Raw genomic sequence first — 125,996 nt, forward strand, 5'->3', positions numbered from 1 at the left:
GCCATTTTTGAAGTTTCTACGACGACGTGTTCAGAAAAAACCCTAAATGCCCCAAGGGCATAACTTACAACCCATCCCCTGAGGGCTGTGGGGGAGTGTCCTCCTCAAAACATTTTTTCTATCTAGAAATCCACAACACTTGACAAAATAGTCATCTAAAATTTTTATTGGATGGGTTTGTGGAACAAGTAGACGAGAGAGGGGGCTAGTTCCTCTCAATTCCCTTTTGACAAACATAAAGAACACTAAACTTTCTAATTGAAAATCGAATGAGCCCTTTTTTATGTTTTTAGAACAAGACTGTAAGTAGAAACATATATGACTCCTGGACAAAACTTAAAACACTTGTCCTAAAAATTTTGAAGGGAGTTTCCTTCTCAAATGTATAATTTTCTGACCTTAAACTATGCAGGCTAAAATGGCTATTTCAAAATTTTGATTGGATGTGTTTGGAAAAATGGTAGGCGTGGAAGGAATATTAGTTGCCTTCCAATTACTTTCGACTATTAAAAACGGCACAAGCAATTTCAATTTCTAATCGAATGAGCCCTTTTTGAAGTTTCTACGACAACACTTTCTATAAAAACTGTATATGCCCCCAGGGCATAACTTACAATCCTTGTCCTGAGGGTTGTGAGGGGGTTGTCCTCCTCAAAGACATAATTTCCAGATATTTATACTACGTTGAACAAAATGGCTATCTCAAAATTTTGATTGGATGTCTTTGGGGAAAAGGTGGGCGTTAGAGGGGGGTTAGTTACTGCCCAATCACTTTCAATTATTAAAAAGGGCCCTAGACCTTTGAATTTCGAGTCAAATGAGCCTTTTTTGAAGTTTCTACAACATCTCCTTCTATAAAAATCTCATATGCCGCCAGGGCATAGCTTACAACCCTTGCCCTGAGGGTTGTGGGGGAGTTTCCTCCCCAAAAACATATTTTTTATTTGGAAATCACCTATGGTGAAGAAAATGGCTATCTCAAAATTTTGATTGGATATGTTTGGGGGAATGATGGTCGTGGAGGGGGGGCTATGTACCCTCAAATCACTTCTGACTATTAAAAAGGGCACTAGCCCTTTGAATTTCCAATCAAATAAGCCTTTCTTGAAGTTTCTACGACAACGCCTTCTATAAAAACCTTATATGCCCCGAGGGCATAACTTAAAACCATTGCCCCGAGGGTTGTAGGGGAGTGTTCTCCTCAGAAACATATTTTCTATCAAGGAAATCAACTATGCTTAACAAAATGGCTATCTCAAAATTTTGATTGGACGTGTTTGGGGGAATGATGGGTCTGGGGGGGCTAGTTGCCCTCCAATCAGTTTTGACTATTAGAAAGGGCACTAGCCCTTTCTAATAGTTTCCAATCGAATGAGCCTTTTTTGAAGTTTATACGACAACACCTTCTATGAAAAACATTATATGCCTCCAGGGCATAACTTAAAACCCTTGCCCCGAGGGTTGTGGGGGAGTGTCCTCCTCAAAAATATATTTTCTATATGAAAATCAACTATGCTGAACAAAATGGCTATCTCAAAATTTTGATTGAATGTGTGTGGGGGAATAAGGGGCGTGAGGGGGGGGGGCTAGTTGCCCTCCAATCAGTTTTGACTATTAAAAGGGGCACTAGCCAGTCCAATTTGCAATCGAATGAGCCCTTTTCGAACTTTCTACGACAACTCCTTCGATACGAAGTGTCCGGGTATGGAAAAAAAAACACATTGTGCCAAAATCGTTCTTTACTTAGGAAGCGCTAGCGTGCTGCCTCTGATCTTACTATATTGATACATAAATAGGCGAACACCGACGTCTAGCAATTAGTCAAATTCTTCACTACCTAACCTGATATGTGTCCGTGTGCCCTTGCAAAGGACGTACCCAGAGGGGGGTTAGGGGGTTTGAACCCCCTCCCGAAAAAATTTTTGACTTGTAAAAACGTAACAAAAACGTATATAAACAAATTTTTTATGCGTTTTTTTAGTTTTTTTTTCGTTTAACCCCCCCCCCCGGAAAAATCTTTGAGTAAAACCCCCGGTAAATATGTACCAAATCATATTATTGAGTTAGGAAAAAAGTGAATACAACATTCGATGCCTTTTTTATGCTGATTACGAATATAAAAATCTTTTCTATCGGAAATGAATTTCAGCCCCCCCCCCGTCTAACCTATCCCCACATCTATACATGAAAATATATATATGAGTAGAAGGGCCTTATTGACTCCCATCACGCACCCCTGCTGCCACCTATAACTTTTTTTTAAATAGTTTATGGATGGTTATGTGTATTGATTATTTGATGTTTTATGGATTTTGTCAGTGAGAATGAAAAAACAGGAACTTTGTCACATTTATGTCTGTTTTCATGGATGGTTATGTGTGTTGATTATTTGATGTTTTATGGACTTTGTCAGTGAGAATGGAAAAACAGGAACTTTGTCACTTTCATGGACTATAGAGAACACGTGGTTAATGGGGTCAATGTTGTTGTTGTTGTTTTGGGCACGCGATAGAGTCATTAGCGAGAACACGTGGTTAATTAAAGCGATTGGGAATTTGGAACACCTGTGCTGTCAGTCACTAATCAAATTGTTTCCAGGGAATGTCTGACAGATGACGTCAAGTTAATTAATGTCTTTGATGCATTTTCAAAGAGAATTGTCTCCGGGACAAAGTTTAGATCACACCTGACAGATGATGTCATGATTGATTGATTGACACGAAAGGGGGATTAATTTGTTGTTCTAAAGAGAATTGATTCACGAAAGGAGAATTAATTTGGAGTTCTAACAAGAGAATCGTTTCCGAGGCAAAGTTTAGATCTTAGCGATGAATTGTTTTAGCGCGGGAATCAGGTTTCCAAATAATTGAAATGTGCCAGCGCAGGGATGCCAAACAAAAGGAACACGCTGAATTACGTTTAGGGATTATTTGGGCGAAACCCTTTTAGCCATTTATGGAATTATTTCGACGAAACAGTTAGAGACATTATAAAATATGATTTTTGAAGAGATTTTAGAAGAGAATTTGAGGGTGAAACTCTGTGGTCGTTATAATACATAACTTCCATTGAACAGTGTCGTGAGGTCCTCTACCCCAACCCTAAAGGGTTCCGATCCCCACCACCCCAACCCCGAAGGAAGCGCCCGGTCCTCAAAGGTCCCCCGGGCTCCCAAAGGACCACCCGGCCCTCAAGGGTCCCCCAGACCCCCAAAGGACCCCCGGGCCCCAAAGGGCCCCGCCCCCTTGGCCCCCAAAGGGCCCCTTTTCCTCCCCCTCCCCTCCTCCTCCTCCTCCCCTCCCCTCCTCCCCCTCCCTCCCTCCCCCCTCCCCCTCCCCCCTCCCCCATCTTTTAATATTTTTTTGTGCATTGAGACACAGAAGGGTCCCCCCCGAGCCCCCCCCCCCAAAGGGTCCCCGGCGCCCCAAAGGCTCCTGAGCCCCATTTTTAATACTTTTTAAGGCATTATTATATCTTTTCAGAACAAATTATTATTTTAGGGAATTATTTCGGCGAAACGGTTAGAGACATTTTAAAAGATGATTTTTGAAGATGTTTTAGAAGAGGATTTGAGGGTGAAACTCTGTGGTCGTTATAATACACAAGTTCCATTTGATCAGTGTCGTAAGGTCTCATACCCCAGCCACAAAGGTCCCCGGTCCCCCTAATGCCCCTCGAACCCCCAAAGACCACCGGGACCCCCCCCCCCATTTTTTTAAAAAATAATTTTTGAAATTTTTTTAACATGGTATTTTTTTTAACTTTTTTACGTATCTTAAAATGATATGAAATATGCTTACGGCACTACCAATCGTACTCTGTGCTTGTTCACAGACACGACGTGGCTTTCCCACTGGTACTCTATGGCAGGTTATCGACACTACCTAGTTTATTGTGTGCATTAAATCAGTATTTTTTTCACAGTAGAAGGATAAACACACAATTCATATCTATAAAAAAGAGAAGATGAATTATTCGACGAAAGTATGTACACATGAAAAAATCATCGTCGCTTTGAATGCTGACAAGGAGAAATACCTGAACTATGAAACGAGTGCAAGTGGTAACACTATTGGAAATGTGTGCATGCGTTGTCATGACAGCGAGAAGTTAGATTTCTTTGGAGTACCCAAGAATTTCATTCGTGTAAACGGTGGATATGCGAGAGTAACATTACTAGAGAAATTAGTGCTCAAAGAGAATGCAAACTTAAAAATAATTGTCGATGATCGGGGACAACTCCTTGCTACTGTTGCTGGTAACACATTACCTGTTGGTACATCCTATCAGCATCTTTCCGGTATTAGCATTTTAAAGAGAACAAGAAGAAGACAAGCATACTCCTGCAATAATGTCATTAATCATATCTTGTCAATATGTCAAAACTGCTATCTATGTAAAAATAATGTGACAATAGAAAGTGAAATCGCAGGCAGAATAAAAAGGACATTAGCAGACAATATCATCAATGAATATAAAGATGAATTGACGGAAAGTGAAGCGAAAGTGTACTAATAATGTATAATAATGTATTTAACATATTTTTATATTAATATTCTACATGTCGTTATTTCATTAAAAATATCTTATGCATTATTTTGTTAAGTGTTCATTATTTTTAGGGTATGCTAGAACGTCAAACGTTCAGAATATCTATTAAAAGGTCAGAGATGTAAGAAAAAGAATTTTTAGAGATAAAGATACTACTAGCAGGCTCAATTTTTCATAGAAGATAGAAAAGTTCAAGATCTAATCTGAATTTTACCAAAGAACATAATTCAATTCTAATTTCTCCAGACAAAATAAAAAGTTTCCATATCACTTTTAAGTTCACCAAGACATAAAAAATTTAAAGTTCTGTTCCAAATATTTCCCCGGAAGAAGAAAAGTTCAACTTCGATTCTGAGTTTTCTTAATGAAAATGAAATAAGTTATTGATCAATTCTATTTTCCAAAAATAATATAAAAATTTTCCACTTCAATTCAGATTTTTCTCAAAGAGATGAAAAATTTAAAATACTTCCAAATTTTTTTATAGAAGATAGAAAAGTTCAAGTTCTCTTCTGAATTTTACCAACGAGCACAATTCAATTCTAATTTCTCCAGAGAAAATAAAAAAGCTTCCACTTCAGTTTTAAGTTCACACAAGACATAAAAAATTTAAAGTTCTGTTCTAAATTTTTCCGTAGAAGATAGGAAAAGTTATACTATGATTGTAATTATTTTCCATGAAGATAAAAAGTTTCACTTTAATTCTAAATTTTCTTAAATTCAGTTCCGACCTTTTTCAAAGAGATGAAAAATTTAAAGTTCTGTTCCAAATATTTTCCAGGAAGAAGAAAAGTTCAACTTCGATTCTGAGTTTTCTTAATGAAAATGAAATAAGTTATTGATCAATTCTATTTTCCCAAAATAATATAAAAATTTTCCACTTCAGTTCAGATTTTTCCCAAAGAGATGAAAAAATTTAAAATACTGTTCCAAATATTTCTTAGAAGATAGAAAAGTTCAAGTTCTCTTCTGAATTTTACCATAGAATACATTTCAATTCTAATTTCACCAGAGAAAATAAAAAGCTTCCACTTCAGTTTTAAGTTCACCAAGACATAAAAAAATTTAAAGTTCAATTCTAAATTTTTCCATAGAAGATAGGAAAAGTTATACTATGATTGTGATTATTTTCCATGAAGATAAAAAGTTTCATTTTAATTCAAATTTTCTTAAATTCAGTTCCGACTTTTCACATAGAGATGAAAAAAATTTAAAGTTCTGTTCCAATTTTTCATAGAAGATTGGAAAAGTTATACTTTGATCGTGAATATTCAAGCTCTCTTCTGAATTTTACCAAAGAACACAGTTCAATTCTAATTTCTCCACAGAAAATAAAAATCTTCCAATTCATTTTTAAGTTCTCCATGACATAAAATAATTATAGTTCAGTTCTAAAATTTTTCATAGAAGAAAGGAAAAGTTATACGGTAATTGTGATTATTTTCCATGAAGATAAAAAGTTTTACTTTAATTCTAAATTTTTTTAAATTCAGTTCCGACTTTTCACATAGAGATGAAAAAATTTAAAGTTTTATTCCAATTTTTTCATAGAAGATTGGAAAAGTTATACTTTGATCGTGAATATTCAAGTTCTCTTCTGAATTTTACCAAAGAACACAATTCAATTCTAATTTTTCCTTAGAAAATAAAAGCTTCCACATCAGTTTAAGTTCACCAAGACATAAAAAATTTAAAGTTCAGTTCTAAATTTTTCCATAGAAGATAGGAAAAGTTATACTATGATTGTGATTATATTCCATGAAGATAAAAAGTTTCATTATAATTCTAAATTTGCTTAAATTCAATTCCGACCTTTCTAAAAGAGATGAAAAAATTAAATCTTCTGAATTTTACGAACGAACACAATTCAATTCTAATTTCCCCAGAGAAAATAAAAAGCTTCCACTTCAGTTTTAATTTCACCAAGGCATAAAAAATTTAAAGTTCTGTTCTAAATTTTTCCGTAGAAGATAGGAAAAGTTATACTATGATTGTGATTATTTTCCATGAAGATCAAAAGTTTCACTTTAATTCTAAATTTTCTTAAATTCAGTTCCGACTTTTCAAAAAGTTATACTATGATTGTGATTATTTCCTATGAAGATTAAAATTTTCACTTCAATTTTAAATTTTCTCAAAGAAGTGGAGAAAAGTTCAACTTCGATTCTGAATTTTCTCAATGAGAATGAAATAAGTTATTGATCATTTCTATTTTCTCAAAATATTATGAAATTTCACACTTCAATTCAGATTTTTCTCAAAGAGATGAAAAAATTTAAAATACTGTTCCAAATTTTCCATAGAAGATAGAAAATTTCAAGTTCTCTTATTAATTTTACCAAAGAACACAATTCAATTCTAATTTCTCCAGAGAAAATAAAAAGCTTCCACATCAGTTTAAGTTCACCATGCCATAAAAAATTTAAAGTTCAGTTCTAAATTTTTCCATAGAAGATAGGAAAAGTTATACTATGATTTTGATTATTTTCCACGAAGATAAAAAGTTTCATTTTCATTCTAAATTTTCTTAAATTCAATTCCGACCTTTCTCAAAGAGATGAAAAAATTTAAAGTTCTGTTCCAAATATTTTCCCGGAAAAGAAAAGTTCAACTTCGATTCTGAATTTTCTCAATGAAAATGAAATAAGTTATTGATCAATTCTATTTTCCTAAAATAATATAAAATTTTCCACTTCAATTCAGATTTTTCTCAAAGAGATGACAAAATTTAAAATATTGTTCCAAATTTTTCATAGAAGATAGAAAAGTTATATTTTGATCGTGAATATTCTTCATGAAGATATGGAGCTCCACTTTATTTCTAAGTTTTCTCGAAGAAGTGCAAAATGTACAAGTTCTCTTCTGAATTTTCTTAGAGAGGAGAAAAAAGTTAGCTCAATTCTGAAATTTACCAATGAAAATGAAAAAGCTTCCATTTCAGTTCATAATTTCTCAAAGACATAAAAATTTAAAGTTCAATTCTAAATTTTTTCCATAGAAGAAAGGAATGGCTACACTATGATTGTGATTATTTACCATGAAGATAAAAAGTTTCACTCTATTTCTAATTTTTCTTAAATTCAGTTCATTCATCTAACCACCAAAAACAATAGGTTAGGTTAGGTAATAAATAAATATTAATAAATAATTAGAAACATTTCTACATGTTTAAGTTAGGCTAGGTTAGGTTAAATTATCATGAGCGCTCATGATAAGCTAACCTAACCTAACTTAAACATTGTAAAAAGAATAAATCAGGTTAGGTTAGACTAGATTAAGTTAGGTCACGTTAAGGTAGGTTAGGATAGGTTAGCCTACGTACATGTGCTTAGGTTAGGTGAGAGACAGGCAAAAAGTTAGGTGTATGATTAGGTTAGGTTAGGTTAGATTAAGTTAGGTTAGGTTAAGTTAGGTTAGGCTAGGTTAGCCTACGTACATAAATTTTTTTATGTCTTGGTGAACTTAAAACTGAAGTGGAAGCTTTTTATTTTCTCTGGAGAAATTAGAATTGAAATGTATTCTATGGTAAAATTCAGAAGAGAACTTGAACTTTTCTATCTTCTAAGAAATATTTGGAACAGTATTTTAAATTTTTTCATCTCTTTGGGAAAAATCTGAACTGAAGTGGAAAATTTTTATATTATTTTGGGAAAATAGAATTGATCAATAACTTATTTCATTTTCATTAAGAAAATTCAGAATCGAATTTGAACTTTTCTTCTTCCTGGAAAATATTTGGAACAGAACTTTAAATTTTTCATCTCTTTGAAAAAGGTCGGAACTGAATTTAAGAAAATTTAGAATTAAAGTGAACTTTTTATCTTCATGGAAAATAATTACAATCATAGTATAACTTTTCCTATCTTCTACGGAAAAATTTAGAACAGAACTTTAAATTTTTATGTCTTGGTGAACTTAAAACTGAAGTGGAAGCTTTTTATTTTCTCTGGAGAAATTAGAATTGAATTGTGCTCGTTGGTAAAATTCAGAAGAGAACTTGAACTTTTCTATCTTCTATAAAAAAATTTGGAAGTATTTTAAATTTTTCATCTCTGAGAAAAATCTGAATTGAAGTGGAAAATTTTTATATTATTTTTGGAAAATAGAATTGATCAATAACTTATTTCATTTTCATTAGGAAAACTCAGAATCAAAGTTGAACTTTTCTTCTTCCTGGGAAATATTTGGAACAGAACTTTAAATTTTTTCCTCTCTTTGAGAAAAGCCGGAACTGAATTTAAGAAAATTAAGAATTAAAGTGAAACTTTTGATGTTCATAGAAAATAATCACAATCATGGTATTACTTTTCCTATCTTCTACGGAAAAATTTAGAACTGAACTTTAATTTTTTTGTCTTGGTGAAGTTAAAGCTGAAGTGGAAGTTTTTTATTATCTTTGGTGAAATTAGAATTGAATTATGTTCTTTGGTAAAATTCAAAAGAGAACTTGAACTTTTCTATCTTCTAAAAAAAATTTGGATCAGAACTTTAAATTTTTTCATCTCTATGTGAAAAGTCGGAACTGAATTTAAGAAAATTTAGAATTAAAGTGAAACTTTTTATCTTCATGGTAAATAATCACTATCATAGTATAACTTTTCCTATCTTCTACGGAAAAATTTAGAACAGAACTTTAAATTTTTATGTCTTGGTGAACTTAAAACTGAAGTGGAAGCTTTTTGTTTTCTCTGGAGAAATTAGAATTGAATTATGTTCTTTGGTAAAATTCAGAGGAGAACTTGAACTTTTCTATCTTCTATGAAATATTTGGAACAGAACTTTAAATTTTTTCATCTCTTTGAGAAAAGTCGGAACTGAATTTAAGAAAATTTAGAATTAAAGTGAAACTTTTTATGTTCATAGAAAATAATCACAATCATGGTATTACTTTTCCTATCTTCTACAGAAAAATTTAGAACTGAACTTTAAATTTTTTGTCTTGGTGAAGTTAAAGCTGAAGTGGAAGTTTTTTATTATCTCTGGTGAAATTAGAATTGAATTATGTTCTTTGGTAAAATTCAGAAGAGAACTTGAACTTTTCTATCTTCTAAGAAAAATTTGGATCAGAACTTTAAATTTTTTCATCTCTATGTGAAAAGTCGGAACAAAATTTAAGAAAATTTAGAATTAAAGTGAAACTTTTTATCTTCATGGTAAATAGTCACAATCATAGTATAACTTTTCCTATCTTCTACGGAAAAATTTTGAACAGAACTTTAAATTTTTATGTCTTGGTGAACTTAAAACTGAAGTGGAAGCTTTTTATTTTCTCTGGAGAAATTAGAATTGAAGTGTGTTTTTTGGTAAAATTCAGAAGAGAACTTGAACTTTTCTATCTTCTAAGAAAAATTTGGATCAGAACTTTAAATTTTTTCATCTCTATGTGAAAAGTCGGAACAAAATTTAAGAAAATTTAGAATTAAAGTGAAACTTTTTATCTTCATAGAAAATAATCACAATCATGATATAAATTTCCTATCTTCTATAAAAAATTTGGAAGTATTTTAAATTTTGTCATCTCTTTGAGAAAAATCTGAATTGAAGTGGAAAATTTTATATTATTTTAGGAAAACAGAATTGATCAATAACTTATTTCATTTTCATTGTGAAAATTCAGAAGAGAACTTGAACTTTTCTTTTTCCGGGGCAATATTTGGAACAGAACTTCAAATTTTTTCATCTCTTTGAGAAAGGTCGGAATTGAATTTAAGAAAATTTAGAATTAAAGAGAAACTTTTTCTCTTCATGGAAAATAATCACAATCATAGTATAACTTTTCCTATCTTCTACGGAAAAATTTAGAACAGAACTTTAAATTTTTTATGTCTTGGTGAACTTAAAAGTGATATGGAAACTTTTTATTTTCTCTGGAGAAATTAGAATTGAAATGTGTTCTTTGGTAAAATTCAGATTAGAACTTGAACTTTTCTATCTTCTATGAAAAATTGAGCCTGCTAGTAGTATCTTTATCTCTAAAAATTCTTTTTCTTACATCTCTGACCTTTTAATAGATATTCTGAACGTTTGACGTTCTAGCATACCCTAAAAATAATGAACACTTAACAAAATAATGCATAAGATATTTTTAATGAAATAACGACATGTAGAATATTAATATAAAAATATGTTAAATACATTATTATACATTATTATTACACTTTCGCTTCACTTTCCGTCAATTCATCTTTATATTCATTGATGATATGGTCTGCTAATGTCCTTTTTATTCTGCCTGCGATTTCACTGTCTATTGTCACATTATTTTTACATAGATAGCAGTTTTGACATATTGACAAGATATGATTAATGACATTATTGCAGGAGTATGCTTGTCTTCTTCTTCTTCTCTTTAAAATGCTAATACCGGAAAGATGCTGATAGGATGTATCAACAGGTAATGTGTTACCAGCAACAGTAGCAAGGAGTTGTCCCCGATCATCGACAATTATTTTTAAGTTTGCATTCTCTTTGAGCACTATTTTCTCTGGTAATGTTACTCTCGCATATCCACCGTTTACACGAATGAAATTCTTGGGTACTCCAAAGAAATCTAACTTCTCGCTGTCATGACAGCACATGCACACATTTCCAATAGTGTTACCACTTGCACTCGTTTCATAGTTCAGGTATTTCTCCTTGTCAGTATTCAAGGCGACGATGATTTTTTCATGTGTACATACTTTCGTCGAATAATTCATCATCTCTTTTTTATAGATATGAATTGTGTGTTTATCCTTCCACTGCGAAAAAAATACGGATTTAATGCACACAATAAACTAGGTAGTGTCGATAACCTGCCATAGAGTACCAGTGGGAAAGCCGCGTCGTGTCTGTGAACAAGCACAGAGTACGATTGGTAGTGCCGTATGCATATTTCATATCATTTTAAGATACGTAAAAAAGTTAAAAAAAAACCCATGTTAAAAAAATTTCAAAAATTATTTTTTTAAAAAATGGGGGGGGGGGGTCCCGGTGGTCTTTGGGGGTTCGAGGGGCATTAGGGAGACCGGGGGCCTTTGTGGCTGGGGCATGAGACCTTACGACACTGATCAAATGGAACTTGTGTATTATAACGACCCCAGAGTTTCACCCTCAAATCCGCTTCTAAAACATCTTCAAAAATCATCTTTTAAAATGTCTCTAACCGTTTCGCAGAAATAATTCCCTAAAATAATAATTTGTTCTGAAAAGATATAATAATGCCTTAAAAAGTATTAAAAATGGGGCTCAGGAGCCTTTGGGGCGCCGGGGGCCCTTTGGAGGGGGGCTCGGGGGGGGGGGGGGGGAACCTTCTGTGTCTCAATGCACAAAAAAATATTAAAAGATGGGGGAGGGGGGAGGAGGGGGGAGGGGGGAGGGGGAGAGAAGAGGGGGGAGGGGCCCTTTGGGGGCCAAGGGGGGCGGGGCCCTTTGGGGCCCGGGGGGTCCTTTGGGAGTCTGGGGGACCCTTGAGGGCCGGGTGGTCCTTTGGGAGCCCGGGGGACCTTTGAGGACCGGGCGCTTCCTTCGGGGTTGGGGTGGTGGGGATCGGAACCCTTTGGGGTTGTGGCTAGAGGACCTCACGACACTGTTCAAAGGAAGTTGTGTATTATAACGACCACAGAGTTTCACCCTCAAATTCTCTTCTAAAATCTCTTCAAAAATCATATTTTATAATGTTTCTAACTGTTTCGTCGAAATAATTCCATAAATGGCTAAATGGGTTTCGCCCAAATAATCCCTAAACGTAATTCAGCGTGTTCCTTTTGTTTGGCATCCCTGCGCTGGCACATTTCAATTATTTGGAAACCTGATTCCCGCGCTAAAACAATTCATCGCTAAGATCTAAACTTTGGCTCGGAAACGATTCTCTTGTTAGAACTCCAAATTAATTCCCCTTTCGTGAATCAATTCTCTTTAGAACAACAAATTAATTCCCCTTTCGTGTCAATCAATCAATCATGACTTCATCTGTCAGGTGTGATCTAAACTTTGTCCCGGAGACAATTCTCTTTGAAAATGCATCAAAGACATTAATTAACTTGACGTCATCTGTCAGACATTCCCTGGAAACAATTTGATTAGTGACTGTCAGCACAGGTGTCCCACTTTGATTAACCACGTGTTCTCGCTAATGACTCTATCGCGTGCCCAAAACAACAACAACAACATTGACCCCATTAACCACGTGTTCTCCCTAATGACTCTATAGTCCATGAAAGTGACAAAGTTCCTGTTTTTCCATTCTCACTGACAAAGTCCATAAAACATCAAATAATCAACACACATAACCATCCATAAAAACAGACATAAATGTGACAAACTTCCTGTTTTTTCATTCTCACTGACAAAATCCATAAAACCATCAAATAAATCGACCAATACACATAACCATCCATAAACTATGTAAAAAAAAGTTATAGGTGGCAGCAGGGGTGAGTGATGGGAGTCAATAAGGCCCTTCTACTTATATGGGGGCGGTGCTAAAATTCATTTTCTATAGAAATGATTGTTACATAATCAGCATAAAAAGGCATCGAATGGTATATTCACTTGATTTGAAACCAAATAATATGACATGATAAATATTAACCAAACCTCCCCCGCAAAAAAAATCCTTGGTACGCCCGTGGCCTTTACTTGCGAGGTGAGAAACCAATTTAGAAATCCCTGCTCACTGTCATAGAGCGTCTTTAAATAAGCTATAACAAATAGCCATTTAGAAAAAGGTTCCATGGTGTTATGGTGAGCATTCGGGACCCCGCATCCTGCGATCTGAATTGAAATCACCAGGGAATTTTCTATCTAAGAATTATTTTAGTTATCATAACTTTCTATTACAAATTGTTGTTATTATTTTCTTTTCATTTTAAGATATGTTCAAAAAAAAGTAACAGACAAATAAATGCATAGTATTTCAAATTTTGAAATAATGTATGAGTGTTGGTGGAGGGGTTGGAATGCTTGTTTTTTTTACGCTAGCACGAAAAAGCAACACTATAAAAGAGAGAGAGAGAGAGAGAGAGAGAGAGAGAGAGAGAGAGAGAGAGAGAGAGAGAAAGAGAGAATACGACCTGTGATTTCATAAGAAACTATCTAATCTAATAAATTGTGGCTCATGACACAGCAAATCTAAAACGCTTCAATCCAGAGCTGCTTCGGATTCGAATCAACTAAACCACAATATTGCTCCCAAAGTCAAAAAAATGAACCTAGAAGTTGAATATTTTTTGAGCTTACCCATGTTACCTTATCAAACAGTTCGTGGTAACCAACTGTAAGTAAGGAGCGACGCGGGTCAATAGTAATTAAAACTCTAAATACCGAATTTTTATACCAATAGATGCATCAAAAAATCAGATTTTTATGCAAGTTTTAAATATATAACTATTATCAAGTATAGTCTTGGCTATCAAAAGTTACGAGAAAATTTGTCTTATTTTCGAAAAAATACCTTATTTTTTTTAAAAAAAGGAGAAATATCCCTTAAAATTGAGAGAATCTTAATGAAAATCACTACATTACATTCAGCGTATCAGAGAACCCTACTATTGAGCTTTCAAGCTCCTATCTACAAAAACGCAGAATTTTGTATTTTTGGCCAGAAGAAAGATCACGGATGCGTGTTAATTTGTTATATTTTTTTTCTTCTCAAGAATGATAGCATCGACAATTAAGCAAGATGGCAATTAAGCAAGCCTCCAGATACTTTTGTGTCAGCTTTAGCAGAACATATTTGGTTTCAACCCGATCACTTTGTAAAATTTGATGGGGCCTTTGCTATTTCAAATGATAAGGGGCATACACAGTAGTCGAGAGAAGCCATTGAAATTAAAAAACATATGTTTACTAACCTTTCAATAAATAGGGACACAGGTAGTTTAAATATTGACCCGATTTATGATAATCTTCTAAAGAGTGAATCAAAAGTTAATAAGGGAATTAAGATTATAAATAATCACCAGGGGACTGTTTACCTGCTAGACCAAAATGAATTGCTTCAATAATAGCCAAAAAAAGGATTATTTCGAAACAGAATAGTTAAAGTAATTTCCATTTTTTTTCCGCAGTTGCTCTGGTGTTCTCACTGAAGTAACTCCATATTAGCATCGTTTCCCTACGTGGATCAGTTTGCGCCAATTGTTTATTTTTTGTTTTGGTGGTTGTTTTATTGTTTTTTTAGTTTTAAGTTGATTTTTTTTTATCTTGGTCTTCTTCTGTCTTTCGTACTGAAGACGCCTTGTTTGTAATACAGGCGAAATATCCGCGTTGTTTTGCATTTGTCTTTTCTTTTCTCTCCACTGGCCACAGTCTCGTGTGTTTTTTTTTTATTTAGATTTTTCTCTTTGTTGGTTTTTTCCCTCTTTTTTGAGTATTAAAAAGGGCAATTTTCAATCAAATGAGCCCCTTTTGAAATTTAGGGCTCATTTGAAAAATGAGCCCTATAGAAACAACTCTCTATATAAACCTTATATGCCCCCAGGGCATAACTTACAGCCTTTGCACTGAAAGCTCTGATGGGGTTATTATCATAAAAGACCTAATTTCCAGAACATTCGAATATCAAAATTTTGATTGGATGTGTTTGGGGAAATGGTGGGCGTGAGAGGGGGTTAGTTGCCCTTCAATAACTTTCGACTATTAAAAGGGCAATAGCCCTTTCAATTTTCAATTGAATGAACCCTTTTGGATGTTTTTACCACATTGCCTTTAAGAAAAACCTTACATGCTCCCAGGGCATAACTTAAAACTCTTGCCCTGAGGAGGGTGCGGAGGGGGGGATAGGTTGTCATCTTTAAAGACCTAACTTCCAAATCTTTCAACTGCGTTGAATAAAATGGATATCTAAAAACTTTGATTGGATGTGTTTGGGGAAAAGGTGGGCGTGAGAGGGGGGGTCAGTTGCCCTCAAATAACTTTTGACTATTAAAAAGGACACTAGCCCTTTGAATTTCCAATCGAATAAGCCCATTTACGACAAACATTTCAATAAAAACCTTATATACCCCCAGGGCATAACTTAAAACCCTTGCCCTGAAAACTGTGGGGGGAGTGTCCTTCTCTAAGGTGTAATATCCTGAACATTAACTGCGTGGAACAAAATAGCTATTTCAAAATTTTGATTTGTTATGTTTGGAGAAATGGTGGAGGAAGAAAGGGTGTTAGGTGCTTTCCAATCACTTTGGACTATTAAAAAGGGCACTAGCCATTTCAATTTCCAATCGAAGGAGCCCTTTTTAAGTTTCTACGACGACGTGTTCAGAAAAAACCCTTATGTGCCCCAAGGGCATAACTTACAACCCATCCCCTGAGGGCTGTGGGGGAGTGTCCTCCTCAAAACATAATTTCTATCTAGAAATCCACAACACGTGACAAAATGGCCATCTAAAAATTCTTATTGGATGGGTTTGAGGAAGAGGTAGGCGAGAGAGGGGGCTAGTTGCCCTCAAATCACTTTTGACTATTCTAAAGGTTACTAGACCTTTGAATTTAAAATAGAATGAGCACTTTTTCAAGTTTCTACGATAAAGATTTCAATAAAAACTTATATGCCTCCAGGGCATAACTTATAACCCTTGCTCTGAAGATTGTGAGGGGAGTGTCCTTCTCAAAGGTATAATTTCCTGCACTTTAACTGTGTGGAACAAAATGGCTATTTCAAAATTTTGATTGGATGTGTTTGGAGAAATGGTTGGCGTGGAAGTGGTATTAGTTGCCTTCAAATTTCTTTTTACTATTAAAAAGGGCACAAGCAATTTCAAGTTCTAATCGAATGAGCCCTTTTTGAAGTTTCTACGACAACGCTTTCTATAAAAACTGTATATGCTCCCAAGACATAACTTACAATCCTTGTCCTGAGGGTTGAGAGGTGGTTGTTATCCTCAAAGACCTAATTTCCCGAACTTTAAGCTACGTTGAACAAAATGGCTATCTCAAAATTTTGATTGTATGTGTTTTTTGGAAAAGGTGGGCTTGAGAGGGGAGTAAGTTACCGTCCAATCACTTTCAACTATTAAAAAAGGCACTAGCCCTTTCAATTTTCAATTGAATGAAACCTTTTGGATGTTTTTACAACATTGCCTTCAATAAAAACCTTACATGCTCCAAAAGCATAACTTAAAACTCTTGCCCTAAGGGTTGTGAGGGGGGGGATAGGTTGTCATCCTTAAAGACCTAATTTCCAAATCTATCAACAGTGTTGAATAAAATGGATATCTAAAAATTTTGATTGGATGTGTTTGGGGAAAAGGTGGGCGTGAGAGGGGGGTTAGTTGCCCTCAAATATCTTTTGACTAATAAAAATGCTACTAGCCCTTTTAATAACCAATTGAACGAGCCTTTTTTCAAGTTTCGACGACAAACATTTCAATGAAAACCTTATATACCCCCAGGGCATAACTTATAACCCTTGCCCTGAAAACTTTAGGGAAAGTGTCCTGCTCTAAGGTATAATTTCCTGAACCTTAACTGCTTGGAACACAATGGCTACGTCAAAATTTTGATTTTTTATGTTTGGGGAAATGGTGGGCAAAGAAAGGGTGTTAGGTGTTTTCCAATCACTTTCGAATATTAAAAAGGGCACTAGCCATTTCAATTTCCAATCGAAGGAGCTTTTTTTGAAGTTTTTACGACGACGTGTTCAGAAAAAAACCTATGTGCCCCAAAGGAATAACTTACAACCCTTGCCCTGAGGGCTGTGGGGGAGTGTCCTCCTCAAAACATAATTTCTATCTAGAAATCCACAACACTGGACAAAATGGCCATCTAAAAATTTTGATTGGATGTTTTTGAGGAAGAGGTAGGCAAGAGAGGGGGGCTAGTAGCTCTCAAATCACTTTCGACTATTAAAAAGGTTACTAGACCTTTGAATTTCAAATCGAATGAGCACTTTTTCATGTTTCTACGATAAAAATTTCAATAAAAACTTATATGCCTCCAGGGCATAACTTATAACACTTGCTCTAAAGACTGTGAGGGGGGTGTCCTGCTCAAAGGTATAATTTCCTGCCCTTTAACTATGTAGGATAAAATGGCTATTTCAAAATTTTGATTGGATGTGAGTGGAAAAATGGTAGGTATGGATTTGGTTTTAGTTACATTGAAATATCTTTTGACTATTTAAAACGGCGAAAGCAATTACAATTTCTAATCAAATTGACCCTGTTTGAAGTTTTACGACAATACTTTCAATAAAAACTGTATATGTCTCCAAGGCATAACTTACAATCCTTGTCCTGAGGGTTTTGAGGTGGTTGTCATCCTCAAAGACCTAATTTCCAGAACTTTAAGCTACGTTGAATAAAATGGCTATCTCAAAATTTTGATTGAATGTGTTTGGGGAAAAGGTGGGCGTTAGAGGGGAGTTAGTTACTGTCCAATTACTTTTTTCTGTTACAAATGACCCTAGACCTTTGAGTTTCCAGTCAAATGAACCTTTCTTGAAGTTTCTACAACAATATGTTCTATAAAAACCTCATATGCCCCCAGGGCATAGCTTACAACCCTTGCCTCGAGGGTTGGGGGGGAGTGTTCTCCTCAAAAACATATTCTCTATCTGGAAATCATTTACGCTAAACAAAATGGCTATCTCAAAATTTTGATTGGATGTGTTTGGGGGAATGATGGCCGTGGGAGGGGGGGGGGGGGGGGTAGTTGCCCTCCAATCACTTTTGACTATTCAAAAGGGCACTAGCCCTTTGAATTTCCAATTGAATAAGCTTTTCTACGACAACGCCTTCTATAAAACCTCATATGCCCCCAGGGCATAACTTAAAACCCTTTCCCCCAGGGTTGTAGGGGAGTGTCCCCCTCAAAAAAATATTTTATAACAAGGAAATCAACTACCCTGAACAAAATAGCCATCTTAAAATTATGATTGTAGGTGTTGGGGGGACGGATGGGCCGGGGGGGGGGGCTAGTTGCCCTCCAATCACTTTTGACTATTAGAAATGCCAGTACCCCTTTAAGTTTCCAACCGAACGAGCCTTTTTTGAAGTGTCTACGACAACACCTTCTATAAAAAATTTATATACCCCCAGGGCATAACTTAAAACCCTTGTCCCGAGGGTTTTGTTGGGGAGTTACTTCCTCAAAAAGATATTTTCTATCGGGAAATCAACTACGCTGAACAAAATGGCTATCTCAAAATTTTTATTGGATGTGTTTGGGGGAATAATGGGTGGGGGGGGCGGCTAGTTACCCTCCAATCACTTTCGACTATTAAAAGGGGCACTAGCCACTCCACTTTCTACGGCAACTCCTTCGATACGAAGTGCCCGGGTATGGAGAAAAAAAACAAAACAAAAGACACATTTGTGCCCAAATCGTTATTTACTTAGGCAGCGCTAGTATGCAGCCTCAGATCTTCCTATATTGATACATAAATAGGTAAACACCGACATCTCGCAATTAGTCAAATTTTTCACTACCTAACCTGATATATTTCCATGGGCCCGTGCCAAGGACGTACCCAGAGGGGGTTAGGGGGTTTGAACCCCCTCCCGAAAAATATTTTTACTTGTAAAAACGTAACAAAACGGATATAAACAAATTTTGTATGTTTTTTTTTATTTTTTGTTCGTTTACCCCCCCCCCCTCCCAAAAAAATCTTTGAGTAAAACACCCGGTAAATATTTACCAAATCATATTATTGAGTTAGGAATAAAGTGAATACAACATTCGATGCCTTTTTTATGCTGATTACGAATATAATAATCATTTCTATTGGAAATGAATTTCAACGCCCCCCCCTGCCTAACCTACCCCCACCCCCATATGTGCAAATATATATCCAGAATTGACATATATAGGGGGGGGGGCAGAACTTCATTTCCGATAGAAATGATTGTTATATAATCAGCATAAAAAGGCATCGAATTGTATATTCACTTTATTTGAAACTCAATAATATGCTTTGGTAAATATTAACCAAACCCCTTGCGAAAAAAAATCCTTGGTACGGCCTTGGCCTTCGCTTACGAACCGATTTGGAAATCTCTGCTCACTGTGATAGAGCGTCTATAAATATTTAATAACAAATTTGCCATTTAGAACAAGGTTCTATGGTGTAATTGTTAGAACTCAGGACGTCGAATCCTGTTATCCGAGTTGAAATCTCGGTGGAACCTTCATTTTAAGGATTATTTTAATTAGTATAACTTTCTTTTATAATAGTTGTTTATTATTTTTTTTTTCAAGTTAAGATCTGTTCAAAAAAATTAACCGAAAAATGAATGATGGTATTTCAAGTTTGGAAGAATGTAAGAGTGATGGTGGAGGGATGGGGACACCCGTCTTCTTTAGACGCAAACAGCAAAAGTATAAAAGTAAAAAATCAAAAGTATAAAAGAGAGAGAGAGAGAGAGAGAGGGAGAGAGAGAGAGAGAGAGGGAGAGAGAGAGCGCGAGAGGGACTGAGAGAGAGAGAGAGACATAAAGAAAGAAAGAATACGGGCTGTTATTGCATAAAAAAGCCATCAAATCTAAAAAATTGTGCCTAAGCGCACAGCGAATCTGAAACGCTTCAATCCAGAGCTGCTTTGGAGTCGAATTAACTAAACCTCTAAATTGATCTCCAAGTCACAAAATAAACAGATTATTCTCACATTTTTTCAGATTACCCTTGATACATTAAAAAACGTTTGGTTTTAACGACCTGTCCTTACGAAGTAACCCGTTTCAATAGCAATCGGAAGTCTAAAAAACCAAAATTTTATACTAATAGATGTATCAAAAGAATCGAATACTTATGCGGATTCTTTATATACAAGTATCATCGGGTTTAGTTTTGTCCTTCAAAAGTTAAAATGTAATTTTCCTTTTTTTTGAAAAAATGCCGTATTTTTTGAAAAAAGGAGAAATATCCCTTAAAATTCATAGAATCTTAATGAAAATCACACCATTAGATTCAGCGTATCAGAGAACCCTACTATACAGCTTTCAAGCTCCTATTTGGAAAATGCGGAATTTTGTATTTTTGGCCAGAAGAAAGATCACGGATGTGTGTTAATTTTTTTTTTTTTTGTATTTTTCTTCTCAAGAATGATAGTATCCACCCAATTACCCTAGATTGTCGCAAAAGGGCTCATTAGAACTTAAATTATAATTTTTAGTGCAATTTTTAAGTGACCAGGAATAAAGAGTAAGATATTATGGCTTCTATAGATAAAGTTGATAATCCTCAAAAATTTAGAGCCGAGATGGTTAGAAAACTAAACACCTTTAATATGAGCTTGATTGGTACTACAAAAAACACTATTACATACAAAAAACTTGATTTTAATCCTACAGATGAATATGTAAAATCAACAAGAAAGGAATATGAGTCATTGAAAAATAATTTTCATATTACCCCACAGTTTTATAACAAATATTATCCTAGGGGTTGTTCGGCACCCAAGATCTATAGTTTACCTAAGATTCATAAGATTGGAGCTTCTCCACTCCATTGTGTCAACTTTTCCGTAAACTTTTTCGAAATTAGGAAAATGGTTGTCGGTAGCATTGCGTCCATTTTTGGGAACACAAAGATCATATTTAAAAAATTCGACTGATCTTACTGAAAAATTGAGAAATTTCACGTTGGAGGATTTCACCTTTAATGTGAGTTTGATTTGTAAAGACATCTCACGAAAAAATTACATTAGAATCCTTTCAGATTTCAAAAAGGATAAATTACTTACTATCAACAGAGCCAATAAAGGAAGCACGTTTGTAATTATGAACTTTGATAACTATACTAATGAAATGAAATTCATTATTTCTGACACTATTACATACAAAAGACTTGATTTTGATCCTACAGATAAATATGTAAAATCAACAAGAAAGGAATTGGAGTCATTGAAAAATAATTTTCACATTACCCTACAGTTTTATAACAAATATTATATTAGGGGTTGTTCGGCACCCAAGATCTATGGTTTACCTAAGATTCATAAGATTGGAGCTCCTCCGCCCCGTTGTGTCAACTTTTCTGTCACCTGTTTCGAAATTAGGAAAATGGTTGTCGGTAGCATTGCGTCCATTTTTGGGAACACAAAGATCATATTTAAAAAATTCAACTGATCTTACTAAAAAAATTGAGAAATTTCACGTTGGAGGATAGTTCAACTCTTTGTAGTTACTATGTTGTTTCCATGTATTCAAATTGTGATTTAAAAAGGTGCGAGGAATTTTTAAAAAGTAAATTAGAAAAAAAACTTTGATTTAATACAAGATGTGACTTTAGCCAGTTTGGATATCGAAGTTATTTTGAAACTAATTATCCTAGTAAATGGATTTTCTTTTTATTTTGGTTTTAGATTGGAGTTTTATAGACAAATTTTTCGGTTACCTATGGGGGCTTCTCTATCTCCTTTATTGGCAAATCTTTTCATAGATGTTGTTGAAATCTACATTATACACACTTTTAGAATTTCCCCTTGTTTCTGGGGTAGGTTCATGGATGATGTGGTGTGCGTTTGGAAATATGGATTGGAATCCTTAGACCTATTTTTTAAGCATTTAAATAGTTTTGATAATAATATTAAATTTACAGTTGAGTTTGAGGAAAATAATAAATTACCTTATCTAGATATTTTATTAATTAAAAGGTATTTCCATTTACTTTTCTCGATTTACAGAAAACCAACGCACAATGATAGGTATTTGAATTTTCATTCTTGCCACCCTATGTCAGTGAAACAGGGGGTTGTAATTTAACTAGTGCATAGATCCCTTAGAATTTGTTCCCAGGAATTTATGAATTTGGAATTATTATACTCGAGGGATATTTTGTTTTATAATAATTACCCAATTAAGTTCATTGAAAAAATATTTGAAAATAGACGTATTAAACATGAAAATAGGATTATTGGTGTTTCTCAGTCTTTGGATTTAGATATATCAATAAATTTCATTTCATTGCCGTATGTGCCGGCTTTGGGTGAGAAACTTTTACGGGTTTTTCATGAATTTGGAATTGAAACATGTTTCCAATAGTTGAGGCAAATGGGTAGTTTCTTTAGTTCTGGTAAGGATTTAGCCCTGGGAAATTTAGTAAGTTGGGTGTATAGAATTCCTTGTTCTTGTGGGAAGTTCTATATTGGTAGGACTCACCAACAATTTGTTGAAAGGTTTATTGAACACCGAGATTCAATAGGAAAACACAAAAACAAGTAAGTAAGTAAGTTTATTTATACCCCGAAATACAAAACAGATACAGAGCAAAATGCGAAAAAAAAATAATATCACCCACAAGGACATAATAAGGAAGTACACAACATAAATAACTAAACAATATCCATAGAATCACTAATCTGGAAAAAAATAAGTGAGGGGATCACTGGCACAGATCTTCCTTGGAGTATTGGTCCTCAGATCCTTGGCGATGTTATCAAGCAGCACTAGAGGGTTGATAAGTCCAAAATGAGAAATAATCTTGCGATTTCTGTACCACCTTGGCAAATATAGCAGGAATTTACAATATTTAAAATAGCCTCTCCTTAGCCGAAGACGGTATTTTTTGCGCATTAGAGGCTGCAAACCGGAAAGAAAAAGAAATGCAGGAGAACAAAAACTATGGTAAAGTTTACATAAGCCGCGGCGGCAGTACCTCCCTCTATTAGGCGAGATTTTACCATATGAGAATCGAATGCACTGCAGAGCACTAGCAACCAGAGACGAGCAATTAGTTTAAAGTGTATCAGAAAAAGTAATCCCAAGCCATTTCAACTTTGAGACACACGGGATTATCACGTGTGTTACAATGTCCAGCAGCGCACCGAAAATACTTTTGATTAGTCGATGTGAGTGGGCAATTTCCGACAATATGGTTCGGCGATTGACAACGGTAGCATCTAGGAGGTAACTTCTGAACACGTCTAATTTTAAAAAGCTCGTATCCCAAACACAAACCTTCATTTATAGCTTTATTTAAGGCAGCATCATCTAGAAATTCAAGGCGGAAGGATCCAGAACTTCCAATTTTAGTTGCATCAACGAGACCGGCGATCATGCTAAAAAGCTGTGACTTTTGCAAAACAACAGGGATGCTACTCACAATACCAAGCACTTTTTGATTAAGCACATGAGTGGATACATTTGGCTGAGTATTTCCAGCGGCAGCGATAGAGACGGCTGAGGCTTTATCTCGGTTATGGACTACCCACCTTTTCTTGACATGACCAGATCTCAAACTTAAGATTCCCTCATGACCATACAGGGTATCAGGGGTCTCTTTGCACTCAATAGGATCTTTGAAGTAAATAGGTGGGTTTTTTAGAATAACTGCATAAGACGGTTTTGAAGAGACAGTACATTCTTGCATTAACGACGGAGGACATCTAATTGTTCCAGGCGGGAGAGTTCTCACACATTCAGACAAAGAGCGTAGCTCAAACAAACAGGAGTTTACACGACAACTCAACGCACAAAAAGCATCGGCAGGAATAAGTGGTACTTCACTAAGGTGGCGGATAACAAAGACTGGCAGACCAACATCAACAGCATCATACTTTGCAATAGTATCGTTAATATCTGAGACACTATTAATAAACGCATTTGTACCCACTCTCTTAGCCTGAATTTCCCCAGGATGGCGAAACTGGAAGATTTGCCTCCTTGCTTCAGAAACCTGGGCGAGCGTGAAAAATTGAGACATGTATTTCTTCATAATATGTGCAGAAAAGACTTTTTCAATACTGTTTTGGACAAAATTCAGAAGAGGACAATAAATGAGCACTCCAGCAGTCCACGCCATCAGCACCAAATGCTGAATACATACAGAATAAAGGAACCTAGGAACAAAGGAAACGTAGGGACCCCCTCAACTGTCCCCCGCAATTTACGGGTAACTTAATACCGGTGGGTACAATACGTCGCTTGCGGGAGGTTCCTTCCCCTCTTCTGCTAGTTCCCAGTACGCTTCTTAACATTAAGGAATCAAAAATGGCACTATAGAAAATTGAAATTAGAGATGGCGTGCCAATCTACCCAAGAAAAAAGATGGCGCTGGTGAAAATACCCAGGGAAAAGGGCTTATTCTGACAATTGGCGAAGGTCATACAAACCTTACTTGACAAAAATCTATCTTTAGAGGGTAAACAACAACGAGAAAAGACCTCAAAATAATTCAGAAACTTTTTCAAGTTACCAGCAAAGATACAAGCTCAGACACAATATCATTGAATATACTATAGATGGGAATTAAGCAAGCCTCCAGAAACTTTTGTGTCAGCTTTAGCAGAACATATTTGTTTCAACCAGATCACTTTGTCTAATCTGATGAGGCCTTAGCTAATTGAAATGATAAGGGGTAAGCACAGTGGGCGAGAGAAGCCATTGAAATTAAAAAAAAATTTGTTTGCTAACCTTTCAATAAATAGGGACACAGGTAGTTTAAATATTGAATATACTTATGATAATCTTCTAAAGAGTGAATCAACAGTCAATAAGGGAATTAAGATTATAAATAATCACCAGGGGACTGTTTTACCTGCTAGACCAAAACGAATTGCTGCAATAATAACCAATAAAAGGACTATTTAGAAACAGAATAGTTAAAGTGATTTCCATTTTTCAGATTTTTCCGGAGTTGCTCTGGTGTTCTCACTGAAGTAACTCCATATTAGAATCTTTTCCCTGCGTGGATCAGTTTGCGCCAATTGTACATTTTTCTTTTGGTGGTTTTTTTATTGTTTTTTTTAGTTTTAACTTGTTTTTTTTATCTTGTTCTTCTTCTGTCTTTCGTGCTGAAGACGCCTTGTTTGTGATACAGGCGAAATACCTACGTTGTTTTGCATTTGTCTTTTCTCTTTGTTGATTTTTGCCCCTCACTTTCGACTATTAAAAAGAGCGATTTCAAATCAAATAAGCCCCTTTAACTACGTTGAACAAAATGGCTATTTCAAAATTTTAATTTGTTATGTTTGGGGAAATGGTGGGCGAGGAAAGTGTATTAAGTGTCTTCCCATCCTTTTTGATTATTAAAAATGGCACTAGCCATGTCAATTTCCAATGGAATGAGCCCTTTTTGAAGTTTCTACGACAATGTATTCAGAGGAAAACTATACGTCCAAAAAGCGTGACAAACCACCCTTGCCCTGAAGGCTGTGGAGAAGTTTTCTCCTCAAAACATAATTTCTATCTAGAAATCTACTACACTTGACAAAATGGTCATCTAAAAATTCTGATTGGATGTGTTTGAGGAAGAAGTAGACGAGAGAGGGGGCTAGTTGCCCTCAAATCACTTTCGACAATTAAAAAGGGCACTAGACTTTTGAATTTCAAATCGAATGAGCACTTTTTCAAGTTTCTACGATAAGAATTTCAATAAAAACTTATATGCCTCCTTGGCATAACTTATAACCCTTGCTCTGAAAAATGAGAGGGGAGTGTCCTGCTCAAGTGTATAATTTCCTGAACTTTAACTCTGCGGAACAAAATGGCTATTTCAAAATTTTTATTGGATGTGTTTGGGGAAATGGCAGGCGTGGAAGGGGTATTAGTTGCCTTCCAATTACTTTCGACTATTTAAAAGGGCACAAGCAATTTCAATTTCTAATCAAATGAGCCCTTTTTGAAGTTTCTACGACAACGCTTTCTATAAAAACTGTATATGTCCCCAGGGCATAACTTACAATAATTGTCCTGAGGGTTGTGAGGGGGTTGTCATCCTTAAAGACCTTATTTCCGGAACTATCATCTGCGTTGAACAAAATGGCTATGTCAAAATTTTGATTGGATGTGTTTGGGGAAAAGTCGAACGGGAGAGGGGGACTAGTTGTCCTACATTAACTTTCAACTATTAAAAGGCGCACTAGCCCTTTGAATATCCAATCGAATGAACCTTTTTTGAAGTTTCTATGAAAATGCTTTCTATAAGAATCTCATATTCCCACACGGCATAGCTTACAACACTTGCTCCATGGGTTTTGCGGGGTGTCCACCTCAAAAACATATTTTCTTTCGGAAAATCAACTACGCGACACAAAATGACTTTATCAAAATTTTGATCGGGTTTGTTTGGGGGAATGAAGGCCGTGGGGGGGGGAGGGGGCTAGTTGCCCTCCAATAACTTTTGATTATTCAAAAGGGCACTAGCCCTTTGAATTTCCAATCGAATAAGCCTTTCTTGAATTTTCTACGACAGCACCTTCTATAAAAACATTTATTTGTCCCCAGGGCATAGCTTAAAACCCTTGCCCCGAGGGTTTTGGGGGAGTGTCCTCCTCAAAAACATATTTTCTATTTGGAAATCAACTACGTTGAACAAAATGTTTATCTCAAAATTTTGATTGGATGTCTTTGGGGGAATAATGAGCATGGGGGGGGGCTAGTTACCCTACAATCACTTTCGACTATTCAAAAGGGCACTAGCCCTTTGAATTTTCAATCGAATAAGCCTTTCTTGAAGTTTATACGACAACGCCTTTTATAAAAACCTTATATGCCCCCAGGGCATAACTTAAAACCCTTGCCCCGAGGGTTGTAGGGGAGTGTCCTCCTCAAAAACATATTTTCTATCAAGGAAAACAATTACGCTGAACACAATGGCTATCTTAAAATTGTGAGTGGATGTGTTTGGGGGACGGACGGGACTGGGGGGGGCGATGTGCCCTCCAATCAGTTTGGACGATTGGAAAGGGCAGTAGCCCTTTAAGTTTCCAATTGAACGAGCCTTTTTTGAAGTTTCTACGACAACAACTTCTATAAAAAACTTTATATGCCCCCAGGGCATAACTTAAAACCCATGCCCCGAGGGTTTTGGGGGAGTGTCCTCCTCAAAAAGATATTTTCTATCTGAAAATCAACTACGCTGAACAAAATGGCTATCTCAAGCCACCTATTTACCTCAAAGATCCTATTGAGTGCAAAGAGACCCTTGGTACCCTGGATGGTCATGATGGAATCGTAAGTTTGAGATCTGATCCTGTCAAGAAAAGGTGGGTAGTCCATAACCGAGATAAAGCCTCAGCCGTCTCTATTGCTGCCGCTGGAAATAGTCAGCCAAATGTATCCACTCATGTGCTTAATCAAAAAGTGCTTGGTATTGTGAGTAGCATCCCTGTTGTTTTGCAAAAGTCACAGCTTATTAGCATGATCCCCGGTCTCGTTGATGCAACTAAAATTGGAAGTTCCGGATCCTTCCGCCTCGAATTTCTAGATGATGCTGCCTTAATAAAGCTATAAATGAAGGTTTGTGTTTGTGATACGAGCTTTTTAAAATTAGACGTTTTCAGAAGTTACATCCTAGATAATACTGTTGTCAATCGCCCAACCATATTGTCGGGAATTGCCCACTCCCATCGACTAATCAAAAGTGTTTTCGGTGCGCTGCTGGACATTGTAACACACGTGATAATCCTTGCACTGAAAGCCCAAATTATGCCAACTGCGGGGGAAATCATTTTTCATATAGTCTCAGATGCCCAATGTTAAAAAAAGCTCTGAAAAAGCATAAAAAATGATTGTTAGTAGCAATAGATTTCGCTTTGTTTCACTTATTATTAACGGAACCAAAGACAAAGATCTTCTTATTGATAAGCTTCTTGATTATGATATAGTTTTTCTACAGGAATATTTTCTAATTACAGCCAATATTGATACTCTTAAACGGTCACCCACCCACCATACGTTTGTACGTGAAGCTTAAAAAAAGCAGGGTCGACCCTCTGGTGGCCTTGCAACTTTAGTTCGCCTCGCTTAGAAACCATGGCTTATTTCTTCTGATCATAATTTATTGGCAATAAAATGCGGTAATGTGGTCCTCATCAATGTCTATATATCATGCAATCGCAAGAACATTTCTTCCCTATCTGTCTTCGCGGGTTCTTGTAAGTGACTCAAGACACTTCTGCTAAAGAGTGACCAATCAGGGATTAAATTGGATTGTGAATGGTGATATTAATGCCAATATTTTTTATGCTTTGCCTAGTGGCTATCAGTTAGTCAATAAAGATAATCAGTTTACCAACATTTATAACCGTGATGGTTCTAGATCAAACCTTGATCATATTATAGTTTCAAGAGGATCTCTCGTGGATCCTCCTGTCATTGTTTTGGATGATAAAATTGAAGATGATCACTTGCTTTTATTTTGTGAAATTGAGTCACCTGCTCTACTGGCTTATAACCGTTTTTCTTACCATAATCAATGGTTCAATAAGCCAAATTGGAAACGAGTAAATCCTGAAGTTTATCTGTATGTTCTTTGCTCCTTATTATCAAGCCTGAAAGTGCCTTTTCACCTTTTACAAACCTCTGTAAGGTCACTGACAGCTAAGATTGATTTAAATTGTTACTATTCCCAGATCATGCATTGTTTAAAGTCAGCTGTTTCAGTTTCAGTTCCTGTTTAACGTGTTAGATTGGCCACCAGAAAACCGTTATGGAATGTGTGCCTTGAGGTGAAAAAAGCTAAACAACGCGCAAAGTTTTGGCTTCACCTTTGGATTGCTTTTAATCGGCCCAAGTCTGGTGAAGTATTTAAAACTAAGCAAAATTTGAAACGTAAGTTTAGATCTTCTCTGCGTCAAGTCTACCCGAATGGTTTGGATGGTCCCTCGGATCGGAAGTCTTGGTCCAATGTAATTAATAGCAGCAAGTGTGTGCCTGATACCGTTTCGATTATCAAAATCAGTGATTTTGTTGCTCATTTTACTCGTGTTTCTTCTAAATTTAATAATTATATCCAGTCCATGTTTTCTTCCTTATTGCATAATACTGTTCCTCGTGTTCTTCGGCAAGTCAATATATTGTCAATACCTAGTGGTGATATCTATCGGGCTTATAAGAATGTTGAGAAATCAAGTGCTCCTGATATGGATGGTCTGTGTTACAATTACTTCACCATTAAGTGTCCATTATTGTTAACACACATTCAGCTCCTATTCCAGATGTGTTTAGTCCAGTCGTTAGTTCCAGAGAGTTTTCTTTTGGGAATTGTAACATCAGTTTTGAAAAAGGGCAAGGACGCAGATCAGTGTTCCAGTTATCGACCAATTACAGTATCCTGTTTCATGAGCAAGCTGTTCGAGTATGTCGTATTGCCTGAAGTTTTGACTAAATGTGATTTTTCTGAATATCAGGTTGGGTTCAGAGCCAGTTTTGGTTGTTCTCAAGCCCATCATACACTTGGTCAGTTGCTAGTCCTCGGTAAAAATGCAAAAAAGGCAACTTTAGTTTTGCTCGGTTGATATCACGGGTGCTTTTGACAACGTTGTACATTCGCAAGCGCTTCACTGCTTAGTTAAAGCAGGATTTCATTCTTCCGTAGTAGAAGTTCTTCAGTAGTGGTATTCCATTTCGTTGGTTCGGTTAAAATGGATTTCTGATATATCGGAGCCTATCTCACTAAAGAAAGGAGTCAGGCAAGGGGGTGTGTTGTCTCCATATATTTTTAAAATTGTGCTTGCGGACTTTTTGCGAATGCTGTCTCCAACTGTGTTTTTAGAAAATGCTGCTGTTAGTCATATTGCCTATGCTGATGATGTACCGCTGGTTAGTCATACATGGTCGGCCCTCATAAAAAATTTAAATTTTCTGATTAATGCTTTGAGTATGATTGGGTTTTCTGTAAATGCTTCAAAATGCGAGTTTCTGTATTTTAATACTACTAACCCTGCCCCTTCTTTACTTGTGGGTACAATGCTACTCAAGTGTGTCTCAAAGTTGAAATGGCTTGGGATTACTTTTTCTGATACACTTTCGACTACATGCTCGTCTCTGGTTGCTAGTGCTCTGCAGTGCATTCGATTCGCATATGGTAAAATCTCGCCTAATAGAGGGAGGTACTGCCGCCGCGGCTTATGTAAACTTTACCATAGTTTTTGTTCTCCTGCATTTCTTTTTCTTTCCGGTTTGCAGCCTCTAATGCGCAAAAAATACTGTCTTCAGCTAATGAGAGGCTATTTTAAATATTGTAAATTCCTGCGATATTTGCCAAGGTGGTACAGAAATCGCAAGATTATTTCTCACTTTGGACTTATCGACCCTCTAGTGCTGCTTGACAACATCGCTAAGGATCTGAGGACCAATACTCCAAGGACGATCTGTGCCAGTGACCCCCTCACTTATTTTTTTTTTCCATATTAGTGATTCTATGGATATTGTTAAGTTATCTATGCTTGTGTTTCCTTATTATGTCCTTGTGGGTAGACTTTTTGCGAATGCTGTCTCCTACTGTGTTTTTAGAAAATACTGCTGTTAGTCACATTGCCTATGCTGATGATGTACTGCTAGCTAGTCATACTAGGTCAGGCCTCACAAAGAACCCAAATGTTCTGATTAGTGCTTTGAGTATGATTGGGCTTTCTGTAAATGCTTCAAAATGCGAGGCATAGGGCATAGCTTACAACCCTTGCCCCGAGGGTTGTGGGGGAGTGTCCTCCTAAAAAAACATATTTTCTATCGGGAAATCAACTACGCTAAACAAAATGGCTATCTCAAAATTTTGATTGGATGCGTTTGTGGGAATAATGGCCGTAGGGGGGCTAGTTGCCCTCCAATCACTTTTGACTATTCAAAAGGACACTAGCCATTTGAATTTCCAATCGAATAAGCCTTGCTTGAAGTTTCTACGACAACGCCTTCTATAAAAACCTTATATGCCCCCAGGGCATAACTTAAAACCCTTGCCCCGAGGGTTTTAGGGGAGTGTCCTCCTCAAAAACATATTTACTATCAAGGAAAACAACTACGCTGAACAAAATGGCCATCTTAAAATTTTGATTGGATGTGTTTGGAGGAATGATGGGCCTGGGGAGGGGCTATTTGCCCTCCAATCACTTTTGACTATTAGAAAGGGAAGTAGCCCTTTAAGTTTCCAATCGAACGAGCCTTTTTTGAAGTTTCTACGACAACACCTTCTATAAAAAAACATTATATGCACTCAGGGCATAACTTAAAACCCGTGCGCCGAGGGGTGTAGGGAGTGTCCCCCTAAAAAATATATTTTCTATCTGGAAATCAGCTACGCTGAACAAAATAGCTATCTCAAAATTTTGATTGGATGTGTGTGGGGGAATACGGGGCGTAGGGGGGGGGCTATTTACCCTCCAATCACTTTCGACTATTACAAGGGGCACTAGCCATTCCAATTTGCAATTGAATGAGCCCTTTTCGAACTTTCTACGACAACTCCTTCGATACGAAGTGCCCGGGTATGGAGAAAAAAACAAAACAAAAAACACATTTGTGCCCACATCGTTATTTACTTAGGCAGCGCTAGCACGCTGCCTCTGATCTTCCTATATTGATACATAAATAGGTGAACACCGACGTCTAGCCATTACTCAAATTCTTCACTACCTAACCAGATATATTTCCCTCTGGGTCCCTCTGGACGTACCCAGAGGGGGGTTAGGGGTTTTGAACCCCCTCCCGAAAAAATTTTTTACTCGTAAAAACGTAACAAAAACAGATATAAAAAAAAATTTGTATGCGTTTTTTGAGTTTTTTTTCGTTTACCCCCCCCCCTCCGAAAAAATCTTTGAGTAAAACCCCCGGTAAATATTTACCAAATCATATTATTGAGTTAGGAATAAAGTGAATACACCATTCGATGCCTTTTTTATGCTGATTACGAATATAATAATCATTTCTATCGGAAATGAATTTCAGTTCCCCCCCCTTTTTCCTAACCTACCCCCACCCCCATATGTAAAAATATATATCCTGAATTGACATATATTGGGGGGGGGGGCTAAAATTAATTTTTGATAGAAATGATTGTTATATAATCAGCATAAAAAGGCATCGAAGTATATATTCACTTTATTTGAAACTCAATAATATGATTTGGTAAATATTTACCAAACCTCCTCCGAAAAAAATCCTTGGTACGGCCTTGGCTTTCGCTTACAAAGTGACCTAAATGAATTATTTAAATCGATAGGATCAACTGGTGATGAATCTTCTGATCTTTTTATCCAGTCTTTTCCTCGTAGTAAATATATAAATAATGACAAAATCCCTCCATTTAATCAGTTAAAATCCTCCCGTATCGCGTTTTGGAATTGTAGAGGAGTGCTTAGTAGTTTAGATTTTCTATCCACATTCCTTTATAGTAATTGTATTGGTATTCTGGGACTATGTGAGACTTTTCTTAGCGATGGTAATAGTTCTTTGGTTGGTGTATCTGGGTACAGGATAGTTACTAGAAACGGGGCTACCCGTTCGAAAGGTGGACTTGCCTTGTTTATTGACCAGAATCTCCCTACCCGTAAAATTACGGATTTTAATGATTCGTATCAAGAGATGGAGTTTGAATTTTTAATGGTTGAGATCAAGTCTGGTAAGGAGAAGCTATTCATATGCTTATTTTATCGACCACCGGGATAAAGTGCATAAAATTTTATTCGTAATTTGAATGATCTAACGTAACGAATGAATTTTAAGAACAATAAAGTGGTTTTTATGGGTGATTTTAATATAGATTTGGGACTGGTGAGTTCGGAGTCTCAAGAATTAAGATCTCTACCTGTAGATTCACTAACTACTTGCTTTTCTGCTGGATTGGTTCCAACAACAAGAATACCAACACGTATTAGTGAGCAGTCGGCATCGGTTATTGACAATATTTTTACGAATTTTAATCTACATTCAAGTTATGTCGTATTAACTGATGAATGGGATCACTCTATGTTACTTGGTGAATTCTTGATAAATAGACTGGAATCTAACCCTAGTATAAAAGTAAGAAGGAATATTGATGATAAATAATTACAAAATTTGAGAGCTAAATTGACTTGTAGCGACTGGACTTCAGTTTATGAAAAAACCAACCCAGATGCAATGGTTGCCCTATTTATTAAGAAGTTCTCTTCTGCCCTTGACTCTGCCTGCCCCTTTCCGAAAAAGCGCTCCAGGTATGCGACCCCAAAAAACCATTGGATCACCCAAGGCTTACTAACCAGTATTGAACACAAAAATATGCTATTCAGGCAATATATTGATAATCCTGATGTACATGGTACGCAATTCAAGAATTATAAAAACACTCTGACAACCCTGCTAAAGAAAGCTAAACAGGTTTACTACCATAAGCAGTTTCAAGAACTAGAAGGATCGCCAAAGAAGACATGGACACTGATAAATGAATGCCTGAATAAACAAAAAACTAATACGTTTCCTGAGACCATAACCAAGCCTGATGGAACATCTTCAACATCCCAACAAGAAGTAGCCAACACGTTAAATAAATGTTTCCATGCATTGTAGAAGCAACCTTAGAGGAAGCTTATAGCCTTTCAACTGTCGTCACGGATAATTACAAGAAATACCTACTTCGCCGTCTTCCTCCTCTATGTTTCTGTCACCAGTCACTGAAGACTTACTACTGAAGATTGTTCAAGCCATTAAAAACAGTCACTCTGAAGGTCCAGATGGGTCGTCAAATTACCACATAAAGAAGACCATCGATTGCTATGTCGGCGTTATCGCACACATAGTCAATTCTTCATTTAAAGATGGCATCTTTCCTACTGTCTTCAAGTCGGCGAAGGTTATACCCCTCCACAAAGGTAGTGACCCCAAGCTGCCTTCTAACTACCGCCCTATCTCTATTCTCTCTGCTTTTTTGAAAATTATGGAGCGTTGCATCTACAACAGACTGATAAATTATCTGACTAGGTCTAACTTCTTCAACAAGTATCAGTTTGGATTTAAGCCTGGGCACTCAACCGAACATTCTATAATGGTTTTGCTACAGTTTTTGAATGATGCGATGGACTGTGATGTGAAACCAGCTACAATATTTGTGGATGTAAAAAAAGCGTTTGACACGATTTGTCATCTGATTCTTCTGGATAAGCTTGACAACTGCGGAATAAGAGGTAATACTCTCTTACTCATCCAGTATTACCTCAGTGGTCGGAATCAATTTGTGGATGGTGTTGCAGTAAGATCGGTAAAAACGCCATGCTCTGAAAAGGTAGGAGTACCACAAGGTTCAATTCTTGGACCACTAATATTTTTAATATACACCAATGACCTTCTGGACACTATCACCGATGATGGACTTGCTGTACTATTCGAAGACGACACGGCTAATTCTGTCACAGGTTCAGATGAATCATCTATCAGAGAAAACCTCTGTTTTGGTCTTAAGAAGCTATTGCAGTGGTTTGCTGAGAACCTCATGGTATTAAACTCTTCGAAGACCCATTTTATCATCTTCTCTCAAATTTTACATGCTGTACCATCGATTTCCCAAATATCTGTCCGTTTTAATGGAGAACTATTTACCATTGCCAGAAAGGAGTTTTGTAAGTATCTAAGGCTAACAGTTGATAAAAATTTATCTTGGAAACTTCATCTTGATAGGCTAAGGATGCAGCTTGGAAGGACTGTGGGGTTACTGCGGTATCTAAAATTCCATCTCCCTTTCCCTGCTCTTAAGTTAGTTTATTATTCTCTAACCCATTGTTATTTTAATTATTGTCCGATTTCTTATTTAAATACTTTCAAATTTCAAATTAAGCCCCTTCAACGTTTTCAAAATAATGCCCTTCATAATTTAAAAGCACTCCTTCCGTCCCTATCTTTCCTCCCTGATAAATCCCCTACTAAGAGTCTTTAGACATTTTTAAGAATATTGCCAGTTGATTTAGTCCTGACTGCACATTTTGTCCTTTTGAGACTAAAAAAAATAAAAGAATTATTACCATTTGCTTTAAATTCTAGTAACTTCTCTTTAGTTTCTTTGGTCCAGAATAATTATTGTTTAAGAAGAAGTTCCGCCAAATTACCTTGCCCTAGAATCCGAACTGAAAGATCCAGATTTTATCCTAAAAATTAAATAATAAAGTTCTGGAATATTTATGAAGGTAATATAGATTCTTGTTTTTCTATTCCAGTTTCTAAAGCTAAATTCAAACTATATATAATAAGTAATTATAGATAACTATTCATTTATTTGAAGTCATTTTGGCCGGTGCTATTGTTGCTAATTATTTAATTATGGGGTAATTTATTGATTTGAGGAGTGGGCTGTGGGTTCAGTGTGGTGTCTCATTTTTTTCCTAGTATATCTAGTGTATTATTATTTCTTTTCATCATTTGTTATTATTATTATTATTTCTTTTATTTTTTTTAGGGTGCCTGTTTTCGAGTATAACTCACTGTGTAGGCACCCTCTGTAAATATTTTGTTTTCCATTGATTCTTATTGTAAAAGTTTTATTTTGTCTTGTAGTGATTTAATGAGAAATTAAATGAACTTGAACTTGAACTCTGCTAACTGTGATAGAGCGTCTGCCATTTATAACAAGGTTCTGTGGTGTAATGGTTAGCACTCAGGACTTTGAATCCTGCGATCCGAGTTCAAATCTCGGTGGAACCTTTTTTTAAGAATTATTTTAATTAGCATAACTTTCTTTTATAATCTTTGGTTATTTTTTTTTTTAAGTTAAGATATTTTAAAAATATGTAATCTAAAAATGAATGAATAGTATTTAATGTTCGTAAGGATGTATGTGCGTTGGTGGTGGGGTGGGGATACCTGTTTTCTTTAAACGCTAACACTAAAAAAGCAAAAGTATAAAAGAGAGATAGAGAGAGAGCGAAGGAGAGAAAGAGGGAGAGAGAGAGAGAGAGAGAGAGACATAAAAAATATGAGCTGGTAGTTCATAAAAAAGCCATCAAATCTAATAAATTGTGCGTAATCACACATTGAATCTAAAACGCTTCAATCCAGAGCTGCTTCGGAGTCGAATCAACTAAACCACAAAATTGCTCCCAAAGTCACAAAATATACCTAGTAGTTGAATATATTTTGAGCTTACCTATGTTACCTTATCAAACAGTTCGTTTTATCGAATCGTAAGTAAGGAGTAACCCGGGTCAATAGTAATATAAACTCTAAAAAACCGAATTTTGATACCAATAGATACATCAAAAGAATTGGATTTTTATGAGAGTCTAGTTCAGATACCCGTTCTGTAAACATCTGGTGAAAAGGATGTAAACTGTGTTCGGGTCTCGTGTTACGGATATTCATAGCCATGAAAGGATTTTACTAGTGTTTTTAATGATGGAAAGTTTATCAGATAGTCCAACTATTGATGAGACCCTTGTGCAGTTAGGTGTAGAAAATGAAACAAGTATTGCTACACTAATTAGTGCCCTAAAAGGAATTCTCAGCAAGGTTAAAAAAATTCCTGGAGGTAGGGACTATGCATTTGAAATTTGTGAGCGAGTTCAGTTCATATATCATCAGCTATTAGAAGAAAACGCAAATCTCCTGCGCAACGAGAATGTTAATCTCCAAAATATAATTAAATTACAGCAAAAATTGGAAAATAAAGACACAGTGGCTCCACCTTCCTCTGTAAATTGTAGACCATACTCTAGCGTTGTGAAAGGTCCTGAAACCTGTAGTATCATTCTTGAGCCAAGTAGTAATGAGGGTATTGATCATATAAAGAAAAGGAGGGACCCCCAGCAAAAATTGTGCAAGATATTAGCGAAATAATCAGAAGAGATATCAGCAAATTCTCAGCTAAAAAAAATCATACAAGGCCGAGAATGTAAAATTATTGTTTAACTTACTTCAAAACAAGATTTGAGCAATGCTCTGTTTTCAATGAAAATTCTGCAGCACCAAAATATACTCCGAGGGAAGTGAAAAAACGCCGGCCAAGAATGCTTGTGAGTGGTACTCTTTCATTTAAAAGTAAATCAGAGTGAAAAGAGTTTATAGGTCAAAGTAATTCAGATCTTATAAATCTCGTTACTACTGGAGAAACCTTAGAAGTGGTTACCATTGTGGAAAAAGGAAAAACCTGCAGCGTAATATTAGAAATGAGCCCAAAGATCAGAGCAGAAATTTTAAAAACAGGAGGGCTCAATTTTAGAGTTTTACGCCTATATTGCGAGGACTATATCAACCTTATACAATGCACCAATTGTTGCCTTTTCGGACATAAGAAGTCGGAGTGCAAAGGTGATTTAACGTGCTCTTGGTGCTAGGGCGACCACAATTACAATGACTGCACTAAATTTTTAACAAGCCATCCGTGCTGTCGTTCATGCTATAAAGGACAGGTCAAATGTGAACCACATCCATCGTACGACTATAAAAACTGTCCAATCGCTCGAGAAATAACTGATCAATTAAAAAAAAATATCGACTACACAATTTAAATGCATAGCGCATCACAAGTAAATAATTTATCATTTCTTCAGATTAATTTACAACACTCGTATGTAGCTTTATTAGAATTGTATAAAAATATTGAGATAATTGAACCAGATGTTATTTTAGTTCAAGAGCCATACGTGAATAAAAATTTAAAAGTCTCCTCGGTACCACCAAATTACTGGTGTTTTTCTAAATTTGATCCTCCGAATAATTTTTATAGCGCAGCAATATTTGTTAAACTTACGCTGAAAGCAGATTTACATTATGATGTTTCAACAAATGAATGTGTTGTAGTTTCCATTTATATTAATAAGAAGACCTTTACAGTTGTATCAGCTTATTGTCCTCCTTCATGTAAAAACCCCTCCTTATGTCTATCTCCGATTGAGACATTAGGAAATAGGTCTACATTAATTTTAGGTGGGGATTTTAATGCCAGAAGCCCTATTTGGCTTTCTAGTAATATTACTGACGGGAGAGGGGCTGAGATGGAATTGTTTTTTGCATGTTTGCCATTAGTTGTTGTAAATGACCAATCAGTAGCAACATATTCAAGATTTAATACCACGAGCTCTGATCTAACCACTGTCAGAAATCGTTTATACTGTAATATTTATAATTGAAAAGTATTAGCTTACCCCATTCCTTCGGATAACGGCTATCTTTCTTTTAATCTATGGTTAAGTACCACTCAAGACTCCTCTGTTATAAATTTGACTGATCCACGTTTCAATTACAAGAAAGCGAATTGGAATGTATTTAGCAAACATATTTTAGATAATATCGACGACATTTTTGCCATGCCTTTGGAAAATAAACAAGAGATTGACAATTGTGTTGAAAGCCTTACAAATATAATACAAATCGGAACTAATATTGCAATACCTGAGAAAAAAAAATATCATTCTCAATAAGTATACAAGATGGTGGACCCCAAAATTAACTGAATTAAGGCGCAATTATAGAAGAGCATTCAAAAAATTTAAAATTCACTCAGCTGATGAAAATTATCATTCTATGAAAATGAAAAAACGACTGTATTCAGATTAAATTAAAAATTACAAACTTAAAGACTGGAAAAAATTTGGTTTAAACAAAGGCCGCTAATATCTCTGGAGACCCCTCCCGCCCATATGTATTGCAAAAGATAAACATGTTGCAAAAGATAATGGTGTGTTCGCCGAATCATACCAGGAAGCTGGTGAGGTATTCTTTGACAAATGGTTTACCCCCGATGATTGTTCAACGGAAACTTCTTATCACCACCAGATTCGAGGTCAACTTGAATATGTATTTGATAATAACCAAGATAAACTGTCACCAATATCAACTGATTCATTACAAGATGCTATTAATTCTCTTAAACCATTGAAAGTTCCTGGCCTAGATGGTATAGTCAATATAGTTATTTAAAAAAATTCTAATGTCTTGGCCCCCACTTTACTTAAAATATATAATGCATGTTTGAATATAATGTATTTTCCAAGACATTGGAAAAAAGCTAAAATCATAGTTATTCCTAAACGAGGAAGAATCAATGACGGTTTACCGTCTTCTTATCGACCCATCATCTTGACACCAGTTTTTGGCAAAATATTCAAAAGAATCCCATCATGTATTTTGAATGATTTAATTATTAATAAGGACTGGATTTCTAACAACCAGTTTGGATGTGTTAATGGTAAATCAGCAGTAGATGCTCTGGATATACTCGTTACAACAGTGGAAGAAAATAATAAGTTGAAGAAATTTACACTTTGTCTTCTCTTTGATATTAAAGGTGCCTTCGACAATGCATGGCACCCCGGGATTTTAAAAAAGTTATTATATTTAGGTTGTCCTACTCCTCTAGTTATGTTGATTAAAAGTTATCCATCAGATAAATCAGTTTCTTATTGTTACAAAGCTGATAATATAACTCGTATCCTTCAAAAATCCTGCCCACAAGGAGGCATACTCTCTCCGTTCTTATGGTCTATTAATGTGGACGATTTGCTTCGTTCAGATTTACCGACAGGTAGTACAATACAAGCGTATGCTGATGATATTTGTATAACAATATCTTCTAAAGATGCCAATTTCCTAAATCATACTGCAAAAAAGATATTTACACTATTAGAAAATTGGGCAGACGAAAATAAATTAAAATTTGACGTTAATAAATAAGATGCTATCATCTATATAAAGAAAAGAGAAATTACACAGATTAATCTTCAGTTTTTAAGCCATAGAATACTAATAAGCGATAGAGTTAGGTACTTTTGCTAATTCTTGATAGAAAATTACTATTGACTGATCATGTTGAAAGTAAAATAAAAGTCGCCAAACGATATTCAACAAAATTTTCATGTGCCGCCATAACCACTTGGGGTCTTAAGCCATTTGCACTAAGAAACTTAAATAAAGCCTCTCTTGAACCCCCAATATTGTATTCAATACCCATCTGGCAGTCAGTTCTGAATAAAAAAAAACTTGTAAAAAAGATAGTATTTGTCCAATGACTTTTCACGGTTTTGACTTCCAAAGCTTTTTTATCCGCTAAAACTGAGACAATAACGGCTTTAGCTGGTTGCCTTCCTTAATATTGGAGAGCTAAAGAGATGTATTTCACCAGATATCTAAGGATAGATATGACCGATTACTGGCCACCTCTCAGCAAATTAAAAAATTATAATATAAATGATATTTCACATTATACAGACTCGCAACTAAATTTTCTATTGGGTAATTCCCTTTCTACATCTAATAATTTAAATGAAATCCGGAAAACCTAACGTAAAAACCTATATATGAAATGGTATGATCTATTTTGCCAAGCTGTTAAGCCCTGGACCCTTCAGTTTTTTACTGATCATACTGACCTTGTTCAAGTCACAAAAATTACTCCTAATTATAAGCTGACACAAATTGTAACTGGTCACTGTAAATTAAATTCATTTTTATGTATAATTAATAAAAGCGATTGTTCCAATTGTGATTGTGGTGACGAGGAGACTTTATATCATTATCTGTTTGAGTGTAAATTTTTTGAAAATGAAAGAATTGAAATGCAATATAAATTACAAGGTTTTTCTTCCTCTAATAATTTTAATATTAATGTTATCTGGTTCATCAATGAGGCTCGGTATGCCGTTTTGGAATACTTGAACCGAACAAAGAGACTAGATATTGTATAGATTTTTTTTTTTTTTTTTTTTTTTTTTCCTTAATTTAATTACTATTAAGTGCTAATAATTGTTGTCAATATATTGTTTTTCTTTTCCTTATTTCTGTGTGGTGTTTAGTATTTTGCTTGTGTTTCTCAGTTTTTGATATTTTATGCTATATTTTGTAGATTAGATAGTGAAATACTCTGTACGGGTCTAGTAACTGAATAAAATCATTCATTCAATTGGATTTTTATACTGATTTTAAATATATAAGTGTCATCGGGTTTAGTCTTTCCCATAAAAAGTTAAGAGGTAATTTTCCTTATTTTTGAAAAAATACCGTATTTTTTGAAAAAAGGAGAAATATCCCTTAAAATTCATAGAATCTTAATGAAAATCACAACATTAGATTCAGCGTATCAGAGAACCCTACTATTGAGCTTTCAAGCTCCTATATGGAAATTATTTGAAAAAAACTACGTTTTCTAAAGAGTTAAAGAGGCTGAGTTACAAGGTCGAACCTTAAAACGTACAGGGATTAGGAGGCACAGTTGGGGGCTGCCGCCCCCAAACCCCCGCTTTCGCAGCCTTTAAATAAAAAAAAAGTTTTTTTAAACTGAAAGTAAGGAGCGACATTAAATCTTAAAACGAACAGAAATTATTCCGTATATGAAAGAGGCTGTGCCCTCCTCAACGCCTCGCTCTTTACGCTAAAGTTTTTATTGTTTAAAAAAAGAGTTGTGAGAAAGTCAAACTTTAGCGTAAAGAGCGAGGCGTTGAGGAGGGCACAGCCTCTTTCATATACGGAATAATTTCTGTTCGTTTTAAGATTTAATGTCGCTCCTTACTTTCAGTTTAAAAAAACTTTTTTTTATTTAAAGGCTGCGAAAGCGGGGATTTGGGGGCGGCAGCCCTCAACTGTGCCTCCTAATCCCTGTACGTTTTAAGGTTCGACCTTGTAACTCAGCCTCTTTAACTCTTTAGAAAACGTAGTTTTTTTCAAATAATTTCTGCACGTTTTTGTGCAGTTTATTACTTATTATTGCTCCTTGTAACTCAGCCTCTTTAACTCTTTAGAAAACGTAATTTTTTTCAAATAATTTAAAAAAGAAACTGAGTTTCTTTTTAGTTTGAATTCAGTATTAAAAAAATTGCTATGATGGTGAATCGAACCCGGGTTTTCCGCCTGAATGTCCGGAGTATAACCGCTAGACTATACAGATACAACAGTAATTGTTTTTTAGTAAATGGGATCTATTTACGACGCAAGCAAACTCCCAAAAAACTCGATATTTGGTTTATGGAAAACAGGGAAGGGGTGATCAAATTGAGCTGAAATTTTGAGGATAAGCTCCCAGGTCCTAGGAAAGCTCATTCTCTAAATTTCTGCCAGATCAGACACCGTTAAAGGGGGGTTGTGGTGGGAAAAACTAACATGGGCTAATATAGGAAAACGAGGTTTTTCGTAAATGTAAATTCGGGGGATAATTTTTTTGGTCTGAAAATATCAAAAGACCCTAACAGGTTGAATTCTGTTTCCAATGAGTCCTCATTCACCCGGATCAGTTGCCACCTGTGGCCTGTAGGCGTGGCTAAGAAAAAAAAAGAAATGACGAATTTTAAGTGGCTATATTTGGTTTTTTGAAAACAGGGAAGGAGTGATCGGATTGAGCTGAAATTTCTAGGATAAGCTCCCGGGCCCTAGGAAAGCTTAACCTCTAAATTTCAGCCCAATCGGACAACGTTAAAGGGGGCTGTGGTTGGAGGGTCCGAACTTCCGGCCCAGTTTACCCCATGAAGATAAAGTCGGAGGAGGAGGAATTTTTGCAAGTTTCTTAGTTTGAGCTCGGGCTACAAAATGCGATTACTGCCGTCTCTCTGCGACCTCTAGGACCTGAAATCGCTTAACATTGTGGTGGGTCGCCTCTTTATAGAGGCACAAGTGTGCCTCCTTGAAATGCGGAATTTTGTATTTTTGGCCAGAAGAAAGATCACGGATGCGTGTTAATTTTTTTTTTTTTTATTTTTGTATTTTTTTTTCTAGGGAATGATAACATCGACCCAGTTGCCCTAGAATGTCGCGAGAGGGCTCATTCGTACTTAAATTATAATTTCTAATGCCATTTTTAAGTGACCAGGAATAAGGAGTCAGAAATTATGGCTTCTATAGATAAAGTTGATAATCTTCAAGAATTTAGAGCCGAGATCGTAAGAAAACTAAGCACCTTTAATGTGAGCTTGATTTGTAAAGACATCTCACAAAAAAATGACATTAAAATACTTTCAGATTTGAAAAAGGATAAATTCCTTACTATCACCAGAGCCGATAAGGGAAGCACGATTGTAATTATGAACACTGAAGACTATAATAATCAAATGAAATTCACTCTTTCTGACACTATTACATACAAAAAACTTGATTTTGATCCTACTGATAAGTATGTAAAATCAACAAGAAAGGAATTGGAGTCATTGAAAAATTATTTTCACATTACCCTAGTTTTATAACAAATATTATCCTAGGGGTTGTTCGGCACCCAAGATCTATGGTTTACCTAAGATTCATAAGACTGGAGCTCCTCCGCCCCGTTGTGTCAACTTTTCTATAACCTGTTTCGAAATTAGGAAAATGGTTGTCGGTAGCATTGCGTCCATTTTTGGGAACACAAAGATCATATTTAAAAAATTCGACTGATCTTACTAAAAAATTGAAAAATTCCACGTTGGAGGATAGTTCAATTCTTTGTAGTTACGATGTTGTTTCCATGTATTCAAATTGTGATTTAAAAAGGTGCGAGGACATTTTAAAGAGTAAATTAGAAAAAAAGTTTGATTTAATGCAAGATGTGACTTTAGCCAGTTTGGATATCGAAGTCATTTTGAAACTAATTATCCTAGTAAATGAATTTTCTTTTTATTTTGGTTTTAGAGGGTAGTTTTATAGACAAATTTTTGGGTTACCTATGGGGGCTTCTCTCTCTCTCCTTTATTGGCAAATCTTTTCATAGATGCTATTGAAACCTCTGCTATACACAGTTTTGGAATCTCCCCTTGTTTCTGGGGTAGGTTCATGGATGATGTGGTGTGCGTTTGGAAATATGGATTGGAATCCTTAGACCTATTTTTTAAGCATTTAAATAGTTTTGATAATAATATTAAATTTACAGTTGAGTTTGAGGAAAATAATAAATTACCTTCTCTAGATATTTTATTAATTAAAAGGGACTTCCATTTACTTTTCTCGATTTACAGAAAACCAACGCGCAATGATAGGTATTTGAATTTTCATTCTTGCCACCCTATGTCAGTGAAACAGGGGGTTGTTATTTTACTAGTGCATGGATCCTTTAGAATTTGTTCTAAAGAATTTACGGATTTGGAATTATTATACTCGAGGGATATTTTGTTTTATAATATTTACCCAATTAAGTTCATTGACAAAATAATTGAAAATAGACGTATTAAACATGATAGTAGGGTTATTGGTGTTTCTCAGTCTTTGGATTTAGATGTATCAAATAGTTTCATTTCATTGCCATATGTACCGGGTTTGGGTGAGAAACTTTCACGGGTTTTGCGTAAATTTGGTATTGATAGATGTTTCCAATAGTTGAGGCCATTGGGTAGTTTATTTAGTTCTGGTAAGGATTTAGCCCAGGGAAATTTAGTAAGTTGGGTGGATAGAATTCCTTGTTCTTGTGGGAAATTCTATATTGGTAGGTATCACCAGCAATTTGTTGAAACGTTTAATGAACACCGAGATTTAATAGGAAAACACAAACATAAGTAAGTAAGCAAGTAAGTTTATTTATAACCCGCAATACAAAACAGATATAGAGTAAAAAACGAAACACTAATAATATAACCCAAAAGGACAAAATAAGGAAACACACAACATAAATAACTAAACAATATGCATAGAATCACTAATCTGGAAAAAAATAAGTGAGGGGGTCACTGGCACAGATCTTCCTTGCAGTATTGGTCCTCAGATCCTTAGCGATGTTATCAAGCAGCACTAGAGGGTCGATAAGTCGATCTTTTTTTAACACTGGGCATCTGAGACTATATGAAACATGATTTCCCCCGCAGTTGGCGCAATTCGGGCTTTCAGTGCAAGGATTATCACGTGTGTTACAATGTCCAGCAGCGCACCGAAAATACTTTTGATTAGTCGATGGGAATGGGCAATTTCCGACAATATGGTTCGGCGATTGACAACAGTAGCATCTAGGATGTAGCTTCTGAAAATGTCTAATTTTAAAAGGCTCGTATCACAAACACAAACCTTCATTTATAGCTTTATTAAGGCAGCATCATCTAGAAATTCAAGGCGGAAGGATCCGAAACTTCCAATTTTAGTTGCATCAACGAGACCGGAGATCATCCTAAAAAGCTGTGACTTTTGCAAAACAACAGGGATGTTACTCACAATACCATGCACTTTTTGATTAAGAACATGAGTGGATACATTTAGCTGAGTATTTGCAGCGGCGGCGAGAGAGACGGCTGAGGCTTTATCTCGGGTATGGACTACCCACCTTTTCTTGACATGACCAGATCTCACACTTAAGATTCCCTCATGACCATACAGGGTATCAGGGGTCTCTTTGCGCTCAATAGGATCTTTGAAGTCAATAGGTGGGTTTTTTAGAATAACTGCATAGGACGGTTTTGAAGAGACAGTACATTCTTGCATTAACAACGGAGGACATCCAATTGTTCCAGGCAAGACAGTTCTCACACATTCAGACGAACAGCGTAGCCCAGACAAACAGGAGTTTACACGACAACTCAACGCACAAAAAGCATCGGCAGTAATAAGTGGTACTTCACTAAGGTGGCGGATGACAAAGATTGGCAGACCAACATCAGCAGCATCATACTTTGCAATAGTATCGCCTGAATTCCCCCAGGATGGCAAAACTAGAAGATTTGCCTCCTTGCTTCAAAAACTTGGGCGAGCGTGAAAAATTCAGACATATATTTCTTCATAATAATCTGCAGAAAAGCCTTTTTCGATACTGTTTTGGACAAAATTCAGAACAGGACAATAAATGAGCACTCCAGCGGTCCACGCCATCAGCACCAAATGCTGGATACATATAGAATGAAGGAACCTAGGAACAAAGGAAGCGTAAGGACCCCCTCAACTGTCCCCCGCAATTTACGGGTAACTTAATACCGGTGGGTACAATACGTCGATTGCGGGAGACTCCTTCCCCTCTTCTGCTAGTTCCCAGTACGCTTCTTAACAATAAGGAATCAAAAATGGCACTATGGAAAATTGAAACTATAGATGGCGAGCCAATCTACCCGAGAAAAAAGATGGCGCTGGTGAAAATACCCAGGGAAAAGGGTTTATTCTAACAATTGGAGAAGGTCATACAAACATTACTTGACAAAAAATCTATCTTTCGAGGGTAAACAACAACGAGAAAAGACCTCAAAATAATTCAGAAACTTTTTCAAGTTACCAGCAAAGATACAAGCTCAGACACAATATCATTGAATATACTATAGATGGGTATTAAGCAAGCCTCCAGAAACTTTTGTGTCAGCTTTAGCAGAACATATTTGGTTTCAACCAGATCACTGTATAGAATTTGATGAGGCCTAAGCTATTTCGAATGATAGGGGGTATACTCAATGAGCTAGAGAAGCCAATAGAAATTAAAACAATATATGTTTACTAACCGTTCGATAAATAGAGACACGGTTAGATTAAATATTAACACAATTTATGATAATCTTCTAAAGAGTTAGTCATCAGTCAATAATGGAAATAACGTAATAAATTAGCCCAAGGGGACTGTTTAACCTGCCAGACCAAAACGAATTGCTTCAATAATAGCCAATAAAAGGACTATTTCGAAACAGAATAGTTAAAGTGATTTCCATTTTTTTAATTTTTCCGTAGTTGCTCTGGTGTTCTCACTGAAGTAACTCCATATTAGAATCTTTTCCCTTCGTGGATCAGTTTGCGCCAATTGTACATTTTTTGTTTTGGTGGGTGTTTTATTGTTTTTTTAGTTTTAACTTGTTTTTTTTTTTATCTTGGTCTTCTTCTGTCTTTCGTGCTGAAGACGCCTTGTTTGTGATACAGGCGAAATATCTGCGTTGTTTTGCATTTGTCTTTTCTCTTTGTTGGTTTTTGCCCCTCACTTTCGACTATTAAAAAGAGCGATTTCAATTTCCAATCAAATAAGCCCCTTTAAAAATTCTACAGCAACTTTCTATATAGACCTTATATGCCCCCAGGGCATAACTTACAACCTTTGCACTGAAAGCTCTGATGGGGTTATTATCCTAAAAGACTTAATTTCCAGAACTTTCGAATATCAAAACTTTGAATTGGATATGTTTGGGGAAATGGTGGGCGTGAGAGGGGGTTACTTGCCCTTCAATCACTTTCAACTATTAAAAGCTGCACTAGCCTTTTCAACTTTCAATTGAATTAACACTTTTTGGTGTTTTTACCACATTGCCTTTAAGAAAAACCTTACAGGATGCAAGAGCATGACTCAAAACTTTTGCCCTATGGGTTGTGAGGGGGGGGAGAGATTGTCATTTTTAAAGATCTAACCTCCAAAACTATCTACTGCGTTTAATAAAATGGATAGTTAAAAAATTTGATTGGATGTGTTTGGGGAAAAGGTGGGCGTGAGAGGGGGATTAGTTGCTTTCAAATCACTTTCGACTATTAAAAAGGGAACTAGCCCTTTGAATAACCAATCGAATGAGCCCTTTTTTAAGATTCTACGACAAACATTTCAATAAAACCTTATATACCCCCGGGGCATAACCTATAACCCTTGCCCTGAACACTGTGGGGGGAGTGTCGTGCTCTAAGGTATAATTTCCTGAACTTTAACTGCTTGGAATAAAATAGCTATTTCAAAATTTTGATTTGTTATGTTTGGGGAAATGGTGGACGAAGAAAGGGTGTTATGTGTTCCAATCATTTTCGACCATTAAAAAGGGTACTAGTCATTTCAATTTCCAATCGAAGGAGCCCTTTTTGAAGTTTCTATGACGACGCGTTCAGAAAAAAACTTATATGCCCAAAGGGCATAATTTACAACCCTTGCCCTGAGGGCTGTGGAAGAGTTTCCTCCTCAAAACATAATTTCTATCTAGAAATCCACAACACTTGACAAAATGGTCATCTAAAAATTCTGATTGGGTGTGTTTGAGGAAGAGGTAGGCGAGAGAGGGGGCTAGTTGCCCTCAAATTACTTTCGACTATTAAAAAGGGCAATAGACGTTTGAATTTCAAATCTAATGAGTACTTTCATTTTTCTACGTTAAAAATTTCAATAAAAACTTACATGCCTCCATGACAAAACTTATAACCCTTGTTCTGAAGACTGTGAGGGGAGTTTCCTGCTCAAAGTTTTAATTTCCTGCACTTTAACTAAACAGAACAAAATGGCTATTTCAAAATTTTGATTGGATGTGTTTAGGGAAATGGCAGGTGTGGAAGGGGTATTAGTTGCCTTCCAATTACTTTCGACTATTAAAAAGGCCACAAGTAATTTCAATTTCTAATCGAATGGGCCCTTTTTGAAGTTTCTACGACAATACTTTCTATAAAAACTGTATATGTCCCCAGGGCATAACTTACAATAATTGTCCTGAGGGTTTTGAGGGGGTTGTCATCCTCAAAGACTTTATTTCCTGATTTTTAAACTACGTTGAACAAAATGGCTATCTCAAAATTTTTATTGGATGTGTTTGGGGAAATGGTGGGGGGGAGAGGGGGGTTTGTTATCGTCTAATCACTTTCAACTATGAAAAAGGGCACTGGTCCTTTGAATTCCCAATCGAATGAACCTTTTTCGAAGTTTGTACGACAACGCCTTCTATAAAAATCTCATATGACCCCAGGGCATAGCTTACAACCCTTGCTCGGAGGGTTGTTGGGGAGTGTCCTCCTCAAAAATATATTTTCCATCTCAAAATCAACAACACTGAACAAAATGGTTATCTCAAAATTTTGATTGGATGTGTTTGGGGGAATGCTGGTCGTGGGGGGGGGGCTAGTTGCCCTCCAATCACTTTTGACTATTAAAAAGGGCACTAGCCCTTTTAATTTCCAATCGAATAAGCCTTTCTTGAAATTTCTAAGACAACGCCTTCTATAAAAAACTCATATGCCCCCAGGGCATAGCTTAAAACCCTTGCCCCGAGGGTTGTCGGGGGGTGTCCTCCTCGAAAACATATTTTATATGAGGAAATCAACTATGCTAAACAAAATGGCTATCTCAAAATTTTGATTGGATGTGTTTGGGAGAATGATGGCCTTGGGGGGGGGCTAGTTGCCCTCCAATCACTTGACTATTAGAAAGGCCAGTAGCCCTTTAAGTTTCCGATCGAACGATCCTTTTTTGAAGTGTCTAAGACAACACCTTCTATAAAAAACCTTATATGCCCCCAGGGCATAACTTAAAACCCTTGCCCCGAGGGTTGTGGGGGAGTATCCTCCTCAAAAAGATATTTTCTATCTGGAAATAAACTACGCTGAACAAAATGGTTATCTCAAAAGTTTCAGTAGATGTGTTTGGGGTAATAATGGGCGGGGGGGGGGCTAGTTGCCTTCCAATCAAGTTAGAATATTAAAAAGGGCACTAGCCACTCCAATTTGCAATTGAATGAGCCCTTTTTTAATTTTCTACGACAACTCCTTTGATACGAAGTGCCTGGGTATGGAGAAATAAACAAAACAAAAAACACATTGTGCCCACATCGTTCTTTACTTTGGAAGCGCTAGCGCGCCGTCTCTGATCTTCCTATTTTGATTCATAAATATGCGAATACCGACGTCTATTAATTATTCAAACTCTTCACTACCTAACTAGATATGTTTCCATGTGTCCTTGCCAAGGACGTACCCAGAGGGGGGCTAGGGGGTTTGAACCCCCTCCCGAAAAAATTTTTGACTCGTAAAAACGTAACAAAAACGGATATAAACAAATTTTGTATGCGTTTTTTGAGGGTTTTTTTCGTTTAACCCCCCCCTCCGAAAAAATCTTTGAGTAAAACCCCCGGTAAATATTTACCAAATCATATTATTGAGTTAGGAATAAAGTGAATACAATATTCGATGCCTTTTTTATGCTGATTACGAATATAATAATCATTTCTATCGGAAATGAATTTCAGCCCCCCTACCGCCTAATCTACCCCCACCCCCATATGTGTAAATATATATCCTGAATAGACTTATATAGGGGGGGGGGGCTGAACTTTATTTCCGATATAAATTATTGTTATGTAGTAATCATGAAAAGGCATCGAAGTATATATTAACTTTATTTTAAAATAAAAAATATGCCATGGTAAATATGAACTAACACTCCTCCGAAAAAAAATCATTGGTACGGCCGTGGCTTTTACTCGCATACTGACAAACCAATTTGGATTCTCTGCTCACTGTGATAAAGAGTCTATAAACATTTAACTACAAATTGCCAAATAGAACAAGGTTCTATGGTGTAATGGTGAGCACTCAGGACTTTGAATCATGCGATCCGAATTCCAACCTCAATGGTTTGTCAATGGTTTGTCTGCTTTCACCACCAAAATAAAAAATAAGTATTTGTTCTTTTCTGTAATCCGAAAATAGTTTTTAACAGTTGGAGGAAAAAAAACAGACAAAATTACTGCTCGCGAGAACTCCGAAATGGATTAGGATTATAGTATAACATGGAAAAAAATAGAAAGAAGAATGATCAAAACAGAAGGTTAAATAGATCCCAAGCTTTAAAACCCTATTTCTAAAGAGAATGAGAAATGGTCACAAATTGAGTAATAGGGTGCAATGCTGTGTAAAGTATTTAGTCAGATAGAATTTGGCACGTAAGGGCGATTTGTTTATGCTTTTCCCAGTCGATACTTCGATGGTAGAGGCATAGGCCTACTGTTGTAGTACCAGTTAAGTCAGAATCATAAACTCGGTGGAATGCTAGAGTTGAATCTGTTAAGACCATTCCCGATATTATAGAAAAACCTGTTCAATTATCAGAAAACGTTCAGTGTGATTAGGATGAAAATTCTGAAACCAATTTGGATGTAATTAAGTTGTTATGTCGGATATTGACAACTCAATTTTTAGTATTTCTTCCTTTTTGGAGACCGTTAGTGCTAAAGTTGATCGGATCTGGCGAGGCAAAAAGGTGGTAAGGGGGGAGGAAACTGGCATTGTTCCCAGTCCTGAAAATCCTTGCTACGCCTCTGGCTGTCAAGGATCTGCGTGGGAATTTATTGCTGGTATTTTACTCGAAAAACAACTGTATTATGCGAAAAATACTGGAAATGATAGACCAAATCGCGAGTGTTAAGATTTGAATTGGAAAGGGGTGCCAGTTTACTTCCTGGATACCTGCCTTTCGCCAGTCTTAAATCAAAGCACGATCTCTGTATACAGAATACCAATGAATTAAGTTTTCAGAAATTCATCAAAACAGATGGTTTAAATGACATAAAGAGCATAAGATTTTTTTTTTTATACTCTAAAGATCATGACGTTATGTTATTATGCGTAGTAATCACAGCCTTTATTGGGTAGCTACTGTTATTTCTCGTTTTGTTTTCTATGTCCACCTCTGATTGCAATTCGTTCAATAATTTGTATTGATGAAAATTGGCGGTCTTGCGATTGTAAATTCTTGTTAACCCTGTTTCCAAAGAAATTATAAGCAAAATTTAATGTACAACTTGGAAAAGTTTGAATAGACACAACTTTCAAAATGATTTGTATACTTTACTCAGATTTGAATGATTTTTTTTTAGCCATCGATTTACTTGAAAAGATGTTGGAACTCGATACTGAGAAGAGATTGACAGCAGAACAAGCATTGGCTCATCCTTACCTTGCTCAGTACGCTGACCCAACTGATGAACCAACTTCCCCTCCATACGATCAAAGTTTCGAAGACATGGAACTCTCTGTTGAAGATTGGAAAGGTATTTGCCGGTTTCTTGCTCCATTTGCTTCTTTTTTTTCTTTAACTGTGTTGCTGTTAAAAATCTCCTCGAATTGCTTTACATCACATCTATGCTTCAAGAAGTTCACAGGTCATCAAAGAGATGATACCTACTGTTGCCCTATAGTTCGTTCGATCAATCCAAGATTACTTATCTGAGAAGTACTATTGCTTATCCCTAAGGATCCGTGGGACGGAAATGACGTCACAAGTTAGGGGGGTTACTACTTGAAAAGGTCTTTATTTTTTGTCGGATAAGTAACACCGGAAGCCCCGGAAAATTCAGGATAAGTGAAGAATAAATGATGCCATAAAATAAACATAATATCGCAGCGCGGTTTAACCAGCTTATGACATCGCACATGCAGCTTATGATAGCAATGAACGCCCTAACAACAAGCTTGGCGGGTCAACCTGCGGCAAATTAGCAGCAGCCTACAACAGCACAAGCCACAATTAGGCCCAAGCTAATGAAGCGGACCGATAGTGACGGCATAGACTCGTTTTAAAGCCTGTTTGAGAGCACGGTGAAGGCTAGTAACTGGCCTAGGGAACATTGGGCTACACAGTTGTATCCAGTTCTTTCCAGTCCCGCACTGGAGACGATGTCAGGTTTATCGGCGGATACATTTGCTGATTATGATGCTGTTAAAGACAGCAATACTTGAGAAGTATTCTGTCACAAATGAAACGTATCGCTTACGCTTCTGAAGTGGAAGAAAAGAATAAAAGGAATCCAAAGGAGAATTCGGAAGGAAGCTGACAACCAGCTTCAATAGACGGCTCAGTCCAACATCGCTGAGAGCGCAGGCAGAGAACCTGGCGGCAACAAGCACCCGGCCAGCCAGAGTGGTTGTGCCATTGAAGGATGTAGAAGAAATTTTTGAGCTTTTACAGGTGGAATAGTTTACGGAGGCAGTACCGTACCACCTGCAGATAGCCCTTCGGCAGAGACAGTTCAAAACTCTTAAGAAAGTTGTTTCTTTTGCGGAAGCTAGCGCCCTAGCTCGTAAAACAACGAAAGATTGTTTGAAGACGGTTGGCGATAACAGAGGCCAGCATCCGGGCAAGGAGGGAAGGAAACAGGAGTTTTGACGGCACCCGTAAAGGAGGGATCAGCAATCATCAAGCGAAAGCTGAGTCCAAGGAAGGAAGCTCGCGCAAGAGTCACCGAGCAGGAAGCAGGAGAGCTTGCTTTGTGTATGATGACACGTTACACTTTGCGAAGAACTGTCCGAGGAAAAAGCAACAGCCAGAAAATACGCAGCAGGGTTTCCTGGCTGAGAGCCCGGAAAGACCCGATCACCAAGAGTCGGCAGGGGCAGCGGTAGTGCTTTATGGCAAAGTAGACAGAAGGAATGTTGAAATGCCGGTGGACAGTGGAGCGGACATAATATTTCTGCTCTCGCAGTTGGTACCAGAAAAGTTCTAGGTTGGGAGGAGCCTAGAAGCTTGAGATGTGTATATGGCGACACACACGAATACACTACGGAAGTAGTGGACGTACGAGTGAAACCAGAAGATGGTTTGCTTGTTGAACTTCTAGTGAAGGTTGCAGTCTCGGATCAGATTCCAAAGAAGTTCCTGGTAGGAAGAAATTTTCCAGAATTCTCGAGGCTGGAAGATTCCGAAGTTGAAGTGTTTGTGTCCGAAGTCGAAGTTGAAGTGCATTTGAATTGAAAAAAGGTAATTGCCTGTTTTGGCGGAGAGCCAAGATATGAGCTAGTTTCGTTTTTAATGAATTTTTATTGATATGAAATGGTCAGGCCTTTCCTGAACTTTGTAGAATAAAGACCTCTGTTTGAAAATCTTTTCACTTTGTGAATTTAAACAGCGATAAGGGCTCTTGATCGAGACCAATTCTAGGACTTGGGTTCTAATTATTGGTTGCTGTGGTAAAAATTGCCACAGATGGTGGAATGGTCCGACTTAAAAGCAGCTGGCTCCAGTCGCCGAATCCGAGGAATAATATTCTGACATTTGTCCAGCAGGAACATTGAGAAAAGTTTTCCAGGGACTGACAGTAGAGTTATTCCACGGTGATTCGCGCGGTCGCTTCTAGAGCCTTTCCTCATCCATAAGGGGATAATGGTGGAGGAACAGGACCATTTTAGGGTCGGCATATCTCAGTAATTCAGAGCTTAAGCCACAGATACAAGCAGCTTTATTATTCTTGAGCCTTTTAACTGCATTTTCGATTTCTGAGGGACTGAAGGGCTCATCTGGAGGAATATCTGCTTTTGGTCTTTGACTGCTAGACTTTCTGAGACTAAAATTTGGAGGAACAGGCAGACTGGTGTTGTTTAGGAGCGAGCAGAAGTGTTTCTTCCACTGCTCAAGACAAGAGCCTTCATCAGAAAGAAGTGTCCCATCCCTGGATAGGACAAATCCCAACGTAGGAGTTTTATTTTCTGTGAGATCTCAGAGGTGGTTGAAGTGGCTACCCATGTCTTTTTTTGCTGCTAGTTCAATTTCACCGGCTTTCCTTGCAACGAAGTGAGTTTGGTCCCGGTGAATGAGTCATTGCTCTATGACCTGCAGCGTTTCATTATTTAGCCACGATTTTTTTTTTGGAAAACTTTTCTTGCCAAGCACCAGTGGTGCTGCTTCCCTCGTCTAAGGTTTAAAATATTTTCAGGTGGCTTCACTGCTGCTAAGTGTGCTAAGGAGCTCGAAGTGATTCGTTACCTCAATACTATACTTTAGGCGAGTATCTGGCTCCTCGAGTTTCTCAATATCTGCAGTGCCTGGCCTTCTTTCCGGTCGTTGTGCTTGGAGGTGAAGCTGGACTTCAGCGCACACAAGCCTGAGATCTGCATTTCTGTGAAATGCCTGAAGTTCCGCAGTGTTGATCTCCATCGTTTTGAATTAATGACGTGGCTGATTATATACTTTATGTAACCTTCATTACTATACCACGTGTATCGGTGGATAGTTGTACGTTGAAAGTAGGTATTTGCTATAACAAGGTCATGAGATTGGCAGAGTTCAAGCAAGCGAAAGTCATTATCATTAAGTAGGTCTTGCAAGGATCCTGGACTGCAAAGGTCGGTGGGGCATGACGGTCCCAAGTCTATAAAATGAGAAGGGTTGGGCGGTGGGCTTGCGACCTATCCCCGTAAAATCCCAAATTGCAAAAAAAAAACATCGAGGATAGCCTCGGATACCCCACAACACCATTCGACGACGACCTCAGCACGCCCACGGACACGATTTATGACAGCAAAAACTAATACGAAATTTGGATTTGGTATGTAAGGACACTAAACCAGCTGACAAAACCTAAAAAATTACTCAGAGAGATGAAGAAGTACAAGCTATATCTCCTTGCTCCAAGCGAAGTCATTTCACTCTAAGATCATTTCACTCTGCGACAAAAAGTGCCAACTCACGAACAAGCAAGATAAAGAAAGTAGGGACCGGTACAAGCAACTCAAACGAGCTGTAGAGAAATCCATCAGACGTGCTCATCGTGCTTTTATTAAAGAAACATGTGATCAATGTGAATCGGCCTTTAAGAAAGAAGACCCCCACTACAAGCTTAGAAGTTTGCGGGACTTGGCCAAACAGAAGGAAATCAAAGCGTCCTGCCTTCTCGACAAACATGGAAACCAAATACAATCCGCAGATGGACTCCGCTCACGATGGGAAAACTATTTTGAAAATAAATTGAATCTGTGCATCCACCCAGACCCTACAATTCTCAACACTTTCCCTATAACCTCTACAGATCCAAGTCCTCCCCCTCTTCACTCTGAAATAGAAGCAGCTATCAGAGACTTGAGAACAAACAAAGCTGCCGGCCCCAATGGAATTCAGCCCGATATACTGAAAGTAAACTGCAAACCACTCCTTGACCTTTACCACAAAATTGCCACAGCTTCTTGGGAAAAATGTCACTTCCCCTCACCCTGGTGCAAAGCCATGATCATTCCCCTGCATAAGAAAGGCTCTAAAGCTGTCTGCGACAACTACCGCCCAGTAAGTCTTACCAGCCACGCAGCAAAAATCCTCACCAGAGTCATGCTCGGGCGTATACGAGCCATTTCCTCACTGGTCATTCCGGAATACCAAGCCGGCTTCCGACCTAATAGATCAACAATTGATCAGATATTCACTGTTTGGCAGATCATGGAAAAGTATAGCGAACTTGGGCGCAGCATCTACCACCTTTTCATAGACTTTAAACAAGCTTTTGATCGGATATGGACAGAAGGTCTATTGCACATCCTTCTTTACTTTGGTATCTTATCCAACCTGATCTCGCTTAGCAAAAACATGCATTTGAAGTTCAGTAGCCACGTTATGAATGGAGAGCGACTTGCCAATAGCTTCAAAACCTCTACTGGAGTTCTTTAAGGTTGTCTAATATCACCCGGTGCTGTTTAATCGCTTCTTAACTGCAGCCCTTTCACTCACGAATACCCCGCCCGGCGCCCGTGTCGGAGGAGTGGTGATAGACAAACTGGCATATGCTGATGACATAGTCCTAATAGCCGAGTCCCTTCAAGATCTACAATCTCAGGCTAACAGCGTTCACTCGCCCACCAACCTCTTCGGGATGGCAATCAACACCTCAAAAACGAAAGCCATGCGCTGTTCACGCAAATTCGATTCACATGTAAATCTCAGCCTTCAGCTTGGTGAAGGTACCATTGAGTGGGTGGAAGGCTTCGCCTACCTTGGGAGCTTACTTACTTATGATAACAACCAACTCAAAGACATCAAGAGACGCCTGACACTTGCAAACTCCTGTTTTAAAGCTCTGATGCCTATTTGGAGGAATAAGAACTTAACAACAAGTTTAAAATCTAGACTGTTCTCCTCCCTCATTAGTCTGATTATCGTTTATGCCTTTAAATCTTGTACGCTTAAAAAAGGCAATGAAAGCTACTTAGTCGGCTAAAAAACTAAATCTCTATGACACATTGCTTGTATCACCTTCCATGACAGAATCTCCAAGCTTCTCCATAATCTGAAAGTACAATTTACAATACTGGACAAAATAAAACTAAAACAACTCAAATGGCTTGGACATACACAACGCATGGCTAGCACTCATCTCCCGAAGATAACCTTCGATGGACAAGTACACGGTTCTCGACCCAGAGGTCACCCTCCAAAGAGATGGAAAGAAAACTTTTCACCTTACAACCTGCCACAACTCTGCCGCCTGGCCGACAACAGAAGTACCTACAAGAGGCACATCAATGAACTGGTTAAAGAAGAGGCCCCAAAACGACCTCCAAGGACGAATGGGACATAAGTCAAGTCAAGTCTAAGCGAAGTCAGGTGAATTGGATCTGGACATGAACAACTAGGAGAGGGTTACTCGCTAATTTACAACGGAAATGAATCCCGACACCAGGCTGGAATTGGGATAATGCTGTCTGACCAGGCCATTAAATCACTAGTTGAATGGAAGCCAGTCAGTGAGAGATGCTAACTTGCAAGATTTGTAATCAACCATCTGAAAATTTCAGTCATTGCATGTTATGATCCTACAAATGATGCAAACGATACTGATAAGGAGTCATTCTACCAAGCTCTTCAGTCATTGACACCCGAAGTCCCATCACATGACCTTCTTTGTGTGGTTGGGGACTTCAATGCTAAGGTCGGAGCAGAAAGAGACTACTGTCCACAAGTCCTAGGGAGACATGGTCTTGGTGAAATGAATGAAAACGGAGCCCTCCTGGTAGATTTTGCCCTGAGTAATGATCTTATGGTCGGCACAACTCAGTTTGAACATAAAACTATCCACAAACAGTCATGGATCTCGCCATACGGCAGGACGAAGAATCAAATAGATCATTTCATAATTTCAAGGAGATGGCGGACAAGTCTTCTGGACGTACGTGGCTTCAGCGGGGCAGATGCCCAGTCGGACCACATCCTGACGGTAGCAAAATTGAAAGTCAAGCTGAAAGTGCCTAAAACCGCAAAGTCGAATTCTACGAAGCTTTATGATGTGGATAAGCTACATGTCCGAGAAACCTGAAGAAAAATTTGTATGGAGTTGAAGAATTCATTCGCTCCGCTTGAAATAGAAAACGGCACAGACAGTCCGGAAACAGCATGGCAAAACATGAAGGCAACATACAATCAATTTGCTAGGGATGTGCTTGGGTATAAGAAGAAACCGAAGGAAAGATGGATATCACAAGAAACTTGGAAACTAATTGACCAGCGCAATGACTTGAGACAGCAAATTTTCTTTGCTGGCGGCGACAGAACTTCGGTCTTTGCATATGTTCTATATAGAAATAAGGACAAAGAAATCAAGAAGTCGGCAAAAGCTGACAAGCGGAGATGTTTAGAAGAAAAGGCTAGACTAGCAGAGGAAGCAGCTAGAAAAGGAGACTCCAAAGCAGTTTACAGGCTCACAAATGAAATGCTAGGAGAGCTGCCCAGTAGATCCAGTCAAGTCAAAGATGAGAGCGGAAATGTTCTCACCGAAACTGAGAAAATTGACGAGTGATGGGTGTCCCACTTCGAAAAGGTTTTAAACAGACCGAGAAAGCATCCCTTCTATGCCCTTTCTTAACCTTAAGATTGACGAAAATCCCCCAATCTCTGCGGAAATACTTGCTGCAGTGAAGAAAATCAAGAATAGAAGATCACCTGGTCAAGACTTCATAACTTCAGAAATAATCAAGAGGACATGCCTCTCAGTGTGGATAACACTGATTGCAACAGTCTGGCAGTTTGAAAAGGTCCCTGGCGACTGGACCAAAGGGATAATTGTTAAGGTATTTAAGAAAGGTGATGATGCTCTTAACTGAGATAACTGGCGAGGTATAAACCTAATATCAGTACCAAGTAAGGTTGTAGCGTTTATAATACCCGAACGACTAAAAAAACCACTCGGTCCGTATCTGAGAGAAGAGCAACATGGCTTTCGGACAGGTAGATCTTGTTCAGATCTCATATTCACGCTCAGAACTCTGATAGAAGAAGCAAATGAGTGGTCCAACTAAATATACATGCTCTTCATTGATTTTGAAAAGGCTTTCAATTCCGTGGACCGTGACACACTCTGGGAAATTCTACAGTATTATTGTGTCCCCAAGAAAATAATAAGTTTGATCATGGCCTTTTATGAAAATGCGGAATTTTGCATAAGGACAGAGAACGAAAAAACTAGCTACTTCTAAATTATGTCAGGAGTGTGACAAGGATGCCTTTGATCTCCCTTTTTATTTGTAATTTTAATGGATTATGTTCTGAGAGAAGCGGCTGGCTTCGGAATAACAGTCGGAAATAAAATCCTCTCGGAAGTTGACTTTGCAGTTGATGTGGCACTTCTGTAAATGACAAAGCAGCGATTCCAGAAACTTCTTAATAAAATTAGCGTTAAAGCGGAGAAAGTTGGCCTAAACATCACCATAGACAAGACTAAATTAATGGCAACATCAGGCTCGCCAGTCGAGCTCCTGCACAAAAATCCTAGAATCGAACAAGTCTATGAATTTAAGTACCTTGGGAGCTGGGTTAATTACACAGGAAAGGTGCAAAATGAGGTCAAGAGAAGAATCGGCATGACCAACGCTTCTTTCAACAAACTTAAGCCAGTAAGGAAATCAAAGAAGTACTCGCTTGCACTAAAGCTGCGACTTCTTAATAGCAACGTTTTGTCCGTGCTATTGTATGCCAGTGAGTGCTGGAAACCAGATGTTGGGACAAAGAAAAGACACAGCTTTCGAAAATATGTGCTTGAGACGCGTGCTGAATATCTGTTGGCGTCAAACAGTCAGCAACATCGAGGTACACAGCAGAACTGGCCAGTCGCTTATTACTGGAGTGATAAAGAATAAGAGATGCAGCTATTTTTGCCGCATCCTTCGGATGGAGGACTCAAGAATTCCGAACCAGGTTCAACAATGGCAGCCGCGTGGGCGTCGACAGAGGGAAAGACCGAGAAACACGCTCAGACGCGTGTATGATCGTGATCTACGTAGTGCTCACACATCACTACAACCCCAGTAGAAGGATGTACTTGCCGCAGCGCCAATACGTGACGTTTCCCGAGGCTTTGTCGACGCCCTATGTGCCCCAGATGGCTCAGGAGGACCTAAGTAACTAAGTAAGTAAGGTCTGGGATACAGGACCAATTGTGCCACGACAAACACCCATTCATAAACAGTTGACAAGTGAATATCTTGCTATATTCCGCTGTACGCTGGCGTCATGCCAGTATTCTGGGATGGATTGCTGAACTATATTTCGCGATGCATTGACAGTGAGATTGAAATTAATAAGAAAGATGTGTGCGTTGTGGCTTGCGATTTTTACAAAAAAGAATCGAGTTTTTACAAACTCAAGAAAATGTTTAGCGAAAGCTGGTGGTCAGATAAATGCCCATAAGGACGGTACAAAGGAAAAACTAATTAGTGAGCTATACGACTGTTATGTCATTTTTCGAGAAAATGATATTAGAGATGAGATGGGGTTCTGCATTTATGATCTTTCGGAGGTCCCCGAAGTCAGTTTTAAGGCACGTGCAGATTTGTCGCACCGGCTGCTAAAAATCGAACGCAAGTTGGAAGAAGCGCTGAACATAAAATTCGACGCGCATAAAATGCCAACGAACTCACCCGTAAAAGGTGCTGCAGGTGCGAACAAGGAGATAGCGAACGTTTCTGGGAAAAGACTTCTCAGAAACGTCGTTGTTCTCCGTTGTTGTGGCTAATCCACCTGAAGTATCGAATCTCACGGAAAAAAAGACAGTTGATTGAGAAGTGTGGCATTAGCAATACTAATGTTTGTATCAAGTCATCAAAAAGTTGTTGGCTGATCAAAGTTTCCAACTGTGTTTCGGCTTAAAAAATCGAAAAAAACCTGAAAAGCGACACTGCAAAAACGAAAGTGACCGAGCTCGTCTTCATCGGTGTTGTGGAAGGGAAGCCTAGTTGTGTAGTAGAAAAAGACTTAAAAACTGCCTCATCAGAATGCACAGGAGCTATCCGTATCGGAAGCTCGTCAACTTTCAAAATGTATGTTCCGACAGAAAGTGCCCTTTCCTCTGCAATCCGACACGGTATTCAGATCGAATATTATTGCTTTCGGATAGAGCAATTTCTGTTTATTCTGAAACGCTGCTACAATCGCCAACATTATGGACGCGTAGCTTCCGAATGTAAAAATGCGGCAAAGTGTGCTAGATGTTCTTGAGGACATACCTCCAGTCGTGAGCAACCGTGTTTTGCCCCTATGAAATGTGCAAATTGTGATCCCTCTTATTCCATCAAGTGTAAAAAACTAAACGAAGTTTCGAAGTTTCCTGGCTGAATCACCAACTCATTCGTTGTTACCCTTGCTGAAAGTTTTCTTATGCATAGTGTACAAAGATCAGTCTTCCTGATATAGAATTTATCTGATCATTTATGGATCATTGTCATCGTGATCTGATCATTTATGGTGAAAATAAGTTTTTAGTGCTCATGTTCATTTTTACTTTTTATATAGTATTCCGTCATTCTCCTTTTTTTAGACGGGTAAGAAATACATTATTATTATTATTATTATATCATCACGCACTGTGGCGTTGAAGTCACCGAGGAGAATAGTTACATCGTTGGGGGACACTATCGTGAGACATCTGGCCAGAGCAGAACTCTTCCTTGGTTGTGTTGTAGGAATCGTTGGTCGGGGCATAGCATACGATCATGATTGTCTTACCATGTTTGTGTCCAAAGTGGGTTTTCATTAGTCTGTCTGGTACATCTTCGTGCAAGAGTAATGTTCTTGCGAGACTATTTAGCGCGAGGCCAACGCAATTTCTTCTCATGCTTCCTCCAGACCAGAGCAACGAGTGGTTCTTGCCTATTTGTTCTTCTCTACTTCTGGTACGATGGGTTTTTTCTGAGACCGGTAATCGCCACTTTTTGGACTTTATGGACTTGCACATCTCATGGGTCAGTTTACCCCCATTTTATATGTTGACATATTAATGTAGACTATTCTTTCTGTTAAAAATTTTACTTTGTATTTTCTCTTTTTCTAGTTCTTCAGTAGATACGAAGAGTGGGACTAAAATGGCAATAAAGAAGCTTGCTAGACCATTTCAAACAGCAATCCACGCAAAAAGAACTTACCGAAAATTAAGGCTCTTGAAGCACATGAACCATGAAAATGTAAGTTTTACTGCCTTATTAGCATTGAATATTTAAAAAGACACAAAACAGACAAATATTATGGAAAATACAAGAACATACGGAACACATCGTAAAAATCTCGAGATCTCTGGAGAGCTTCTCTGGTGCTAAAAAATTCGTTATGCTAACGTGTGTTTTTTCCCTTAAAATGAAAATTTGCTCAACGCATCCTCTCTCATTTCTGAAAACACGCTGTTCTTCTCTTAAAACTTCACATACAGCATCTTTAAGTACCCTAGACCCTGCTATATGGTGATCTTTGCTTTGAAAATCAATTACAGCACTATGCACCCTGGTGTCTTGTAACAATCCTACCAGTTTTCCTCTTACAATAACTTAATCAATATGGTTGGCCGTCTTACCATTATGTGACCATTATGTTAAGTTGTGGGCCATTTTGCGAACAAACACTGTGACGTTTATAACTATATTGTTCTGATCTGAGAGCAACGAGTGGTTCTTGCCTATTTGTTCTTCTCCGCTTCTGGTACGATGGGTTTTCTCTGAGACCGGTAATCGCCACTTTATTCATATAAAGCTCTTCAGAAAGGGGGTTCTTTGATACAGGTACATTTGTGGGGGGCTCAAGGGCTCATCTGGAGGAACATCGGATTCAGGTCTTGGACTGCTAGACTGGCTGAGACTATCATTTGGAGATACAGACGGGCTGGTGTTGTTTAGGAGCGAGCAGAAGTGTTCCTTCCAGTGCTCAAGACAGGAGCCTTCACAAGAAAGAAGTGTCCCATCCTGGATAGGACAACTTCCGGAGTAGGAGTTTTATTTTCTGTGAGATCTCATCGGTGAATGAGTCTGTTCCCCACTCCATTAGGCTTTTAATAAGTGGCCACTTCTCCAATGAGTCTTGCCCTCCGTCTTTGCTCTATGACCTGCAGCGTGTCATAAGTTAGCCACAATTTCTTTGGAAAACTTCTCTTGTGAAGCACCAGTTGTGCAGCTTCGCTCATTTAAAATGAATTCATTTAAAATGAATTCTTCGCGATTTAAAATACTTCCAGGCGGCTTCGCTGCTGCTAAGTGTGCCAAGGAGCTCGAAGTGATTCGATACCTACATACTATACTGTAGGCGAGTATCTGGCTCCTCAAGTTCCCCAATATCTGCAGTGACTGGCCTTCTTTCCGATCGCTGCGCTTGGAGGAGAAGCTGGACTTCAGCACACACAAGCCTGTGATCTGCATTTCTGAGCTCTGCTGATCTGTAAGTCCTGCAGTTCCGCAGTGATGATCTCCATCGTTTAGAAATAATGACGTGGCTGATTACCCTCTTTGTGCAACCTTCATTACTATACAACGTGTATTGGTGGATAGTTTTACGTTGAAAGTAGATATTTTCTATAGAAAGGTCATGGGATTGTCAGAGTTCAAGCAGGCGAAGGCCATTATCATTAAGTGGGTCGGGGATACAGGACCAATTGTGCCACGACAAACACCCATATGGTCACGCACTATGGTGTCACCGAGAAGAACAGTAATATCGTGGGGGAACACAGTCGTGAGACATCTGGTCGGAGCAGAACTCTTCCTTGGTTTTATCGTCAGAATTGTTGGTCGGGGAGTAGCATACGATGATAGTCATCTTACCATGCTTGTGTCCAAAGTGGGCCTTTATTAGTCTGTCTGATACGGCTTCGTGCAAGAGTAATGCCCTTCTGGCGAGACTATTTAGTCTGAGGCCACCGCCATTTTTCTCTTGCTCCCTTCAGACCAGAGCAATGAGTGGTTGTTGCACACTTGCTCTTCTCCGCTTCCGGTAAGATGGGTCTCTTTGAGACGGATAATCAGCACTTTATTCTTATAAAACTCTTCAGAAAGTAGGCTCTTTGATGCAGCTGTACTCAGTCAAAACATTCCAGGTGGTTATTTGAAGCCCCTTTTGGTCCAAAAGATTTAGTCTTTCTGATGTCGTCAGCAGAATATTTATTGACGCGCGATGGTTGAGATCTTAGAAGAAATTTCGGATCAGAGGTTATTTTGTCACTTTGCGTAGCACTTATTTTCAGGTGGAGGGTTGCTAGACCAACCGACCCTAGACCTGGAATCTGGATAGAGCCAAATTAACCTAGATACTGTGATTCCTGGGCTGGTCTGCACCTGCCGCAAAAGGTTGCAGTCACCCTGATTAGAGTGCTTAGTTAGGGGTTGAGGCATATCCAGAGGCACGTGGTCAGCAATTGCACTTACTAACAGATTGTTTTGACGAAATAGTTCATAACTTTATTAGTAAATAAGAAAACTCCAAAAGAGTCTGCACAATGGGAAAATAAAAGATTACTATTTTTTTGCCAAAACTAGTGTTAATTATTCAGGTAGCGACAAAGCCAAGCAACTGGCTAGGGGGCTCAGCCAATCCTTCCCAAAGTGAAAAAATCACATATAGACATTGCTGTGCAAAAGGAGCAGGGGAGAAATATTTTTGCAAAGATTGACTCAAAGGATCGCTTGGAGAAAATTGAACAATAATTGTTTGAACTACAATTTCGGTGTTTGACATTCCCCTACCCCTGCAATTTTGCTAACATGAGTTATCTGTTTGAGCCTATACTCAACAAATATTATACAATGTGTATAATCCAAATCGTGATTGAGTACCACAAGACATTTTACATCTCTGCAAAAGCTTATGGGTGAGCATGTCGATTTTTTTTTTTTTATAATTAATGAGCAATGCAACATATATTTATGGACAAATTTTTGTTGTTATTTTTTTATACAGAGCAAGCTTAAATCAGGTGTGTTGACATGTTTGTGCGAAAATGAACATACACCACTAATGTAAATATAAGTGGATACTGGAAATCTCTGACTGGAATTCTCTGATACGCAATCAAATATCGGGACTTGCACATCTCATGGGTCAGTTTACCCCCATTTTATATGTTGACATTAATGTAGACTATTCTTTCTGTTAAAAATTTTACTTTGTATTTTCTCTTTTTCTAGTTCTGCAGTAGATACGAAAATTGGGACTAAAGTAGCAATAAAGACACAAAACAATTTAAAAAGACACAAAACAGACAAATATTATGGAAAATACAAGAACATACGAAACACATCATAAAAATCTCGAGATCTCTGGAGAGCTTCTCTGGTGCTAAAAAAATCGTTATGCTAACGTGTGTTTTTTCCCTTAAAATGAAAATTTGCTCAACGCATCCTCTCTCATTTCTGAAAACACGCTGTTCTTCTCTTAAAACTTCACATACAGCATCTTTAAGTACCCTAGACCCTACTATATGGTGATCTTTGCTTTGAAAATCAATTACAGCACTATACACCCTGGTGTCTTGTAACAATCCTACCAGTTTTCCTCTTACAATAACTTAATCAATATGGTTGGCCGTCTTACCATTATGTGACCATTATGTTAAGTTGTGGGCCATTTTGCGAACAAACACTGTGACGTTTATAACTAGATTTTTATATTTAAAAAATCGCAGCAGTCTATAACCGTTACTATTCTCTTTTCTTACACCAAGTTTATCTTTGCTAGGATGCCATCTATCCCTATTCCTACCCGCCTGGGCATTAAAATTTTCTAATGAAAATACCATGTTTCTACCTGTGATCCTGTCTATTTATTCCTGTAGCTTCAAGTAAAAATCATAAGAGTGGGCGTTTATTCAAATAGTTTAGTAGGGCCATTAGAGTATATCGGCCATTTATGAAACAAATTAAAATAAATACGAAAAATAAGTTTTCAAAGAAAAGTAAAGGCCACTTTAAACTTAAGCTCAGCAGATACAAATATCTTTCAAAATTCAAACTCAAAACGACCAGAAATTACTGTTAAAGAATAAATGAAACCCAAAACGAAGAGAAATTAAATAAACAATCATAGCAAATACATAAAAATAATAATATAAATGAATAAATAGATCTTAAAGCGAGTAATGCTTATATTGAATATGAATATCAAGCTTAAACCAAAAAAAAAAATTTCCTATTGAAGTATAAATGAAACTTAAAACGAACAGAAATTAAATAAACAATCAATGCAAACAAACATACAATAGATATTAATGTAAATTAATAAATAAATCATAAAACGAGTGAAACTTAAATTGAATATGCAAATAAAGCTTGAAATGAATAAAAATCACCACAAACAAGAGTTTGAGTGTGACCTCCTCTCACTGTAAAAGTCCAAAACCAATTTTATAACAAATATTTTCTTTTGTACTTTATATTACCAATAACAATTAAAGTTAAAATAACATTTTGAACTGATGAGCATTCAACAATTGATACGAGTGAAACTCGTATAATTATGCATCAAATATTCAGTTTAATTTATTAGCTGTTTTTAAAATTGTTAATGATAAAAATAGTTTCACTACAAACGAGTGTTTGGATACTGCTACCTTTCCTAACTGTAAATAAAAACCAAAAGCCTACTGTGTCATTGGCGCTCAACTGAAAACGGATTATATTACAAATATTTTCTTTTCCAGTTCTTACAGTATTGAAAATAAAAATACAATTACAGTGAAATAATTTCTTGAACTGATGGATCTTTCAACAATTGATATCATTATACATCAAATATTCAATTTGATGTTCTTAATACTTTCCAAGACTGTTCAAGACGCATACAGTTTTCAGTGAAGCGCCAATGTCATGACGCAGTAGGTTTTAGACTTTTACAGTGAGAGAATGAGGTCATACCCGAACTCTTGTTTGTACTGATTTTGGTTCGTTTCAAGCTTGATTTGCATATTCAATTTAAGTTCCACTCGTTTTAAGATTTATTTATTGATTTAAATTAATATCTCTTGTATATTTGTTTGCATTGATTGTATATTTAATTTCTGTTCGTTTTAAGTTTCATTTATACTTCAATAGGAAAATATTTTTTTTAGTTTTAAGCTTGATATTCATATTCAATCTAAGCATTACTCGCTTTAAGATCTATTTATTCATTTATATTATTACTTGTTGTATGTTTTTGCTAAGATTGTTTATTTAATTTCGGTTCGTTTTGAGATTCACTTATTCTTTAATAAGAATTTATGGTCGTTTTTAACTTTGATTTTAAAATGTATTTTTATATTCTCAGCTTAATTTTAAAATGGCCTTTACTTTTTGTTGAAAAAGTTATTTTTCAGAAAGTTTTTTTTAAAATTAATTTTTGTCCGTTTTTGATTGCAAAAAATTTCAAGTTTTTAAAACTTCCTTATTTCAAAATCAAACTTAAAAAAAAAAATCAAATATTCATAATAATATCAAAATGGGCGTCAAAGTAAAAATATCACATTTAAAAATTGATTTTTGTCAACCTCAGATTGTTAATGATCTGATCTTTGAACTCTTATTTACAAATTTGATATCTCAAAATTTTCATTAGATGGGTTGGGGAAAAAAGGCGTGGGGGGACTAGTTTTAGCTTTGGTCTATTTTGACTGTCAAAAAGTGAACTAGAACTTTTTATTTTCAATAAAATGAACCCTCTCTGAAGTTTATACGAGTATCCCTTCTATAAGAAGCATATATATCCCCAGAGTATAACTTACAACGCCTATCCCTGGGCCCGGGGGGGTTGTTTCGACCCTGGAGTTTTAATATCTGATGGTTGAACTATTTTTAACAAAATGGTCACCTGAAATTCTTATCAGATGGGTTTATCCATCCGATACACCCAAAGGCGTTGAGGGCAGGAGGGGCTAGTTGCCCTATGATCTTTTTTCACTCTGATAAAATGAACTTCAACTTTTAGTTTCCATTCAAATGAACCCTCTCTGAGGTTTATCTGAGCCTACCTTCCATAAGAACCATATATGCCCCTCGAGTAAAACTTACAACGCCTGCCCCGGCCCTGGGGGGGGGGGGGTTGTGTGTGTGTCGACACAGGAGTTTTTCTTATCTGATCTTAGAACTTTTTTCACGAAATGACCATACGTAAAGGAGTTTTTGTTTTTGATCTTTTAACTATTTCTAACAAAATGGCTACCTCAAATTTTTATCAGATGTATTTGTGGAAAAAGGGCTTTGGGGGCCAGTTGCCCTCTGATCACTTTTGAATCTCAAAAACGGCACTAGAACTCTCGGTTTCCAATCCAATGAGCCTCCTTTGAAGCTTATACGACGACCCCTTCTATAAGAAGTGCCTCTGGGAAAAAAAATGGAGTGTGGGGGGAGGCTAGCTGCCCTCCAATCAGTTTTGACTCTTAAAAAGTGAATTACAACTTTCAATTTCCAATCAAATGAGCCCTCTAGGAATTTTATACGAGCATCCCTTCCATAACAACCATATATGCCCCCAGGGCATAACTTATAACGCCTACCTGCGGGCCCTGGGGGCAGTTTCGACACCGGAGTTTTTTGTTATCAGAACTTTGCACTTTTTTTTTAACAAAATGTCTATCTCAAAATTTTTATCTGATGCATTTAGGGCATGGAGGATGGGGGGGGGGGGGCTAGTTGCCCTCCGATCTCTTTTGACTCTTAAAAAGTGAACAAGAACTTTCAATTTCAAATCAAATGAGCCCTCTCCGAAGTTTATACGAGCATCCCTTCCATAAGAACTATATATGCCCCTGGAGCATTACTCATAACGCCTGCCTCCGGGTCTTGGCGGGTTCCGTCGACACAGGAATTTTTCTTATCTTACCTTCGAACTATTTTTAATGAAATTGCTATTATAAAAATTTTATCGGATGGGCTTGGGGAAAAAAGGGTGAGTGGGGAGGGGGGGAGGGGTCTAGTTGCCCTTGGATATCTTTTGAATCTTAAAAATTGAACTAGAACTTTCAATTTCGAATCAAATGAGCCCCCTCTGAAGTTTATACGAGCATCCCTTTCGTAAGAACCATAAACGTCCCCAGGACAACACTTACAACGCCTATCCCCCGGGCTCGGGGGGGGGTGTTTTTGTTATCTAATTTTTGAAAAATTTCTAAAACACTGGCCATCTCAAAATTTGTAGCGGACGGGTTTGGGGAAAAAAGAGCATGGGGTGGGGGCTAGTTTAACTCTCTTGACTATTAAAAAGTGAACTAGAACTTTCAATTTCCAATCAAATGAGCCCTCTATGAAGTTTATACGAGCATCCCTTTTATAAGAACCATACATGCCCTTAGGGCATAACTTAGAACGCCTTCCCCTGTGCCCTGGGCGGTTCTATTGACACCGGATTTTTTCTTATCCTACTTTTGAACTATTTTAACAAGATTTCTATCTCAAAATTTTCATCAGATGGGTTTTGAAAAAGAAGGCGTGGGGGGGAGGGGCTAGCTGCCCTTGGATCTCTTTTAACTATTAAAGAGTGAGCTCGAACTTTCAATTTCCAATATAATGAGCCGCCTCTGAATATTACACGAGCATCCCTTTCAAATGAACAAGTTAGGCCACTAGGCATAATCTAAAACGCCTGCCCGGCCCCTTGGGGGTTGTGAAGACCCCTGAGTTTTTGATATCCGACTTTTGAGAAATTTTTAACTTAATGGCTATCTCAAAATTTAATTGGATGCATTTGGCGAAAAGGGACGTGGGGGGGGGGCTAGTTGCCCTACAATCTCTTTTGACTCTAAATGCTTAACTAGAACTTTCATTTTCCAATCAAATGAGCCATCTCTGAATTTTTTACGAGCATCCCTTCAATAAGAACTATGTATTCCCCCAGGGCATGACTTACAACACCTGCCCTCAGGCCCTGGGGGGCTGTGTTGACCCCTGAGTTTTGTTCTATGGTAATTCAACTATTTAAAAAAAGCTATCTCAAAATTCTTATCGGATGGGTTTGAGGAAACAAGGACGTGGAGGAGGGGGCTAGGTGCCCTCCAATCTCTTTTGACTCTTAAAAAGTGAACTAGAACTTTCAATTTCCAATCAAATGATCCCTCTTTGAAGCTAATACGACCATCCCTTCCATAAGACTCATATATGCCCCCAGGGCTTAACTTACAACCCCTGCCCCCGAGCCCTGGTGGCTTGTGTCGACACTGGAATTTTTTTTGTTTGATCTTTGAACTAGTTTTAACAAAATAGCTATCATAAAATTTTTATTTGATGCATTTGGAAAAAAAAAATTTTTTTTTTTGGGGGGGGGGAGCTGGTTACCCTCCAATATCTTTTGACGCTTAAAAAGTGAACTAGAACTTTCAATTTCCAATCAAATGAGCCCTTTCTGAAGTTTATACGAGCATTCCTTCCACAAGAACCATATATGCCCCCAGGGCATAACCTATAACCCTTAACCCTAAAGACTGTGGGGAGAGTGTCCTGCTCAAATATATAATTTCAAGAACTTTCAACTATGTTGATCAAAATTGCTATATCAAAATTTTGACTGGATGTGTTTGGGTAAATGGTGGGCGTGGAAGGGGTGTCAGTTACCTTAGAATCACTTTAGACTATTAAAAAGGGAACTAGCAGTTTAAATTTCCACTCGAATTAGCCCTTTTTGAAGTTTCTACGACAACGTTGTCTACACAAAACCTTATATGCCCCCAGGGCATAAATTACAACCCTTGCCCGTGAGGGCTGTGGAGGAGTTGTCATCCTCAAAGACCTAATTTTCGGAACTTCGTTTAACTACGTTTAATAAAATGGTTGTCACAAAATCTTGATTGGATGTGTTTTGGGAAAATGTGGCCGTGAGAGGGGGGTTAGTTGCCCTCAAATCACTTTCGACTATTGAAAAGGGCACTAGCCCTTTGTATTTTCAATCGAATGGGCCTTTTTTGAAGTTTCTACGACAACGCCTGCTATGAAAACCTTATATGACCCCAGGGTACAACTTAAAAACCCTTGCCTTGAGGGTTGTGGGGGAGTGTCCTCCTCAAAAACATATTTTCTATCTGGGAATCAACTATGCTGAACAAAATAGATATCTCAAATTTTGATTTGATGTGTTTGGGGAAATTATGAGCTTGGGGGGGGGATAGTTGCCCTCCAATCACTTTTGACTATTTAAAGGGGCACTATCCCTTTGAATTTCCAATCGAATGAGTTTATTTTTAAGCTTTTACGACAACGCCTTCTATAAAAACCTTATATGCCCCCACGGCATAGCTTAAAACCCTTTCCCTGAGGGTTGTGGGGGAGTGCCCTCCTCAGAAACATATTTTTTATCTGGAAATCAACTACGCTGAACAAAATGGCTATCTCAAAATTTGGATTGGATGTGTTTGGGGGAAGGATGGGCGTGGGGGGGGGGCGAGTTGCCCTCCAATCACTTTTGACCCTTAAAAAGGGCACTAAAACACCGATTTCCATTCAAATAAGCCCTTTTTGAAGTTTATATGACGACCCCTTCCATATGAAGTGCCTCTGCAAAAAAATAGTAATAATAAAACATTGGAGCCGTATGGTCTTTACTATAAGCAACGCTATAGCGTTGTCTCTGATAACTATAAAAGTGCAAACAAAATGACAAATAATAAGCACAGATTAAAAAATGAAACGAATAATACTAGCGATAAATGACAAATTATAACATATGATTTTTCTTTATTATTCCCCTCCCCCCAAAAAAAATAATAAAAAAAATCGTGTGCTGGTGGTTGCCATCAGCAGTTTGAAAAGTGTCAAGAAAAGGTGCCCACCACTGCTATTTATACCCTTTGGCTATTGAATGAAATAACCCATATTTCTTACTTTTAAGCGGAAAGAGTGAAATTGATTAAATTCCCGTCTTGCCTCCATAGGGATAGCAAAAAGTCGTCTCCAACCTCGTCTTCGAAAGGTAGTTATATGTCCCTCTAGAAATTGTATACTTAATAGTGGTATATTTCAAAATCTAGCCCCTCCCCTAATTGGCGCCTCTGTAAGAGAGATGAATTTGTAATTTGAAAGTGTTGCTGAACCTTTAGTTCAAAAGCTATCAACCAACGTGGCACAGAAGTCACATTTGGCTCTAGTTCAATTCCTAATAGTTTACATTGTTAAAATGCATTAGCCAATGTCATCTTTTAAAGTCGTGTACAAGAAATCGTTATGCTGGGACACGCATATAGGCTGATAGTAAACTGAGCTAGTTACAACGACGCTCATGATGAGTACTTAATTTTAATATAATCTTTTTCGTTTTCTTTTAGGTTATTGGCCTTCTTGATGTATTGACTCCTGGCCAGTCATTGAATGATTTTAATGATATGTAAGTACTTTTCTTGCTACGATTGTTTTATTGCCATCTTAGTATGTGATCTAATTTTATTTTTTTAAACGGGTTCTGCAAAGAAAAATAATGAAACTTGTACTTCAGCCATACGAATAGTAAATGAATGAAAAGGTTCTGCATAGAAGGCCAATACTTACTTAATCTGATTAGCCCACTTTTGAGCTTCGTGTCGTCTTTTCCGACACCTGATGATCGTTGGTAATCGACGGGAGTAATATCTTTGAAACTAGATTGTTTTGGGTTGTCTAAATTTCAGTGTCCGAAAAGACGAAACCGAGTCTCATCAAACTCTGTTCTTTCCCTAGTTCTATGGTTCTATGAGACAGAGAAAAAAACGGGGAATGGATCTTACCGGTAGATTTGTTTTTGTTTTTTGCAGGATCAGTTTGAGCATGTAAGATTTGGGTGCCCTTCCAAATACGAGAATAAAAATATTTAGACATCAAATAACGCTATTGGGAGCAATTTTAGTTCTTTTATTTTCGTCGGATTTTTTTAAGTTCTATTTTTAATTTTTGTTGTTATCCCGTGAAATTTATGGAAGAATAACATAATCCCTTCTCTTTGAACAGTTTTTAGCTCATTCATTATTTTATTTTTTTAGTCTATGGACACTTTAAACATCTGGAGTATTCTACACACTAGGAATCTAAATTGCCCTTGCTTCCTCAATATAATGCTTACCAGCATTTAGAGTCTGTTAATACACGATTCTTTGCCTGTACATGTTCCCACGAGAGGGATTCAATTTTGTTTTCGGTTTGTTTATGTGGGTATCCAATCACAGGGCATGGGCAGAGCGAAAAAGAATTTTTCTTTTGATGTCGCCATTAGCTTTCCAAAGATCTCAGAAAATCTACTTTTCAGGGCTGGTATGTCTAAAAAATGGAGATGGTGCCCTTGCCATCTTTTTCATTAACGACTAGTTTCAAAGCGGTGCTCCCGGGAACATTGATATATGCCTCTATGGAACAGAGATGCTCAAATATTTTTTCTGGTTAAAAACACTTATTTATTGCAATATCATTGAGAAATATACTCTTTGTATTTACCGCGGTAAGTGATAATATGACAATAATATATAAATCGACTCTAAAACCACTCCGAGAAGTTATCAGGGGTCTGGAGGACCCCCTGACGAAAAGAAAATAACACTCAAATTTGATGGGTTTCAGGGGGAGGATTTTTCCTGTTTCTTCTGTTAGATGTTTAGACCGTTTGTAAAAAAAAAAAAAAAATAGTGTTAGAATTTTGGAATACGCACAATTTGGCTATATTTTTGTGTAAATCAGGTTATAATACCGGAAACGAGGTTTTCTAAATATATCATTGTGTATATATAATTGAGGATACGGAGCTTGGCACTACTGAATTCTGTTACAAGCTTTAAAATGAAAGGGAATGACCTAGAAACCTAACTATTTCAAAGTATTTATAAGGTATTCTTTAGATTAAAAGCATACAGTCGATATTCTTCGATGAAAAGAATAAATTGAATGCTTGTACTAAAATTTATAATACTTCTGATAACCAAGCCGCCTGAGACCAACACAGCTACGCACGTTCCTCCTTCACCACAATCTATTCAAAGGTTATCTCTTTAACCCGTCCCAAGAACCTCCAGTTTCCTTTGGTTCCTCTTTTACGACCCCTTCCCACCTTATTCGGAGACAACCTGCTTCTCGTTTGAGCCTAGATGGATTGCTTAAAAAGGACGATCTTTGGCAATCTGTCATCCTTTATCTGCAAAACGAGTCCAAGCCATCTCAAGTTTTTCACAACATTTTTTAGTAGAGTTCGTTGTCTTCAACATGGTCCGTCAAACGAGTGGCCAAAACTATCCGTAGACAGTTCCTCTGGAAAACATCTCACGAATCCTCCTCCGTCTTCCGAAGCGCCCGCGTTTCGGAACCATACTTGACCACTGTCATCACTGTAGCTTTCAATATTCATCTTGGTTCGGAGACTTACTTGATTACAACTGCTCATATGCAGGGGCGTAACACATTGGGGAAGGGACCCCTCCTCCCAATGTTATCAGTCAGTTGGTAAAAAAAAACTGAACCAATTAAACAGTGGTGCGAAGTGCCGCTATTTTACTGCCTGAATTTTTTTTGGTTTTTACTAGATAAATGGGATTATGAAAATAAATGACGTAAAATCAGTGGCAGAGGATCAGTCTCAATCAGTAAACAAAGGAACTGATTCTAGTGGCAATATCACCCAAATTAGTCGGTAAAATTTACCAGCCAGTCAGTAAAACCCATCCCCCCCCCCCCTGCCAAACTTTCTTTCTAGTGACGCCTCTACTTCTATGGTCATAAATTGACTTACAACTGCAGAAAAACTTGTGAATTTTAAAATTGCGGCAAAATGTGATGTTTAAAAAAAAAATTAACTTTGTTATATATTATGTAGCATTAAATGCAAGTTCTTGGTTTTTAAAGGCAGCAAGACGATTCTGGAACGTTTAGCGGTTCTTGCATCGAAAATTAGTAGAAAAAAAAATAAATTGAACTGTCAAAATGGGCAATTGCGGATTATTTCAAGTTAATTGGGAGCTGGAACTTTATTGTATATTCACCTGAACAATTCTGGTTATGCTCAAAAATGATATTTTTCCCGGAAATGCAGTTTCTTTCACGGAGAGATTTTTCGCCAATGTTCAAAAATAGCGTCAACTTCAGGGCTTGGCGTACTCTATTTCTCTATCAGAAACTCTAATCTTTACACGAAATGTCCCCTTTCGACACCCTTAAAAATCTGAAATTTAATTATGCGTCATCCTTAATTTTTCCATATAAAACAGGTGGCATTAGATCTACCAAAAGGTTATTGATGGTCGATACACCCCCTAAAAATCTTTTATCTAGTTGTGGCTGTTTAATATGTCTATGGAGCATTCCTGTCATTTTGCCAACTGATCGAAAGTAAATAGTATAGAAAACTAATAACAGTGCAAATTCAATTTTGTCTCTATGGAAAAAAATAAATAATAAAACAGCCAACCCCATCTAGCACCACCTTTTGTATCTTTTTTTCTTACGGCAGGCTGAAAATAAAATATCAGCTTTTTCCAAATGGCGCAACAGGTCTTTTTTTTGTGTGTGCATTTTTAAAATTAGCCTTTACCAACCAAGTCTGTGTGGTTTTTTAATCCTAAACAGAGTTTAAAAATAGAAGAATATTCTTCCAGGAACTTCCGAGAACAATTTCCAAGAACTTCAGGTTGGGTCCAAAGAGAGATCCAAAGACTTCCAATAAAATTCTAAATTTTGATAAATTAAAATCAAGGATAGTTTAAGCTTGTCAGGCTTTTTAAATTTATACTGGATAACGACGGTTGCTTAGAGCTAGCAGCATTCAATCAAACAAATTGTGGTAACGAACTATAAGTAAGGAACGAGTCTGCCCAATAGAAACCGAAACTATATTTTTAGTTTCGAAACAAATTTTGATAACAATTATTAAACCAAAGGAATTGGCTTTTTATGCTGATTCCAAATCCATAAAATTCATTAAGTTTAATGTTACCCATCAAAATCTATGAGCCTGAGGAAATTTGCTGAGTTTACAGAAAAGGGGTGGGGAGAATACCCCCAAAAAGTCAAGTGATCTTAATGTAAATTACAACATCAGATTCAGTATATCAGAGAACCCTACTATAGAGTTTTCAAGCTTCTGTCTAAAAAAAGATGGGATTTTTTATTTTTGGCCAGAAGAAAGATCATGGATGACCCTCCCTCATTTGTGCGTTTCTCCATAATGCAGGCGAATCGTATCTTGTCTCCAGGGCCGTTGCCAAGAAGGGGGGGGGTACCCAGTTTGAACCCCAAATGAAATGTTTGATCAACTCGTAAAAGAAAAAAAATGCAAAGGCTGTAAAAAAAAATTTTGACAAGTTTTGTAAAAAAAAAAATTGGTGGGTCTAGTATTAGTACTCTAGGTCTAGAAATTTCAATTATGTAATCATTATTTCTGAGATGAGTGGGGCTAGAAAATTGTCTTTTGTGGAGGGGGAGAGGTGGGTAGCATGAACTCTGACCAACTGAGTGTTTAGGCTTAAACATAAAAACTTATTCCCAATAAATTGTAGAATCCCTCTGTTTAAGAAGGGGGAAGGGTAGGTAACCAGCCAGAGTATAGGTGTTTACGATTTGGCAGTAATTAAGTGTACTATGTGTGTACTTTTTTGAGCTCTGTCGCTCATGGTATACTTTTACCGTCTTCTCTCTTTGTTTTCCTTTTTTCTTTACTCATTATGTAAGTAGATGAAATTTGTACTTTTTCTTTTCAGATATTTGGTTACTCATTTAATGGGAGCTGACTTGAATAACATTATGAAGACTCAAAAATTGTCGGATGATCATGTCCAGTTTCTTGTTTATCAAATCCTTAGAGGACTAAAATACATCCACTCAGCGGGTATTATTCATAGAGTATGTCTGACCTTTTTAAGCTATTTTCCTTCTCCCTCTTTTAAGGTTTTTCTTTGATGATGCTGAAATTAATGATTTGAAATTGAAATCATAAAGTGCAGAAATGTAAATGTCAAATTATTTCTAGTAAAATTATTTGTCCCGTTCTATTTTCGAGTTAGTCGGGGTTGCCATTTTAAACTCCAGTTGCATCACTCAAAAAGTCCTTAACGTTAAATCCTTGTGGCGAAAAATAAATAAGGGTATTGTAGATGTCATCATTTAGGTAAGACGCAGTAATCAATAAGTGAGCAAACATGAGCAGATTGAAGAAAATCTGAACGTCAAATCAAAAGGAAACAAATTTGTTTTTTTTCTCATCTATTTGCAAGAAAAGTATAAAGAACAGGAATATTCTGTCACACTAAGGAACCTAAGGTACCTAGGTTATGTTAGCTTACATATTTAATATTTGCTCTGCTTTACCCCCCCCCCCCCCGATGTGCAAATATGTAGCCGAAATTTGTTTCTAAACTAATATACTTATTACTATTATTTAAATTTATAAAAAATTTTCATAACAAAAATCCATCAGAACCATTAACCGTCAGAACGTCGACAGTCATAACATCGACACGTCATAACACCTAAAAAAATTATCAAAACGAAAAGCCATCAGAACCACTAACTGTCAGAACGTCGACAGTCATAACATCGACACGTCATAACACCTAAAAAAATTATTAAAACGAAATGCCATCAGAACCACTAACCGTCAGAACGTCGACAGTCATAACATCGACACGTCATAACACCTAAAATTTTGTGTCATATTTCGTATCTTTTGTACTTCTGTACTCCTAAGTTAATATCCTTCATGCCTCTACTCCTGTCTTTTGAAATTTTTTATGACAAAGAGCTGATGAACGAGTTAAAATACACCCAATCTGTAAGTACTATTGTAATAATAGAGATGGTGTTTGTTGTATTTATACTTAAAATACCACTTTTACCGTGTAAAATAGTTTTTTTTCCAAAAGAGTGGAAAATAAGTCCTACTAAGTTAAGTTAAAAGAAAATATTATGCTTCTTAAACTGGCTTGGATATTGGGCTGTTTTTCAGAGAATAAGGTCTAAGTTTGTCAAAAAAGCCTAAAAAAGAGGGGGTTGTGTGACAATTATAGATAATTGTGGGGAAATTAATGATCATTGCTGAACTCCCGAGAAATTTCTAAAGAGCACTGCCTATTTTATCGATAATGAGCTTATATTTAGAATTTAAAGATTGAGTGTAAAACAAGGGTGATTCTGTCGACATCTTACTCGCTAAATTTTGTGGCCGACTGAAATTTTTTGAGGAAAGCTCCGAAAATACTTTCGAGAAAGTGTCCTTACGTGACGTCAAATCAATCCAAATTATGCATCCTATTTATTTCTGCTTTGTGCCTTTTTTCGCTCGTTTTTATATATTTTACTTTTAGTGTGGCTTTTTCGCGCCTTTTGTCGCTCCTTTTTTTTACAATTTTTTTTTTATTGTTGCAACTTTTTACTGAATAAGCATAAAATAAAATAAAAAATCATAAAATTTAATTTTTTGTAGGATCTCAAACTCTCAAATATAGCTGTCAATGAAGATTGTGAGCTGAAAATATTAGACTTCGGTTTAGCGCGACCTGCAGAAACTTACTGAAATGACTGGTTACGTTGCTACTCGTTGGTACAGAGCTCCAGAAATTATGCTCAACTGGATGAGATATTCACAAACAGGTAAGAAGTCTCAACAAATTTCCTCTATTCAAGTTTTCATATTCTTCGACCCTTCAATCCAGAAGATTTGTCATCAAGATTGTTTTCCAACGACTGTCCCGATCGTTAAAAAAGAGTTAAATAACCCTGCCACTACAAATAAGTTTCCGGCCCTCAATCTTAAAATTAGAACCTTTCCGACAGTAGGACCAGAAAAATTAGAATTTAATCTTGGTTGTCACATCATCAACTCTTTTATTAAAAGCAATTCTCTCAGCTTTTTATTTTCTTTGATTTATTATTTTAGATCGTCAAGTGCGTGATTTTGACGATTTTGCTTTATTCCAATATTTGTACATAGTTTACCTTTTTTGCTTCACGTCCCCTTCCATGTAAAAATTTCAAACTCCATCCAGAATAGATTTCTGCATTATTCCAATGCTAATTTTCATCACACCCTAAGATTGACCATCCAGATTGTTGTCGCTGGAAAATACCTCAGAGCTATTACCAATATTTGTCAAAAAATTATCATAAGAAAGACTTAAAATTAGTATTAATTCCGCCTTTTTATCACCCGCTATTTAATTGGAAGCTCCATTTTATATTTTATATTTTGTTGAGGAAAAGTATTGGTTAAAGTATTTAGTTGACTTTTTTTCGATATTTTTCTTGCTCTTTTTCTTTTGAAGACAGGCATTTGTTAAGTAACCGAAGTAATTGTATGTATTATCTTATTTATCCTCAGGAAAAAACTCCTTATTTCGCGAAATCTTTTTTTTGGTGAAACCGGTGTCCAAAACCCAGTGGAACAAAATGTCGTTCTTGATTATTGGCCTCATACGGATTTCCTTTTTTCAATAAAATTTATTTGAAAAAAACTGGGATTAAAGGTATTGGATATAGGTTACTATTAAGCCCTTAGAAGACTGTATGGCTAATTTGAATAATAAATTCCAGCATAAAATGAATAAAAAAAACCTAACGAAAATAAAGTGCCTAAATACTTGTAAGATTGTTTCGTGTAATAATTTCGCTTTAACATGATAATTCCAATCCAATAGCAGAAAGCACACGTATATAAAATATAACTGTATATAAAATATAATATGTTATATAAAATATAACACGTATATAAAATATATGGAAAATTAATTTTTGGAACTATAGGTTTGCAAGAATAAGAAGATAAGTCTGCAAACCAAAATCAGAATATTGGAAACTACAGTGATGACAGTGGTCAAGTTTAGTTCTGAAACATGGGTGCTCCCAAAGACTGAGAAGGATTTATTAGATGTTTTCTGTAGGAATAGTCTACAGATTGTTTTGGGTACTCGTCTGACTGACCGTATTTCAAACAGCGGGCTGTACAGAAGATGTTGTTCTATCCCGGTTTGTTGGATATATTCTGCGGATGATGGATGACAGATTACCAAATAACGTTCTTTTTTACCTGCTATATAGGGCCAAACGAAAGGCAGGTTATCCCCGAAAATGGTTGAAGGATTTCGTAAGAAAGGATTTACTGGGGGAAAACAGAAAATGTATTGAAAACAAACAGATAGATATTTTATAGAGACGGATTTACAAAAATAAAGCTATATTATTCAGCCATGCACTGTAATTTCATAGTCGTTTTTTTTTTCTTTGATTAAATACTCGAACGAAAAAGGTCCCCCTAGAAGAACTCCTAAAAACCAATTTGCGCTATCCTAAAAATTAGGAAAGTTGTAAATACTTTGTTTGGATTGCAGTGAATTTAAGGACAAAACGTTCTATAATTTCTATCTTACTGTATATTTACTATTACTATCTACTTTACTATTACTATCTACTTTACTACTTTACTAGTATAATTACTATTACTATCTACTTTACTATTACTATCTACTTTACTATTATAGTAACTATTACTATCTACTTTATTATTACTATCTACTTTACTATTACTATCTACTTTACTACTTTACTGGTATAATTACTATTACTATCTACTTTACTATTACTGTCTACTTTACTAGTATAATTACTATTACTATCTATTTTACTATTACTATCTACTTTACTATTACTATCTACTTTAATACTTTACATGTATAATTACTATTACTATCTACTTAACTATCTACTTTACTACTTTACTAGTATAATTATTATTACTATCTACTTTACTACTTTACTGGTATAATTACTATTACTATCTACTTTACTCGTATTGTTTCTATTACTACCTACTTTGCTATTACTATCAACTTTAATATTTTAATTATTATTAATACCTAATTGACTATTACTATATACTTTACTGTCTACATTACTGGTAAAATCACAATTATTTCCGGCGTTACTATTACTATCTGCCCTTCTGTCTACATTACTGGTAAAATTATTATTACTATCTAAGTTACAATTGCTATCTACTTTACTACTTTACTAGTATTATTTCTATTGCAACTTACTTTACTATTACTATCTACTTTACTAGTTTAATTGATATTGATACCTACTTCACTATCTACATTACAGGTATAATTACTATTACTATCTACTTTACTATTACTGTCTATTTTACTACTTTACTAGTATAATTACTATTACAATCTATTTTACTATTGCTATCTACTTTACTACTTTACTAGTATAATTACTATTACTATCTATTTTGCTACTACTATCAACTTTACTGGTTTAATTATTATTACTATCTACTTGACGATAAATATCTACTTTACTGTCTACAATACTGGTATAAACTAAATTACTAACGACGTTACTATTACTACCTGACTTACTGTCCATTTTAATACTTTAGTTGAATAGTTACTATTACAATCTACTTTACTATTACTATCTACTTCACTACTGTACTAGTATAATTACTATTACTATATACTTTACTAGCGTAATTACTATTACTACCTAATTTACTATTACTGTCTATTTTACTATTCTATTTACAGTGGATATCTGGTCGGTTGGTTGCATCATGGCGGAGTTAATTACATCACGGACGCTTTTTCCAGGAACTGATCGTATCCTTTTTATATAATAAACACTTGCAGAAATTTGAGTAATGTACTTGTATTTTTCACTACTAACAATTATTTTTTTACAATCTTCACCACAAATTATTAGGTAGTAAAACTTGTTCTATAGATCTTCTTACTCAGGCAATATCAAGGTATTTTGGGGCTAATTCTGGATTTTAATAAATACCAAAAAAAGTAGGTTTTTCTTGGTGTTTCTTCAAGAAAAAAAAAAGAAGAACATGGCATATATATCTTTATTTCATTTCTTGTCAGCGTATTTTGCGGGTCAAAGGTTTCACAAAAAGTTTTTTTTGTCAAAAGAGTTTGGATTGAGGACGTATCAAACACTAAAAATTTTATCATAGTGTTGGCCTGAACACCTTTAAGGGTGGTTTTAAGGACGCACTCCGAGAATGGCGAGTGGCTGTTAGAGCTCGTTTGATCTAATAATTAGCATGGCAAACACACCCTCAATTGGTGAGATAGCCGATCGATTGCGCAAAGGATTTCCATGTGGTTTCTGACTAGCAAGACCCTGTAACTGGCCGAAATTCAGCGAATGTAAAGGCACAGTTTGGATAGCAAAAACTGAAAAGGCTGTATGTGCTGCGCTTTCATAATGCATTCATGAGAAATCACTGAATTGTGTTAACACGAGTGAAAATATGAAAGCCAAGACTTGGATCCCAGCTGGCATATTGCTTGCCACTATTTTTGGGACCGACAAGAAGTTTCGTATATTGTTTTATGTGTGATTGTCAGATGATCAGTGCAGCGTACTACTGTGTGCTGAGACAATTATAATAGAAAGACGATCTACCGCGTACCAAGTGCAGTACTTGCGAGGGTTTGCTGCTAAACACAGTAAGCATTGTTCAATATCTAGAAGGAGGGGCACATTTGTTATTTTTTTATTTTTTTCCATTAAAAATACCAAAAGAATGGCTTTTCCAATGAAAATGTCCCCAAACAAGCATAAGGACATGCGAGGATATGCTGTTAAATGCACTAAACAAAAAACAAAAAATGGTGAATAATTTAGAAAAGCTGAGAATTGGAAGAATGAGTGAGTGAAACATATATTGGGACAAAATCGTGCTCAGCAAGCATTCGTGAATAAAATAACGCAATATGGTCAGGAAAAAAAACATGAAAAAAAAATATGTATATATATATATATATATATATATATATATATATATATATATATATATATATATATATATATATATATATATATATATATATATATATATATATATATATATATATATATATATATATATATATATATATATATATATATATATATATATATATATATATATATATATATATATATATATATATATATATATATATATATATATATATATATATATATATATATATATATATATATATATATATATATATAGATATATATATATATATATATATCTGAAGTTGTGCTGTTAAGTGTCTTTTTTGGTATTTGGGGGTTATAGTCGTAGATTCCTTTATTCTCCCTTTACAGGGGGGACAAACTATGGCCCTAAGGTAATGTAACTTTGGTAGCGTGCCTTAGGCTATGACCGGACTAATGAAGCGTACCAACTGAGTCTGTTCGAGCGGCTAAAAGTAGATCGTAGAGAGGTTGTCTAAAATACAATACTTTTATTCAATTTACATATAATAATTACAGATATAGATATTCTACTGGGACTGGCTGTCCCAAGTAGACCACAAGTCTCAGAAACTACAATAATATAAAATAAGATAAAGACACTTACAATGATTCGACAAGGTCCCAAGGTATTTCTAACGAGAAAATAAACGGGCAGAGGTTCGCCCTGCAAGCCAAAAAGTCTGTCTTCAATCTCAAAAATCGGGGTATATATATGAAAAACGAACCACGTCCTTCCGGTACATTGACGCATTTAGCCAGGAAATTGGTTACTGAGCAAGTTCCCTCCAAGCCCACACATTCCACGATTTATATCTTTATCTTAACAGGTGGTATTTTGAAACTTTATTTTTGCGTCTTAATATATTTTTACTCAATTAATAATTAACTAAATTAGAGAGCTTTACCACAGTTGAAATAAGAATTGAAATATAAACATGAACTATATTTCATATATAAATTTGAAATTGAAATATAAAAATTTATAAGTTTAAATTTACGAAAAATATATATTAAATTATAAACATTTTAAATTGAAATATAAGTCTGGATTGAAATTGAAAGTTTGAAATAAAGTCGTTTGAAATTTAAACGTTGAAATTTATAAGAAATGTTGTAAAAACTTGAACATTTGGGTCCCCTAGGTCACAAAGAGGCGGTTGTATTTTGTTAAGATTCAATTAAATGGCTAACATTTATGTCTTAAAAATTTAAGAAACCGCGTTAATCGATTTGGCTTCTGAGTAGCTCATATTGATCAAGAATACTGCGAGACTTTATGCTTAAAATACGTATTTTGAATCTTCTCAAGGATAAGAGGCTCAATTTGATAGTAATAAATTGTAGTTTCTGCTGATTAACACTATCTGTAAAGGATATACCAAAGATTAAAGATGATTTATATTCTCTAAGAATATTCTTAAAGTCAACCTTTTTTTTGCGTTTTCCGATGAAAATATGACAAAATTTTCGGAAAATTCATATTTTCTTTATAAATTTATTTTCGCTAAGCAAGTAAATGAAGCACGGTGTTATTAAGTTATATTCTTTAATAATTTCAGGGTTCACCGACTTATTAAATGGACTTATTTATATAACCGTATCGCTTTGCTTTTACCGAGGTAATGAACTGAAAAATAATTAATAATAAAAATATGATGCTGATATTGCAAATGACAAATTTGCCAGGATTTGCAAACTCTGAATCTGTAGCGCTAATTCCAACATTGCAAATTTATTATATTTCAGTCCTTTGTTGTCTCTGATCCGGTATAACTTTTTATGCGAACTATTTTGCATGAGATTTCTGTTTTGTGACTCAGCATGCTGCATAAATTTAATCAAATTATATTGGAACATTTCACTATGATGTTGATTTTCAAATAGGTTATCATTTGAATTAAAAAACAAAGAACTGAAAATCTAGTTGCAAATTGTTTAAGTAATGAAGCAGTGTTACCAGGTGGCACAAATGGTGCCATTTCAGCCCTTTAAGAGGTGTTGTGTTTATTTAATTCTTCAAATAAGGGCATTTTTTATATGAGTTTTTTGTTTGTACATTCGATGTACTTTTCTCGAAAATTGGTGCTTGGGGCGTATTTCTGCTCTCATGGCTGAACAATCTAATTTATCATGTGGTAAAACTATCATGAAGTAGTAATTTAAAAGGGTAGTAAACAGAGGGTAGTTCATCTTCGTAGGAGCTTGATATTGACGGCCAAGAAGCCTAATGGTTGTTTCATAAAGTATGGCTTTCACTGGGACATTCAACCCTGCAGCAGTATAACTGTCAATCAATCCAGGACAAAATGGGGGAAATTTTCTATCACCTGACTGAAATTACTAAGAATTTGGAGGTTGCCCATAACACACTATAACTAATAGTGTTTTTAATCTTTTGAAAATGCTAGTATTGAGTTGAGTGTAACACTGTTTCAATAACTTCCATTGCAAAACTTTGGGAGCTCCTCTAAAATATATCAAGTCTATAAACTTTGAAAATTTATTTTGGTGTTCTAACTAATAAAATTTTAAGAATCCATTTTTTAGTTTAATTAATTGAGTTTATTACCGAAACCAAGGATATTAAAGATTCTTATTTTCTTGCAGATATTGCAAATAAAGTACTATATGTTTATGTAAAAAATTAGAAAGGAATCACTGAAAATCCTAGTAAAAAATTAAACAATGATCCGTAGTGATTCTTAGGGATTTTATACATTGACGATTTAACCGTGAAAAATTTTGCTTTTGCGATTTGTTGAGAGTAACATTTTGCTGGAATAATCCTGACCAAATAGACTAACTTGATTTAATCTGTCTTTAGCTTTGGTTTAATTCTAAATAATGTGTTTCGGATAATTTTTATTTTAAATAAATAGTTTTTAAATGAAATTGGTTAATCCTTCCAAAAAAATCAAAGATTTTTCATGTATCCGTGAGCTAATAAAAACAAAGAAAAAGAAATGACAGATATTTGGACTGATATTCTTTCGTTTTCAGCTAAAAAAAAGTAAGTAGAAGTCTAAAAATTCACAAATTCAGGAACAGAAGAATTAAATAAAATTAAGTAAAACCGCAACGGCTTAAAAAACGAAGTCCGAGTGAATCTGAAACCAAGAGGGAATATTAGTACTAATATTAATAATAAAAGCATATATTGATATTTGCACTAACATTTATGGATATATGCCATATTTAAAAGCGGATTGAGAATATCAATTCGTATATCTGCCGTTTTGTTGACGTTTTTATTGCTCTTAACCCATTTCAGAAAAATAGAATTTTTTTTTATAACTAATGTGTAGTGCTAATGTCCCTTAACAGCACAGGCCCCTTACTTAGCAACTGTGCATACGTCAGAAACTGTGCATTCTGTAGCTATTTTATACGTAGTTCTTTCCCCCTAATTTTTATAGATTTTTAGTATTCTTAAATTTTAAATGGAACAGAAAAAGAAACTTATTCATGGACAATAAAAGCAAATAAAAGTTTTTCTTCTTTCTCAGTCTATCTTTCTACCGGCTTAGTGTGTAGTGAAAAAAAATATATAGATTTGCTATCTGCGTTTTTAGAAGCTATATATATATAGCTTCTAAATATTTTAGAAACTATATATATATATATATATATATATATATATATATATATATATATATATATATATATATATATATATATATATATATATATATATATATATATATATATATATATATATTTTTTATATATATATATATATATATGCACAAGTATTATTTCCCTCTGCCTTTTAAATTGCAAAGATTCGCCAGGAAGAGCACTTAGTTGTGCTTTAATAACCTCTCTCTCTCTCTCTCTCTCTCTCTCTCTCTCTCTTTCTTTCTTTCTCTCTCTCTCTCTCTCTCTCTCTCTCTCCCTCTCTCTCTCCCTCTCTTTCAGTCTCAGCTTCACCTTTCCCTTTTCATTTACTTTTATTTCCTTTTTCTATTTTCTACGTTTTTTAATTCTATTTTTGAAGCAAACAAAATATTATTTTAGTTCATGGCACCCTTTTCTTTTCCTTTTTATTGTGAACAGGTCTTTTGATATTGCAAAATGTTTAGCAACACATAAGCTTCAGCTGATAATTATTGCATGGTTATTCAGTTGTATTCCTTCACCCTGCTTTACCCTAGATATAGATCAGTTGAATAGAATGTTGGATTTGTTGGGTCGTCCTAGCATTGATATATTAGAGAAGATAACCAGTGGAAGTGTGAGTTGATAATACCTTACTTATATACATGTATGTTGCCTGCTCTGCCATCAATGTTGTTTTTTCAAAGGTGTTGTTTTCTGGGTTTAGCACAAAAGCTTGTTCTTTTTCTTCTTCTGATAAATGAGCTTAATGGAATTTAAAATGATTTTAAGTCGCATTGAGGCTGGCAAATACTGCTTCTTCGTCTCATCCTTTTCAAAGCATCCATTGATCATTACAACTTAATGAAACTTATTAATCAGTATTTTGGGTGAATTTGTGATTATATAGATACTTGAATAAAGGGTCTAGCTTTTAATTAAGACAGTAAATAAATAAAATAAGCTATGTCTTAAAACTTCTGCTTCAAGCCCAGAGGCCTTTATAAATTGAAAAATAAATCAGACTGAATGGCTAAAACGTAACATAAATATAGAGAACTTAAAATAAAACTGCTAAAAAATATATAAAAATAAAATCAATATATAAAAAACGATGAAAAAGCAAAAAAAAAAAACGCGGAAAAAAGTGCATCTGAAAAACCAAATTCAGTTTATTGAAAAAATTCTAAGCAGCTCCGATATGGTGTCTAAAGGCTACAGTAATCCATCACTATATCGGATTCATTTTAAACTTTGGTGCTGGATTGAGTTGTTAGTAGTAGTAGGGGTAGTAAATTTATCTAACATACAGTGGAATAAACCAAAAAGAGCATTCTTTTTAGCACGTCAATTATTTGTTGGGATAATGTCAAGAATTTTTGGTATGTACATTGAGTATTGAGAATGTTCTTGAATGCGTTTTAGAATAAACTCGAGTGAAATTAACCTAAAAAAACAATATTTTTTTATTTTTCAAAAAAAATTAAATTAGAATAATGGCCTCTGTAATTCCAATCCCCCACCCTTCTTTATTTTTCTTGGAAGTAAAAAAAAATGAGGTTTCATTTAATATAAGTAGGCCTTTTTAATGATTCAAGATTGTCAGAAACGAATGCTTGTGTTTCTTAATTCGTTTTCCAATCTACAGTTGAGTTAGTCTGAATGGCAGCTTCTGTTAATCTTTGGTATGGAAAATGTTTCAGTTTCATTTGATTGCTTTAAGTATTGTAGTTGTACCTACTCGTTCCTTTTTATTTTCATGTCAGCTGTTTCTAATTTTTGGCTTACTCAGTTTTCTATGTTGACCGAAATTATAGTTGGTACTGGTGGCGTTTCCCTTAAATGAATTGCAGGGATTGAGTTAGTTATGGCTGGTAATCTCTTGAAAATCTGGCTTGTTTTCTTTTGAAATGATTAACGGCTATTGAGATTCTATTAACGCCATCTAACTAGACAAACAGTTTTTGGCTGAATATTTTTCTGTTTCATTTAAATTTGAAGGAAGTTGCTAAGAAATTTCGTCAAAATCTTGGACAAAATAAACCCTTGAATTGATTTCAGAAGAAATGGAAAAACTGCATTGTTGTAGATTATCTCGAATAATATGTAAGAATAAACTGGTTTTGTGCCAGTATATTGTTTAGGGGTGGGGGTAAAAATTTTTTTTTACATCTTAAGTTTTTATCTCAGAAATATATGTTCAATTTCAACTAAATACTGCTCAGCTCAACATTGCTGCCGAGCTCGTGTAATCTGTTTCTTTTGAATATTGTTCAGCATAATTTCTGAGAAAAATATACATATGGAAAACGGACAAAATTAATTTCATTTTACCTTAGTCATTCCATTTCAAACCACCTCTGAAATAGGATGTACGCCTGGAGAACATACTCGTGAGTATGTTCATGAGTATGAACATACTCGTGGGTACCCGTAAGACGGTCATACAAGCGTTCATTGAATCAGGGCTGCACTTAAAAATTGGGTGAAAAGGCAACGTGTCGAAATAGCAAAAAAAGAGGTGAATCATATGAAAGTTATTGGGAAAGGTCAATATTTGTGTAAAAACATGAGTTTGGGAACGGGGATTAGCTTTCGTGCATGCTTGCTTGCCCTTTGAGACCATGTCCCTCTTCCAAGAAACTTTTGCAAAAAAAAGTCAAAATATTCGAAGTCCATATGTTCCAAGCATGTGTTTTTCTTTTAAGTATGCATGGGAAAAACTTCATCCCTCCCCCTGATAAAAAAGGCTTTTTACGTCTCTATATTCGTAGTGTTTGGCCTCTTATGGATTAGAAAATATCCGTATCGGGTTATTTTAAGATTTTCAATTGAAAAAGAAGCATTAACTAGAACTCTGGTGCCAAGATCCCGTATGGATTACGGTTACTCTGACACCTGGGACACAATTGCAATGCAATGTATGTGACTATGAACAATGAAGAAAAACTTGTCGGTGCCGTTTCATATTTGGCGTTTGCTATATGCCCGAAGCAACAAAAAAATGGGTGCACGTGACACTGGTGTCTTGCATTTCTGTATCGAAAAACTGTCTCTTTTTAATGTATTGATGATAGTCCTGGACAATTTGATGTCGCTATGGACCCGCCATAAGTTACTGTTTTACAGATACAAAGAAAAGCCTAAACGAAAAAGTGGAACCAAGTATAGTGGCTCATGTGGCACATGATTCCTGCTGCAAATACCCCATAGTCTATTGGATCCGCCTTGAACCCTCTGATAGTTCAGCTCAAACCCTAGCCTCTAACCCCTTTTAAATTTAATTATTCAATAGGCCCTTCTAACGGACGTGGGTAACAAGAAGGTAAATCTTCCTTCACAGAGATCCGTTCGACCGTGGGCACACGAAATCTTAACTGTTAGAAACCATAATATTGAAGCTCCTTTCCCATTCCCCAATAGAGATTTGAGTGCTCGCCCTAAAAAAGCCTGACTATCAGTCAACCTTTTTTGGGCTGGATAGTTTCGTTGGGATTTGACGTCCCTTTGTGGAAGTTTGTGAACGTAGGGAGCCCTTATCGCACCCCGCGGAGGATGGATTGATACCGGAGTCTATAACTAGGACATTAATTGTTATTTCTGACGAAGCTTGGCTCTTCGTTACAATCTAGGTCGCCCCCCCCTCCTCTCGTAAAAAAATGTCAGATTGATTGCGGATTCCGGAAGTTGCATCTAAGACACTAGCTGTTATATCTTTCAACATCTTCTAGCAGATCGACTGGGGCGATTCAAAAGGCGCTATGTGACGTATTTTTCAAACTGAGTTTCGTGGCCTAATTTCTTAAACTCAACCTGTTTAATTGGCAGAACCTGTTTCTTCCATAACTTGTTTGATTCTCAGAATTCTCGGATGTGAAAACGGTTTTGGAGTCTCCAAAGGCATAATTAGGGTACTAGCTCCTTCTCCCAGCTGATTATGGCTGAAATGCAACAAGTATTGCTGTAAAATGTCGTAATGACAATGATTTAGGGTCCCATTCCTAACCCTCCCAGAGCTATTGGGTCGAGCATGGGCTCGCCAAAAGGCTGAACTAAAACCCATACTCCTACGTCCCATCAATATTGATTGCTATCTGTCAACCCCTACTGGTAGATTTTGTGGTTACAAGAATTCAGGGATTCCATCCCCCAAAGAGGTTAGATCGGGTGTACACCGCTAAAAATGTTCACGTGAAACTTATGCCCACATTCCTCTGTGTTTTGCGAAATATCTGATATTTTGTTCAGATAGATTTTGTGTATTACAAAACTTAAGCCCTTCCTCCATTTCTGATGGAGGTAGGCTGTGGTTCGGGCGCGATTGGGCACAAATAGAGCGATAGCGTTTACACTCTGCAACATTTGATTGAAATTTCCTTTTTCCTGTCGGTCAAAATGAGATCTGACAGTCTTAATTGATCTTTTGATAACAAGAATATTAGGACCATTCTCGTTCTCCCACAAGGGTTTGGATCATATACCCTCCCCCATTCTTCTCGATGAAAGGTGCAACTTGGGTTCTTAATTTTCACTAAATTTGGCTGTGATCCAACAAACTTCTGTTATATATCCAAATAGCAATAATTGTTGATCTTTCAAAAAATTTCAAAAAGGCTAGTTGAGATCTGACAAACCGTTCTGGTACACGCCAGGATGAAACGAATTAAATACCAAACCCACTCAGGTTAATTAGACTAAGAAATTAAAAAAAGGTACAACTAGGTCAAACTTTATTTGAGATTCGACAAACTCTTTTGGAATACATTCTTTTACCGAAAGTTTGGCTGTTCGTCTACAAAATAGTCGTATTCAAACATTTTATAAACTAATTAAAGATTAAACAGCAATACTCCACAGTAATTAAACAGTAATACTCATTATTGTTGTTCGGATCAACACATTTGCTTATGTATTTCATTTACAACTCTGCATGCATGTTTATCTGTTGGAGGGAGATTTTGATTATTCTGTTAGCCTATATATTTCATGACTCTTAACACAGACAATTCGTCGAATTGTTGATTTGTCCAAAATGTCTAAAGATAGCAAATTCAAATGCCATGTCGGCTGCGGTAATACGTAAGTCGTTATTGGACACTGTTAAACTGAGATTATCACCGTATATTCAGAATCTCAGCGCGCTCTTTCGGTTTGATAAATTCACTTTACGTATCTTATTTGTTCTTCAGATGATAGGAATTCTTAAAAAATGTTTTAAATCCCTTTTTTATCTTACAAATGGTCCAAGCCCCTGTTTTTTATATTGAAACTATTTTTGCTGTATCTTACATGCTAAAAGGAAAACTTCTTCATACCAACAACTGCCAGCTGATAACAGTAAGAAAAAACTAAAACACTATTTTTTTTTCCCCGTTTCGTTTAAAATTTATGTGTTTAAATGTCTTTGGATTACTGCAGCCCATATTTTGAATGAATTATAACTTTCCAGTTCATAATCGAACTTTAAAATAAATTGATTGTAAATATGTTTGGATTTTCATTCAATTTTCCTAGAAATCTCGCACGTGGAGATTGATTTATAATCAACGGAAAGGATTTATTTCCTAATGATACTTGGTATTAATGAATTTGCTTACTTTTTTCATTTCCAATATTGCATGTTCTGGTGGGTTTATGTTTGTGTCTTTACATGTCTTTCTGTTTGTTTTTTTGTTTGTATATTTCCCTGACTGATGATCGTTTAGACACCGATCAACTCTTGCGAATTATGGCTCTGACTGGGACGCCGAGTGAATTTCTGCTTGAAAAATTGGGAAGCGAAGAGGTAATTTTATTTAACGCTTTCTGGTAGTTTTTGGCATTTGTGGTTGCGTCCATATTAATTTGTGAATCAATGTTGTTTCTAACACTTAATCACCTTCCTTTGCGTATTGTATATTCAAAACCGCGCCCGGAACCTCGGGGGACTGTGGTTCCAAATGAAGTTCTTCTTTCAGGAGTAATCATTATTCAGGTTAAAATAGTCCAAAAACTGAGATTACTTTGAGCTCGCCTCAGGGAACCTCGTGCTGAGATGCGTTGTTGAAAGTAGTATTATTAATTTTTGCCTGGGGAATTTTGATTGATCCTGTATGAGATCAATGCCACTTGTGATTTGATTCCAGTTAGTTCCTTCCCCCTGTTTCTTCACATTCCTCAGTCTTGTGTAATTTTCCAAGAAACAGATTTGAAAAGTATTTTATCGAACTTTTTTGTCTTTATTATTAATGGTAGAAATCCTATAGAATTGATGAAAAAGCTGACTAACAGGAAAAAATTTGCATGGCGGTGCTGAACTAAAGTGGGGTCGATTTTTCTTTTTCTATTAAACTGTATTGGTTTTAACCGAATTGTTTTTTTAACGACTAAATCTGTGTCGACTTCAAAGCTCAACAAAGCTTTGCTGAAGTGAGAATACCCTGCTAAGCTTTCTCCCGAGCACCAAAATCAGTATCGCTAGCAATGTTGCTTTGAGCTCTCTGGCCTTGCTATATAAAGAAGCGTGAAAATCCAAATGTGTTCAGGTTGCTCGAGCATCAGTTAGGCATCACAATTGGGGCTGTCGTGAGGGAAGTTGTCAGGGGGGATTCACGGGATCCGATTCTCAGGGAGGCCCATTCCCAGACGCTTCCTTCTTTGCTTCAGGATTTACCTTATAGTTTTTTTCCTTAGAAAAAGAGGGGACAAGAAGAAAGTTTCCTTTGGGGCTCTGTCTTAGCTCAACGGCTCTGATCTTAGTACACTGTAAAGTAAAGAAAAATAAATATCCTTTGGAAAGAAGAGGACCCTATTTAAGTTTACTTTACGTATTACAAATCTCTGGGATGTGTTTCCCTCCTTTTATTTAAGTTCTTTTTCCTTGCTCCTTTTTGGAAGTGAATAAATTTACTATGTCAAAATCATTTAGGTTTGACAATTTAATTAGCTGTAACAGATCTCACTAGTGGATCATTCAAACTAACAAGTTTATCGACTTTCTTTTGACTTGTTCAAATTTGTATGAGGCGCAATATATTGGTCATGCGCAGAACTACCTAGGTATTTATTAAAATTCATTTGGCCTAATGTCATTTTTTCTACTAAATTAATTCCCGAATCACTATTACCAATAATTATATTACCATTTGAATGCGGGGACCAGACGCGCTATATAGAAGCTGATTTTTTAGCAAAAAAAAACAACGAAGACGCCTAAGTTTCAAAAGTTCAGTATTAAAGTTGGCGTGGAGAAGGGGAGAAAGGCCACAATTTATCACTATGATAGGGAAGGGGCAAGAATAAAGAACATAGTTTCTTACGTCATTTTTGAATTTTCTTTTTTTAGTTATAGCAAATTTCGGTTTTTTTTTAAATAAGATGGTTCCAATTGATACTCTTGCTAAGTCGTCAATCTTTTTAGTCTAAATAATTTACAGTGAATCCTGTGTGCTCGTTGTTAATATGATTAAAATTTATTAGAAACACTCTAACATAAAGTTTTTCGTTACTGTGTTGTTTGTGATACTGTGAACTGTCTCTTTTGTGCTTGTCTTGTCCAAATAGTGTTTTTATCAACTTAACCGCGTGAGTCCTTAGATATTGACCAGCTTAGGAGGATTTTTTGGCTTATAGGCACACCTGACGATGATTTTCTTCAAAAAATTACTAGTGAGGAGGTATGAATTTGGATTATCAAATATTTTCTTTGCTACCTATCTGTCGCTTCTTTTTTTTTAGTCAGCGCTATCTTTTATTTTATTTTTTCTTTGAATAAACTGTATTACAAGAGGGAAATATCACCAATGTCATTTTGAGATTATTTGCAACCAATCTCGCACATAAGGGAGATTGCCCGTGGTACGTGGAATTATCCTTCGATAAAATTGAAAAATAGTGGCCAAAAATGTGTTTTTTCTATCTGCATTGTGTCAGAAAAGCGCTCTAATACCCTCTCCTCACTATTTTGACCAGTGTGCACCCATGTATGTAACTTGGATGGGAGGGGGGAAGTTAAACTTCAGCAGAAAGAGTGGGAGGATAGGGGGTAGTCTCCTTCGCACACGGGATCATTTCTATCCAGTTTAGCACTAGTTAAGCTTTACCGCAAAGGGTGGGGGTTTGAGCGGTGGCAGCGAAGAAGTTTACGGAATAATTTATATTCGTTTAAGTTCCACTGTCACTCTCTTTTTTCGCTTTTATCAAACTTATTTTACATGTTCGTTTTCTTACACACTTCGGCTATATTTTTAACACGATTGCAGTTTTTGGGATTTTTACTTCTTTTTTTCTATTTGTGCGCTACCGAAGAATGCACTAAGGATTGGTGTCACAGTATTGAGCTGTCTCTGGGTGTCACTCGTTTTTAGATTATTTGGATGTTTTCCTCTCTTGTCTTTTTGTTTGTTATGACCAAACTCCTTTATACGTCTTTAACGGATGCGGATTAAAAAAGTAATTTATCTATTATTTCAACATACCTTGCAAGGTACTAGAGACACAACTCCACGAAAGTTTTAAGAGGGCAAGGGAAAAATTTGATTTATGGGAACTCTCAGAGTATTTATAACAGTTTAAAATGTTTCTATTCAACTGATGTTTTTTCAGGCGCGGACGTACATTCGTTCATTGCCTCCGATGAAGAAAAAGGACTTCAAGCAAGTTTTTAAAGGCGCGAATCCCCTAGGTAAGTTTCGCTTCTTTTATTTTCCTCTTTTTTGGACAGTTTAATGTCAGGCTTAACTGGTCCCCCTGAAATGTTTAATATGGATTATATTCTATTTCTGTTCCTTCTTTTTTTTCTTTAATTCCGCAGTAATTTCCGTTTAATATATAACCGGTCTTTATTTTTCTTCTACTCTTTTTTTTGGTTCTTCGTTTTTCTTCTTTATTTTTCCTTCTTCATTATTTTTCTTACTTCTCTTTTTTTAAATTGAAGTAGCATTTTGTTCGTTCTAGATCTCTTCTTGGTAGTGTTTACGCTTCTAATCTCTTCCGAAAAATTTGAGTTTTCAGTTCTGACTACAGGTGCAAAATTACTTGCAAAGTTCTACCTTATCAGTTTTCATTATTCAGTACTTCAAATTTTGGCCCTACCAGAATCTTTCTTTAAAATTTCCTGAGAAGAAAAGTTGAAGCAACACTTCATGGACCATACCAGCCCAAATGGCAAAAATCATTGGCCCAATTGGGCTTGCTCTGCAAGTGTTTTATTAAATAAGTTCAGTGTTTACTACATCAATTGATAGGAACTTACCCAACCTGCCAATACTGCCTAGGCACCTAGGCACGGATGCAAGACCAAATATTTTTACTTAGGAGGATGAGGGGTGGCTGGCAGAGTCGGGGGGCTATTTAACCCTGCGAGTAGCAGTTTGCAGCAGACCATTGATAGAGGGAACCACATCAGTCTTAATGAAGATAATCACAATAATGTAGCTCGTATAGTGGAGCATGCTTGATACTCCTCCCACCTGGCCTATATCGTATACGCTAAGGGAGTGAATTACAATTCCCCAAGACAGAAATAGTACAGTCTTGAACAGCGCTTGAGTAAATAATATAATTTGATTATTATTACCCACATTTTACATCACAAAAGGGCACATAGTGGAGTAAGACATTAAAAACTTAAAAAAATACTAATAAAACAAACGGATGAAACCATGATAAGGTGAGAAGCACCAATACGCCGTTTCTGAGAGCCATTGTAACGCGTGAACCACAGTACCACAGGGTCATGTGGTAAAGGCCAGAAGGGTGATGAAGAGAATTATCATAAAAATAGAAAAAAGCTTACCGAAAAGCAATACGATTATGTATAGCCCTATCGTCGCCTTCAATTTTAGAGCAATCAATCTAAATTTTCACCTTAGCCTCACGGACAGCACGCTCCCGAAGTATCGTGAGGTTTTTGTAAGTGTAATTTCCAACCACATAATTGAATCAACTTTAAGGATAGGGAAATTTGGAGAACTTGGGTATAGCAAAGGGAGAGACATTGAAAGAAAGACAGTCACATTTAGCACTATTAAGCGAAAGTCCAATTTTTGATTGACTCATTAGGAGAATGTCATCATCATAGACAAGGTAGGGTATATCACTCAACCCATTAAAACACATAGAAAATTGTGAGAAAATCTTTCTCGAGATTTTAGCAGAAGAGCGTCAGACTTATGCGCAGAGAAAGTAGTATCGCTCTCAGCTGGCTCAATGTAGACAGAGCCATCACCGGCTTTAGGTCATTGTCTGACCGCTGACAGACCTGAAACAAGAGGTTACAGTAGAGGAGGGGGTACCAGCGCCACGCACCCCTGCTGCCACCTATAACTTTTTTTTTACATAATTTATTCAAGGATTATCGATCGAGTATAGGGGGGGTAATGGTCATTCGATCAGTTGTTGTGTGACCTCGTGCTCCTTAATTGCGGGATAAGTTCCCGACCCGCTTGGTTAATTATTGAGTAAAGGATTAGCGAGATAGTCGACTCGAGGGGGTGTGTCAATTTCAATCGATCTGTTGTTGTTGTTTGGCCACGTGCGAATGACATGCAGGGTGATTTACATAATCGGCGGTGGAATTATTGATTCACGAGCATAGCACCTGTGAACTTGATTTACATAATCGCTAGGGGAAATTATTGATTCACGAAGGGGAGAATTAGGAAACATTAAGGCTTCTTTAATCTTAGGTCTGAGGAAGGGGGGAATTAAGAAACAAACATGGCTTCATTGTTGTTTGGTTAGCTTAACCTGAGAAATAGCACCTGTAAACTTGATTTACATAATCGCTAGGGTAAACTATTGATTCACGAAGGGGAGAATTAGAAAACATAAAAGCTTATTTAATCTTAGGTCTGAGGGATAAACATTCTTTAGGTCAGAGATAAAAATTTATATTCTATTTTCAAATAGGGCTTAATTGATCTTAAGTGTCAGGAATTATAATTGACATCACTTGTTATCTTGGAATTATGCGTGAGTCTAAAGAGATAGAAATTCTATTTTTAAATACGGCTTCACTGAGCTTTAAGTCGGAGAGGTAAATTGATATTCTAACGAAACCCTAATAGTTTAACTAGGAAAATTTATGAGATGAAGATATTAACTTAGGAAAGGGTTTCCTAGAAATTTGAAATGCGTTAGCGCAGATATGCCATACAAAAGGAACACGCTGAAATTACGTTTAGGGATTATTTGGGCGAATCGGTTTTATCCATTTTATGGGATTATTTCGGCGAGACCGTTAGAGAAATTTTGAAAGAAGATTTTAGAAAGGGTTTTAGAAGAGGTTTTGAGTGTGGTCGTTATAATACACAAGTTCCATTTGAACAGTGTTGTGAGGTCCTCTAACCCAACCCCAAAGGGTTCCAATCCTCATACCCCAACCCCCAACGAAGCCCCCGGTCCTCAAAGGTCCACCGGGCTCCCAAAGGCCCTCCACTGGTCCCCCCATGTCTCCCCGGCCCCCCACGGCCCCCCCGGACACTCAAAGGTCCCCCAAGCTCCCAAAGGGCCACCGGCGCCCCCAAAGGCCCACCCCAGACCCTCAACGGCCATCCCCGGGCCCCCAAAGGCCCATCGAGTTCCCAAAAGACCAACGGGGTCCCAAAGGCCCTCCACCAGTCCCCAATTGTCCCCCAGGCTCCCAACTGGCCCCCCGGACCCCCAAAGGCCCTCACCCGGCCCCCAAAGGTCCCCCGGGCTCCCAAAGGACCCAACGGCCCTCACCGGCCCTCCCCAACTCCACAGGGCACCCCCCCCCACCCAATGGCCTCCCCGGACCCCCAAAGCCCCACCCCCGGGCCCCAAACGTCCCCCGAGCTCCCAAAGGACCACCGACCCTCAAGGGACCCACAGACCCTCAAAGGCTCTCCCCGAGCACCCGTCTTTCGTTGATGTGTGTTGTCTGAAACCTATGATTTGGGATGTGTAGTTTGCTACTTCAGGCTTTTCTGAGCTAAGGTTTCATAGTATTTCATAGGTGAATGTTGTCTGAAACCAATAGTTTGGGATGAGGAGTTTGCTATTTCAGGCTTGTATGAGTTAGGTTTCTGAGCCTTTCGTTGGTGTGTGTTGAGTGAAACTTATGATTTGGGGTGTGTAGTTTGTTGTTTCTGACTTTTCTGAGTTGGATTTCTCAGCCTATTTTAGGTGTTTGGTGTCTGAAACCAATGATTTGGGAGGTGTAGTTTACTATTTTCAACTTTTCTGAGCTGGATTTCTTAGCCTTTCATAGGTATACGTTGTCAGAAAATAATGATTTGGGATGTATAGTTTGCTATTTCAGGCTTTTCTGAGCTAAGCTTTTCTAGTATTTCATAGGTGAATGTTGACTGAAACCAATAGTTTGGGATGAATAGTTTGCTATTTTTGACTGTTCTGAGCTAGGTTTCTTAGTCTTTCGTTGGTGTGTGTTGACTGAAACCGATGATTTGGGATATGTAGTATGCTATTTTTGACATTTCTGAGCTGAATTTCTTAGTCTTTCATAGGTGTGTGTTGTATGAAACCTATGATTTGGGGTGGGTGGATTGCTACTTTTGACTTTTCTGAGCTGGATTTCTTAGCCTTTCATAGGCGTGTGTTCTATGAAACCTATGATTTGGGATGTCTAGTTTGCTATTTTTGACTTTTCTGAGCTGGATTTCTTAGCCTTTCATAGGTGTTTGTTGTCCGAGACCTATGTTGTCGGATTTGTAATTTGATATTTCTGACTGTTGAGAAACTGATGTCTTAGTAGGTCATAGTTGAGTAGTGTCTGAAACATATGATTTGGGATGCGTGGCTTGCTATTTTTGACTTTTTTGAGTTTGAGGTATTTGTCTTTCATAAGTGTGTGTTTACTGAAAAATCGGATTTGGGAGGTTTAATTTTCTATTTTTTTCTTTTCTGAGCTAGATTTCTTAGCCTATCATATATGTGTCCTTTCAGAAAATTATGATTTGGGAGGTGTAGTTTGCTTTTTGGACCTTTCAGAGCTAGGATTCTTAGTCACTCATAGGTGTTTGTTGTCTGAAACTTCGAGTTTGGGATGAGTAGTTGGCTATTTCAGACTTTTCTGAGCTAAGTTTTCTTAGTATTTCATAGGTGAATGTTGTCTGAAACTTATGATTTGGAATATGTAAATTACTATTTCGGGCTTTTCTGAGTTGGATTTCTTAGTCTTTCATAGGTGTGTAGTGTCTGAAACCTATGATTTGGGATGTGTAGTTTGCTATTTTCGACTTTTCTGAGCTAGGTTTCTTAGCCATTCATAGGTTTGTGTTGTCAGAACATTATAATTTGGGATGTGTAGTTTGCTATTTCAGGATGTTCTGAGCTAAGGTTTTCTAGTATTTCGTAGGTGAATGTTGTCTGAAACCAATAGTTTGGGATGTGTAATTTGCTATTTCCGTCTTTTCTTATTCGGATTTCTTAGTCTTTCTTAGGTGTGTTGTGTCTGAAACCTATGATTTGGGATGTGTGGGTTGCTATTTCGGGCTTTTCTGAGTTGGATTTCTTAGTCTTTCATAGGTGTGTAGTGTCTGAAAACTATGATTTGGGGTGGATTGATTGCTACTTTCGACCTTTCTTAGTTAGGTTTCTTATCCGTTCATAGGAATGTGTTGTCTGAAACTTATAGTTTGGGATGACTAGTTTGCTATTTTTGACTTTTTTGACCTAGGTTTCTTAGCCGTTCATAGGTGAGTGTTGTCTGAAACCTATGATTTGGGATATGTAATTTGCTATTTCTGACTTTTCATAACCGGATTTCTTAGTCTTTCGTAGGTGTGTGCTGTCTGAAACCTATGATTTGAGGGTGTGCGGGCTGATATTTTTGACTTTTCTGAGCAGGATTTCTTAGCCATTCGTAGGTATGTGTTGACTGAAACCGATGATTTGGGATGATTAATTTGCTAATTTTGACCTTTCTGAACTAGATTTCCTAGCCTTTCATAGGCGTGTCCTTTCAGAAAATTATGATTTGTGAATCAAACAAAAACTTACACATGCACAATAAAACTTACATTTACAAAAAAAATTAAATTCACACAAAAACTTACACACACACACACACAAACAAACACAACATAATCACACACAAACAAGACAAATAACATACAAACGCAAAAAAATAAACACAAAAAAACTATTACACACACACACAAACACAAACACACATAAATTAACACATGAACACAAAAAAACTCACACACACACACGCACAAAAACTTACACACACACACACACACAAAAATAACACACAAACACACGAAAACTAAAACAAAAACGCCAAAACTTACAAACAAAAAAACTTAAAAATTCACACTAAAAATTAAACACACACACAAAAGAAATATCACACAAACACGCAAAAACTTACACACACACACACACAAACTTACACACACACACACACAAAAACTTACACATGCACACGAAAACTTACAAGCACACAAAAAATTACAATCACACAAAAAATAACACAAACACACACACACACTAAAAATCACACACACACACACCAAAACAAACACACACACACAAACTTACACACACACACACACACACAAAACTCACACACACAAAAACTTACACACACACACACACACACACACACACACACAAAATAACACAAACACACAAAAAACTTATATCCACACTAAAAATATTATACACACAAAAACTTACACACACACACACAAAAACTTACACACAAGCACAAAAACTTACACACACACACAAACAAAAACACACACACAAACGAAAAAAAACACACACACGCCAAAACTTAAACACACAAACAAAAACTTACACACACACACACACACACACAAACTTACACAATCACACTAACACTGACAGGCACACAAAAACGTATACACACACACACGAAAACTTACACACACACGTCAAAATTTCACACACAAAAGCTTAGACACACAAAAAACTTACACACACACACACACAAAAACTTACACACACGCAAACAAACTTACACACACACCCAAAAACTTACACACAAACACACCAAAAATTACACACACACACCAAAACATACACACACACACACAAACACACAAACACACACACACACACAAACGAACACAACCACACGAACACTTACATTCACAAAAAAACTTACACACACACACACACGAAAAATTACACACACACGTCAAAACTTACACACACAAAAGCTTAGACAAACAAAAACTGACACACACACACACACAAAAACTTACACCAACACGCAAAAACTTACACACACACACACAAAAACTCACACACACAAAAAATAACACACACACACACACACACACACACACAACTCACACACAAAAACTTACACACACACACAAAAACTTAGACACACACAAAAACTTACACACACACACAAACTTACACACACACAAACTTACACAAACACACAAAATCACACACACAAAATAACACCCACAAACAAAAACAAAAACAAAAACTTACACAAAAACACACACACACACAAAAACTTACGCAAACACACAAAAACTAACACACACACACACGCACACAAATACACACACACAAAAACTTACACACCAAAAACACAAAAACAACAACCCAAAAACAAAAAAAAACCCCAACACACCCACAACACACACACAAAAAAAAAAAACCTACCTCTGATAACTAAATAGTACTTTATCATAAAAACCTTAATTCACACAATCAAATTAACACACACAATAACTTAAACGCAAACAAGCTCATATACGAGCCAGAGCAAACAATTACACACGCACAGAAACGAACAAATACACACACAAAAACTTACACATACACAAAAACACACCCACAAACTCACCAAACACAAAGACAACAAAAAAAACCAAAAAACACAAAAACCACAAAAAACCTCACCCTAAAAAACTCTCCCACACACGCCCAACAACAAATACTCCCACACACACATACACACACACACACATGAATTTCTATCGTGAAATGCAAGAGTTGGAATATTTCAGTAGTGACTTGCTGTGCTTTACCTTCTCACAGTTACATTCTCTTGATTTTTCGAAGTTCATTTTGAATTTCTGTCATGAAATGCAAGAGTTGGAAAATTGGGGTCTTAGTCCACCAGCCCGAATGGTGGAAATCCACTAGCTCAATATTGGGGTCTCAGTCCACCAACCTGAATGGTGGAAATTCACTAGCTCAGAATTAGGGTCTTAGTCCACCAGCCTGAATGGTGGAAATTCACTAGCTCAGAATAGGGGTCTTAGTCCACCAGCCTGAATGGTTGAAATTCACATTAGACGAGGTTACGTGCGCACACTCACGCACACAGAGAGACAACTAACACAAAGGGACAACAAACACAAAGAGACGACACACACAGAAAGAAACTGAATTAAAATATGTATATGATCAGGAATTGATTACAAGTCAGGTTCGCCGAGTGGTTAAGGCGCTAGACTCAAGATCTGGTCCCCATACGGGGTCGTGGGTCTGAACCCCACACCTGGCAATTTTTTCTTATGTACTTTTTTTCTTTCAACATGTATTGTGATTTCACTAAATAAATTCTGTAAAAGGATTTATGCAGAACCTAAATTGTTAGGGTCTTTAATAGATTAAATAAAAAAAAAACTAGAAAACTGCAAATGTTCAAATTCTCTTTGAATTTTCTTAAAGAAGAGAAAAAGTTAGCTCAATTCTGAACTTTACCAATGAAACTGAATTACAATATGAATATGATCAGGAATTGTTTACAAGTCAGGTTGACCGAGTGGTTAAGTGCTAGACTTAGGATCTGGTCCCCATATGGAGTCGTGGGTTGAGTCCCACACTTGACAATTTTTTCTTATTCTAAATCTTTGGAAACAGCCTATATTTCTGACCGTTTAAGTTTTGATGTTAGTGTTGTCAGTCAAAGCTATGACCTTGAGAAAAGAGCTTGAGAAAATTGCCTGATTATCGAAAAATGGGGAAACATCCTCCAAAAGTCGACAGGAATGCACCCCTCCAGCGCTTTGTTGAATATGTTGAATAAAATATGCAAAGTCGACATAGCTTTATTTGATTTTTAAGGTTAATTTAGACGAGGTTCTGAATTTTCTTAAAGAAGAGAAAAAAGTTAGCTCAATTCTGAACTTTACCAATGAAACTGAATTACAATATGAATATGATCAAGAATTGTTTACAAGTCAGTTGGCCGAGTGGTTAAGGCGCTAGACTTAAGATCTGGTCCTCATATGGTCGTGGGTCTGAGTCCCACACTTGACAATTTTTTTCTTATTCTAAATCTATAGAAACAGCCTCTATTTCTGACCGTTTAAGTTTTGATGTTAGTGTTGTCAGTCAAAAGCAATGACCTTGAGAAAAGCGGCACAGTCGGGGTATCCACCCCCAGGATAGGTTAGGTTAGGTTAAGTGGTCTTAACCTAACCCAGGTTAGGTTAGGTTACCTAACTTGGGTTAGCAGGTTAGGTTAGGTTCGGTTAAGTGGCCGGCCACGTACGCTTCACTTAGGTTAGCTTAGGTTAGGTGAAAGTTAGGTTAGATTAAGTTAGGTTAGGTTAAGTTAGGTTAGGCTAGGTTAGCCTACGTACGCGCGCGTACGTAGGCTAACCTAGCCTAACCTAACTTAACCTAACCTAACTTAATCTAACCTAACTTTCACCTAACCTAAGCTAACCTAAGTGAAGCGTACGTGGCCGGCCACTTAACCGAACCTAACCTAACCTGCTAACCCTAGTTAGGTAACCTAACCTAACCTGGGTTAGGTTAAGACCACTTAACCTAACCTAACCTATCCTGGGGATTGATACCTCGACGGCGTCTCTTTTCTCAAGGTCATTGCTTTTGACTGACAACACTGCCATCAAAACTTACTCAGTCAGAAATAGAAGATTTTTCTATAGATTTAGAATAATAAAAAAATTGTCAAGTGTGGGAAACGAGCCCATGACCCCCTATGGGGACCAGATCTTAAGTCTAGCACCTTAACCAATCGGCCAACCTGACTTGTGAACAATTCTTGATCATATTCATATTGTAATTCAGTTTCATTGGTAAAGTTCAGAATTGAGCTAACTTTTTTCTCTTCTTTAAGAAAATTCAGAACCTCGTCTAAATTAACCTTAAAAATCAAATAAAGCTATGTCAACTTTGCATATTTTAGTCAACATATCCGACGAGACTCAAGATGGGTTCATTCTTGTCAAATATGCGAGGATGCTTCCCCATTTTTCGATACTCAGGCAATTTTCTCAAGCTCTTTTCTCAATGTCATAGCTTTTGACTGGCAACATTAAAATCGAAACTTAAACGGTCAGAAATATATAGGCTGTTTCCTAAGATTAAGAATAAGAAAAAAATTGTAAAGCGTGGGAATGGAACCCACAACCCCGTAGGGGGACCAGATCCTAAGTCTAGCGCCTTAACCACTCTGCCAACCTGACTTGTAAACATTTCCTGATCATATTCATATTGTAATTGAGTTTCATTGGTAAAGTTCAGAATTGAACTAACTTTTTTCTCGTCTTTAAGAAAATTCAGAAGAGAATTTGAACATTTGCATTTTTCTAGTTTTTTTTTTATTTAATATATTAAATACACTAACAATTTAGTTTCTTAATAAATCATTTTACATAATTTATTTATTTAAATCAAAATAAATGATGAAATAAAAAAATTACATAATAAAAAATTGCCTGGTGTGGGGTTCGAACCCACGACCCCGTATGGGGACCAGATCTTGAGTCTATCGCCTTAACCACTCGGTCAACCTGACTTGTAAACAATTCCTGATCATGTTCATAATGTAATTCAGTTTCTTTCTGTGTGTGTCATCTCTTAGTGTGTGTTGTCCCTGTGTATTAGTCGTCTCTCTCTGTGTGTGTGTGCGCGCACGTAACCTCGTCTAATGTGAATTTCAACCATTCAAGCTGGTGGACTGAGACCCCTAGTCTGAGCTAGTGAATTTCCACCATTCAGGCTGGTGGACTAAGACCCTAATTCTGAGCTAGTGAATCTCCACCATTCAGGTTGGTGGACTGAGACCCCAATAGTGAGCTAGTGGATTTCCACCATTTGGGGTGGTGGACTAAGACCCCAATTTTCCAACTCTTACATTTCATGACAGAAATTCAAAATGAACTTAGAAAAATCAAGAGAATGTAACTGTGAGAAGGTAATGCACAGCAAGTCACTACTGAAATATTCCAACTCTTTCATTTCACGATAGATATTCATGTGTGTGTGTTTGTGTTTTTTTGTTTGTTTGTTTTTGATTGTTTCTTTTTGTTTGTGTATGTGTTTGTGTCTGTGTGTTTGTTTGTGTGTGTGTGTTTGTTTGTGTGTGTGTTTGTGTATTTATGTGTGTGTGTTTTTTTTTCAGTCTTTTTGTTTGTTTGTGTGTGTGTGTATGTTTGTGCGTGTGTTTGTATGTGTTCTTGTGTGTGTGTGTGTAAGTGTGCGTGTGTGTGTGTGAGTTTGTTTGTGTGCATTTCAGGTTATGCGAGTGTCGGTAATTTTTTGTGTGAATGTAAGTTTTTTTGTTAATGTCAGTTTTCGTGTGCAGATTTTGTTTTTTTTTGTTTGTGTTTGTTTGTTTGTGTTTTTGTGTGTGTGTTTTTTTTTTTGTGTTTTGTTGTGTTTGTTTGTGTGTGTTTGTGTGTGCGTGTGTGTGTGTGTGTGTGTGTGTTAGTTTTTGTGTGTTTGTAAGTTTTTGCGTGTGTGTGTGAGTAAGTTTGCGTGAGTGTGTGTGTGTGTGTGTGTGTGTGTGTGTGTGTGTGTGTGTGTTTTTGTGTATGTGTGTGTGTTTGTGTGTTTGTGTTAGTTTGTGTGTTTGTTTTAGTTTGTGTGTGTGTGAAATTTTTTGAGTTTGTGTGTGTGTAAGTTTTTGTTTGCGTGTTTTTGTTTTCGTGTGTGAGTTTTTGTGTGTGTGTGTGTCTGTGTGTGTTTGTTTGTGTGTGTGTAAGTTTTTGTGTGTGTGTGTGTATGTTTTTGCGTGTGGGGTTTAGTGTGTGTGTGTGTGTGTGTGTAGTTTTTGTGTGTCTTAGATCTTGTGTGTTTAATTTTTTTAGTGTGTGTTTAAGTGTTCGTGTGTGTGTGTATAAGTGTTTGTGTGCATGTATTTTTTTGTTATCATTTTTTAGTTTTTGTGTGTGTGTGTGTGTGTGTAAGTTTTTGTGCATGTGTTTATTTTTTGGCGTGTTGTTGTAATTGTTTGTGTGCATGTGTGTAAGTAGTTTTGTGCTTGCTCTTATTTGATTTTGCTGGGTTGTTAGTTTTTTCGTGTGTGTGTAAGTTTTCGTGTGTCTAAGCTTTTTTGTGTGTAATTTTTTGAGTGTGTGTGTGAGTTTTATTTTTTTTGTGTGTAATTTTTTGTGTGCATGTAAGATTTATTGTGAATGTGTAAGTTTTTGTGTGTGTGTGTGTGTGTGTAAGTTTTGTTTTGTGTGTGTATGTTTTTGAGTGTGTGTGTATGTTTTCGTATTTTTGTGTGTTAGTTTTTGTGTGTGTGTGTAATTTTTTGTGCGTGTGTTTAAGTTTTTGTGTGTGTGTGTGTAATTTTTTGTGTGTATAAGATATTGCGTGTGTATATAAGTTTTTTTGTGTGTGTGTAAGTTTGTGTGTGTGTGTGTTTGTGTGTTTGTGTGTGAGTGTTTTTTTGTTTGTGTGTGTGTATGAGTGTGTGTCTAGTTTGTGTGTTTGTGTTAGTTTTGGCGTGTGTGTGTGTAAGTTTTAGTGTGTGTGTGTGTGTGTGTTAGTTTTTGTGTGAATGTAATTTTTTGTGTGAATGTAACTTTTCGTGTTAATGTGTAAGTTTTTGTGTGTAAGTTTGTGTGTGTGTAAGTTTGTGTTTGTTTGTTTGTAAGTTTTGGCGTGTGTGTGTATGTTTTCGTGTGTGTGTGTGTATGTTTTTATGTGCAGTTGTTAGTTTTTGTGTGTGTAATTTTTTTCTTTTGTGTGTATTTTTTCGTGTGTGTATGTTTTATTTTTTTGTGTGTTTTGTTGTTTTTGTGTGCTTTCGTTTTTGTGTTTGAGTTTTTTTGTTTTTCTTTGTAAGTTTTTGTGTGTGTGTGTGTGTGTGTGTGTAATTTTTTTTGTGTGTGTGAGTTTTGCCGTGTGTGTGTGAGTTTTCGTGTGTTTTTGTGTGTAAGTTTTGTGTGTTTGTGTGTGTGTGTGTGTAAGTTTTTGTGTGCATTTAAGTTTTTGTGTGCATGTAAGTTTTCGTGTGCGTGTGTAAGTTTTTGTGTGCTTCCCAAATCATAATTTTCTGAAAGGACACGCCTATGAAAGGCTAATAAATCTAGCTTAGAAAGGTCAAAATTAGCAAATTCATCATACCAAATCATCGGTTTCAGTCAACACATACCTACAAATGGTTAAGAAATTCTGCTCAGAAAAGTCAAAAATATCAACCCAAACACCCCCAAATCATAGGTTTCAGACATCACACACCTACGAAAGACTAAGAAATCCGGTTATGAAAAGTCAGAAATAGCAAATTACATATCCCAAATCATAGGTTTCAGACAACACTCACCTATGAACGGCTAGGAAACCTAGCTCAGAAAAGTCAAAAATAGCAAACTAGTCACCCCAAACTATATGTTTCAGACAACAAACACCTATGAAAGTTTAAGAAATCCAGCTAAGAAAAGTCAAAACTAGCAATCCATCCACCTCAACTCATAGGTTTCAGACACTACACACATATGAAAGACTAAGAAATCCAGCTCAGAAAAGCCTTAAATAGCAGCACACACATCACAAAACATAGGTTTCAGACAAAACACACCTAAGAAAGGCTAAGAAATCCGATTAAGAAAAGTCCGAAATAGAAAATTACAAATCCCAAACTATTGGTTTCAGACAACATTCACCTACGAAATACTAGAAAAACTTAGCTCATAAAAGCCTTAAATATCAAACTACCAATCACAAATCATAATTTTCTGACAAAAAATAAATATTATAGTCTAAGAAACCTAACTCAGAAAATTCGAAAATAGCAAACGACGCATCCCAATTCATAGGTTTCAGACACCATACACCTATGAAAAGACTAAGAAATCCAACTCAGAAAAGCCCAAAATAGTAATTTACATATCCCCAATCATAGGTTTCAGACAAAATTCACCTACGAAATACTAAGAAACCTTAGCTCAGAATAGTCTGAAATATCCAACTACTCATCCCAAACCCGACGTTTCAGATAACAAACAACTATGAGTGACTAAGAATCCTAGCTTTGAAAAGTCTAAAAAGCAAACTATACCTCCTAAATCATAATTTTATGAAAGGACACACATATGATAGGCTAAGAAATCGATCTTAGAAAATTCCAAAGGATAAAATTAACCACCCAAAATCATAGGTTTCAGTCAACACATACCTACGAAAGGCTAAGAAATCATACTCAAAAAAGTCAAAAATAGCAACCCACACATCCCAAATCAGAGGTTTCAGACACTACACACCAACGAAAGTCTAAGAAATCTGGTTATGAAAAGTCGGAAATAGCAAATTACATATCCCAAATCATAGGTTTCAGACAACAAACACCTATGAAAGGCTAAGAAATCCAGCTCAGAAAAGTCAAAAGTAGCAATCCAGACATCCCAAATCATAGGTTTCATAGAACACACGCCTATGAAAGGCTAAGAAATCCAGCTCAGAAAAGTCAAAAGTAGCAATCCACACACCCCAAATCATAGGTTTAATACAACACACACCCATGAAAGACTAAGAAATCTCGATCATAAAAGACAAAAATAACAAACTACATACCCCAAATCATAGGTTTCAGTCAACACACACCAACGAAAGACTAAGAAACCTAGCTCAGAAAAGTCAAAAATAGCAAACTATTCATCCCAAACTATTGGTTTCAGTCAACATTCACATACGAAATACTAGAAAACCTTAGTACAGAAAACACTGACATAGCAAACGATCCCTTCCATCTCATAAGTGTCTGACAACTCAGATCTATGAAAGGCGAAGACAGCCAGCGCAGAAAAGACGAAAATAGCAAAATACACCTCCCAAATCACAGGTTTCAGACACTAATCACCTATGAAAGACTAAGAAATCCAACTCAGAAAAGTCAAAAATAACAAACTACATATCCCAAATCATAAGTTTCACTCAACACACATCAACGAAAGGATAAGAAACCTATCTCATAAAAGCCTGAAATAGAAAACTACTCATCCCAAACTATTTGTTTCAGACAGAATTCTCCTAGGAAATACTATGAAACCTTAGCTCAGAAAAGCCTGAAGTAGCAAACTACACATCCCCAATCATTGTTTTCATAAAATACCAAACACCGAAAGAGGGGGGCTGGGGGTTTGCCTTGGCGGGTCTGGGGGTCCCTGGTGGTGGAGTGTGCCTTGGGTAGCTGGGGGGTACCTTGAGGTACGGGGATTGGGGCTTTGGGGTCCAGAGTTGGCATTGGAGGGTCGGAGTTGGCAGGGGGGTTTCTGGGGGGCCCATGCGGCCTGATTGTTTCTGTGAGAGCCTGGTGGCCCTTTGGGGGCCGGGGGAGGGTCGGTGAGGGTCCGGGGGCCAGTGAGGAGCCTGGGGGACAGTTGGGGACCGGTGGAGGGCCTTTGGGACCCTGTTGGTCTTTTGGGAACTCGATGGGCCTTTGGGTGGCCCGGGGATGGCCATTGAGGGTCTGGGTGGGCCTTTGGGGGTGCCGGTGGCCCTTAGGGAGCTTGGGGGACCTTTGAGTGTCCGGTAGTGCCGTGGGGCGGGGGGAGCCCAGTGGGGGCCAGGGGGATATTGTTGGGTAGACTGGGGGACAGGGGAGTACCGGAGGGCGTTCGTTGGGGGGGGGGTAGGAGGATGGGAACACGTGGGGTTTGGGGTAGGGGACCTCACAACACTGTTCAAATAGAACTTGTTTACTATAACGACCACACTCAAAACCTCTTCTAAAACCCTATCTAAAATCTTCTTTCAAAATGTCTCTAACGGTTTCGCCGAAATAATCCCATAAAATGAATAAAACCGTTTCGCCCAAATAATCCCTAAACGTAATTTCAGCGTGTTCCTTTTGTATGTCATCTGTGCGCTAACGCATTTCAAATTTCTAGGAAACCCTTTCCTACGTTAATCTCTTCATCTCATAAATTTTCCTAGCTAAACTATTAGGGTTTCGTTAGAATATCAATTTACCTCTCCTACTTAAAGCTCCGTGAAGACGTATTTAAAAATAAAATTTCTATCTCTTTAGACTCCCGCATAATTCCAAGATAACAAGTGATGTCAATTATAATTCCTGAAACTTAAGATCAATGAAGCCCTATTTGAAAATAGAATATTAATTTTTATCTCTGTCCTAAAGAATGTTTATCCCTCAGACCTAAGATTAAAGAAGCTTTTATGTTTTCTAATTCTCCCCTTCGTGAATCAATAATTTCCCCTATCGATTATGTAAATCAAGTTAACAGGTGCTATTTCTCAGGTTAAGCTAACCAAACAACCATGAAGCCCTGTTTGTATCTTACTTCCCCACGCCTCAGACCTAAGATTAAAGAAGCCTTAATGTTTCCTAAGTCTCCCCTTCGTGAATCAATAATTTCCCCTAGCGATTATGTAAATCAAGTTCACAGGTGCTATGCTCGTGAATCAATAATTCCCCCGCCGATTATGTAAATCATCCCTCATGTCATTCGCACGTGGCCAAACAACAACAGATCGATTGACCTTGACACACCCCCCCGAGGAGACTCGATCTATAATCCATGAATATATTATGTCCCCCCTCGATTATGTAAATCACCCCTCTTGTCATTCGCACGTGGCCAAACAACAACAGATCGATTGACCTTGACACACATTAGACTCGATCGATAATCCTTGAATAAATTATGTAAAAAAAAAAGTTGTAGGTGGCAGCAGGGGTGTCGCGTGGCGCTGGTACCCCCTCCTCTACTGGTTACCTGCCAAGCCACGATGATAAAAAAACAACCTTGTCCTTAGAACTCGGGAGAGAGCCGAATAATCTAATATATTCTGAATATCACTAGCTTAGGGGAATACAGCAGGGAAGACAAAGTGTAGGGACGACCGTAGTAGCAGGCAACCGCGCAGATAAGGGTAGCTGCCCTCTTTTACTAAATGACTATACGATCAAGACAAAAAGTGCAAAAAAAAAGATAGGCACGGTTGCCATCTATACTGCAGTAAAGCTGGTTAAACCTAGAAAGTTTTGTGAAAATCTTGTCGCCTGTTCAAGATTTACTTCGATACTATTTTCCCCTTAGAGACTTAGTATAACTGAAACTGTGTTCCGTACCATCGACTCCACGGGAGATTTGAAATTATAAAAAAAAGACGCGTAATGACATCAGGCTCACTTGCCATTCTTCAATGCCTTGATCGTATAAGTTGAAAGGCAACTTTTTTTGCCCTGATAAAAGACTGACAATTTTGTCAGGATAGAACATACCGCATTGGGTTCCAGTCGATTGTGAAGTGTGTCTTTTCTATCTCTTTAGGCTTGCAGATTAGATCCATACTAGAATACGACTGGGCGAACCAACTTTCACATGTGTAGAACTTTTTGACCAACGAAGTTAATTTGCCAAAACAGTGGAAGGGCTTCACTTCCCCCTTCCACAGAGATTCAGACACTTTGCTGTGAGAGATCTAAACTCAATCTGAGAAAATGAAAGCGCAGAAACAGCGAAATGAGAAGCTGCATAGTCGTTGCAGAACGATCCTTGAGCTGTTGGGATATCACGATATCCACTTGAATCTTGAAAAAAATATGTCATGAGAAATGACAGAAGTCAGTAAATGTTTTGGGCTCTAAGCAAATTAATGAGCTGGATGTCATGTTTCAGGTTTGTTCACTGGCGAAATGAAAATAAATCTATGAATATGAAGAAAACCTGCATGCTTTTCAACGGCCTGTTATTGGCAACATCTAACAAAATGAAACTCAATGTATTAAATTATTTCGCCTCAATACAGTAAATAATAAATTGTTGGAGTGGTAATCCTATTCTTAGGAACGCGGGGTTTGATCTTTTCGGGTAGTATGTGAATCCTAGTGGTCAAAGAATTAATTCATTTCCCGCAAGTTACGCAGTCCTGTAATTATTCCTCTGGAAGATAAAGAGAAATTCTTGTAAAACAAAATCACGAGGCCGGAAACTATACCTAAGCTATTTTGTCTTTGCATTAGTCTCTACCCGTCTGAAGAAAAATAATAATAAAATTATTGGTAAGATAATTTTCACAACATATATCTAAGCAATCCCATTCAATTTTCCCCTTTCTTATAATTGGATTGTGTATATTGCCATCTAAGAGGAGATGAAGAGTACGAGAAAGGTAGATGATGGCACAGCTAGTCCAAAAATACTGGAGTGTAAAAAAAAACAAAAAAAACGATTATGTGTGCCCATGGTGTGTGCTTTGTCTTTTACCATCTTTGACTTCTTTGACATCTTTGACATCTTTTTTAATTTCGTCTTTTCTGGTGCCGTAGTATATCGGTAGATGATTCAGACCCAGTTTTATCGATTGCCAAACATTTTTTTTTGTGTGTGTGTGTATCAGAAAGAATCCCAAAAGTCACTAAAGACGACAACAGCCCCGAAGCCAACTAACGAGAAGAAGCTAATTTTGGCCTCCATACAATTTAATATCGCTGGATGCTAACTGGGCTTTTTTTCCTGTCCAAGTGACCTTTTGGACGCGTGTTCATTGCATTCGCATTTTGGACACCCAATTGACACATTTTTGCCAAAGGAACATCTTTTTTTGTCGATTCCTTCTCTACTACTACTACTAACAACTCACTGCACACCAAGCCGTCTGAGGCCAACACAGCTACGCACGCTCCTGCTTCATCCCAATCTATTCAAAGCCTCCCTGTCGTTTTTCGTTTAGACCTAGACGGTTTGAACCACATTTTTCGTACAGCTTACTATTTGACATACGGTAAGTCAGTCGGGTACACAAAACAATCCGTAGGCAATTTCTCTAGAAAACATCTAATAATTTATTTTCTACTTGTATTGAATTTAAAAGACTTATGTTGAAACCTCAAACAAATTTTTTAGACTGTCAAATCACCGAAGAATGTTGTCTCTTTCTGCTTAAATGATTTATTGGTTCAAGTTTTTAGTGAATTATTTTATTTTTATTTGTTTTCGTGTTTGTATTCTCTGGTAATTAAAAGGCTATTCTCAACCAAAATCTACTTCCTAATATGAAACTATAATTTGAATACAAATATTTATTTTCCGATGCCATCACATATTAGAAATTACTGCAAAGTATTTACGAAAGATTAAACCACTCCAGAACCCCAAAAAGTATTTGCACAGACAAAAATTACCATAAGATTAGAAAGCGCACTGAGTGGCAATTCGAATGTTGTATTTATCACTCGGCGACTGAATTGATAGGTCTACTTCCTGCTGAATCGAAAAAGAAGCTCTGAAGGATAGGCTCCCAAACTTTTTTATTCTAAAATTTCGCTGTTTCCAGGGAACCCCTGCAGCTAAGTTTCTGCCAAATTCTCAAAACTTGACAGAGAATGTGAAGATTAGATCTAACTATTTAAATTCAATTTGTGGCTGAGTTCCGACCACAAATTTACGGTTTTTAAAAAAGAAAGTGAGGATTGATTGATTGAATAATTAATTGATTGTACTATTAGTTGATTTGAAAAAGTAGTTGGCCAAAAAAAAAAAAATCGTTCCATCCAGCTTTTACTCACAGCACAAGAAACTAGTCAAATGCCACTTATTTATAAGACTTCCCATTCAGAGAGTTATAAATAAAAAGTTGGCTGGCGTTTACCCCCCCCCCCCCGGAAAATAACCTCATGGAAATATTTCCCTGCTGAAAATACCCCCTGTGGAAAATACCCCTCGTGGAAAATTTTCCCTCGGAAAATACCCCCCCCCCCTCGCGGCTGGTTGGTTTCCAATCACTTTTGACTGATAAATATATGACTTGAACTCTCAATTTCTGATCTAATGAGCACCCTCCGAAATTTTTGCGACCATGAGGTTGAGGTGCGGATAAGGAATAGGCAGTTCCCCTCTTATAAGGAATAAATTCTGCTCATTTTGGGGTTTAATATTACTCTTTACTTTCATAGTAACAGCGTAGACCAGGAATATTCCCCAAAATCATAAGGGTGTAGATATCAGTTTCACATTTTTGATGCGTTTTTAAATTTTCCTTTGTAACCCTCCCCCCCCCGAAACCTCCCCCCCTCTCAAGCAAAAATCCCGGTTAGGGCCCTGGGGATCATACATCAATTTGTACCTCCATCCTCCCCTCGTCTCTCCCTTGGAACTAATCCTGTGTTTATCTGATAAAACAATCTGAGAACCACACTGTAGAAGTTCTAGTGCTTTAAGTTTTGTAATTTGGTCATTGCTTACAGATAGTATTTGTTGTTGGGAAACATACAGACATTTTTCCCGGAGGAGTTTTCTGCAGGGGAAGGGAGTGTGAGGGAATTTTCAGTGGTGAGTAAATTGTTTGGAATAATTTCCTTTCAGCGATGATGTATTTTCCGGGGGATATTGACCACGAGGGGGGGGGGATAACGCCGAGAACCAAATAAAAATAGTACATTTTTTGTGTTGTGTTTATTGAAATGCTCAGTTAATACACTATTATTTACTATTGTTTCTATATTATAATGTAACATGATAACAATCGTAATATAAGTAAAACTAAACTTAAATAAAGTAAAATATTTTCTACATTGACAATTACAAAATAGTCTTGATTTTAATGGGAGGGACGTACTTGATGGATTGACGGCAAATTATCAACATTTGACTTCATTTTTGTTAGGAATAACTACAATCCCCGTTGTGTAATATTCAATTTATTTGAACAGAGTATTTTAAGAGACTGAGCTTATTAATCTATTATCTTCCTATATTGATGCATGAATAGGCGAACACCGAAGTCAAGCAATCATTCAAGTTCTTCACTATCTAAACCAGATTCATTTCCATGGGCCCTCGCCAAGGCCCTATCTAGAGGGGGGTTAGGGGGTTTGAACCCCGTCCCGAAATGTTTTTTGACTCGTAAAAACGTATCAAAAATGGATATAAACAAATTTTGTATGCGTTTTTTGAGTTTTTTTCCTGTAACCCCTCCCCCCTCCTCCGAAAAAATTTTTTTTGAGTAAAACCCCCTCCGAAAAAAATCCTGGGTATTGCCTTGGCCCTCGCTTACGAATTGTAAAACCAATTTGGGAATCTGTGGTCACTGTGATAGAGCGTCTATCAAACATTCAATAATAAATTGTCATTTATATTAAGGTTCCATGGTGTAATGGTTAGCACTCTGGACTTTGAATCCTTCGATCCGAGTTCAAATCTCGGTGGAACCTTCTTTTTAAGAATTATTTTAATTAGTATAACTGTCTTTATAATTGGTGTTTATTATTTTTTTTCAAGTTAATATATTTTCAAAAAAAAGTAACAGAAAAATAAATTCATAGTATTTCAATTTTGGAAGTATATAAGAGTGATGGTGGAGGGGTGGGGATACCCGTCTTCTTTAAACGCTAACACGAAAAAGCAAAAGTACAACAGAAAGAGAGAGAGAGAAAGAATACAACCTGTGATTGCATAAAAAAGCCATCAAATCTAATGAATTGTGCATCATAATATAGCTAAGCTGAAACGCTTCAATCCATATCTGCTTTGGAGTTGAATCAACTAAACCTCTAATTTGATCTCCTAGTCACAAACTGTACATGGTAGTTGAATATCTTTTGAGCTTACCTATGCCACCTTATCAAACAGTTCGTGGTATCGAACTGTAAGTAAGGAGCGACCCGGGTCAATGATAATCGAAACTCTAAAAAACGGAATTTGATACCAATAGATACATCAAAAAAATCGGATTTTTATGCTGATTTTAAATATATAAGTTTCATCAAGTTCAGTCTTACCCATCAAAAGTTACGAGCCTGAGAAATGCCTCATTTTCGAAAAAATTCCGTAGAGAACCCTACTATTGAGCTTTCAAGCTCCTATCTGGAAAAATGCGGAATCTTGTATTTTTGGCCAGAAGAAAGATCACGGATGCGTGTTAATTTTTTTCTTCTCAGGAATGATAGTATCGACGCAGTGGTCCTAGAATGTCGCGAGAGGGCTCATTTGAACTTAAATTATAGGTTCCAGTGCCATTTTTAAGTGATCAAAAAGATTGGCGGGCATCCAGGCCCCCTTCCATGCTCATTTTTTCCTAAAGTCACCGGATCAAAATTTTGAAATAGTCATTTTGTTCAGCATACTTGAAAAATTTATTAACTATGTCTCTGAAGACGACTTAATTCCTCCACAGTCCCCGGGAAAAGGCTGCAAGCTATGAAATTTCACCATTGTTTACATATAGTATTGGTTACTAGGAAGTTTACAGACGTTTTCATAGGTATTTTTTCTGGTGGGGATTGGGGGGAAGAAAGGGGGTTGCGTGGGAAGATCTGCAAGGAGGAATTTTTCATGGGGGAAGAGAATTTTCTATGAAGGGGGCGCTGGTTTTCCAAGCATTATTTAAAAAACGATCAGAAATGAAAAAAAAAAGTTTTCTCAACTTAATGTTAGGAGCAACATTAAATTTAAAATAAACAGAAATTATTCCGTATATGAGGAAGTTTGGCCTCTCGTCATTACCTCGCTCTTTACGCTAAAGTATTTTTAGTACTTTCAAACGAGCTATTTATTCTAATTAAACTGTCTTTGTTATTTAGAGGTCATTCTTAAAGAATTGGAACAAAATTCAAACTTACGCGCAAAGAGCAAGGTATTGAAGAGAGGGCGAATCCCCTCATGCACGTAGTAATTTCTGTTCGTTCTAAGTTTTAATGTTGCTCCTTACTTTCAGTTGGGAAAACTAATTTTTATTATTTAATAATAATTTTTATTAATAAAACAACCTTTGAGGTATCTCCCTCCCAACGTTTTAAACTTGAACTAGAAGTTTTTATTTGTTTAGAACACAAAAACCAAAAATGAAACTACTAAATCACTTTAATGAAGAAAAAGCTATGGGTAGCTTTTATTTTTTACAGTTTTGTATCACATTTTTATGCTTGTTATGAACTTTGAAATCCTATTTTAATCGCTATTTACATTTGAACGTTCTATTTTTAATTTTCTGTACACTGAATTCCCACGAAGTGCTGACGATATATTTTTGTCAGTTAGCAAATCTGTTTTCACGAACTAACAAAAAATCGTTAGCAACAACTGGAGTGGCAGAAACAGGCCCAAGGAGGGTTTTTAAACTATTTGCGGTATTTATTGTCTGTCTCATCATTTTACTTCTCGTTACCTCTATCGTACTTCTTGTACTGATGGTAAAGTCAAATATTGTCGTCAGGGTAAATACTAAACATAAAATCGAAACAAGAAAAAAGCCTGAAAATTAATATATAATTTTGAGTTGGACTAACGTTCGACTGAATAGAAATTGGGCTGTCGTCCACACATTTATTTTTTGTTTAGCTAGTCAAATGTCGTCGTCAGGGTAAATTCTAAACATAAAATCGAAACAAGAAAGATACCTGAAAATTAATATATAATTTTGAGTTGGACTGAATAGGACTAAAGTTGGCTGAGTTGGACTAACGTTCGACTGAATAGAAATTGGGCTGTTGTCCACACATTTATTTTATGTTTAGGTTTATAATTTAAACAAAGTTCTTCGATCGTGAGTTTATAGAGCTGATTATTTTGCATAGGCCGCCAACAGGGGCGTAGTTAAGAAGGCAAGGGGGGTGGCTGTCCCCAGGTGCAGTCTCTGAGGGGGTACCAAAATGAGGTTCTAGTGAATTACTTATGGTTTGTCTGCTTTCACCACCAAAATAAAAAATAAGTATTTGTTCTTTTCTGGAATCCGAAAATGGTTTTTAACAGTTAGAGAAAAAAACAAAAAAACAGATAAAATTGCTGCTCGCGAGAATTCCGAAAAGGATTGGGATTATATTATGAAATGGAAAGAAGAATGATCAAAACAGAAGGTTAAATAGATCCCAAGCTTCAAAACCCTATTTCTAAACAACGACAAATTACGTAATTGGGTGCAATGCTGTGTAAAGTATTTAGTCAGATAGAATTTGGCACCTAAGGGCGATTCGTTTATGCTTTTCCCAGTCAACACTTCGATGGTAGAGGCATAGGCCTACTGTTGTAGTACCAGTTAAGTCAGAATCATAAACTCGGTGGAATGCTAGAGTTGAATCTGTCAAGACCATTCGCGATAATATAGAAAAAGCTGTTTAATTATCAGAAAACGTTCAGTATGATTAGGATGAAAATTCTGAAACCAATTCGGATGTAATTAAGTTGTTATGTCGGATATTGACAACTGGATTTTTAGTACTTCTTCCTTTTTGGAAACCGCTCGGTGCTAAAGTTGATCGGATCTGGGGGGTGTAAAGGTGGTAAGGGGGAGGCAACCGACATTGTTCCCAGTCTGGAAAATTCTAGCTACGCCTCTGGTTGTCAGGCACCTTCGTGGGAATTTATTGCTGGTATTTTACTCGAAAAACAACTGTATTATGCGAAAAATACTGGAAATGATGGACAAAATCGTGAGAGTATCAAGATCTTAATTGAAAATGGGGGCTGGTGTACCTCATGGATACCTGCCTGTCGCTAGTCCTAAATCAAAGCACGATCTCTATATACAGAATATCCATTAATTAAGTTTTCAGAAATTCATCATAACAGAAGGTGTAAAAGACATAAAGAGCGTAAGATTTTTTTTCTGTACTTTAAAGATCATGACATTATGTTATTATGCGTAGTAACCACAGACTATATTGGGTAGCTACTGTTATTTGTCGTTTTGTTTTTTATGACCACCTCTCAGACTGATTGCAATTCAATCAATAGTTTTGATTGACGAAAATTGGCGGTCTTGCAATTGTAAGTTCTTGTTAACTCTGTTTCCAAAGAAATTATAAGCAAAATTTAAAGTACAACTCGGAAAAGTTCGAATAGACACAACTTTTAAAACATTTGTATACTTTACTCAGATTTGAATGTTGTTTTTTTAGCCATCGATTTACTTGAAAAGATGTTGGAACTCGATACTGAGAAGAGATTGACAGCAAAACAAGAATTGGCTCATTCTTACCTTGCTCGGTACGCTGACCCAACTGATGAGCCAACTTTCCCTCCATACGATCAAAGTTTTGAAGACATGGAACTCTCTGTTGAAGATTGGGAAGGTATTTGCCGCTTTCTTGCTCCATTTGTTTTTGTTTTTTTTTGTTTGTTTTTTTAACTGTGTTGCTCTTAAAAATCTCCTCGAACTGCTTTACATCAAATCTGTGCTTCAAGATGTTCCCAGGCTATCAAAGAAGAGATGACTCCCGCTGTTGCCCTATAGCTCGTTCGAGCATTCCAAGATTACTTATCTGAGAAGTACTATTGCTTATCCCTAGCGCTCCGTGAGACGGAAATTATGCAGAAGTTAGGGGGATTATTACTTGAAAAGGTCTTTATTATTTGTCGGATAAGTTACACCGGAAACTCCGGAAAATGCAGGATAAGTGAAGGATAAATGATGTCATAAAATAAACATGATATACAATAATTTTCAAAAATAGAAAAAATAGATAAATTGTATGCAGAATAAATATAAAATAGGAATAAACATAAAATTAATCTTAATTGGATAGGGAATTAAAAGTGGAATCTTCAAATATGAGCAAAGGTTCAAAATAATATTTTTAAGCCTACAAGCAAGTTTAAAACTGTAATGCATGAACTCTAAAACTCTTAAGTCAACCATAGTTATTCTTTAATGAAGAAATTTTCAAGCTTTAACTGTATTCTTAACTTTTTTTTTTTTTTTTTTTTTTTTTTTTTTTTTTTTGCTCTTGAAATCCATTAATAATTGTCTTCTACAGCGTTTCGAAACACGCTTTATGTTGCAGATTCTTTGGAGGGTATTATTTCAAACGCCTAGAGTCTTTTTCTTTGCTGCTGAGATGACGTCCAGTATTCGTATTCGTACGGTGTATCAGGAAGGACGCTGCTGTTGAATTCTCGGAAATTACAATTGTTTGAGAAATTTTAAGAATATAATTTTTATCCACATAATAAGTTAGGACCCAAGTAGTATAATATCATTCTTAAACCTTACTAAATATATTCTTCTTTTATTCTAACTAGTAACATTATTTTTAAATGACCTGCTTAATGGAGCAAGCCCAATTCCTTTTTTTTTATTGTTTTGCTAAATGTCCTTTTTTTAAAATCTACATTTCCTTCATTCTAATTTTAAAGATGAACTGCTCCAAAAAAAAGGAAAAAATCTCAAATGGATCATAAATCTACTCAAAAGTGTTTTCTACGGTATATTGCTTTACTAGCAGACTCATTACTATAGCTGAATTTTTATTGAGATTGTCTCTAAGATTAGGAAGGTTGTATGCTATTATGTCGTTTGTCCATTGAATATAGAAGTTGCTCTTTAAGTATTTTTTTCGTCCTAAAACTTAATAGTGTGTGCTGAACAATATTTCCCAATTTTTCTTTCTTTAGTTGTTTTCTTGTGAAAACAACGTTGTTGTTTAGTTCTTGGACGCTATAAATAGCACTTGCCATCTATATATTTTTACATTGATCTAATGCCTGTTTTAGATTGGCTAAATAGGTCTGTCACATTGGTTCACATGAAATCCTTAAGAATGTAAACTGAATTCTGATTGGTTGATTTAGATGACGAATCACGGACCATTTTACAATCTTGTAGATGTTTTGCACTACACCGTAAAACCTTTCTTTTACGTTATGATTTTAAGATTTAACTTTAGTTAAACTTTAATTAGCTAACGCTTGATCAAAGCTTTAGTGTCCATCTCTATTCCAGATTTTTAATTTTTGAATAGTTTGCTTATGATAACCCTATGGTAGCACAATGAATTGATTCTCTGCTCGGAAATACGAGGCCTAGGAATAGATCTCCGCTGCCTTAACGCTGGGTGACAAGCTCGCTACTTTATCCTATAAAAAAAGGTGCATACGTCCTATGCGCCAGCAATGGCTCTTAAGGATCTAATCGTTTCCGCTTTTTTTGTTTCTTTTTTCTTATAAAGGCTGTTTTGCTTTTTTAAGATGGTTATGGTGGTTTTATTGAGTTTAAAACTAGCCGAGTTTGAAAGGACTGGCTTAACTGTAAAAGGTTATACTTACCGCAACACAACTTAACCACTTAGTTTAGAAAATTGCAAATGCAGTGTGAAAGCTGCTTTATGCTAAGTAGTTTACGTTACGGAATGACAGTATGAAACAGCTTTAAAGTTTCTTCTTCTCTTTTCAGATTCAGTGTATAAAGAAGTGATAAATTTTGTGCCTCCTTCTGTCACCGAAGCAGAACAAGAATAGTGGCGTTGTACATTGCTCAGATTTTTAATGTTTTCCTCTTGGTTTTCTCCCTCTCTCCCTATTACTCAAATTGTATTATAGGTCTAGGACAATCAAACATTTTTGCCACATTAAGATTAAACCTAATGGGCGAATAATGGAGAAATGCTCCTTTTTACAAATAATCAAGTCAAGCGGAGGGTTTAGTATTATAATAAATCAGACTCAGTTTTGTCCTGTAGGGACAATGCAGCACAGCTTATAACCAAAATTTGTCAATGCATCGATGTTTGAGTCTTTTTTGTGCAATGGCCGAAATATTTCAGTAGTCACTGAAAGACTTTGGAAATAAGTATCCACTGTAAAATTATAATGCTTATCAAAGGAAATCAGTCAAACAATCGTTTATTTGTCCTAACTGTTGGAAAAAGGTTTACGTTATTCGCTGATTTTGGTAACTCCAAACTTTCTCTTTTCTGGAAAAAATCTACTACTGAAGTTTCCATTTCATTCATAGCCACCAATAATTATTATCTTGAGCTATTTTGTTGTTCCACCAGACTCTTCGCCCATTCACAATGACAGTGACGCCTGACCTGATATATATTTTATACTAAAAACAAGTTTAACAATACCATTCTGTGGTGATGAAAAAAGATCTGCCTCGTGTCTTTTTCTCTCTATACACCTTTTATGTTAATATTATTATTTTGTTTTTATTTAACCATATCTTGGCGGTCCAGGATTAACACACATTCAAAAACAAGTTTTGTGTAATTTCAGTCGTGAGTTATAAGGTAATTGCATATGCTGTGTCGCAAGGAATCAAAATAGAATTGCTTACAAAATGCACGATGTAGGGTAAGTAGTCCTTTTTTCTCAAAACTTTCTTTAATGTTCTAAGGAGAAAGGTGAATGAAACTTTGGAGAATTTCAGCATTTTAAATTTGATCTGATTTTCTGAGAGTCTTAGTGAATTGCCTCTATTACTATCTTTGAAATATTAAAGACTGTTTGTTCAAAAAATAATTGTTTACTTTGTCTAACTGAATACTATTTTTTCAGTGAATCTATAATGATTTTGGCCAGCCAATCTGCTGAACATTTTGTAGCTACCTCACTAAAAATGTTAATGATATTGTTTCGACGAGTACGATATTTATTATATATTGCGGCATGTATATATCTTTTTCTCGCTTATTAACCATTCATTTTTACTGCATTTAGGAGAAAACCCACAGAATTTAAAGTTTTGCATGAAAATCCTGGAAAAAATAATATGTGAACAGTTTGGGTTTTAAATATTTTACACCAAAAATCCAAATAACATTTAACATCTTCATTCTTTTCAGCCAAATTTTATTTTTACGAATTTCTATTGGTGTACAAATTGCATGTATACGCTTGCATGTATATCTGCATTGTAGTACATTATGCAACAATTGCAGTGACTAGTACACGCTTAAGAGCCACTAGTGAACCTACAACAAACATTCTAATGCAAATTTTCAAAGAATTATTGTGTCAAAATTTCAACCATGTGTCAGGATAGAACTTTAACTAATTATATTTTTACCTAAAAAGGTGACCCACAATGAATTCAGAAAGCTTGTAAATGACCTAGCTTAAGCCGTCCCAACAAATGAAGAAGGCAATGCATTCCACAATTCAAATTACCGCTACCATGTCTTTTTATCTTTTGGGTTTTAGCATAAATGAATAGTTTGCATCAACATCGTCAGGATTCTTTATGATCCTATAATCGTGGTCTAGATCTCCACGTTAGATCTCCACTGAAAGAAGTTGTTTCCATGCAAAACTCTTGCGTGGCCATAAAGACACCCTTTTTAAGATTGAAAAAGATGAATATTTTTTATAAAAATTTACTATAAGGTTTTAACTCTTGCACTGGTTAACTCTTGCATTAAAAGATACTGGTTTTATAGTGATAGTTGCATACCAGTCAGACTTTTAGGAAAGGGAGTGTTACCTGAGGATAGGGGTATTTTGATTAAAATGGAGTAAATTTGTATCCGTAAAGGCTAATGTTACTACATATTGTTACTACAAAGTATCATTTTAGAGCCATTTTTTTCCCAAAATTTTCTTGTGGGAGATGGGAGGGGAGTTGACCTGCCTTAATTTTTAGTCTTACTAGCTCGAGAAGAACTTCTGGAAATAGAATCATGATCTTTTCAATCAATAAGAAGAGGCTGCCGAGTAGAACAGTTCATCTATAGTAATAGTAATAGTAATTTATTAACACACACAAGGACAATACATTTTACTCACTACCGACCCAAGAACCTGGGGTCAGGTTGTCCTAAGGGTAGGCATATATCAAAATTTCATATTCACAACATAAATATACAACCTAGGCCTAAAAAAATAAAATAAAAGAAAAATCATTCCCCTTCGCACGCGGTTCCTACAACCAAAAAAAAAAACAATATAATTTGCCTCCCTTTAAATAAAAAAAAAAAAAAAAAAAAAAACATTTAAAAATCATATTTCTCATATAACATTCCTTTTATTTTATTTTTAAATTCCTTCAGATCCCCTATTTCTCTTAACTCTTTATTAACCCCATTCCACAACTTTAATCCCCTATAAATAGGCGAGAATGTCGACCTGGCAGACACCACGAGCGGGGCATGTAAATTTTCCCTTTGGCGAGTTTCATGATCATGAATCGAAGATCTAGCTTTTAGCATTCCTGAAAAGCAAGACGGTAATAATTCATTATTATATTTGAACATAAATTGAAGGCTATAAAAATCTCTAAGGCCTGCAGCAGGTAATACTTTTACATCAATATAGGTAGCTCTAACGGATACAAGATTTGATTTACCAGTCAACACACGGATTCCGTTATTTTGGATCACTCGAACTCGATTAGTAATTGATGGAAACGTACTCAGCCAAATAGATGAGCAATACAATATATGTGGATGTATAATAGAAAAATACAAAGTGCGAAGAACAGAAGGGGGTAATACATGTTTCAATTTACGCAGTATTCCCAGATTACGGCACAGGATTCCTGACACCTTTTCAACATGTTTCCTAAAAGATAGTGTTTCATCTAGCATAATACCCAAATATCTAACACACTGATCACGCTTAACTTTACCTTCCAGGTAACTCACTTCTTGGATCCATGGGTAGTAATTAGATGTACGCGAAAATATTACAAAACTGCTCTTAGATGGGTTTACTTTTATTTTATTAACTCTTAGCCAGCTAGACACTTGATCTAAACACTGTGTCATTAATTCAACTAAAAGGCGTTCTGTTTTTGCAATGCAAATCAATGAAGTATCATCGGCAAATAGAGGTACTGTAACGTCACTGTCACTGTGAAACATGTCGCTCATTTTAGTTTTCGCATCCTTCAGGGACAGTACAAGATCATTTACAAATATCAAAAATAGCAAGGGGCCAAGAACGGACCCTTGTGGCACACCACATTTCATATCTACAACGGAAGAAGTAGATCCATTTATTCGCACATACTGCTGCCTATTAGACAAAAAACTACGTAGGAAATCAAGAGCAGGCCCTCTAATCCCATAAAATTCACATTTTTCAAGCAATATACCATGGTCTACAGTGTCGAAAGCTTTTATAATGTCCAAAAAGATGGTAGACACTTTAAAACCAAGGTCCAGGGCAGTATTCACAACACCACAGAGATAAGCCACAGCTTGTTCGGTCGTGCGTCCATTTCTGAATCCAAACTGGGTGGATGTTAGTATTGAATGGCACTCTAAATAATGGTACAACCTCCGGGAAAAGCACTTTTCCACAAGTCTTGACATGACCGGTAAAACGGAAATCGGGCGATAGTTACTTACCTCACTGTGATCACCCCCTTATGAACCGGTGTAATTCGTGCCAACTTGAAACAAGATGGAAATACTCCCTGTTTAAAACAAAGATTTATTAGGTTAACTAATACATGCGATATAGCTGGCCACAGATATTTAATTATCCGTTGAGACAAAATGTCACTACCAGCTGCACTATTTTTCATGTCGAAAATTGTTTCTTTTACTTCACTCTCGGTCACCGGTTTCAGGTAAACTGAAAATTCTGTTTCGCTATTTCCAAGGTAATGTTGGAAAGGGCGGTCGCCATCCACTATTCTTACTCCCTCAGCCACATTATGTCCAACTGTAGCGAAGTGGTCAACAAATTCTTGGGCTATATCAGACGGGTCACTTAATTCTGCACCTACTCGACCAATAATCTGATCCGGGGCGACTGTGTGGGGAGGATTTATGAGCTGTTTAATTATCCGCCATGTTTTATTGGGGTTTCCAGCTGCATCACCAAACTTTTTCTTATAATGAGCTTCCTTTGCTTTTCGCAAAAGTCTATTTAATGCATTTCTGTTGTTTTTGTATATCCTTTCATTAACATCACTAGGTTGTAACATTTTCTTTTTAAACAGCAAATCCCTTCGATTTATTGATCTGAGCAATCCTTTTGTCACCCACGGCTTCTTAGGCATTTCTCTGCGAGCTCTTTTCCGTACCTCTTTAGTGCAACTATTCAGCAGATTAAGCAGTTTGCTATCTCTTAAGATCTAATGGGTGGATTGTCC

General features: G+C 36.5%; 3 protein-coding genes and 2 non-coding genes across 5 annotated transcripts; 4 read left to right on the forward strand and 1 right to left on the reverse strand.

Moving 5' to 3' along the window:
* Nucleotides 1-35,780: 35,780 nt before the first annotated feature.
* TRNAQ-UUG (transfer RNA glutamine (anticodon UUG)) lies at nt 35,781-35,852 on the forward strand. Its single transcript has one exon. It is a non-coding gene; the product is annotated as a tRNA-Gln (tRNA).
* A 15,802-nt stretch (nt 35,853-51,654) lies between these two features.
* Nucleotides 51,655-121,524, forward strand: LOC148946760 (mitogen-activated protein kinase 14-like). Its single transcript, XM_089096589.1, is given in 11 exon segments — nt 51,655-51,769; nt 61,796-61,925; nt 71,999-72,057; nt 76,379-76,520; nt 78,100-78,182; nt 78,184-78,266; nt 81,206-81,277; nt 93,615-93,694; nt 94,623-94,701; nt 119,071-119,244; nt 121,344-121,524. Coding segments are annotated over 10 exon segments (936 nt in total). The 5' UTR covers nt 51,655-51,769; nt 61,796-61,826; the 3' UTR covers nt 121,409-121,524.
* Nucleotides 59,103-59,606, forward strand: LOC148946761 (uncharacterized). Its single transcript, XM_089096417.1, has one exon. The coding sequence runs from the start codon at nt 59,103-59,105 to the stop codon at nt 59,604-59,606; it is 504 nt and encodes a 167-aa protein (XP_088952543.1).
* TRNAQ-UUG (transfer RNA glutamine (anticodon UUG)) lies at nt 115,318-115,389 on the forward strand. Its single transcript has one exon. It is a non-coding gene; the product is annotated as a tRNA-Gln (tRNA).
* A 3,716-nt stretch (nt 121,525-125,240) lies between the features above and the next one.
* LOC148946763 (uncharacterized) lies at nt 125,241-125,903 on the reverse strand. The gene has a single exon (XM_089096419.1). It carries the CDS (start codon nt 125,901-125,903, stop codon nt 125,241-125,243), a length of 663 nt encoding a protein of 220 aa, XP_088952545.1.
* Between the last annotated feature and the right edge of the window lie 93 nt (nt 125,904-125,996).

The sequence above is a fragment of the Artemia sp. Qi Xiang Cuo genome, chromosome 11 (genome assembly GCF_049724085.1).
Source record: "Artemia sp. Qi Xiang Cuo chromosome 11, ASM4972408v1, whole genome shotgun sequence".
NCBI classification, from domain to species: Eukaryota; Metazoa; Arthropoda; class Branchiopoda; order Anostraca; family Artemiidae; genus Artemia; species Artemia sp. Qi Xiang Cuo.

Coding starts and splice junctions, on each gene's coding strand:
- LOC148946761 (XM_089096417.1), top strand. CDS start 59,103: ATGACAAAGCAGCGATTCCAGAAACTTCTTAATAAAATTAGCGTTAAA.
- LOC148946763 (XM_089096419.1), bottom strand. CDS start 125,903: ATGCCTAAGAAGCCGTGGGTGACAAAAGGATTGCTCAGATCAATAAAT.